The sequence below is a fragment of the Triturus cristatus genome, chromosome 2_2 (genome assembly GCF_964204655.1).
Source record: "Triturus cristatus chromosome 2_2, aTriCri1.1, whole genome shotgun sequence".
NCBI classification, from domain to species: domain Eukaryota; kingdom Metazoa; phylum Chordata; class Amphibia; order Caudata; family Salamandridae; genus Triturus; species Triturus cristatus.
In genome coordinates this window covers 1188076915-1188221093 of record NC_140582.1, presented here as the reverse complement: position 1 = coordinate 1188221093, position 144179 = coordinate 1188076915, and positions in this window count along the sequence as shown.

Genomic DNA, 144179 nt, shown 5'->3' with positions numbered 1-144179 from the left:
AACAAGCCTTGGCAACAGCAACCCATGCAGGAAGGAGAAAGATGCTTTTGTGCAGACCAGCAAGGTCTGAGGGACTCACCACGCGGTGGGGAGTCAGGGCACATCTGGAGCAACCAGGGAAGCCCAAGGAAAATCAAAGTTGCCTTCACAAGGACCCACCAGTCGACGGACCAGGGATAGCAAAGGAGCCTCGAGCGGAAATGCAAGAAGCTGGCTCACAGAACACTCGTGGAGTGTAGGCCCACAATCTTTGGTGCAAAAGGTGCTCAGGGCTTGGGCTACATGTAACCCAAAGCACGACTTCAAGACACATCGAGAAGTCAATGCACTTGCAAATGTGCACGGTGACCAGGAGTTCCGGTTCCACGTCACGAGGGCTGCGGGTCTCAGCTTTGCTGGGGACTCGGTTCGGCCTCTGAGAAGTCCTGAAATCCTCTTCCTGGGCTGCAGATACTTCGGAGTCCGTCAAGAGCTTCGGAGAAGCAGACCAGTAATTGCTTCGTTGGTGCCTGCCAAGCAGGGGAGTCACTCCTTGACCCCAAGGAAGATTTCTTCCGTGCTCTAGCCTTGAGTAGAGCGTCGAAGTTCCACGATTCAGTTGCAGAGTTTCATCCAGGGATATATAAATTCCTGTTGCCAGGGGTTCCTACTTTATACCCAAGGAAGGGGTTGGACTAACTTTGGGGACCCACCTATGGGAGGGTTTGGAAAGAGGGGTGGCTACACCCATTTTCTTTGTCCAGTTTCGCGCCAGAGCAGGGGCTGGTAGCCCCTGAACTGGTTTGAACTGGTCTATGCACAGGAACACCACATGTGCCCACAGTGCAGGACTTCAAAGCACTCTCAGAGTGCACCCAACCAGCCCCAATACACATCAGCCTGTCTGGGAGGTGGTTACACCTCCCTGCGACAGGAAACCTATTGTCCAGGCCTCCCCTGCCGGAGTCTCGGTCAGCACCAGGAGGCCAGACTCATCTCTGTGGCTGCAGCATCCATTTTGTGATGCCAGGGCTCAGTTAGTTGGTACTGGGTATACCAGTGCTGTCATGTCTCTCCCTCTAGAATGGTGGGATCATACTCCCTCACCAGTTACTGGTCTGGGGGTATGATTTCAAGGTATTTGACACCAAACACGACATGTTTCCGTGCAGCCAGTCCAACGTTAGCATTTACCGTTGGGTTATAATGCACTTAAGAGTATATGGTCAGGCAGTGATAGGTGAGATATAGTGAACCTATATCTCTGGAAGGGGTGCATGCACCACATTAACCAGGCTGCAGTAGCAGACCTGTGGTGTCATTTTGGAGGGCTTCACAGGGGTGGCATAATATATGCTTCAGCCCCTGGTAGGCCTCTGGGGTACCTATGCCCTGGGTACATAGTATACCATATACTAGGGACTTGCAAAGGAACCCCAGAATCCAATCTGGAGTGCACCTAACGTACATGGAATCAATTTATAAGAGAAAGCAGATAGGCTGGGGACCTGAATAGCACCAAAACATCAAAACACCAGAAAAGAAAAGTGGGGGCAACCCAGTGGTCGAAGTGCGGGGGGGAACTTTTTTATTTTGAAAATGCGTCCCGGGACGCAAGAAATCGGCATGGCCTATAAAGCTCGGAATTCCTGGCGTTCGAGGGCGGGCGGCAGAGAAGTAACAGGATCCTGTCTTTTTCTTCTTACCCAGAGAAGAAAAATACAGTGTCCGCTTCTGCTCTGTAGCTTCAGCTGCCTTCCCCCCTCCCCCCAACTCTTTCCCTCTTCCCTCTCTTTCTGTCTAGCAGTTCTTCTCTTACTGAAAACCATGACTTCAAGACGGGGTTTTCACTCTCTTTGCTCTCCTTTCTCTTATTTCCTCCCCTGTGAAATGGATCCAAAAATGAAAATAATTTTGCTGGGAATGTCGTATTTTAATTCCAAAGTGCAGCATCTGGAATAAAAGGTTAAAAATAGGAAAAATAACGAAGTAAAGTAAGACAGACTGGTAGCCAGAGGGCAAAGAAAACATTTCGGGGGGGGCTTAATCTTTAAGCAATAGGCAGAGTGGCGCTGCAGGGGCTCTTAGAAGGGGTGAAACAACAGCAAGGCCTCATTAACATGCAAATGGTCTTTAAAAGACCTGTGAAGTGCTCGGGTGCGGCTGTCTGGGTGCCCGGGAAGCTGTCTCATCCCGGGCTGCCACACACGACGGGGGGGGGGGGGCGGCTGAAGCCCTTTGCGTCCAATGGGTGTTGTGCGTCTGCTGGTAGCAAGCTGACCAGATTGATTTTATTCACACCCGAACACATTAGCGCCACTTTTACAGAGTTTGCCAGTGAAGCGCTGTTTTTGTTTTCTTGTCTTTGTTTTCCCTGGGCTTGCAACTAGTGCACCAATCCTGGAGGTACTGCAAAGTGTGGATTGGAAAACAAAATGTGTACTGCGGCTCTGCGTACAGGGATGTGGTCTTTTTACCATACTGCTTATGTTTTGTAAGGATATAAGCAATGGGCATTGAAATGGGTCCATTCAGGGCCCTGTAGTCATGTCCTTAACTTTTCAGGAAAGAGCACTCACTAATTTCTGAATAGTGAGTGTAAACGCATTAAGGTAACCGTGTTGTTCCTGCTTACAATTCACATGGTTTGCTAAATTTTGCATTCCCTATGAGTGTTTGCTTTTTCCAGGATGTTGTCACTTTTTTTGTAGGCTGCATATTGCTCTGCGTCATTTAAATTGTGCCGCATCCAGGTGTTTATAGCAGGCAGCAATTGGGTTGTAGGTGAAGGCAGTGTGAGTTTTTCTCAGTGGGGCAGTATGGTGTTCAGTGGGGGAGAGAATGTGGCACTATGGCCAGAGCTACTGAATTTGTAACTGGGGAACCAGGTTCAGCCTTAATAACCAGTCCACCAGACCACTCTCCTGAGAGAGCACAATCCCATGCTAGACCTTAGAAGGCTGCGCAAGACCTTAGAAGCCCTGGTGTCTTAGCACCAGCAGGTGGACCCTAGCAGTGGCAAGTGTGGGTTAACCTTCAAGGTTTGTCCACCACAATCCATATTGAAGTTCACCTCCAGTCTTGCAGACAGGCCTATGAAGCAGCACACCCTAGAGCGACAGTGACTCTGTCACTGAGGGCCAGCTCTAGGGCAGTGCAACCGGTGTGACCGCACCGGGTGCTGACTTTGGGTGTAGGCATTATGTTTGCAAGTATAATAAGGTTTTAAAAGTGCTTGCTGCCTTCTTCCTGGCCTCCAGCAATTTTCGGCAACAATAAAAATGTCATGATGACTCTGGTGTTTAATGTTCTTCCTAGAGAGAGATCATTTTGTCTAGTGGAAGTTCTGATTCATGGAAAGGTAGCTCAGAGGGTTAATGTGCCTGCTGCAAAGAACATGTACCATACAGATTGTGAGAAGTTGGCATGGTATATGCTGTCCACTAGTTATAGCGGGCACCTTGTACCAGTCCAAACAACCCTTATTGATGATAGGTTTAAAGACAACCTTTATTGAAAGCTATCCTAGTGGTAGCTATGGAGAGCAGCCTTCAGGCTAAGTCTTGAAGAAGTGTAAAGCAGCTTGGTTTACCAGATTATAACCTCTTGAATTACTAAATGAAAGGAGATCCACACAAGGTATATATAAAAGATATGTATTTATTTCTAAACACTCACTACTAATCTCTTTATGAGATTAGAGTCCAAGATGCACAATAATACAGTTCTAAAACGACAGTAAATAGCACAATATACAATGGGCCCTAGGGGCGGACCAAACCATATACTAAGAAAGTGGTATAAGAACCACGACTTCACTAGACACAGTGCCTAAAGCACGTAGAATCGCTGGGACCCCAAGGAACCACCCAAGGTAGTGACACAGGAGACCCACAGGGGACGTGTGCAGTGTGAGAACACAGGCGCGAGCCCCGTACTATTTTATGGGAAAGTCACGGTTGGAATTTTAGAAGTTAAGGACACTTAGGAGAGGACTTTGAGAAAACCCCTTTAGACTTAGGGGGTTCTAGGGCCAGAACCCACGGGAGCACCGGAGTACTTGAGTTACCTCACCCAGGGAAGCCAGGTGCAAAGGTGTCAAATGGTGTCGGGGATCGTCGTTGATTTCAATGGCGATCTACTGCAAAGTGCTGCTGCCGGGAAGGAGAAAAGTATCTGGTGTGATCCAAGCCTGGATCGAAGATCAGAAGAACCTGAAAGCAGAGGGTACAGAGTCTGGGTCACTTGCCAGTGACCAGGGGCACGGTAGACGAAAACACACCGATGTTGGGTGATTCAAGTGCGAAAAGGCGAAGCTTGACTCTGCAGCCACGAAGACCAGGAGGCGTCGACGACAACCAGAAGCTGGATTTGGGCTGTCCCACAAAGGATGTTGAGTGCTGGGGTGTCGGTCCTCGTATTGAACACAACAAGCCTTGGCAACAGCAACCCACGCAGAAAGAGAAAAGATGCTTTGGTGCGGACCAGCAAGGTCCTGGGGACTCCCCAAGCAATGGAGAGTCAGGACACGTCTGGAGCAATCAGGTAAGCCTAATTAGAGGTAAAGTTGCCTTCACAGGGACCCACCAGTCGACGGACTAGGGATCGCGAAGGGACCTCGAGAGAAAACACAAAGGGCCAGCTCACGGAACACTCGTGGAGTGTAGGCGGGCAATCTTCAGCGCAAATGCTGCTCGGGGTAAGGGCTATAAGTAATCCAAAGCTTAGCTGCAGAAGTTGTTGGAAAGCTGTTGCTTCTGCAAAGTGACGTGGTTCCAGGGGTTCAGTTTGCACGGTCGCCACGAGGGATATGGGCCTCAGACTTGCTGTGGGCACTGTTCTACCTCTAAGACTACGGAAACCCACCTCCTGTGTTGCAAAATTCTTCGGAGTCTGGCGGGAGCTTCGGAGCTGCAAACCGGTCAGATCTGTCTTTGGTGCCTCCCTTGCAGGGGAGTAACTCCTTTACTCCAAGGGAGATTCTTTACTTATCTAGTTCAATGTAGATCGTCGAAGTTCCAGGATTCAGTATCAGAGTTTCGTCCAGGTGTAATCTAAAGTCCTGTAGCCAGGGGTTCCTTTCTTATACCCAAGGAAGGGGTGGGACAAACTCAAGGGACCCACCTATGGGAGGGTCAGGAAAGGGGGGTGGCTACACCCATTTCCTTTGTCCAGTTTCGTGCCAGAGCAGGGGCTGGTAGCCCCTGCAACCGGTTTGAGCTGGACTATGCACAGGGACACCAAATGTGCCCCCAGTGCTGAACTTCAAAGCACTCTTGGAGTGCACCCACCCAGCCCCAATACACTAAAGCCTTTCTGGGAGGTGGTGACACCTCCCTGTGACAGGAAACCTATTGTCCAGGCCTCCCCTGCCGGAGTTTTGTCCAGCAACAGGAGGGCAGACTTGTGTCTGTGGCTGGCAGCATCCATTTTGTGATGCCAGGGCTCTGTTAGCTGGTACCGGGTATACCGGTGCTGTTATGTCTCTCCCTCTAGAAGGGTGGGATCATACTCCCACACCAGTTACTTGTGTGGGGGTATGATTCCAAAGTGTTTGACACCAAATACAACATGTTTCCGTGCAGCCATTCCAAAGTTAGCATTTACCGTTTGGTTATAATGCACTTAAGAGTGTATGGTTTGGCAGCATCACAAACAACCCCAGAATAAAGGTTCTGAAGGCTGCTGAGGGGCTCTGCTCATGCATGGGCACCCTCTCACATAAAACCCAGCACCCTGCCTTCAGGATTGGTAAGGCCTGCCATAGGGGTGACTGATAGGTTTATATGTGCAGTAATATGGAGAGATATAGTGAACCTATATCTCAGTAAGGGGTGCATGCACCACCTTACCCAGGCTGCAGTAGCAGACCTGTGGTGTCGTTTTGGAAGGCTTCCAGGGGTGACACAATACATGCTGCAGCCCCTGGTAGGCCTCTGGGGTACCTATGCCCTTGGTACATAGTATACCATATACTAGGGACTTATAAGGGCACCCCAGAATCCAATCTGGAGTGTACCTATAGTACTTGTAATCAATTTAAGGGAGAAAGCAGATAGGCTGGGGTCCTGAATAGCAGGATCCCAGCCAGACTAAGTCGAAAACCAGCAAAACACCAGGAAAAAAGTGGGGGCAACCATGTAGTCAGATTCCACCTTCCTACACAGATCACAAAGTGCACATAATGTAAATAACAGTGAGCTACTGCTTTTGTCAGAGAGATCCTTTTGTTACTTGCAGTTTATAAGTTAAAATCTTAACATAGAACAGTGAGCTATTAACTTTCATCTAAGAGCTGCATACAAACAGCAAGGTATAGATTAGAGCGTTATGTTTCCCCCCCCCCCCCCGTCTTTGATTATCCTAATGTTGCAAAAAGTGTTCTTTTGGACAGAAATCAATTCTGATTTTTAAAGAGAACCCCCAACCATGGTATTATGTTTTAAAATTCTGAGTTTGTTTTTCCAGACCAATCACTTTTAAACTATACCGCCTAGTAGTATGGTTGTCATGTGACTCCTACACCTTCTAGTCCTTAGTCTTATGTAACATTTACTATACAGTGATTTACACACATATTGATTGTCTCTGAGTAATGTGTGTGATGTAAAGTGCTCTGACACCCTACACTGGTATGAGTGGCGCTGTAAATCAAATTAAATGCATCTGAGAGAGAGTGTGGTTATGGAGACTTGAGGGGCACTGTTAAAGGGTGGTAGTGAGGGAATCCATGGCAGAGGTGGTCATTGGGGGGTGCTAACAAACATTAATGCAGAGGGCACCACCAGTGCTAAGACCGGCCCTGCCCTTGAGGCCAGTCTGCCTCAACCATAGTTAGCTCCATTGGCCTTGTTTTAGAAGTAGTAGCTGCAACTCACCAGGGATTGGCAATGCAGAATTTGGCACGCACACCAAACTAAGTTCGCAAACTTCACAGTCTCTCTGCTTCATTCAAAAGCACTTTTAACATGTGCTGCTTGCTGTGGGGTCACTGGAATTAAATATGCAGCAAAGGAGGACAAAATTATGCCACAGTGTTGACTAAATTATGCATTTAAAAAAAGGCTGCAGCGTAATGCGGTATATTTTCTGATATTTTATTATTTTGACGTCCACACATGCTAACAGTCTTTGGAAAGATTTTGCCTTATTAGCACCAGTGTAACATACAAATGCAACAGTGAGAAAGATGATCAGTCAACCTTTGCAATAAGCCATTCACTCCGCAGCAAAACAAGTCACATTTTTTGTTAACTTTTGATACATTTGAGCTATAAACAATTTATTAGTTTAAATGGTCAGATCAGATCTTGCATTAGGAGGCAAATATGGCAGAGCCAGAGTTATATAGAAAACATTTGCAAACTAGGATATTTTGCCATTCATGTTTGAACTGCTGTTGTGGAAAAAGGGAGAAGTGCTGATGATAAACACCATGGCTCTGCAAAAAATTGCTTGTGCTTCCACATTTTATCGTATTTGGGACATTCTGTGATTAGAAGCATATCCCACTTTGTGAATGTGTTTTAATGTCAATAACTCATTATAACCTTATATAATCATGTGTATCCATTGGTTGATTAAACTGGGCAGTGAAATGCCAAACAAATACTAAAAATTGGGATATTTGGCATTCTGGCCACACCTCTGGCTCCGCCCATTGAGCCAATCCTTGGGTTATTCCCGCCCTCTGATTCTCCGCCCACAGTTCCCCTACTTTTTTTCCCCCACTTCGACCACTGGGGCAACCATGTGGTCAGATTCCACCTTCCTACACCAACCTTTTGTGGTGTAATCAATGACTCTACACAATAAATCATCCCCACACATGGCACTCTTCCACATATTCTCAGAGATGGAACTAAATTTTCAGGACACTATTTCACCAATATTAGCAACAACCTCCTCATCATCACACACTTCACTCTCATTACAGGAGAGTCCGGACAGACAGTCAGCGATAACATTGACTTTTCCCGGGACATATTCCACTGCAAAACTGTATTCTTGCAAACGAGACATTAACCTTGATATGTGGGCGGTAGCATTGAGACCCCCTCCAGGAGCCAAATGGACACTAAGGGCTTGTGGTCTGTTCTCAATATGAAACGTGCACCCCAAATATAGTTGCGAAAATGCTACACTCCCCAGACACAGGCCAGTAATTTCCTTTCAATTAAAGCTTAACGCCTCTCAGTGAGGTTAAGTGTATGGGAGGCAAATGCCACGTTCCACTCCTCTTTGCCCGCACGTTGAGACATCACACATCCCAAACCATAAAGACTTGCATCTACTGTGAGTATACACATCTTGTTCATGCAGTAAGGTTTCAACGTAGGGGAAGTTATCATTTCTGCTTTGATATTGTCGAAAGCTTTTTGTTGCTTTTCCCCATACAAATTCAGCATTTTTTCTTGTGAGTTCTCTTAAGGGTTCCATTTTGGATGTGAAATTCATGATAAATTTGCTATAGTATTCGCATAGACCTGAAAATGAAAGGAGTTTATCCTTGCAATCAGGAGCAGGTGCTTTCAAAATGGCATCAATAAGAGATTCTTTAGGTACCACACCCTCTTTAGATAAGGTGTGCCCTAAATATTCAACTAAATCTTGATACAATTTTCATTTGCACTTTTTGAGAATCAACCCATACTCCTTGAGAACTCCACACACGTTTATGAGGTGATCGGTATGAGTTTTCTTATCTGGTGAAAATATAAGATTGTCATCTTCACAAATTACTGCATATCCTTGAAAAGATGACACATGGACCTCTGGAATACGGAGGCTGCTGGCGCTAACCCAAAGGGCATTCTTTTGAACTGGAACAATCATTGGGGTGTAATAAAAGCTGTCATATGATGTGACTCCTTGGCCAGTTCTATCTGATGATATGCGGATCGAAGATCAAGGGTGGAGAAGATCGTAGCACCTCTGAGCATGCTTACTACCTCGTTGATATTTGGTAACGGATGGCAGTCAACCAGAATGGTAGTATTCAAAGCTCTGAAGTTAATACATAATCTCAACGATTTATCAGGTTTACGTGCCAATACAATCAGAGAAACCAATTCCGATGACTCCACCTCTTCGATTACACCCCCATCCAACATCACTTTCAAATCCTCTCCCAACTCTTCCCTCACATTAATGGGAACGTTCCTAAGTTTTTCTTTGACAGGGGATGCACCTTGCTTGAGCTTTATTAAAAGGGTGAAACCCTTGAGTTTACCTAAACCTTCAGAGAAAACTTCAGGACATTCTCCCTCAATGAGTTTAACATCAGCACTGTCCTCAACTACCATGACAGGTTCCTTGCAACCAGGATTGGGTATAATTCCTAATCTCCATTGATCTCTCCACCCCAACACGTTCCCTCCCTTTTTGGCTACATATAACTTTATAAAAGCAGTAATGTCTTTAAACATAACATCAGAGGCGATATATCCCATAAGGTCAATGGTCGACCCCTCAAAACCTTGAGCAATGACATCTGAGGGGCAAAGATCTTTGGCGGACACAGTATTACTGAACTTTTCATTAAAATAATTCTCAGTAACGATAGACCACGGGGAGCCAGAGTCTGCCATGAGATCTAAGTTTTCGTTCATGAAACGAACAACACATTTGGGGGAGTTCAAAACTTCCCCTTCCAGAGCACAAACATTCATAACATATACAACAATCCCCTTTTCATTAGCGAATCATTATCAGAAAAATGCACACATCTTACACAAGAGACTTCACTATTCTTCGCGTAGAATACTCTCCCTTTGTTAATTACTCTCTTCTTGTCATCTTTACACGCCCAGGCAAAATGTCCAAGTCTCCCACATTTAACACATTCTTTCCCAATGGCTGGGCAAAACTTGAAGGAAGCAACATGGGTGTAGCTGCCACACCTATAGCATATTATGTCACCATTTTTTCTCACTTGAGGAAATCCAGGAGATGTACTCACAGCACAAACTTCGTCCATAATTTTGTCACCCTTAGGGTTCACATCCTCAATAGTCTTCATCCATTTTTCAGACTGTTCAAACGCTTTAGCAGTGGCTATGGTGTCATGCAAGTTGTGATTACCCAAAATCCACAACTGTTCTTTTGTTTTTTTGTTTTTCACATTAACGATTATTTGGTCCCTGAGCATCTCGTCTGCTATAATGCCAAAATTACATGAAACCACCAGGGATCTGAGGGCAGTTAAAAAATCATCAAAGGATTCTGACTCCCTTTGTAAGTGCGTGTAAAATTTATATCTATTAAGCGCTATACTGGTAGTAGGCTTAAACCTAGTTTCCATACATATAAGTGCTTCCTCAAAAGTACTTAACTCACCTTGGACAACCGGTAGGGTCCTGAACACCACCTGACCTTCAGACCCTAAGCAATGAAGAAGAATATTTTTTTTTCTTTCATTCCCCATTCTATCCACATCAAGGCCTTCGTGTAGGTCAAAAACTCCTCCTTCCACCTAGACCAAGGAATGGGAGGATCACCCTTAGTTTGCAAAAATTTGGCAGGAGGTTCGAATTGCATGGTTAATCTCAAAAAAGGTACAGTTACTAGAAACAGTGATTATGTGGAAATACTCCTAACAAGGCAAGCTTTTACAAAATATGTGGCTAGTATTATTGGCAGAAGCATACAATTAATAGCATAAATCGAAATGAACAAGTATATTTAACAGCTGTGCACATCACCGTGATGTGCAATCATCGTCAAAATTCATTTAAAGCTGTGCAAATCAGCGCGATATGCAATATTAGTACCTTCCAAACTGTGTATATCAGGGAAGTGCAAAGAAGTAGAGAATTATACACAGTCGCGTGTGTCGTATATGGTGTTGTTTCCGTAATTATAAGTAACCAGGGTAACCAGGACTCAGTATGCAGTCGTGCGTATCGACGAGTGAAATTTTATAAATTTTATAACGAGTGCTCAATGCGCAGTCGTGCGCATCAACGTAGATGCTAGGGAAATGCAGATGAAAATCCAAAATGGTGGAACGCCACGCAACATAGTGACGTATTTATTATACTTTGCGTGGCGCTGTGATGCAGCGTGGTGAGATCCGTCAGCCAGATTCCGGAGCGGACGTGTCAGAAGAACTTGGGGCTTGGCAACAAAAACCCTAGGCAACAGCTCTGTGCTTGGCAACTAAAATGCCATGTGGAACGCTCTGTGTTCTCCTCCGGAGATCTTCACGTGGGTTGAATGACGCGGGGAGCCTTCCAATGCATATAGCAGCGGCAGTTTACAATTGAAAAATGCGGTGAGATAATTTTTCAATAGTTGATAAAAATAAATTTCTTTGCTGAAATCACAGGTACAGAGGTCAGGAAACGACGGTGGAGGATAATAAATAGTCCAATCCACATAAATACACGAAAAGTAGTCGTTTTAGAGTAGCAATCCAGCAAAATGTCCAAAATCGATAAAAGATCCCAAAATTGTAGTTGTACCACTCCTGTGCCTGAAGAAGTAGCAAGTACACTTTTAACTAGTCGCCACTGTAAAATTCCAAAAAGAAAGAGGCAGGCTATCCAGATGAAGTTTCAAGATGTTTAATCCACAAGGCACAGTACTGCTCAGTGTAAAGGCAAGAGCAGAATGAAGTGAATTCCAATTCTAAGTGGAATCAGAACTAACTGCATGGCAGGTGCCAGAGTCAAAGTATACAAGTGAATTAAAGGGAAAGACACAAAAAGAGATAAGGAAAATACATGTAATGTAACTCTATCTATATCCATTACATAGTGGCAGTCATCACATTGTTGTTATAGTTATGTCAGAGTTTCCACACAAATCATTTTTTTTGTTTCACTCATAACTTTGGCACCATGTGACAAATTTTCGTGTAGCTTAACCCAAAACATTTCATCCACCTCAGCTCTTTTCAGAACTTTTTTGGGGTGATCCATCAAGTGGGGGGTGAGAAAAAGAGGGGTACCAAAATGCACTTCTATCATGCAGTTTCCCATAAGAATTTTGGAACGTGATTCAGAAAAAATGGCTGATCAGAATTACATCACATTTGGCAGAAAGCTAGATCTCTACTCAAAAAGCATTCACTTAAAACTCACAGCTGAAGGCTATTGGTTAGAGCCAGTCCTGTTTTGAGTGTGGTCACATGGAGGCTGGTTTGTATAAAATAGATCCAATTTTCCACGGGTCGGATCTAGGGAGAAGACCCTTGGTGCATCATGCTGTTTGTTGGGCAGTTAAGAAGAGACTGGTCTTGAATGTTATGCTGCATTTACGTTTGGCACTCAATACCTGCTGTGCTCCACCGTAAAGCTCAGGAAGAACAAATACTTGTGTCTGTACAACATAAAACAAAACACATTTATTACAAATACTCCCCATCCACTCCAATATCCCCCCAAAAAATGTTAATAAAAAAATAACATTATAATTGAACATTTCTAAAAATGCTAAATACGAATTACATTAAAAACATACATTAAAATAATTACCTATTAACTTAATTAATTGGAACCATTAATCTACCAATTAACTTTTTGAAGAATATGTACTAAAAATATTTGTAATCTAAAACACTCATAACCCTTCTCCACTTCTAACCCAACAATCTTTCGATAAAATTTCAAATTAAAAATAAGTTCAATCAATACATTCCAATTAAAAACACAAAGAAAAACATCAAATAAAATATTATTAACACAAAAATTAAAGCAGCCTTTAAATAAATTATTTGCACAAGTCAATTAACCAATAATTTATGCCAAAACATTCTAACCATATATAATTAAAAGCACTTCCCACTCACCTTCAATGCAAACCCAATAACATGCTCTCAAAAACAATATCATAATAAAGCACCCTATAATTAAATACTATAAAATAAATATTACAATTACATTTAAAATGAAAAACATGTTTACACAATAAACTGTTTTTAAATGTATATAAAAATACTAATACAAAAAAATAGATATTATATACAATTCTATTAAAGCATTCGACATTACTTACATCAATACCTTCTACTTGGTATAAAAAGATATTCTTACAATATTCTTCAACAATATTTTCAACCATTCATATTATTGAGTCCATAATACGGTTGTATACCCAGTTTTTCAGCCTCCTGGCTGCCTCTGCCCATCTACAGAGCAGGGGCGGGGTCTCCATAGCATCCCATGCTGATGTCTTTCTTCTTTCCACGGGCTCCACTCCCATACCAGCATTGGGCAGACCCTCATCACTTTCCACATTCTCTCTCCTCATGTCTGCAGGATGCACACACAAGACCCAGTAGGGTTTCACCGGTGAGTCGTGGCTGTGGGCTGTATGGCACTGACTTCGCCTGGTCTCATATTTATTTGAAGTTAGTGCCTCATAGATTATGTTTGCAACCAACCTAGTTCAGCCTAGTCAAGACCACATACTTATACGCACAGAAAAAGGAAAAAGAAGTGGAAACACTCAGGTGGGCGGTTCCGACCTTACAATTTGGATGCGACCGCCCTATGGGTGGTTGGAAACATCCGTTTTGCAATGGCAGCTTGTGCAGCGGGCAGAAAAGGACCCACATCACAAGCTACCATTAGCAAATTGAAGTTTGTAAACATCCTTGCACCATGTGGCAGGAACCTCACAGTGCCTGCCACACAGTGCAGGGATGTTTAGGGGGGCATCCTTTGTGCCCACAGGTCCCACAGAGGAGGGCCAGGGAGGCCCTGCTAGGGGCCCACAAAGTAACTTAAGCTGTCATGGAAAGGCTGTCAGAAACCAACATTGTAATCCTGAAGGTGCCTTCAGGCAGGGGCTGGCTCCACTGTCATTCATGGAATTACAATTTTGCTCATCTCCTGACGGATTGTGCAAGCCCATTGAAAGAGAAGTGGAATCCCTTGCCGGTTTCTCTCTGACCACCGTCATCGTAATACGGAGGTCAGAGGGAAACCCTCAATGTTGAGCGGAAAGCCTCTGACAGTCTGCAGGATGACTTTCCACCCGACATCCAAATCAGGACCAGAGTTGTGAGTTCTCTGGCTAGAAAGGAGATGTGTTGACTAATGTGGCCTGTGATGAGGTCACACATCACAAAACATTCTTGCATCATCAGTGAATGCTGTGGTTGGGGTTAAAAGCATGGGAGCTGATGGTTACTTGATTCCAGGCCATTGGGGGTCCGCAGGTTTTATCTGCTGTGCCTCAATAAACCCATAAGGATCTGCTTTAAGGCTCCAGCCTGCTGTCTTTTATAAACAAACTCCTTTCTGATCACTACACAGTAAGTTATCGATTATTCAAGACAGTACGCACAGACAATTTATTACCCAGCTCTTACTATAGCATAACAGATTGTCTTGCAGGTACAGATATCAGAGGAATTCTGTGGGACGGTGAAGGGTCGCTCCATGGGGCTAGGCAGCAGGCCTGATTTACATGCATTCCATTTAATAGAGGGACCTTTTTGACTGAAACGAGTAGAGGAGCAACTACGTTTCATCAAAACAAGATAGTGCCAAACTAAGAGTTTGGCAGTCCATGGGACCGCCGAACCCGTGGTGGCAGTCCCTGGACTGCCAGACCGCCGGTCCATGCATTGTATTACAATTACCATGGTGGGACTGTCACACAGTGATGGCCGGCATGGATCGGGGGTGGAAAGGTGGGCAGCTTGAGGGGAGAGGCAGGAGGTTAAGGGGTTCGAAAATAATATGAATAAAACGTACCTTATGGCTGTGTCTCTCCTCCTCGTCCCTGCACACCAATGGAACAGGAAGCACATCCAATGCAGTGTTTTGATTGCCGTTAGTGCTGTGGTTCGGTGCTCAACCAGGGAATGGGAGCCAGGGCATGTTCTACCCCAGGCTGTAATGCAGCCTGTGGGGAGAACATGAAAAATGCGCATGACTGTTTGGCCGGCCCAAGAGGGCCAACCAAATAGTCATTACACACTTATAAAGTGCCCACCACTCCTCCCCCTTCTCTGAGAGCAGAGTAGCCCTGCCCGCAATGACGCCACATCAGGAACAAATAAAATGATAATGTTCAGTTATTATCATTTTATTTTTCCTTTATTTCACTGCTAAAAAGCAGTGGTGCAACGCTCCTCTGCCTTAGCAGAGGAGCTGCCACTGCAGCCACAGGACCGGCACAACTGCCGGGTGCTAGAAATGGGATTTCTGGTTGGCCAGGGTATGCGCCTAAGCCAGGCAGAAACCACCACTCTAGTCAGGGCAAGGAATTACACGCTGAAGTTAACCCCTGCTCACCCCCTTGGTAGCTAGGCAGAGCAGTCAGGCTTATCCCAGAGGCAATGTGTAAAGCGTTTGCGCAACACACTCACACAGTGACACACTAGGCACACCACACAAGAAACTCTACTCAAGATTATATAAAAAAATAGCCTTTGTATTATCCATAAAACACATTACAACACCATCACATATATGCACTGTGCCATCAAGAACTTCTTTTTAGTGTTTCTCCAACCGCGGCTACTCACAACCTCGCGGTGCGGCCGCTCCAGTCCGGAGGTGGAGAACACAACCAGCCGGGCTAGGAGCGGAACCTCCGTTGGCTCCGTAGTCATCCGCCCAGCCTCACACAGCAGCAGGCCCCACCCCTATATGACAGGGGCGTAAAGATGCACAAGAGAGGACTTCCCAAACCGAGATTTCCTCACCACTTCCTCAACTTGCAAAGGCTACACATGGGGCTCTCCTCTCCTACGTGGGAGCCCCGCCCATAACCAGGCTCGGCCTCTGCCTGGCTTCTGGTTGATACAGCTTCTCTCGCAGCTCCCTCATTGCTATGGTAACTCGCTGGGGGGGGCCTCAGAGACAGCTTTTCCGTTGGCGCAGGCTGCCTCCTGACGCTTCTCTCTAACACAGCCCTCCCTAAGCACACTCTTAGGGCAGCAGAATTAAATAGTGCTCACCAGCGCTACAATTTTCTCCATCACAGGGGCAGAGAAAAGGGGCACAGGCAGGCCTTCGTGCAGGGCCCCTTGGGAGAGGGCAGTCCTTTCAGCTACCTAGCAGGCAGCAGGTGGTTCTAAGCGGCGGTTCCTCCTGGCACACAGCAGTCCTTGCTGTCCTCTTCTGTTTTAGTCTCAAGCTAGCTCTGGGGGGCACTTTAAAATACCTACTCAAGTGCACAACCACCTCCATTGTTAGTGTAAGTCCTGGCCCCAAACATACCACAGGGGGGGGCGGAGCCATCATGTGGAAGGCAGGCACAGCCCAATTCATGTGCAGGTGTTACTCCTCTCACCACTCCAAATACAGACCAGGCCTATTCAACCTAGCGCTGACTCACCCAACCCCTCTGGAGCCACTGCACCTTTCCAGCCCCTGTCACTTCAAGGCCTGACAGTCAATACACAACAGATAGGCACAAAGACACATAGCAGACAGAAATGCCCACTTCTAAAAGTGGCATTTCTAAAACAGTAATAATAAATCCGAGAACACCAATATGCAGCATTAATCACCACTATTCCAAACATACCATACTTGATCACGCTATGGCAGGAATTACCACTGAGGTACATATAAGGCAATCCCCAATGCATTCCTATGAGAGGACAGCCTCACAGCAGTGAGAAAATAAATAGGTTGTTTGTCACTACCAGGACATGCCACACAGTTAAGGCACATGTCCTACCTTTTACCTACACCACACCCTGCCCATAGAGCTATCTAGGGCCTACCTTAGGGGTGACAATATGTAGTAAAAGGAGAGTCACAGACGTGGCAACCACTTTATGTGCCATGTCACAGCAGCAGTAAACTGCGTACGCAGGCCCTGCAGACAGGTTTGAAAGGCTACTTTGGTGGGTGGCTCAAGCAGCGCTGCAAGCCCACTTGTTTAATTTAATTTATTGGCCCTTGGTATATAATAAAATTCTGTACAATTCTGTACAAGGGACTGGTAGGTAAATTAATTATGCCAGAGAGCACATGCACTTTAGCACTGAACAGCATTGATAAATTGCCCAAAGTCCTAAAACCACCAACGACAGGTCAGAAAAAATACAGGAGGAAGGCAAAAAGTTCTGGGATGACCCTGCAAAAAGGGCCAAGTCTAACACCAGGGATCCCTGATCCTCCGGCTGTAGCTGAGCGGTGTGATGCTGTAATATGCTGATGGTGCCACTGTGTCTGTATGCAACCCCTGTTTCTGGACGGAATGAAATGCATAACATTGTGCATTTTGGTCAGTGAAGGAACTGGCTGCGGCACTCCCACAGCAGGGTCTATCTAAGGCTCTCCTATGAGCCTTAGAAAGTCACCACCATAGGACTACCATGGCAGATCTTCATGACCTGTATTCCAATCAGAATATGGAGGGCTGACTATGGGTTTGGTGGTGTTGCAGCGGGGTGCTGGCATTGCGCCCTGCTGCAACACCGCCAAACTTGAAATCAGACCCATAGTTTCTTGTAGGTCATCCCACTTTGTCCTCTCCTGAAATTCATGTGGGTTATTCTGTTGTGCGACAGGGGAGGTTCTGTGACCTAAAGAGGAAGGTGAGGGAAAGTTGAGGTGTAAGGGAAAGTAATGGAGAAGTTGGAATGTTACAGCGTGTATGGTAAGGCCTGTATTGTTCGCTGTACACCTATCTGGTTTAGAACTGCCTGTCCAGGCATCGGACTCAGGGTCTGAGACATCTGAGGAATAGGGCCATCCACTGCTTCACTTCCCCACTAAAGGGCACTGTGGAAGGGGAGTATGTTTGGGCATGTGGGCATGAACCTGTGCACTGCTGAAGACATCTGTTTCTTGTCACTGGAAGTTATCATACGCAATCTACAGCAATAGTCTTGTGATAGCAAACTGACTTATAACAGATGTAACATCTATATTTTTAAAGCGGGGCTCTCCTTCTGCCACTTCAGTGCTAATTAGATGGCAGCAATTAACAGACAGAATGCAAAATAAACAGATGCAGATAGCATGGAAAGAAGAATTAAAACAAATATGTGCAATGGTTGCAACTGTCTGAAACATTTAGATTGTGTGTCAGCAGGAACACAAAAATAGAACATCATAAACACGAACAGCCTGATGTACAAATGCCTTTGCAGTGGCAAAACCAGCACAATGACAGGTATGTGCGTTGTCTCTATTTGCAATTAACAATTGTGATTTGTAGTTGCTATTCAAAGTAGAAATGCACACATTACAGTCATTTTAAAATCACAAAGGAAAGGAGATGGCAAAGGGTTGTTCTCTTGCTTTTCCACTCACAGCAGAATGCACAAAAATGATTTTCATTCATTTGTGTCCACTTCTGACGTTGTAAAACACTGAGGGCCTCATTAGGATGAGGCTCGGAAAGGCTCCGAACACAGTTCGGATGCTTTCCGAGCCTCATTGCGGTTTCAAAAATGACAGCCTCATTACAATGGCTTTTGACGGGCTCAAGGAGCTCGTCTGCCAGTTGGAACCGGCACGTAAACCCTATGGACGGCGTTTTATGCCATCCAGATTGTGATGTCGGTTTCTGGCAGAGTTTCCATGACAGGCTTTCCGACATGAAAACCCTCTAGGAAATCGGCTTTGGGAGCTCTTAGCAGGGCCCCCTTCAGCCAGCAGCCTCTGGTTGGGGGCAGAAGGGGCACCTATGATGCCCACCTGTTCATCCCTGCACCTCGCGCAGGGATCAACACAAACTCCCTTTTCTGTATGGGAGATTTTGCTGCAGTCGGTTTCCAACCGCAGCACCAGCTCCCATACAGAAAAGGGAGCTTGTGACCGCACCATGTGCAGTCGCATCAAAATTCAGAGGTCTGGACTGCCGACCGGAGGTTGGTCAGATCCGTATCCACAATGGCCCTTTATGGTTAACAACAACCTTTGTACTTTATCTCTCTGTCCTTCCATGTGTGCCTAACTGTGCTTCATGTGACTCTTTCTGTTTTGTTTGGAAGTATACGTGCGGCGGTATGTTTGTTATGTTTGTGTGCCAGTCTGTGTGTTGGGTTTCTCTGGCTTGCCTGGACATCTCTCACACAGTGTTTGGACAAAAATATTATGTCAAGAATATTGGAATATCAAAAATGTCATCAACAGGAATATTGAAGGTAAAAATATTGTTTTTACTGTTGTTTTTAATATTGTTGTAAAAATATCGATGTACAAAATATCGTTGTATGTAGTATCGTTTGTAAGGGTTAATTAGTATGTCGTTTATTGAAGGGTGTTTGATTGTATATGTGGATTATTTTTTTTATTTAGTTTGTTCGTTTTTTAATTATGACATTGTTGAAATTAGTTTTTTTAGGTGTGCTAATGTATATAATTGTTAAATACATTTTTTTAGTTGTGGGATATTGGTTTTTTTAGTTGGGGAGATTTTTTACAAGTATATATTTTAAATTTAAATTTTAAGAACATAATTTTAAGGCTATGCAAATCAATAATGTTTAATTTTTAATTACATTTTGTTATATTAATTTGGCTTGGGTAATTCTGTTTGCGAAGTTTGCAGATTTTTTCGCATAGCAAAGTGAAGTTTTTTCCTCGCTTGAGCTCACCAGTTGTAAGTTGGTGAGTGTGAGAGGAAAACCCAGTGCTAGACCACTTCCCAACGAGATATCTCAACACAGGCAGTCACGGATGGTCGCTACCGCTCAAGTTGAGAAACCTTCCTCTCGCATTGAGGAAGCTGCTGCTCGAGTAGATCTTGTACTCGAGTGGCAGAAAGAAGCAGCACCCTCTTTTGCTGTGCGGGATGCCATTTGCGCTGATTTTACAGCACGGGACAAACACCCGGCGCTAAAAATCAGTGCAAACAGTGCAAGGAAACCCACTCTGCCGCTCGTGGAACGCCACGTAGCTTGGCGGAGTTTTTTTGTCACTTCGCGGAGTTCACCGTAGCTGAACTCTGTGAACTCTGCCCAGGCTTAATTTTAATATTTTTTAATTTGATGTTAAGCCAAATATATTAATGACATTGAATAATTTTCTTTAAAAAACATGACATTTAAAAACACATACAAATATTTTGAATAAAGTAAAATATTTCGAAAATATTTATGTCAAAATCTAACATTGTATTTTCTTTTTATATGTAAAATTGCATTAAGATTATTTATGTTTTAGATTTATTTATTTTAATATTTTTTCATGTATGGTTGTTAATTTCGTATTCTGATTTTATTTTGAGTTTATTCTTTTAGGTTTATGAATGATTGTAAATATTTTCAACTTTATATTAATCTGTCATAGTCATTAACATTTTACTCAAAACATTTCAAATTGTATGTAAAGGTTTGCAGTTGAGATTAGTGTGTTTTTACATAACATTTTAGTTAATTTATATAACAAATATGTGTGATTATGAAGTATTGATAGTGTATGTAATTTTTTTATTTGCATTACCTTGTGTAAAATATTTTATTTTTAAGTGGATATTGTAAATGTAATCTCTTTAGTGCCCAACACCTTTTTAAATACCCTTAGATTGGAGTGGAAATAGTAAATGTCACCACTTTAGTGTCCAACACCTTCCTCCATTATGAATATATTGGAGTGGGAATAGTAAATATCACCCGTTTACTGTCCATTACCTTCCCCAAATTGGTTTAGTTTGGAGTGGGAATAGTAAATATCACCCCTTTAATATCCAACGCCTTCCCAAATTGGTTATATTGGAGTGGTAATAGTAAATGTCACCCTGTTAGTGTCCAACACCATTCTAGAATATGGTTAGACTGGAGTGAGAATAATACATGTCACCCAGTGGCGTAACAAAACAAAAGGAGGCCCCCCGCAAAGTTCAAAAAGAGCCCTTCCTCCAGACTCACTCAGGAGCTCTCAGGCTAGGTTACTGTGCTGAGGCGTGTCCTGGAGCTCGGGTCCCCCACACTGCAGAGGTTGCAGTGGCATTTGCCACCCCACTGATTTCCCCCCTTTAGGTGCCGATTAGGATCCTGGAGAAACCGGGTACGAACCGTCGGACGGAGGCTTTTCTCCGTCCGACTCGTACCCGGTTGTAAAACTTCACAAACATGCAAGTACGATTCGCACGGAAACACCATTTCCGTACCAGTCGTACAAAACACCGACCGACGAAAATATACATACGAATGTGATCCGGGAATGCTCTGACGTGACATCGGGACGCTTTCAGGCAGCGTTTCACGAACCTGGAAGTACGAATCGAACCGACAGCAGTCCGGACGGCATTTTTTTTACGGCACCCAAAAAGTGCCGGAAAAGCGAAGTTCGCCGCGAAACGACCAGATTAGGGGACCCGGTACGCGCCGTACCCCCCCCCCCAGCCCCCGTGAGTACGCGCTGTACCCCCCCCCAGCCCCCGTGAGTATGCGCCGTACCCCCCCAGCCCCCGTGAGTACGTGCCGAACCCCCTGTGTATGTACACCTGTGTACGCGTACGAGTCGTACCCCCACCCGTGTATGTACACCCGTGTACGCGTACGAGTCATACCCCCACCCGTGTATGTACACCCGTGTACGCGTACGCGTCGTACCCCCACCCGTGTATGTACACCCATGTACGTACGAGTCGTACCCCCACCCGTGTATGTACACCCGTGTACGCGTACGAGTCGTACCCCCACCCGTGTATGTACACCCGTGTATGTACGAGTCGTACCCCCACCCGTGTATGTACGGTGCGTACCCCCAGCGCCACCCGTGTATGTACGGTGCTACGCTCTGGGGGTACGCACCGTACATACACGGGTGGGGGTACGACTCGTACGTACACGGGTGTACATACACGGGTGGGGGTAAGACTCGTACGCGTACACGGGTGTACATACACGGGTGGGGGTACGACTCGTACGTACACGGGTGGGGGTACGACTCGTACGCGTACACGGGTGTACATACACGGGTGGGGGTACAATTCGTACGCGTACACGGGTGTACATACACGGGTGGGGGTACGACTCGTACGTACACGGGTGGGGGTACGACTCGTACGCGTACACGGGTGTACATACACGGGTTGGGGTACGACTCGTACGCGTACACGGGTGTACATACACGGGTTGGGGTACGACTCGTACGCGTACACGGGTGTACATACACGGGTGGGGGTACGACTCGTACGTACGCGGGTGGGGGTACGACTCGTACGCGTACACGGGTGTACATACACGGGTGGGGGTACGACTCGTACGTACACGGGTGGGGGTATGACTCATACATACACGGGTGGGGGTACGACTCGTACGCGTACACGGGTGTACATACACGGGGGGTTCGGCGCATACTCACGGGGTCTGGGGGGGTACGGCGCGTATTCACGGGGGCTGGGGGGGTACGGCACGTACTCACGGGGGCAGGGGGGGTACGGCGCGTACTCACGGGGGCTGGGGGTGTGTTCGGCGCGTATGTGGGCACATGTCTCCATGGTTGCTATGGGAGTTCGGTGCGGACGGTGTTTTTTCCATACGGTTGTAACATCGGACGCACGGGATGGATCGTACTTGCGCGGTCGGACTTCACTTTTCACATTTGTACGGTAAATCGTCCAGGGACGTGTCGGACACATTTTCCGACCCGAGGACGTGTGGGGAATTATTCCCAATGCGATTCATATGGACTTTTTCCCATGCGAATCGTACTTGGCAGTTTGTACGGCACTTGTACGATTCATACGGTAAAAAGACCGGATACGAGTCGTACGGGGACATTTTTTACAGGATCGTAATCGGCACCTTAGTGTTTAACAATGTTTTTAAGTGATTTAGTTGCAATTTGATAATTTAATTTAATTATTTTATTAAAAGATCATTTATTTCACTTTAATTTTGCCTGTAGTAGATTTCAATGTGAATAGTAAATATCACCCCTTTAGTGTCCAACACCTTCCCCAAATTGATTTAGATTGGAGTGGGAATAGTAAATGTCACCCCTTCAGTGTCCAACATCTTCCACCAATATGGTTAAATTGGAGTGGGAAGAGTCAACATTACCCTTTTATTGTCCAACGCCGTATCCAATTAAATGTCATGCCTTAAGTGTCCAATGTCTTCCAAAACTGGTTTGATTGGAGCTGGAATAGTAAATCTCACCCCTTTAATATCCAACGCCTTCTCAAATTGGTTTAGATTACAGTGGTAATAGTAAATGTCACCCCTTTAGTGCCCAGCACCTTCCCATCATGGGTTTAGATTGAAGTGGGAATATTAAACGTCCCCCCTTTAGTGTCCAACACTTTCCCCCAATATGTTTAGACTGGAGTGGGAAAAGTCAACATTACCCCTTTAATGTCCAACACCTTATCCAAATTGGTTTAGATTGGAATTGGAATAGTAAATGTCACCCTTTAGTCTCCCGCACCTTCCCCTAATATGGTTAGAGTGTAGTGGGAATAGTAAATGTCAACCCCTTTAGTGTCCAACACCTTCCCCAAATTGGTTTAGATTGGAGTAGGAATAGTAAATGCCACCGCTTTAGTTTCCAACACCTTTTTTGAATATGGGTAGATTATAGTGATAATAATGCATGTCACCCCTTTAGTGTCTTACAATGTTTTTAAAGGATTTATGCTGCAGTGTGATAATTAAATGTTATTAAAAAAAACATTTATTTCACTTTAATTTGTCTGTCGTAGAAATGCTTTGTGTTATTTTATTATTATTGTTGATGATTAGCTATATGAAAAAATAGCTGCATGTTTGTAACCATTAATATTATTAATTTTTTTTTTTGTAAAATAAAGACGGCACACATTTTCCTATATTTATTTATGTTTTCAATTTTTATTTATTGTATACTTTTACATTTGTAATCGTATATACATCAAGTAAAAAACAATTATGCGAATGGCACCTTTTAAATTTCTTTTTATTAATTAAAAAACATACAATTTCTATTTATATACATTTGTATGTTGTGCCTTTTCAACTTTTATTTTCCATTGTTTAACAATTTTTTTACATTTCATAACTTTTTTTGATACATATTTTCAACATTATTTTTTCATGTTTTAATAGTATATAATAAATATGTGTATATATTTTATACTATTGTTTAATTCATACTTTACAATTTTTTCATTTTTGTATAACATTGTTAGATATGTTTTACATGGTTAAAAATAGTTTTACATTGTTTAAAAATGTAATCAACATTTTTACAATATGTCCCATTCATTTCCATGGGGAGATAGTCTTTTTTTTAGTTTGTTTTGGCAGCCATTTTAGTTTTTTAACTACCTGATATTTTGCAATCTATTTGTGTTATTTTCAGTTTATTTTACTGGAACCAGGTCAGTGTAAGGTGCTGCTGTTCGTTGGAACAGGCAAGTCCTTATTTAAGGATTTTGTTAGGGTTTTGAGGTTAGGTGGAATTTAGAAGGGGGTTCTAGAGTTAGTTATAGTGTTGTTTGTAGTGTTTTGGTATATTTAGTTGTATTACTGATAGTATGTTTCACTAGTTTTTAGTTTTGCATTTTTGTACACTATTTTAGTAATGTATCACTATGTTATGTTAAATTGTGTGATGTTTGTTATGTTTTGATAAATAACTGTTATCTATCTGTATTTTGGGAATGTAATGTATTTTAAGGATGGGCTTTCTATTTCCCCAAATTGGTTAAGATTGGAGTAGGAATAGTAAATGCCACCGCTTTAGTTTCCAACACCTTTTTTGAATATGGGTAGATTAGAGGGATAATAATGCATGTCACCCCTTTAGTGTCTTACAATGTTTTTAAAGGATTTATGTTGCAGTGTGATAATTACATTTTATAAAAAAAACATTTATTTCACTTTAATTTGTCTGTCGTAGAAATGCTTTGTGTTATTTTATTATTATTGTTGTGATTAGCTATATGAAAAAATAGCTGCATGTTTGTAACCAATAATATTATTAATTAGTTTTTTGTGTAAAATAAAGACGGCACACATATTCTATATTTATTTATGTTTTCACTTGTTTGTTATTGTATACTTTTACATTTGTAATCGTATATACTTCAAGTAAAAAACAATTATGCGAATGGTACCTTTTAAATTTCTTATTATTAATTAAAAATCATACAATTTATATTTATATACATTTGTATGTTGTGCCTTTTCAACTTTTATTTTCCATTGTTTAACAATTTTTTTACATTTCATAACTTTTTTTAGATACATATTTTCAACATTATTTTTCATGTTTTAATAGTATATAATAAATATTTGTATATATTTTATATTATTGTTTAATTCATACTTTACAATTTTTTCCTTTTTGTATAACATTGTTAGATATGTTTTTCATGGTTAAAAATAGTTTTACATTTTTTAAACATTTAATCAACATTTTTACAATATGTCCCATTCATTTTCATGGGGAGATAGTCTTTTTTTTAGTTTGATTTGGCAGCCATTTTAGTTTTTTAACTACCTGATATTTTGCAATCTATTTGTGTTATTTTCAGTTTATTTTACTGGAACCAGGTCGGTGTAAGGTGCTGCTGTTCGTTGGAACAGGCATGTCCTTATTTAAGGATTTTGTAAGGGTTTTGAGGTTAGGTGGAATTTAGAAGCGAGTTCTAGAGTTAGTTATAGTGTTGTTTGTAGTGTTTTGGTATATTTAGTTGTATTACTGATAGTATGTTTCACTAGTTTTGCATTTTTGTACACTATTTTAGTAGTGTATCACTATGTTATGTTAAATTGTGTGATGTTTGTTATGTTTTGATAAATAACTGTTATGTACGTGTATTTTGGGAATGTAATGTATTTTAAGGATGGGCTTTTTATTTACTTTACAGGTTTTTGTATACAAATGTGTTCTATGGGCATTTAGAGTTTATGTTTTTTTTAACCAAATGGGGCCCGATTCACAGAACTACCTTAAGACAAAATCCTAAACTTACTACTTTTGGTATTCACAGAAGTTAGGATTTTGTCTTAAGTTTGTCTTAAGTCTGTCTTAAGACAGACTTAAGACAGACTTAAGACAAACTTAAGACAAAATCCTAACTTCTGTGAATACCAAAAGTAGTAAGTTTAGGATTTTGTCTTAAGTTAGTTCTGTGAATCGGCCCCAGTGTTTGTACTATGATGTCTTGTTTTAGGTTGCTTGGAGCATTTCTTATTTAAAACACCTTTTGGGTTTTTTTATGCATCCTAGACACTTTGGACAGCATCAAGGGATTTCTAATGAATTTGTTGTATTTTTGCATTTTTGGGAGGGATATTTAGATATTGTTTACCACATTTTTGGTGGATTACTGTTTTTTCATTATGTGGATACAGAGAAAGATCTACAGATACAGAACTGTGAGTTTTCCTTCTTTCTTTTCTTTTTGATAGAAAATGAGACATTACATTGTTTAGGTCATAATTATGTGATTGCTATGAGGAATTGTTTGGTTTATGTGTTGTAATTATTTTATGTGATGTTTTCAACTATCTTGAGTGGAGATGGTTACATTTGTTTTAAATCATTTATATATACTTTAATTATATCAGTCTTAATTAAAATTGGGATTTTAAATAATTGTTTGACTGATCTAATAAAATATTATATTTCCTTTTTCTTTTTAAAAAGGTTTGGTATATTAGGTTATAGTTTGTCATATTTTTTGTGGCCTTTGGTCAGTTACTATTTTATAGTATGCTTTTGTTTATAAATTCTAAGTAGTCTACTCCTTTGTTATTTATAAAGAGTTTGACTTTAAAGTATAGCATGTCATACATTCTTTTGGTTTGCTTGCTACATTTTAGGGAGAATTTGACAGATTGCTCCATTTGTAGTTGCTGGTAACTTTGCTCTTTTTGTAATGCTTTTATTCATTTATAGAGTGTAGGCTAGGTTCTGCCTAGTGTGGAGTGGAAGGCATTGTGCCAGACCACCACTACATTGTTATTTTTGGCTTCCTGTGCCTAGCTGCTGTTATAGACATTCAACCATGGTATTTGGAATTTTGGTTGGCATCTGTGTCTGGAGCAATCTACCAACTCAAGTATCTTCGAAATATTCCATTAGGGGACTAAATTTGAATTCAATTTGTCGGCTGAAAGGGATCTTTATTAGTAAATTGTAGTGGTTTGCTACTTCTGTACCATGGACATAGGCCAGTGCTATCATTGTTTTCAATTTGAAAGGCATATTCTACGCAGATTTATCATGGTGTCTCCGTATACTTTGATTGACATGATAGTAACAGTCTTGTATGGCTGTGTGGGGGTACATTTTTTGAATGTTTTGAACCATGGTTTGCTCAAATTCTTTGGGGTAGTAATCAGTGCTGCTTTGTTTATTTGGCAGTAGGGCAGATATAATTGGGATATTTGTGTTCTGATATTCATTAAGTATGTTGTACGTCTGAGTGCGTAGTGGGGACACTATTTGAAGGCTCCATCCATCATCCAGGTTTGACATTGGATATATTTTTATTAAGTTATCTGCTGTAGAGAATATTAGGATTTGTTTCTCAATATTTAGGTTGTCATGTAAAAGAAAAGTTTCCTTATTATGTGCTATTATCTTTAAGGATTATGCTTGTGGATTCCTGGAAGCGAGTGCTTACCTCTCTTACGTCTTACAATTTCTCTCCCGTCTATTTCTGTCACATTTGGGGGTGGTTGTGCTCTTTTACATGAATTACTGTATAATCTTTTGTAGTTAAGCTCTCATAGCATGCATTAGAATACTATTTAGAATAACATTTCTAGTTTATATTTTATGATGATGTACTTTCTTGGCTGTAGGTGTAGCTCAGTAACTACTTTCCTTTCTGTGAAGTGATTAATTTGGCAGCATCTGCCATTGTTTTTTAAAGTAGTGTAATAGTATAAATATGTATTATATTTTAATTTTTGTATGTTTGTTAGTAACATGTTTAAAAATGCAGAGGGTGTGGCCAAGATGGCAGCGGCGTAGCAGCTTTTTCACGGAGCTCCGTCCGGCAAGGCCTGTAACTCTCTGCTTTTGCTGGTACTGCGGCTGCCAACTGCTTGAGTGGTCTGAAGCCCGCAACGGTTGGCGGAGAATGACTCCCACAGGGCTAATGAGGCCAGAGGCAGTGGTTGTGGGAGGAGGCTGGGGGCAGCCGGGGACTCAGAGTGGTGCCCCTCCCAGGTATTGCTAGCCGTGGCCCATCAGGAAGCTGGTGGGTCCCCTGAGGGGAATTAACACCGCCGGGTAGAGAGGAGAAGGTGGTGTAATTGAAGTGAATGCCTGGGCTGCGCGTGGCAGGACTCTGTGCTGAATGCCGATAGGCTGCAGCAGGGGGGGGCTCCTGATCTGGCCTGTCAATGGAGCATATTGAGCTGTTCCCTGCTTACATAATTAGAAGCCCAACTGGAGTATTTTTGTTTTGGAAAAGTGTTCACTTGACGAGCCTAAGCACAGAAGTACATTGTGGACTTGAGGCCTTGAACCAGCAGTAAGTGAGCACAAATTGAGTAGTGCTCTGGGGCACCAACAGAATGTAGTCACCCCCTTTGGATGTAGTCACTGGTGCATTGAGGTGTTTTACAGGATCCCTGTAGCTTACAGCGAAGTGCTGGTGGTGGGGTCTGGAGTCAAAGCTGTGACCCACGAGGGGGATGCTGCCTGTATCTGTAATAGTGCACCTCTGCTCTTGTATCCGACTGACAGGAGGTGGGTGAAGGTGCTGGAGCGGGTAATGCAAAATTTTGTATACCCACCCCATTTTGCATGTTGTTTTACTCATTAGATTAATTAATTAATTATAATCGAACTAATGGTTTGGAGTGATGTGGAAAATACTTACCAACCTTACTAATATAGGAATTATACGTGGGATTTGCATTTGCATGGCCTAATTAATACGTGAACTGAATTCTGTATGCATATTAATGATAGACAATTAGAATATTGCATGATATATGTCGCTTTTGTGATGTAATTGTGATTTGTGCTTTTTTTAGTAAGTATAAACCGCACTGAGTGTTGCTTTTGCTAGATAAATACACACACATATGGGTATTAGCGAGGGAATAACATTTAATTAGTCATTTCTATGTATTAATTACGTGTTTGTGTTTCTTTGCTTAAGTTGACCATTTCGAGTGGCTACAAAATGGCTGACTCCTGTACATGATGAAACCGGCTCCATTGCTCAAGGTTCTGGGTGAAGTGCGCATGCGTCACCGCTAGCAACTGTGGCCTGGACCTGACCCCAGATGAACATGTACCTTCCAAGGACAGCCTGGGACATTGGCCAAATATTCCGACCAAAGACTGTTGTGTGAACCGGAACTGACAAGGGTCATAACCCAAAAGACACTTTTGTGAGAACCTAAAAAGGATGATCCCTGATTGTCCAATCAGCGAACTCGGATGCCCAAATTTTGATACTTTTTAACATCAATTTTACTATAAATTATGGTAGAATAGAGAGGTAATTATCGCGTCGTTTTCCAATTTCCTGATGTTATGCTGACGGAGAGGATATCAGACCACTGCGAGGTTGAGTGTCTGCGTGCAGGAACCTCAGCATCACGCATCAGTGTGCCAGCATGGAAGTCTTTCTCCTCTGCCTGCCCCTGCAAAGATATGGTGTTTATATACCCAAACGGTACCCTCAGGGGTTCTACCTTGCTGTGTCATGTCGGCTGAGGATGACGAAAGGGATGACCCGTATACATAGTTCTTATGCAGAAGATGGTAATCCTGCTGTGATTCTGAGAAACCTCATGCATAAAAAATTAGGCTAGTTTTCTGTGAAAACCGCACAACATTTATGCAGTACCTTAACTAGGTAAAAGGTTGATACCAAAAGCCATTATGTAGTGCAATGGCAGGGAAATGCAGGTTAAAGGTTAGGTGACTACCCAGGCCTATAATGGGTTATATTACAAAACATAACATTACGATCTGATGGAAAATGACTTAGATCACGCTGCTTTGATTGACAATTTTTCTCTTTGGGACGAAAGAAAAAGGTGGGGTGGCCATATTGCTTGAACCACGCTTCTCTGGGAAGGTGCTTAAAACCCATGCAGAGATACCTGGTAGGTTGATTTCCATGCAACTAGAGAGGAAGGGATGCACATTTACGATAGCCTCCGTATATACCTCAAATGACCATCAGGAAATCTTCCTCAGGGACGCTTTAGGAAAAATGGTATCCTCAACCAGATGAAGACATATTGATATGGGGTGATTTTGATATAGTGGAGGACTCATAATTAGATAGATCTATGCAAAGAATGGCAGGAAACGGGCATGCTCTCGAAGTCAACACAGAAGTGATTAGCAGACATGGGGTTGGTAGATGTGTGGCATCAACCCAACAACCCAGCCACGAGGGCATATACATTCTTTTCCGCAGCACAACAAAAATACACACATATGGACCTCTTTCTGACATCCCCTCATCTTACTTTGGCCACTATGTCGACCGAGATCGGGGTAGAGGCGTTATTGGACTACTCACTCATTACTCTCACACTGCGTCTGCCCGGAGGGTCTCTCCAAAAGCGGGTATGGCATCCTAACCATAAGCTACTCACATACGATGCTAACATTTCTGAAACCATGAATGTAATCCTGGCCATTTTTTACAAGAACAACATGCCCCTCGCACTGGTGTGGGGCACCCTAAAGGCAGTCGTAAGAGGTCGCTTCATTGTAATATCGTCTAGGCTTATAAAGATAGGCGGGCAAAACGTGAACAACTGGAAGGGACGGTTATGGAATTGGAGAAAATACATTTACGTAGGGCTCCCACCGAACGAGGTGACAACGTACAGCAGCCCGGAAACAACTCTGGGCATTAGATGTAGATTCAGCAGAATATGCGCTCCTGTGTACAAGGCAGTGGTACTATATACTCAGAGCAATATGGCAGGCCGGCTCTTTGCGCAACGTCTCTGTGCCCAAACCACGCAGCCAAGGATTTGTCAGATTGAGGGGCCACAGGGGATTCAGGTTTATGGCGATGAACAAATAGCAGAAGAATTTGAGCAATTCTATTCCACCATCTACACTGCAGAGACACTTAGGGGCATATCATCAAGGGCTTTATCTCCGCTTTTCTGGCTTTAAAAGCCAGAAAAGCGGAGATAAAACCAACGCCCTATCAGCAAGAGGGTGCTAACATGCGTATTCGCATGTTAGCACCCTTTTACACTACGCCTACCTTTGTATCTCTATTGCAAAGTGGGCGTTCCTGACATACACTACATGTCAGGAGAGCAATAACGCAACTTTGCGCTATCAGCAAGGATGCCCTTGCATTTTAGCAGACGTTAGATTTTGGAGAAATCTGCTGTTTTCTCCAAAAACTAACGTCTGCTAAAATACTCACTACGCCACCCCTAACATTGGGGGTGGATTATGCTGATACGACCACAGGGTCGTATCAGCAAGGTTATCGCCCTTTTGCAGGGAACATCGCTGGAAAACCAGCGATGTTCCCTGCAAAACGGCGATAACATCGCTATCTCTGGAATTTTTATCGCCCTGGAGCAGCGCGTTGATGATAACATGCTACCAGGGTGATAAAAAGCAGAGATAGCCAGCGATAAGAAAATTATCGCTAGGCACGGCCAGCAATAATTTTCGCTGGCCGTTGCTGATATGGCCCTTAGTGAAGTTGAAGCGGCGGCTTACATAGCACTCGCTACTGTGGACTCACTCCCTGATAGAGAAGCATCTACTTTAGAGGGAGATATTAGTTCCAAGGAGGTTCTCTGAGCCATTCAAAAGCTGCCCACGGGTAAAGCCCCAGGTGCTTAACCTCAGACATTTGCACCATACTCGCCCCGTTCCTGACACGTCTTTACAATTCTTTCAGTGAAACCAGGGCTCTTTCTCCCTTCATGCGGATGGCGGCAGTCGTGGCCCTCCCAAAACCGGGCAAAGATCCGGCATATTGCGCCTCATACCGGCCTATCTCCATCTTGAATGTTGACCTGTAAACCTTCACTAGCATTTTCGCTTCCCTCTTGGCACCGTATATATGCAGGGTCTAATTGACCCTGACCAGTCAGGATTCATTCCCGAGAGGGGATGCAGTGCTGGCACCAAGAATCTATGCCACCTCCTTCATAAATCACAACTCTCTCAAAGACCCACCCTGTTCTTGTCAGTGGTTGCCGAAAAGGCCTTTGATTGGATCCATTGTCCCTACCATCGTCTAGTACTAACTAGAATTGGGCTGTGAGAGGGATTCAGCGCTGGATAAGCTGTAACTATGTGGACCTAGAGGACAGAGTTAGAGATAATAGTACCTTATCCGCCTATTTTTCACTATCTAAATGGAGCCCCTGGCCGAATGGATTCAACAGCATAATCCTTTAACGGGAATTCTCATTGGCGATAGGGAACAAGGTTTCTAGTTTTAAGATTAACCTGCAGAAGACACAGACCTTTAGTTTAACTATCTGTAAAACAGACCAGGCTTGCTTAGCGAGTATGTTTCCCTTTGACAGGGCTTCTCACGGGGTAAATTATCTACAGCTTCAGGTATTCCCCACGATCGAACGCACCTCCCAGGAGAACTATTCTGCCCTCCTTTTTAACAGAAGATCCAAACTTTCCTCCTGGAAAAAACATATGCTATTGTGGCTGGGTACATTCAATCAATCAATCAATCAATCAATCAATCAATCAGGGGTTTGCAGAGCACGCTACTCGCCGATGAGGGTCTCAAGGCGCTTGGGGGGGTGGGAGGAGCGCCTCCGGATCAGTCGAAGAGCCAGGTCTTGAGGTCCTTCCTGAACATGTGTAGGGTCGGGGAGCGTCTGATGTTCACAGGGAGCTCGTTCCAGATCTCGCGATGTAGGAGAAGGCTCTCCCGCTGGTCGTGGGAGCGGAGGTTCCTCTTGGGTATGTGGAAGAATACTCTGTCGTTGATGTATTTGGGTCTGATGTTGAGGGATTTGTAGGCATGGGTGAGGAGTTTGAAGGTGATCCTCTTCTCGACAGGGAAGACAGCCCCAACTGACAGCAACACAACAGACTCTCCGCACACCATCGACCACGACCCCCTGCTAGCCTAGGCCAGCGTGAGCATCGATGACACCATCACGACTATGAGCACAATCCACTCCGGCTCCCCGTAAGACCCATTCCCGGACCACATCTTCAAAAAAGCCAGCAGCTCCATCACACCCCACCTGCGCAACGTCATCAATCTCTCCCTCGAGACCGCCACCGTCCCAGAGAGCTGGAAACACGCCGAGATCAATGCCCTACTCAAAAAACCCAAGGCAGACCCTAGGGACCTCAATAACTTCTGGCTCATCTCTCTGCTCCCGTTCCTGGCCAAGGTCATCGAGAAGATCGTCAACAGACAGCTAACCCGATACGTCGAAGAAAACAGAATCCTGGATTGGATAGGAGCAGAGCTTGTCGCAGAGTTCCTGGGAGGGTGTGATGCCCGTGGCCTCGCAGGTGGGTTTTGTAAACTGCTGAATGACGTTGAACAGTTCCTTGATGTTGGTCGCGTTGGTCTGGACTTTGTCTCTTATGAAGTTCCGCTTGGTGTCTCTTATGCGCTGGTGGTATTCCTTCAGGGTGCTCTTGTGGTTGTTCCGTGCTTCCGTGGTTTTCTGGTTTTGCCAGGTTTTCTCAAGGCATCTGCAGGAGCGTCTGGCTTCTTGTAGTTCACTGGTGAACCAGGCGGCCTTCAGAGGGCATTGTTTGGCGGGGTGGCGGAAGTGTGCCAGCTTGTCGGCGCAGCAGGAGACCCAGTGGTGAAATTCCCTGGCTGCGGAGTTGGTGTCTTGGTGTCGGTCGTGGAGCTGGGGGGGTCTTGGAGGAGAGTGGTGTTGAGGTGTTCCTCTGTGACCTTGCTCCTGTTCCGTCGCGGTGGACGCGGGGCAGGCTTGGGTGCGGTGGTGGTGTTGAAGGTGAAATGGACGCAGTGGTGGTCCGTCCAGGCAGGCTGGGTGGTGTGGCTGAAACGGATGTTTGATCCTCCCGCGAAGATGGAGTCGAGGGTGTGACCTGCTCTGTGGGTGGGCATGTTGACAAGCTGCTTCAGTCCTAGGTTGACGAGGTTGGCGAGGAGAGTGGTGGAGTTGGGGTTGTTACTGTTGTCGAGGGGAAAGTTCAGGTCCTTGAGTAGAATGTAGTCCGTGGAGGTGATGGCGTGGGGTGCGGCGAGCTCAGTGATGGTAGTTGCGGGCTGGGTGCGAGATCCTGGTGGTCTGTAGATGTGGGTGCCGCGTAGCGTGGTCCTGGGGCTGGTCTGGATATGGAAGTGGAGGTGTTCTGTGTTGGAGTGGGGGTCACTCGTGCTGAATGTGGAGAGTCGGAGGGTGGTCTTGTGTGCGATGACGAGTCCTCCTCCTGGGCGGTGCGAGCGGTCCTTTCTCTGAATCTTGTAGCCTTCCGGGATGGCCGTGGCGATGTCGGGGCCAGAGGTGGCATTGGTCCAGGTTTCTGTGAAGAAGGCGACATCGGGCGAGAGGGTGTCGATCAGGTCCCAGATTTCGATGGCGTGTCGGTGCAGGGAGCGCACGTTGAGAAGGATGCAAGTCAGGGTTTTGGCAGTGCAAGCATCAGGCGGCCCTTCGGCGGCTGCGGGAGCCTTGTCGATGGTGAAGGATCTGTGGCAGTGTCTGCACGAGAACTGCCCATAGGTCGTGGTCGGCAAGGATCTCACGTAGTCTGCGTGTCTTCCGGGATTGAGAGCATGGAGCGTGGCTGAGTCGTAGCGGTGGGGTCCAGGTGAACCAGGGTTTCTGGCGCTGGACGCGGTCGTGTCACGGATGGGTGCAGACGGGCTTGCCTTAGGCGCACCTTCGACTCGCCAGCGGCGCGCCCGCTGTGCAACAACGCATCGGTCGCCATATGTAGGGGAGAGGGGTGGGAGCAGAGGCAGGGAGGTGGGACTGGCTGAGTCGGGGGGCTGAGCTGCAGGGGCAGCAGCGGCGGGAACAGAGGAAAAAAAAAACTATGAACAGTACAGCGAGGGCAGCACAACAGTAAAGCAGTCAGCAATGAAAAATGGCGAGAAATAACAGTGAAGCGGAACACTGAGGAAATACCGGAAGACGCCTAAAGCGAACCTGAGGTGCAGGGACAGGCTGCTGGCTCGAGCCCTGCTCGGAAGAAAGGCTCAATGCTAGCACAGTCGGCAGTGAGGCGTAGCTGCTGGGGAGAGTGCTGGCCTTTGCCCAGAGTCAAGGTTTCACGCGCATTCACCCGACGCGGTCGCCATATGTAGGGGAGGGGGTGGGCGCAGAGGCAGAAAGGCAGGAGCGGCTGAGTCGGGCGGGGCCGCAGGGGCAGCAGTGGCGGGAACAGAGGGGAGAAGCAAACAACTATGAAAAGTAGAGCAAGGGCAACACAACAGTAAAGCAGTCAGCAATGAAAAATGGCAAGAAATAACAGTGAGCAAGAGCGGAACACTGAGGAAATACCGGAAGGTGCCTAAAGCGAACCTTAGGCGCAGGGACGGGCTGCTGGCTCGAACCCTGCTCGTGAGAAGGGCTCAGTGCTAGTGCGGTCGGCAGTGAGGCGGAGCTGCTGGGGAGAGTGCTGGCCTTGGCCCAGAGGTCAAGGTTTCACGCACGCTCCCCCACAGCGGTCGCCATATGTAGGGGAGGGGGGCGGGGCAGAGGCAGGGAGGCAGGAGCGGCTGAGTCAGGGGTGGGCCACAGGGGAAGCAGCGGCAGAAACAGAGGGGAAAAGAAAACAACTATGGACAGTACAGCAAGGGCAATACAACAGTAAAGCAGTCAGCAATGAAAAATGGCGAGTAATAACAGTGAGCAAAAGCACAAGACTTAGGACTTGGTGACTGTTAAAATGGCCTTGCTCCCCAGAATCTTATACTTCATGCAAACCCTACCCTAGCAACCCCCAGTACTGGTATTAAATAAACTGCAGCATCTCATATACGATTTTATCTGGGGGGGGCAAACAGGCAGGCATGGCTCATACCCAGACATACCTTCCCGCCTAGAAAGGTACTACCAGGTGGCCCAACTACTCTATATGATAGGGTGGTACAGGCCCAGATCCGAAAAATATTTGTGCATTATCAACCAAGCAGTCGAGGGGCTCCATATCTCAAAGGTACCTTGGCTCCCTAGGAAACATCACCCAGTGGGGGGTTATATTTCGCCAGTCACTAGAGCCATGGTGGGAGTGTGGGACAGGACACAGGAAACGTTCCCTACGTCTTTCCACGTGTATCCCACCCAACTCCATTCATAGGAAATCCCAACTTTACCCCGGCAGAGAAGGGAGACGCATATATTAGGTGGGAGACCACTTCAGCATGGACGCCATGATGGACTTCACCCAACTTCGCTCTAATTATGACTCATCCCCTTACACCTTTTGGCAATACGTAGTTCTCAGACACTAGATTGTGCAGCCCAATCTTCGCCCACATATTAGTAGACTGTTGACGAAGTTCGAGAAATGGCTCATCACTGAGATAAACACATACTTTCGGACCTGTTTGCTTTCCTCCTCATACCCATAATGCTTACCAAAAAACCTGAGACTGAGTGTGAATGTGGGTTCTTACCCAAAGAATGGCAGGATATCATTCACAGGGCGATGGACTCTTCTTGCAGCACGGCAGGCAAGAAAATGTTCCTTAGGATAGCCCATTATTGGTACTCCACTCTAGCAAGAACAGCCCCAGGGCTATTTCTGGGTGTTTTGCCGCCCTAGGCGAGAATTGAAAAATGCCACCCCCTCCCTTTTACTACCATCACTCTCTCCCCCTGTCATCCAGGCTAGAAGAATTAATGCATTAGATATTCTCAAACTAATATTTTTTGCCGTCTTCCCCCTTTTGCCGCACTAGGCGGCCGCCTAGTCTTGCCTAATGGTAGAAACGGCCCTGAACAGCCCAATGGAAACCTGGATGGGACCCCCAATGTTGGCGTCACTGTGGGCAGGTGGACACACTTACGTTCCTGTTATTGCACTGTCTGAAGAGCCAGCTTTTTTGGTCTGACATTCTTACAGATATTGACATGATACATGATAAAGAATTGTCTAGGTTCCCTAGCTATATATTGTTGGAGCTCCCAAACACATTGCGTTAATCTAGACAGATCTCAGGCGGAATTCCCATGTGCCCTCCCCCCCTCTATTCCTTAGCGCCAGGATGCTCCTTGCGGAGTGACAGTTTGCGCTTAATAAATGCATATTTACATTACATTTACATTACATTCCCCTTGAAATCATGAAGTGGATGGCCATCGCCAGGGATCTTGGAGCTGCCAAACGGGCTTTGTTGTCCCTCTGGTGTCCCGACAAGGTTGGATTGGTTGCATAGATTATGGGAGTTTTTAGGTATGGAGAAGCTGATTGCAAAGGTAACATGTATGTTGCCGCATTTTGATAAAATGTCGTGCTCCATTTTTCAATTCCTTGCCTCTGCGTTTGTGGAATTGACCTTCCCTTTATATTTGCTCATCTTCCTCCCCTCTCAACCAGCTACCTCAGAAGGGTAACACACCTCGTTCAAATACAACTCTTAACTTATATGTGGGTCACTCTAATATTTTACTGGGTATACGTCTAATTTGTCGAGTAACTATGTTTCATTTAAATATGTTTTCCTTTTTCTCTTTCTAACTCCTTCGCTCCTGTTTCTTTTTGTGTACTGGTTTATTATTTCCCCCACCAGCCAGTGGATGTAGGTGGGTAGCTGTTGTTATGTTATGTTATGTTATTTACTTTTATTACGCGCACAGATACTCGAAGAGTGTCCCGGCGCAATTCAGGGATGACAAAAAAAAAAAAAAAAGCTCGACCCTACGAGAAGAGGTACGTTTTTAGTAATTTTTTAAAAGCCCCAGAGTCTTCAACCAATCGGAGAGAAAGGGGGAGCTCATTCCAGGCGCGTGCCGCAAACAAAACCAGGGAGGCGCCACCTAGTCTATGGCGCTGGAAACGCGGCACCTTCATAAGCCTGAGGGAGGAAGACCTCAAGTTACGCTCCGGCACGTAGAACGAGAACCTTTTCTGAAGGTATCCTGGCCCCCGACTGTGCAGGGCGCGATGTGCAAGGGTAAGAGATTTAAAAACAATCCGGGCTCTGACCGGAAGCCAGTGGAGGGAGCAACGTTAACCCTGAACACTCTGTCTGGGACCCAGCCCCCCCAGCAGGCGGACAGCCGCATTCTGGGTAACTTGAAGCTTATTGAGAGCATAAGCTGGGAGCCCAGCATAGAGGGCATTGGCATAGTCCAAGCGGGACAAAATAAGAGCCCGAACCACAGATTCCCTAGCCGCTTGAGGCAGCAACGGAAGGAATCTTCTCAAAATTTTGAGAAGACCGAAACAACAACCTGTCAGACGAGTAACCTGGCTAGAAAAGGAAAGGTTACTGTCGAAAAAAAGGCCCAGGTTCTTAACGGTCTGGCTGTTAGAAACAGGTGGTGGGAACTCAGGTGGCCAAATAGCCTCCCTGAATCCAGAGGGGAAGTCACCAAACATCAACACCTCGGATTTGTCCTCATTGCATTTTAAATGAGCCGACGCCATCCAATCAAAGACCGAGGAGAGACACCTCTGTACACGGGCCACTGAGGACCCCTGTTTGTCCCAGGTGAACAGAAGTTGCGTATCGTCGGCATATGCAATGACCTTGGCCACCAACCCCTCTGCTAAAAAGACCAGAGGAGTAAGATAGATATTGAACAGGAGGGGGCTAAGGGACGAACCCTGGGGAACACCTGTACCAACTAAAAGTGGTGTTGATGCCGCCGGGGGTAACCAGACTTGCTGGTAGCGGCCATCCAAAAAAGATTTGATCCAGTCCCAGACCAGGCCCGACACACCAATCTTCGAGAGTCTGTCCAGCAACAGAGAATGGGGGACAGTATCAAAGGCTGCCGACAGGTCGAGCAGCACAAGGGCAGCCTTCCCGCCGGCATCTAGACAGTCCCGAATTGCTTCAGAGATTTCCAGAAGAGCACCTTCCGTACTGAAGGAAGGCCGGAAGCCCGATTGTGCAGGATGAAGGAGATTCGCACTTTCGACAAACTCAGACAACTGTCTGTTCACTATCTTCTCACAAACTTTAGACAGACTAGGGAGAAGAGAAATGGGTCTGTAGTTTCCCGGCACTGAAGGATCGAGAGTCGATTTCTTCAGTAGAGGGAGGATTTTGGCCTGCTTCCAACAACTAGGAACCCTGCCCTCCTGCAAGGATAGATTAATAATAAAATTCACTTCCTCATTGACTGTTTCTGCTACCGAAGCCAGGAGTCTTGCAGAGCAAGGATCGTCCGGAGAACCGGACTTCAGACCCTGAAGAATTCTCAGAGTGCCCGGGAGATCCACCGGGGAGAAATTGGACAAGGAATGAATAGTAGGCAGAATCACTGGAGCCGAGAGAGAGGAGACAGAAGGAGCCATAGGCCCAGTAGAAACCAGCGAGGCAGAAAAGCTGTTTTGTATCTTTAAAATCTTGTCTCGAAAGAAAGTAGAGAGCGTCTCGCACCAAGCGGTAGTTGCAGGTAGGATGCAGCTCTGCGCCACAGGGGACAGAAAGCTTTGAACGATGGAAAAAATTTCTTTCGAGTTGTTCTTGGCTTGATCGATCCGACTGGCGAAGAAAGCCCTTTTAGCAGAAGAGATCGCTTTATAGTAAGTCTTTTGACCTAGCCTGAGTTGCTTCTTCGCTAGCGGACAATAATTACTAAGTCGCCAGGCGCGCTCCATCTTCTTACACTCTTCACTCTTCAACACAATCAAAAGATTTAAACCATAAAAATGCAACTTTTTTATGCTTACATGTATGTTCTATTTAAATGTTTCACACGGTTTGGCAGCTTTTCGGTTGGGGGTGTTCTAATGTGAAGCAGGTGCTTACTTTTCTGTTGGATAAAAAACACATAAGTTTCATTTTAAATTTTAATTTGTTGGTACTTTGTAGAGGTTGAGGTCGTTGGGATTATTTAACTTTTTTACTTTATGTATACTTACTTGGTAATATTTTTTTGCCTGTTTGTTATAGTTGTTACTTTCTGGCAGTTATTGATTTTGAAGTCATAGGGGCATATTATCAAGGGCAGTATCGCTGCTTTAGCGGCCCTTTTTGCAGCTAAAGCAGTGATATTCTTATGGCCCTATTAACAAGGTGGCGCTAACATGCATCAGTGCATGTTAGCATCTGATTTTCTAACGCTATGCATCTTAGCGATATACATCGCTAATGAGATGCAAAGTAGGCGTTCCTTACAATTACTTCATTGAAAAACGTCGCAAACACAACTTCGCTGTATTATCTACGCTGCACCCGGACCCGCGTAGCAATGAAAAAAGGCGCGCTAAGCATTAACGTATGATCCTAACGCCTGATTAAAACCTGATTTACCATTATTGCCTAAGGGAGGTGGATTGTATGGTTAAGTACACACTCCCCTATTACCAAGCTTTTCATTAGCGCTGTGAAATAATCCCTGGATTTCACACGCTAATGAGGATTATCGCAGTCTATCGCTGGATTGTACTTCACCTGTTAGGAAAGCGTTGCTAAGACGCCGCTAACACGGCGATGTAATTCAGCGATAGAAGTCGATAATGTAAAATGCGCTCAGCGCGTTTTGCGATATTTATCGCAGTTAGTAGATAATATGCCCCATACATTGTTTCGTTTAGCAAATCTATGTGAAGAGACAGAAGTTGGAGAGTGCGTTAATATTCATTGCTATTTTATGTTTTTAAATTTAATAACAGTTGCATTCCAGTTTAAATATAAGTTTTAATTACTTGGTTAGGTAGTTGTTGAGATGTATCATTTTTTTCTTTAACGGTGTGGTGAAAGAATGTGGCAGAGTTTTCTCGTCTTGCTCTGTTTGCCGTTTTTAGTTGTTTAAATTAGTGTACCTTTTATATTGTTGATTTAATTACTTGCTCGATTTTATTGGTTAAAGGGTGTTTATAGTTTTATTTTATTGGTTAGTTTAGTTTGAAGTTTTTTTTATCAGTTGAGTCCTTCTATGGTAAACACTAATTTAGGTTTTATATTTGATATATAATATATAGTTTGATATTTTGGGATACTTTTCTTGATCCAGGATTTCTTCCAGCTCACTCAACTGAAACTGTCATTCTTTCTGAAGTTGATGATATGAGGGAAGAAGCAGGTAAAAGGTGCGCCCAGGCATTGGTCCTCTTGTCAGTGGCCTTTGGCACAGTCGATCATGCAATTCTGATCAACTGTGTCGAGGCCGCAGGCCTGCAGGGCATAGCATTAGACTGGGTGAAATCCTTTATCCTTCACTGTTCTCAGTCAGTCAGATTATTTCCTTTTTGTTCTACAAAGGTTTGACTAGACTGTGGGGTACCTCGGGGCTCTTCTCCCCCCCCCCCTCTATTCAATCTTTACATTCACCCTCTGGTACGTGATTTACAGATGCAGAAATCTGCAGCTGCTCTTTAGTACTGATGACACCTCTGAATCTATGGAGCTATTTCAAAACACTATGTTATACATCTGGTAGTGGATGAACAGTCATCAACTGCTAAACTCAGAGACAACAGAAATTGGAACAACTAACAATAACCTTCACAATTGGAACCCCCACTTCTGCCCTCTGGAGATGAAATTACTTCCCACTCCCAAAAAAGTGGTGAAAAACCTGGGAATCCTAATTGATCAGTATTTGTCCATGAAGCCACAGATGGGAGCAGTGATCTCCTTGTAAAATTAACAAAATTAGGAAATATTTACTTTTGAAGCCATGATCCAGATTGTAAGGCCCCTTGTGATGACCCAGATTGATTACGCAAATTCTCCTTAGGACTGCCAAATAGACTGAATCAGAGGATACAGATATTACAACATCAGGCAGCTAGGTTGGTTTAGCATCAGCCAAGATGCTGCCATATTAAGCCTCTTATGGGTAAGTTACAATGGCTCCCAGTTGTCCAGCGGGCCATTTTTAAATTTGGTTGCATTGTTTTTAAATAACTTTATGGAAAAAGTCAAACTTTTGTGTCCTCTAGGGTTCAGAATTATTCCCCAAAATGCAGTTTCAGATCTGCTGACTATAATCGGTTAGTTGTTCCCAAGTTTAAAAAGCAGAGATTGGGATGTGCCAAATTTTCTTTGATTGCTCCTCACTTTGGAACTCTCTGTCTTCTGACTTTGGAACCACAACTGACGATTCAAAATTCAGGACAATCTTAAAAAAACATGGCTTTTTAAACAAGCCTATGGCTAGGGCTTGACTCGTTGCGCTCCATCTTCACTCAACTCCAAGAAAGCTCTTTTGGTGTATGTCCACTTTATAAATATTGTTTAACATAGCATAACATAAATTCAAATATATATATATATATATATATATATATATATATATATATATATATGATCCAAATCTTAAATTCCAGAAGATTCAGGAATAAGAAACAGCACACCAGGAAACGGCACAAAAACTTTATTGTGCACTGAAAGCTAGTGCACAATAAAGTTTTTGTGCCGTTTCCTGGTGTGCTGTTTCTTATTCCTGAATCTTCTGGAATTTAAGATTTGGATCGTATCTTAGTGGCCGCTGCCGCCACTGACAGCACCAACGTTGCAGGCCTGGGGGCTGCTCTCGCAGCAAGCTACGGATTCATATATATATATATATGTAACTAACTTCTCCGAGGCACAAAAGAGATTACACACCTGGATAACCTCAAGGCTGCGATACCCTGTCTAGAGGTGAAATTGAAGGATGCAGTGTTTTCAGTAAAAGAAAAAGCTGCAAGGAATTATTGACATTGTGGTCCTCTGATCATTGTGGCGTATGATAAATACGATCAGTGCAAATAACATACGCACTAGAAGCATATAACTTACATTAACATTTGAGTACTGATCACTGTATATGTCCACTGATTCCCACAAAATCTATGTAAAGGTGTGATTTTAAAGTGCTCGTCATTACTCCTTATTTGAATTGCATTTCAAGTCTTTCTTCGCTGTTCATGCAAGCTGTACGTTATAAGAAAAGCAAGCGCCATCTCTGAATTTACATATGATTAAGACCTAGTGGAGTCGAAACGCGTCGATGCTCGGAAACTCTACTGAAATAAAAAATATTGACTTGTCACAGATGGTAGACTTGTTTCTACGTTGCTGGATGCAGGAATGTGTGTTTTCTTTGGGATAAATTCATATATGTTTATTAATATTTGGTTAAATATTTTGTTGGTGTAATATATTTTTATTTAATTTAAATATGTGTATAACCAGTTTAGGGTTTATTTGACTTAATTATTTTTGGTAAAAAGTGTTTTTTATCTATTTATTAATGATTATTTATTTAATAATATTGTAGTCGATATTGTTTAAATCAATATTTTTTATGTATTTTATGTTTATTTAAAGGTAAAGATGTTTTTGTTTCTGATGTTTGTTTTCGATATATGTAAAATTGATATTTTGGACAACGATATTGGTGGTCTTGATATTTTGACTTTTTATAGTTAAGTATAAGAAGTCAATATTTTTGTAATCAATATTTTTTTTTCAAAACAAATGTTATTGATTTTCAATGGTACAAGACGGGCAGGGCCCAAAGTGTATAGTTTGGTACAAATCAGATTACAACCATCAGATTATATGCATAAATCAAACTGGCCTGAGAAACGACAGGCATGATAACAGAAAGTTAAGGTTTGACACAGGTTACCACACCGAACCCCAAGATACACATGATTACCTAAATACAAATACATGACAGAGCGCTTTGTCCTAAGCAACCCACTGATTGAAGATGTGTATAGGTCAAACAAAAATCCAGGGTCCGCACTCCGCAGGGGAGGCATGTCTATGCCCCGGTATATTGCCCATCCGGACCAGATCTTTCTATGTTTCTGCGGGCTGGCCCGGAACTGAAAAACCGCGATCGCCAGCCCCATGCACCAGTCCAGAGCCTTTTTCCATCCCCCCAATGAAGGCAAGGAGGGCCCCTTCCACTACCGGGCAATGTCGCGCTTAGCTAGTGTGAGACCCAAGAATAAGAGATGTTGCTTATAACGGTTCCCTCCAATCCCCCCAGTGCTGTGGAGCAAGAACCGCTTCAGATCAAAGGGAAGGTCCCACGACAGGACTCGGCCCAAGCACGATAAATCCTGCTCCAGTACGGTTGCAGCGCACTACAGCTCCAGACCGTATGGAAGAACGTTCCCTCCGCTGCTCCACATCTGAGGCAAGTAGGGGACTGGATGACCATTCTCCATTGGCAGGACCGGGTAAAATACACTTAGAGGAGGAACTTAAACTGAATGAGACGATACCGCCCAGAGACAGCAGCACCGCGAGGGCTAGCAAGGGCCTCCTTTCACTCATCGTCTGTCAGGTCTGGTATGTCCGTCTCCCAAGCCCCCCTTGTTTTGAGCAGTGTGGTTCTAGTGTGAGTGGTCAACATCTGGTAGACCTGATGGATATTGTGAGACCCGAGATCACCCATTATTAGGCGGACCTCCAGGGGGTGGAATTCTGGAAGAGAGTCCAGTGACTGAATTAGGTTGTGCATGGCATGTCTCAACTGGAGGTACTTATAAAACTGTGACTTATGCAGCTGGAATTCATTTTGTAATTGCTGGAACTATTTGAGAACAACCCCATGCATGATATCACCCAAGTTGGAGATTCCCAGGAGATCCCATTTATGGGATCCGGGAAGAGCAGCCACCAGGCAGAGATAGGTGCCATGCCACAAAGGGGTTGTCTGTGTCAGGCGCTCCCTCCAGCCCATAATTCTAACAGCGCATCTCCACAGCTGGACCACGATTCTACCAGCGAATGGCATATTGTCTAGATTCAACTGGCTATAAAGAAGTCTCAAGAGAGGAATATCCTCCATGACCACATGTTCTAAAGCATAGGCCGGATCTGTACGCTAACCATACCACCACTCGTTGGTGACCAAAAGATGGAAGGCAGCAAATGTTTGCAGCCGCAATCCCCCATAGTACGTCGACTGAGTGCAAGTATTTAATGCTACCCGGATGGAGCCACCCCCCAATAGGAACTTTTGCAGAATGACATTGATTTGGACAAACCAGGAGAGAGAGTTATTACAACGTGAACTTTAACAGCTGGAACAGTATCCTAGGCATGGAGACCATCGTAAATATGGCCGACCGCCAATATAATGACAAAGGCAGGTGGGACCAGATCGCGTTCTCTTCTTGAATGTCTGCAAGCAGCGGATTATTATTGTGTGTCCATAAGAGACTCGGACAGGGTGAGATGAAAACCCCCAGATACTTAAAGCCCTCTGGTGCATGAGATAGCTGGGAAGCCCAGGTCCCATGCCCCTGGCCCCCACATACCGGAAACAAGATAGATTTCAAAGGGTTAGCACATCGGCCTGAAGTCTCCCCGAACACCCGGAGGATCTGAAGGACCCGGTGACCTGAGAACCAGTGATCCATCATGAAAAACAGCACGTCCTCTGCATACAACGTAATTCTGGCGAGACTGGACTGTGGCCATTCGAATCCCCGAATCAATGGATCACGTCGCACCCAGGAGGCCAGTGGATCTATAGCCAAGGCAAATAACAGCAGGGATGAGGGAAACCCTGCCGGGTGCCACGATGGATAGGAAACGGGGTGGACCTATGCCCTGTTACCCAGAAATCTGTGTATAGTAGCTGGACATATGCAAAAAAGCGTGGGCCGAGATTTAGGGACTTAAGGAGCTGAAATAGGTACGTCCAACTAAGGGAGTTGAACGCTTTGTCTGTCTGCCAGGAGGATGGCGGCCGGGCGACCCAATTCCAGGGCCTTCATGATAGCATTGTGGACACGCCGAATATATTGGCTAGTGGACCGATGTGGCATAAATCCGGACTGGTCAGGGTAGACCAGGTCCAGAATACATGTGCGGAGGCGGTCTGCGAGGACGTTGCCAATAATTGAGATTCAAAGTTGAGGAGAGAAATTGGGCGGTATGACGAGGGATCCTCTAGGGTACAGCCAGGTTTGAGGAAAACTATAATTTCGGCGTGGTGCCAGTCTGGAGGCAAGATATGTTGATCCAGAGCACCATGAATTGCATTCAGTAAGTGGGGACCCAGAGTGGTCATATACGGTCGCAAGAAGTCACAGGGGAAGCCGTTGGGACCGGGTGCCCGGCCTGGGTGTAAGCCGGCAAGAGCGGCACCAAGTTGCTCCACCATAATTGGGGCACCTAATTGGTCACGTGACTGATTTGAAAGCCGCCGAGGGGGTATATCCGTAAGGAATTCCCCTATCACGGCTTTCAAGATGGTCTCTCTCTGCTCATATAGAGAAGAATAGGCTGGGAATACGCAGACTATGGCCTCTGGGGCAGTGCACAGTGCTCCGCCCGCACCACGAATTTGGGACACAGAGGTGGGGGACATCCTGGCCTGGCACAACCGGTGGACCATCCTGCCGGACTTGTCACCCCATTGATATATCCTATGTTGCGATTCCAACCAAATCTCGCGGTCCTCGTCTGTAAGGTGCTGATGTATTAATTGCTGTGTTTGGAGATTTAGGGACTTAAGGAGCTGAAATAGGTACGTCCAACTAAGGGAGTTGAACGCTTTGTCTGTCTGCCAGGAGGATGGCGGCCGGGCGACCCAATTCCAGGGCCTTCATGATAGCATTGTGGACACGCCGAATATATTGGCCAGTGGACCGATGTGGCATAAATCCGGACTGGTCAGGGTAGACCAGGTCCAGAATACATGTGCGGAGGCGGTCTGCGAGGACGTTGCCAATAATTGAGATTCAAAGTTGAGGAGAGAAATTGGGCGGTATGACGAGGGATCCTCTAGGGTACAGCCAGGTTTGAGGAAAACTATAATTTCGGCGTGGTGCCAGTCTGGAGGCAAGATATGTTGATCCAGAGCACCATGAATTGCATTCAGTAAGTGGGGACCCAGAGTGGTCATATACGGTCGCAAGAAGTCACAGGGGAAGCCGTTGGGACCGGGTGCCCGGCCTGGGTGTAAGCCGGCAAGAGCGGCACCAAGTTGCTCCACCATAATTGGGGCACCTAATTGGTCACGTGACTGATTTGAAAGCCGCCGAGGGGGTATATCCGTAAGGAATTCCCCTATCAAGGCTTTCAAGATGGTCTCTCTCTGCTCATATAGAGAAGAATAGGCTGGGAATACGCAGACTATGGCCTCTGGGACAGTGCACAGTGCTCCGCCCGCACCACGAATTTGGGACACAGAGGTGGGGGACATCCTGGCCTGGCACAACCGGTGGACCATCCTGCCGGACTTGTCACCCCATTGATATATCCTATGTTGCGATTCCAACCAAATCTCGCGGTCCTCGTCTGTAAGGTGCTGATGTATTAATTGCTGTGTTTGGAGTAGGTTGCAGTGAGCCTCTGGGGTAGCCCCGGAAACCACCTGGGCCTCCATGGACCTCTGGTGGTTTTCCAATTCCACTATATGGGATGCTTAAGCTTTTTACCTGCCCGGAAACTGATGTCGACACTGGGAATGGTGGGTTTAAGCGCCTCCCAGAGGACGACCTTAGAGGAAACCGAGGTGGTATTAAGCAGGAAATGCTCCGATATGGCCTGACAGAGAACTTCTTGGTACTCCGGTGCCTGAAGATTCCAGGGCGACATATGCCATTGAATAGGGGTCCTCAATGACCTAGGACAGAGCTTAAGTAAGGCCGGGGAGTGATCAGACAACCCTCTAGGCAAGATGGAGGCTTGAGAGACCTCGTGAATGTAGCTCCTTGGCAGAAAAACGTAGTCCAGCCTTGAAAGAGTCCCATGTATGGCTGATAGAAATGTAAACACCGGCTCAAAAGGGTGAAGGGCCCGCCAGGTGTCAACCCATCCCAAAGCCATTGCGAGGTGGTGCAATTTGGATGGACCAGTCTGGGGCGCAATCCCCGACTCCCGTCGGCAGTCTAACTGGCACATTATGTCGTTCCAGTCACCCCCCAACAACACCAGGCCCTCCAGCAGTCCCCCCCACAACTGTGTGATTCGGTCAGTGAAGAAATGTCCCGGGGGTAGGGTAAATGCTCCCTAAGGTTATGCTTTTCCCATACAAGGTACCAGAGATAATAGTGAAGCGCCCCCCGGTTCTAACCACTTGTGGGATAGGATGAAAGGGACCTGGCGGTGAAACAAGGACAGCTGTGCATCAGGAACCTCGCATAAACCCAGAGTGAAACGCAGTGGTGTACCCAAACAGCATAAGGAATGGGGTTTTATTTCCCTGGAGCTGAGTCTCTTCTAAGAGTAGGATGTCAGCCTCACAGAGCATGGCTTGCCGAAGTACTGCACTTCTCTTGATTTTATTTACGAGTCCTCTGACATTCCGGGACACTATAGTAAGGTCACTGAACTATGGAGGGTGCATGTGTGGTGTTGTCTAACAGCAGTGAGGTCTTCTGCCATGGAAGCACTCGTAGGGCATTGGTGTGGCTACTGTGTGTGAATAAGAACTGCTACAATATGAACTACGCAGAACGTAACTGTCCCCACCCCAATACCTCCAACAACACGGAGTATCTGTTGCAGAGGTCGAATATCCGGAGCCCCAACAGGGGGTCCTGAGGAAGCACCTCTAATCATACCCAAACTTCCCATCCAACAATAACATCAATGTTTAAAGGCGTAGTTGTCGATGATAGGAGCCCTCAAGCCATAAAAGATCTCTGAGCGATACTGCAAAAAGTCGAAGAAATCGGGTATCGGCTGAAATCATAAAACAGAGAGACAGGGATAGGTCTAAGGTCTTATTGTTCGTTGTCTTGTGTCTGAGAGCTCTAGTTGGATTTGGATCTATGTCTCCTCTTGGAGTTGCCTCCCTACTGCCTGTTAGGCTGGGACCCTTGTGAGGAGCCAGATTTAGCGGAGGTGGTGAGTGTGGTTTTAAATTTGTGGTTCCATCATCCCAAGCAAAGACGGCCTCCTGGGTGTCAAAGAAATAGGATTTGGCATTATAAGTGACCCTCAATCAACGGGATAAAGCAATATGTATTCTACATTCAGTTCCCTGAGTCTGCGCTTTGTTGCCGTGATAGATTGATGTTGCTGTTGAACAACCCTGGTGTAAACAGGGAATATCATAATAGGCCTGGATTAGAAAATTAGCTTGTCTTTGTGGTTTAGTGCAAATTGTAGGATGGCGTCCCGGTGTGTGCAATTGAGCAGTTTAGCGATTACTGGCCTCAGGCGCTCACCTGGTGGGGGCTTCTTAGTCAGGGCCCTCTGCGCCCTTTCCACGACAAAGCAAGAGGACTTGGAATCTGCGGCAACAGGGCCATCAGCCGGCTCGTCAGGAAGCGATCGACTGAGGGGCCCTCACACCCCTCCGGAAATCCCACAAAGTGTAGTTTATTGCGCCGAGATCTGCCTTCAGCATCCTCGACGCGGGCCGCAAGTTCCTGAGCCATCACTGAGAGCTTGCTTACCTTCTTCTGTAGGGTGGTCACTGTGTCCTCTACAGTGGAAATATGGGTCTCCGCCTCGGTCCACGGCTTTCCTGAGGCCCTAGTCTTCACATTAAGGGTGTCTCTGGCTTGGATAATCACTGTCAGCAGTGCTGCATTGTGCGGAGGCTTACGACTAGCCTCTTCTCCTTATGTAGTGGTGAATTAGTCCAATGTGCTTTGTTTGGGGCCAGGGCCCGCTGCCTTGTCCTTTGCCATGGTGAAGGAAGGGCCGAAAGAGAAGGAGGAAGGCCGAGATGTGGAGCTTGAAGTTGCTAGGTGGCGACAGCCAGTGCCCACGTGGGTAATTAATTAAGGTCGGCCCCTCTGGCGATCCGGGGTCCGAAGGGGCAGTGGGGGAACCAGTCAGGGACGATGCTGGCCGGCCCTCACGGTAACTAACACCCAGTGACCGCAAGCTGCACCAAGCCTAGCTTGGCTGCCTCCGCAGCTTCTGGGGCAGCCAAATAGACCCCCTAAAGTGATCAGACTTGCCGGACCACCCCCCCCGCAGGTCAATCCTGCCAAGTCGCCCCGGTCTAACCAAGTAATCGCTTGTCTGCTTGAAGAATGCTAGGCCTCCAACTCGACCCCGGTTAGGCATGGGCTGCACACACCAATCAGGCACCTGCTCCCGCGGTGTCCCCAGGTATCCAGGCCTAGCTTCCACGCATGGGCCCTGTCTGCCCAGCTCCACTGAGTGAGTTTACTGGTCAATGCTGGGCCCCAGCTCCCCAGGCCGTGGGGGCATACTCTAGGCCCAACACATATCAAGACAAAGATAGGTTCCCTCCTCAGGGGTCACACAAGCCCCAGCTACCTCAGAGACTGCCAGTCCAAGCCCTGGGCCCACCAATTGCTGCACAATCTTCTGTGCCCGGTCGGCACTCCTCGACAGCTCACGAGTCCTCCTCACAAGATCATCCAGGGAGCCACGAAGCGTAGACTGGCCCAGCCTGGCCCGAGCCTACACGGCGACCATGACCGGGCCCCCTCCACCACACAACAGAGTACCCGCGGCAGCTGCGCTCACTGCCCCATGTGCCGCCCTGAGAGCCCGCAGGGCACTACAGCGAGGCCACTGGATGCCCAGGTGCCGCTGCTTAATCCGTTTTAGCAGTCCCACTCTCCCGCAGGCCCACAGGTGCAGACTGGCGGGCCCCAAAATCTGCCACGGCCACCCCGATCACCACACACAAAGACAACACATCACCTCTGGGTTAGGAGCCCCACTTTAAACAGTCGTCCTCTGATGGGGGAAGCTAGATCCTGCTGCACTTGTTCGGGGGAGACGGATGCCGGTAGGCGCCCATCTCCAACCGCCATCCCAACCCGATCTGCACATCCGCTCTGGGTGGGCTAAATATCATCCCCAAGAAGCTGCCGCACGCCGGACCAGAACCACGCCATCACAGCCCACCTGTGCACAATAATTGGTATACCTGGGAACAGGATTACACAGGATTTTATCAGATTACAGGCTTGGGCGGCCGTAGCCTCGTTAGAGTGCATTCGCCATGTTGGCTATCCAAGCCACTCCCCTTTGTAATCAATATTTAATTTCTGATATTTTTGTGTTTCGATATAATATGCATCGATTTTATGTCAGAGATTCCTCTCTCACAGTGTACTATTCCTAATTCTCAGTCAAGCCACGATTCCTTTGACAGTTTGCTCCACCATCATTTATCTATCGGACTCAGCAAGGATCCCTGCTCACCTTTCCCTCCTCCAGCCTATTGCCCTCTCCTCTCCTCCTCACAGCCAAATTAAAGTCTGGGATTGGCTATCTTCTACAGCCCTGGTTGAGGGGGGTCATTCCATTCACAACGCGTTCCATTCCTTTACTCCCTTCCTCTTTTTCTTCCTTTCCACTCTCCTGTCACATCTAGCATTCTGAGATTACATCAGACCAGCATAAATTCCTCTACATGCAGTCTACAGAAGATTTTATGTTACAGAGTTTTATATAGCGCGAACTTGACCCGAATTGGGTATCAGAGCGCTTTACATAGCACCAGTTGCATTACATGAGGACACATTCATTTTATTTTGTTAGGCACGGGAGATTAAGTGATTTGCCCAGAATCACAGGATGTTCAGCGTCATTGCCGAAACTCGAGCCAAGTTCACAGGCTTCAAGGTCGACCACTCTAGCCGTTAGGCCAACTCCTATGTCTTACATGTGTGTGGCTGTGAAATAGTCTGTGTGTGTCATTGACTGCATGTCAGGTGTAATTGTTTGCTAGTTTAAGTATTTCAGTGGCGGTAAGTGTGTTGCCCTGTGTGTGCATGGAGGTCTGACGTAAATTGCTGTCTGCATGTTCACATATGCCATCTATATCAATGTCTGATTGTATGTTTTGTGTCTGTCTGCATATGTGCATACACTTTATAAAAGCCCAACATGCATCCTAGGAATCTTTAACACTGCTACGCCTTCCTGTCACTTTCTATAAACCAATCAGCGTGCGCAGATGTAACCCCCTCCAACTGATGTTGGCTAGCTGTTCACAAGTTTGTATTTTCTATGAACTACACATAGCTTAAGCTGTGCCAATGTTATAACCCGCTACATGTCCATGACTCCTGGAAGGGCCTGTCTTTCGATGCTTCCCCTGAAACTCGCACCAGCAGCGTAAAAATACCCTCAAATATTTGAAAAGAGGATGAATAACTATTCTAACTTGAGTCCGCGAATATTTGGGGAAACTTTTTTTGAGCTTTCCTTACCTTTGACAAATGAGGAGAATAAAATCAGTGCTTAGTTTGTACAAACAAAGTAGGTGCCAGGGCTCTCGTTAGGAGGTCACTGCAGCTTCCACCACCCATTCATTGCCCCTGCCAGCGCTACCAATGCCAGTACCAACACAACTACAAACCATCACCCTCCTACAAGTGTGACAACAAAGACTATTCCTGGCCCCTAAAGCTGTAAGAATGATTTTAATTGTATTTTGAATTATTAAAAGACCGTTGTTGTGCTCATCTCTAAAGGTGGCAAAGGGCGCCACCTTCTGGCAGACCGATAAACGTGCAGTAGTTGACAAATAAGTGATGCCGAGCACTGAAAACCACAGGCTCAAATTAAGCACTGAGTAAAATGATAGCCCTGTCAGTGAGCTTGGGTTGAATGCCTTCAAAGTCATACCGCTGACTGTAGGACATGAACAGACATAACGTTTAAACAATTGTAACACTGGTCGTTCAATGGAGCAGGCACACGCAGTCCTTTAGTGGTCCCAGAACTTGGGGTCATATTATCAAGGACGGTGTTAAAATTATCGCCGGTTTAGTGGCAGAAAACTGCTGCTAAAACGGCGATAATGGGCTTGATAATATGCTCTATGGAATTCCAATTGAAGCCCCTGTTAGACGTCCTTCACATCTAACCTGAGCTTCAATTGGAATTCCATAGAGCATATTATCGAGCCCATTATCGCCGTTTTAGCGGCAGTTTTCGGCTGCTAAAGCGGCAATAATTTTATCGCCTGTTTTGATAATATGCCCCTTATTTCCTTCATCAGACTTTGACCCCGAGCAAGAGAGAGAAAGGCAGAAAAGGGGGAAAGAATTCTCAGGATCCAGGTGCACACACTTGCGACCCTAGGTTAGAAAACATTGACAGCGGCAGAAAGCATGGATGAAAAAACCCCACAAGGTTAGGAAAAAGACACAGGAAGTGTAGGTGATGGATAAAAGAAATAAACGCTGGAATTAAGATTTGAGCCAGTCATTGGGCCACTGCACTTATTTGTTTTAACGAATTAATCTAAACCTGCAGCATATTCCGCACAGGTTGGATCCCCTCCGCTGTCTTATGTAATTGTCTAAGGGCCTGGTTGCCCACGGACCGCCAGACTCATGGTTGCGCAGTGGTGGTGGTCCAGCCACTGCCGCACCAGCGATCATACCGCCCCATTGTAAGTTAGGCAGTCAGACCCGCATTGCAATGCAGCAGACGCCAGAGACCCGCTGTTCCCTAGTGGTGGCGCGGCGGTCAGGGCCTGAATAATATGCTTGTGGTGCCTCCGCAGCACTGCCAAGGATATTACAAGTTTCAGAATTGATAGTGATGTCATGGAGGTATTTCCTCCATGAAAAGGCTGGTGGTCCTGAAATAATTTGCGTGGGGATGCATGCAGGCGGGCACAACAAGTGCCCCTGTCTGCATGCACCCGGGTTGCTGCACGGCACGGACTTTACAGTCCATGGCGTGCAGAATCTGTTTTTGTTGTTCCCATTGCAGTGCCTATTTTCAGAGGCACAGCTGTGGGAATGCCAAAACTGCCTGCCAGACACGAGGATACTCGTAATCTGGTGGGCCATGGGTTTGGCGGTGCAGGAACGGGTCGCTGGCATGGCCGTCCACTTCTGCACTGTCAAACTCGCAATCGGGCCCTAACAGTCTTCATCACACCACCTTTTGGAGCCTTCCTCTTTACCCTCATGAGAAAAGTAAGTGACCGCCCTTCCTCCCTGATAGTTCCAGTGCCCTTCTGACTGCCAGACCACCATTCTACGTTCATACCATGAAGGTTGTCAGGAGGGCTGGGAGCCAGGCTTCCTTCACAGCAGCGTTCACCATTCCACCTTCATACCATGAAGGTTGTCAGGAGGGCTGGGAGCCAGGCTTCCTTCACAGCGGCATCCGCCATTCCACCCTCATACCATGAAGGTTGTCAGGAGGGCTGGGAGCCAGGCTTCCTTCACAGCAGCGTCCGCCATTCCACCTTCATACTATCAAGGTTGTCAGGAGGGCTGGGAGCCAGGCTTCCTTCACAGCAGCGTCCACCATTCCACCTTCATACTATCAAGGTTGTCAGGAGGGCTGGGAGCCAGGCTTCCTTCACAGCAGCGTCCGCCATTCCACCTTCATACTATCAAGGTTGTCAGGAGGGCTGGGAGCCAGGATTCCTTCACAGCAGCGTCCGCCATTCCACCTTCATACCATCAAGGTTGTCAGGAGGGTTGGGAGCCACGCTTCCTTCACAGCAGCGTCCGCCATTCCACCTTCATACCATGAAGGTTGTCAGGAGGGCTGGGAGCCAGGCTTCCTTCACAGCAGCGTCCGCCATTCCACCTTCATACCATCAAGGTTGTCAGGAGGGCTGGGAGCCAGGCTTCCTTCACAGCAGCGTCCACCATAACACCTTCATACCATCAAGGTTGTCAGGAGGGCTGGGAGCCAGGCTTCCTTCACAGCAGCGTCCACCATTCCACCTTCATACCATCAAGGTTGTCAGGAGGGCTGGGAGCCAGGCTTCCTTCACAGCAGCGTCCACCATTCCACCGTGATACTATCAAGGTTGTCAGGAGGGCTGGGAGCCAGGCTTCCTTCACAGCGGCATCCGCCATTCCACCTTCATACTATCAAGGTTGTCAGGAGGGCTGGGAGCCAGGCTTCCTTCACAGCAGCGTCCACCATTCCACCTTCATACCATCAAGGTTGTCAGGAGGGCTGGGAGCCAGGCTTCCTTCACAACAGCGTCCGCCATTCCACCTTCATACCATCAAGGTTGTCCGGAGGGCTGGGAGCCAGGATTCCTTCACAGCAGCATCCACCATTCCACCGTGATACTATCAAGGTTGTCAGGAGGGCTGGGAGCCAGGCTTCCTTCACAGCGGCATCCGCCATTCCACCTTCATACCATCAAGGTTGTCCGGAGGGCTGGGAGCCAGGATTCCTTCACAGCAGCGTCCACCATTCCACCTTCATACCATCAAGGTTGTCAGGAGGGCTGGGAGCCAGGCTTCCTTCACAGCAGCGTCCACCATTCCACCTTCATACCATCAAGGTTGTCAGGAGGGCTGGGAGCCAGGCTTCCTTCACAGCAGCGTCCGCCATTCCACCGTGATACTATCAAGGTTGTCAGGAGGACTGGGAGCCAGGCTTCCTTCACAGCGGCATCCGCCATTCCACCTTCATACTATCAAGGTTGTCCGGAGGGCTGGGAGCCAGGCTTCCTTCACAGCAGCGTCCACCATTCCACCTTCATACCATCAAGGTTGTCCGGAGGGCTGGGAGCCAGGATTCCTTCACAGCAGCGTCCGCCATTCCACCTTCATACCATCAAGGTTGTCAGGAGGGCTGGGAGCCAGGCTTCCTTCACAGCAGCGTCCGCCATTCCACCTTCATACCATCAAGGTTGTCCGGAGGGCTGGGAGCCAGGATTCCTTCACAGCAGCGTCCACCATTCCACCGTGATACTATCAAGGTTGTCAGGAGGGCTGGGAGCCAGGCTTCCTTCACAGCGGCATCCGCCATTCCACCTTCATACTATCAAGGTTGTCAGGAGGGCTGGGAGCCAGGCTTCCTTCACAGCGGCATCCGCCATTCCACCTTCATACTATCAAGGTTGTCAGGAGGGCTGGGAGCCAGGCTTCCTTCACAGCAGCGTCCACCATTCCACCTTCATACCATCAAGGTTGTCAGGCGGGCTGGGAGCCAGGCTTCCTTCACAGCAGCGTCCGCCATTCCACCTTCATACCATCAAGGTTGTCCGGAGGGCCTTGTGTACGGTTGGCATGGCAGCAGAAATAGCTTCACGGCACAGCGCCTATTTTTAAGCCAGGAATCTTACTAAATTTAGCTATTAATGTCATCAAAACGCTATTCCTTTCCAAACATACCACATCACTTACCCAGCTCTTAATAATCATGCAAATGAGATGTTTTTCAGCATTTGGAAATTGGCTCCTGACCAGCTGCATAGGGACTGGAGCCAGCGCTACAACAGATGACAGAAGAAATATCTTGCTTCGCTTTTCTCCCTCCCACCTCTCCAGGTCCTTGCAGTGCAGTCAACACCTTTATACTACCGAGGCCTGTTTAGCTGCTGAGACAGCTCGGTGGGTAGAGTGACTGCTGCAGGGATCTGCATCCTTCTGCTCATTTCATTCTCAAGGGTCCATCTTCCGCACCTTTCTCCCTTTCTTCACTTTCACTCACTTGTTGCCTTTAGTATTTTGAGCTTGCATTAGAGAAACATTGAGTCCTGCACATGCAACCTACATATCATAAGACATGTCTCAGTCTGTGTGTGGGTGAGTGTAGTGTGTCACTTGTCACGCCTGACATTTGAAGTCAGAAGCGAGATAACCAAAGGGGTGAAGTCCTGCCCGCACACAGTTGTGCATGAGGCTTGGTGTCAGCAGTACTGTGTGTCTGTGCTTATTACATGCTCCTGGTCCACTACAGGTGGCTGCCTCCCAGGTGGTCTCTGTGTACGGATGTTTGAAGCTCTGTGAGCATGAGTGCCTGTTTGTTTGCTAAACCCCTCCCAGACAAGCGAGTGCCCTCAAGCTCCGCGCCTGATACCTGCACCCCACCGTCCTTTGGGGTAACAGACGAAGCCAGCCTCAGATGGTGCAAAACGGCTGCAGCTTCTTTTTAATTCACATATTGAATTAAGAAACACACATTTCAAGTCTAACCAAGCATAACATCGTTATTGCCCAAATTGTGCCAGCGCCCTGAGTGAATGCCCCTTCTCCACACCGGTCTCGCACCTCACCTGCAGCTCTAGGCTACACCTCGCTGCCAAGTGTTTGGGCGGCCTTCATACCTGACCTGGACTGCAAGTGCTGTGGCCGTCCTCTGCTGACCGCATGCTGACCCATAGCCGGCTCCCTGAGCCCCCGCCGTAAGGCATCCCGAGGTCACGCACGTGAGCAGCTCCGCGCTCCTTCCGCCGTCCCTTGGTGCTGTCCTCCGTCTCGCTGCCTGTGATTCAACTACCTCAAGTGCCCCCCCCCCACCTGCTCGCCTCCTGCCGCTCCCTAGCGGAAGCCTAGTAACTCAAGAACCCCACCCAATGTTGAGGAGGAACAAACCCATACCCACTGCCGACAAGTGTACCTCGTCTGCTTTATGGTATCCTCGAGTGCCCATGCCCTTCAGTGCCCATGACGAGATAGTCTCGTCATGGAGCGCGGTTGCGCTGTGCCCATGACGAGACTATCTCGTCATGAACCCCACCCACTAATGAAACTGTGGTAAATATTTCTCCTTTACCGGGACTGAATTTGATACAGGAACATAGTAAAATAGCTCAATAAAATGAGAGGCAGAATCCGTGGTATTAGAGGTTCGGAATGGGCTTTATTCCATTAATTCGATTATAATCGGTTGCTCCCAATGTTCCGTCACCACGAAGGTTCAGGAAGTGAAGCACACACTTTATTGACAAGAAATGACTTTTATAGTACATACATGACAATGAAGTAAATGCAGTAGGCGTAACAATTGATAAGGAAAATGACGAGTTGTTCTGCGTAACCAGAAATGGGTGTAATAAGGCGAAAAAAGGAACATAATTGGTTGTGATGTCATGCATAGGTGGATCTATAAGATAATACTTGGCATGGATGCGCGCGCAGCAGTCTGACGTGTAATTGACGTGTAACTAGGGGGTGAAGGGGACTTGACATTTAGCTCTACATGTGGAGACAAGAAGTCTGGGGGGTCAAGTCAACCTAATCCCAAATCATATCTAACATCCTATGTTTAAAGAACTATGTTATCCATAAAAGAAGGACTCTCGGACAGAATCTATTCTATACTGACTGTGCGTGCATGTACAAGCGTCTAAGTGTCTACACTAAATGCGAGGGGGTAGGAATATTCCATGGTAACAAGGCTATGAATTACTTGCATGAGGACAGAGAAGCCGGCCTTTTGCTCGGTAACTGGAAGAATGTTTACTTAAGCTACTAGGCAGGAATGCATCGGCTGAGGGGGAAGCAGATAATTCGAAGGTGAAATACAGTTCTTGGCAGAGAATAGGCTGATGTCAGGCTTCGTGAGCCGCGCAGAGAATGAGACAAAGTTCATGGTCACAGATGCAGGCTCAGACTGGAGCTTTCAGAGGCAGAAGGCAAGAAGAGTTTGATGACAGAATCAGGGCCTACTTGCCTGGACTGTAAAATGGCATAAGTGAACCATATAAAGCCGGTGGCTTTTCATACTTAGGAATGGAATATCCGGCCTATTCATGGCGGATCTGACAGAGGACATGTTGACGGTGGACGCACATGTGTTTGCGTCTTTATAACTGGAACTGGAGGGAACACACAGGTACTTGTGACATGCACATAGAACTGTTGGGGTCCAAGATAGGGGACATAACTGACCAGAAAAATCCATATTTCCACATTCCCTCCTTGTCCCCTACTTGCCCGTTAAGAGATATCAATCTTCATTAATCCATTGATCTGTTCATATAGCATCATTTGTTCTTCTTTCTTCTTCCGTGACGAATGAAATCTTGGTGGTGGAATACACGATGTGGCACACAGACCACAGATCGCTGGTCCACATTGTAGACATAGACAGCAACTGAATAGTAGGAGAAGGCCAATACCTAGGAAGGATAGAACTCTCCATCCCCAGGCTGATATCACATTCCAAAACCAACTGGACCAAGTCCAAGTGCCTGGGTTCTGGTGCATCTGGCTTACAATCTTGTGAAGGCGAGTTATAGCTTTATATACAGATGGCGAATTTTCTGGTATGAATACGCAGCAGCTTGATCCGATGACCCTACAAGCTCCGCCTCTATCAGCCAGGATGACGTCAAGGACAAGACGATTTTGAAGCACAACAATCCGCATAGCAGACTGCTCTTCTGTTAAATTGCCTAAGGCGGAAATAGTTTCATTCACTACTGCTTCAAGGGTTCTAGTTAATCTACGTATCAGCTTACTATTGGTAACTGTACCTATATAGGGAAAGATGCCTTTATTGAAATCTACATACTTGTCCCATGCCGTCTCAGTATAATCGACAATTGGGAGATCTCTCCGCTCTCTATTGTGTACTAAATGAATATTTCTATAATAATCAGGAGGAGCTAGGAAAACAGGTGGCAAAAGGAATGCTATGTAGCAGGTACCATCCCAATCTAGAGGTAGACGCATATATGCAGTCTGACCACATATAAAGTAGGAGTGGCGATAAGCTCTGAATGAAGATTTGCCTTGATCACTGAATTCTACTGTAGTAGTGCATTGACTATGGCCCATATGTATGGAACCAACCTTTCTTACACACAATTCACCTTTTGCTGGGAATACTGACATGGTGGGTAAGACTAGCTCAACTTCGGATACGACATTTAGAATCATGAGATTAGGTGTAAAATTACCTAATCCATACACTTCATTTTCTAGATCAGTTCCTGTTCTTTTGGGGCGACCCTCCTTGTCAGGGTAGCAGACTTTGAGTAAAACTAGGTTCAGGTTTCCCCATATCCAATGATCTTGGTAAACTGCTGTGTCTGAGTCTATGGAATTGATTAAACTGAACCATGCTCCACAGGAGCCATTGTGTGTAAATGGGTGTGGAAAGAATGGCAGGACTCCTTCATAATTCTGATAGGGAGGGAGTCGGCCACACACCCAACAATTAGTAGCATTACTAGTCTGATGGGAATGATGTAACATACTAATGAAAGTGTTATTGCGCAGCGCAAGTCTATAGGACAATTCATGCGGGGGTAAGTCACTAAAAGAATGTTCTGCAATAACATTGTGAACATTTCTGGCAATAGGGTAATATATGTGCAACAACATACTGGTAATAATTATTAAAAGACTTAAGGAAAACAAAATTAATAATGTCCCTATACAATGGCTACGCAGTGATTTACAATACGCCTGTCGTTTCATCATTTTTTGCGACTGTTCATGATTCAGGTCTAGAGGATACATGTCAGAGACAGATTCAACCGCTTCACCTAGGAGAGGACTTAAACAATCAAACCGTCTGACGTCCTAGGCCTTAACTTAACTTTGTAAAGTTCGCTTTCAGTTTTTTCCACCAAAGGAAGTTTTGAATCAGTCTGTGAGGGAGTGCAGGGCACAATGTCTATATCCGAGGATTGTCCATGAAATTTTTTGATATGGCTTGAATGAATCCAGCCCTTGCGGCCCTCGATCTTCACGGCTGTTCTTGTGGTCAGCAGAACCAACTTGGGTGTCTTCCACCTGGGCTCCAGCTGAGTCTTTCGGTCGAAATTCCTCACAAAGACGAGATCCCCCGGAACTACGTCATGGGGTTTCACCTCAGTGTTGTCAGGAAAGGCTGCAGCTACCTGTGAACGACAAGATTGTAGTGCAGACATCAAGGAAGCCAAGTAATCTGTCAGCATATTACAGTCAATATCAGTTATTTTGCGTGGTATAGGCGTCCCCCACATATTTGGTGGTCTACCGAAGATCACCTCATACGGGGATAGCCCTGTTCGTGAATGTGCTACCATTCTCATGTAAAAGAGTGCAACGGGTAACGCTACTACCCAGTCGATACCTTTTTCTCTGCATATTTTGGACATTCTGATTTTCAGTATCTGGTTATGTCTTTCTACGAGACCTGCTGCTTCGGGGTGTCGGACACAGTGGAATTTCCACTGATAACCTAACAGAAGTGAAACGTGTTTCATTAATTCGGATGAGAACGGCTGGCCGTTATCTGAGTGAACAACACGTGGTAAACCGTATCGTGGGAAGAATTCTCGAACCAACTGTTTGGCAGTAGTCGGGGCAGTGTAATCTGAAACCGGGTACGCCTCTGTCCAACGGGACAGAGCGCAGACAACTACGAGAACATATTTGAATCCTCGACATCGTTCCATCTGGATATAATCCATCTGTAGGACTTCAAAAGGGTGATCAGGAGGATGAAATCCACCCTGTTCTACGGGAACACTTTTTCCTGGGTTGAACTGGCAACAGATCATACAGGTACGGACCTTTTGTTTGGCTGCTGCTCGTAAATGTTTATTAAACCAAATGTGTTGAATGCTGTCTAGCATAGCTTTTTCTCCTAGATGTGCCGGACTATGTATAGTGTTAATTATAACTTGGACCATTGAATCAGGAAGGAACCATACAGACTTTTCCTTCATCATCCATCCTTGGTCCGTTTGGATCCCTCCTAATTCAGTCCATTTCTTTATTTCGTCTGGTGTAGCATGTGTCTGTATGTCAATTACGTCAAGAGTAGGATCTTTAACTGTCATACAATGTGTCGGCATCGGGACTATTGTCTTTGTCATGTCGGGAGTTTGAGTTTGAGCAGTCTGTTTAGCCGTTCTGTCGGCTAGATCATTGCCTTGGGAAATGATATCAGTAACTTTCGTATGAGCTTTACATTTCATAATTGATATTGCAGTAGGTAGATGTATTGCATCTAATAAGGCATGAATGAGGGGTCCGTGCTGAATGTGGGCACCGTGGGAAGTTAAATAACCTCTCTCTCGCCACAGCACGCCGAAGTCATGTACAACTCCGAATGCATAACGTGAATCAGTGTATATGTTGACTTTTTTATTCGTGGCTTGAATACAGGCTTGTGTCAGAGCGATGAGCTCTGCGGCTTGAGCTGACAAAGTATTTATACGATTAGTTTCAATGACTTCAGTATCTGTTGTGACTGCATAAGCGGCCACTAATTCTCCTGTACTTGTTCTCATACATGAACCATCTACATAAAATGTCAAGTCTGGATCTGACAATGGAACATCGGTCAAGTCTTGTCTGGGTTTTGTCGTTACAGTAATAACTTCAATACAGTCATGGGCTAGTGGGTCTGTTCCGGTTACTGGCAAAAGTGTGGCAGGATTCAATGTGTTACAGCGTCTTATTTCTATATGTGGCTGAAACAATGTAAGTTCATACCCTGTAAGTCGTGCTATGGTCAAGTGTTGTGTTTGTGTTCTATTTATAAGAACCTCTACTGCGTGTGGTACTTGAACTGTCAATGGATGTCCTAACACTATGGCATCGCTTTGTCTGATTGCTAAAGCTGTCGCTGCCACTGATTTCAGACATGCAGGCAAAGCCTGAGCTACGGGATCTAATGTACTAGAAAAATAAGCACATGGTTTGTGTGCTCCTGCTTGATCCTGTGTGAGTACTGACAAAGCAGTACCTTCGCGTTCTGTAACAAAGAGTGTAAACTGTTTTCTGTAACATGGTGTTGCTAAAACAGGTGCTTGACATAAAGTTTTCTTTAGGCTTTCAAAAGCTTGTGTATGTTCTTGAGTCCAAGGGAGAACAGTCGATGTGGCTGCCTCCTGGGTTGTCAACTGAATGAGTGGTTTTGCTAGAAATGCATATTGCGGGATCCACTGTCTACAGTATGAAGTGAGGCCTATGAAAGCCCGCACCTCCTTTTGTGTCTTGGGTATTGGCATGTTAGCTATTAACTGAATGCGGTCTGGTGTAAGCTGCCTTCCCTCCTTGGACAGCGAGTGTCCAAGATAAATAACTCGCTGGACACAGAATTGCAGCTTAGAAGGGGACACCTTGTGCCCTTTTTCGGCTAGAAATTGTAAAACTGTCAGTGATGCTTTTTCACATTCAGGTTCGCTTCGGGCGGTGATCAGCAGATCATCGACGTATTGAAGCAGAGCAGTGTTAACTGGCATGTGGATACTGTCAAGTTCTCGTTTCAGTGCTTGGCTATAGATGCTGGGGCTTTCTGTAAATCCTTGAGGTGCGCGTGAGAATTTAAAGCTACGTCCATTTAAACTAAATCCGAACAAATATTGGCTTTCCGGGTCTATTGGGACGCTGAAAAAGGCATTCTTGAGATCGATTACAGTGAAGAATGTCGCTTCGGAATCAATAGCTGTCAGTAATGACGAGATATCTGGGACCACAGGGAATTGTGGCACAATGCATTTGTTTAACTCGCGCAGATCAATAACCAATCGATATACTGGCGGGGCCTTCGGATCTGTTCGTTTAAGAATCGGTATTATCGGTGAATTACATATATTGGAGTCTGTTTCCACAACTACTCCTTGGGCAATGAGCTCGTCAATGATTTGTAGTAAAGCCACTACAGCATCTGGTGGTAACTTGTATTGTCGCATTCGTGGTAGCACCACTCCTGCCTTTAATGTGACTCGATATGGTGTAATATTCATGCATCCAACATCAGTAGGGCCTTGTGCCCATAGACGTGTAGGTAAAATCTGTAATCGGGGATCCATGTCTCTAGACACATAGTGACCTTTAAAATCACGTAAAAACAATCTTACTCCTTCCGGAGAACAACATATTATAGCTCCTAGAGCTTTTAACGTTTTTATTCCTAATAGATTTTCTGGACATGATTTAGTAAGCAATAAATCTGTAGTTCGGGTCAAAGGTCCTATCGTAAGTGGCAGAGGTTGTGACACTTCATTAACAATAGGTTTTCCTGAAAAACCAAGGGAAATATTCTGTGAGCCTGAGAGGGGTGCCCCTGGAACTTCACTACGTTTTATGGTCGTTCGACTTGCCCCTGTATCGAGTAGAAATTTTCTATCTTGGCCTAATAATTCACTATGTACATAAGGTCCTTCTTGGTCTACTGGGATTTCAATAAGGGGTAAGTCAACTTCCCTCTCTAGGCTTGTTCATGCGTAACGCTGATACTCGGGATATTCATACTGTGCGGTCTGATACATTTGTCGTGTTGTTGTTTGTGTGGCAGCAACAGGCAATGGGGGTGCAGCTGGCACAAACTGTATTGGCTGTTGTGCGGCTGGCATGGCCTGGGCATGCTGCATAGCTCCTTGTTCATTCTGATCTTGTCTGAGTGGCCGTGATCTTTCTTGTGTTTTACCTATGGCGATATTATGTTTTAAAACTGGACAATCGTGTACGTAATGGCCTGGCTTTTTACAATAATTGCATGTCCCTTTTACAGGTCCTGCTGAATCGGAATGTGTCATACCCCTTTTATGCCCTTCAGCTGGAACTGTCTGGGAAACTAACATTTTCATTTTCGTGTCTTTCATGCGTCTGTGTTCATGTTCTTGTTCCTCTCTAATTCTATTGTGATGGTACTGTAACATTTGTAACATTTGTGATGGAGTGTTACCTTGCCAGGTACTCTCGAATTTTAATACTCTATTCTTTACTGGGGGCAGAGCATTTTCTACTAATTTTGTTACAAACAGATGTGGGTATGATTCGCTACTTGCTTTTATGCCACTATTTATACCAAAACATTTTTCAAATCGGGCATAGTAATCACTAGTGTCTTCATCTTGCTTCTGCTTACAGGCTGAAATTGTACCCCAATCTTCCTTTTTCGTAGTTAATAAATGCGGCAGTACCTGTACTAGTAATCCTGGTAATGCCTTAGTTTTGTCCCCAAGCCCTGCTCCTGCAGTTCGGGCCTTTTCTTCAGCTTCTAACACTGACCATTCTATCTTTTGGTCTCCTACCTCCCACTCTTTTTCCTTGAGTTTTTCATAAATGCCAGCAGGCATCAATACCTTTAATATTGTCATAATGTCGGGGTAGGTATACTCTCCCATGAGTAACATGTCTTTAATTTCTCGGTGAAAACCCGCTGGGTCTTTGTCATGACTGGGTACCACTTTCTTCATTTGTAACAATTCTATTTTCGATATGGGCGTATATACAAATACGCGTTTAAACTGATTGTCCTCACCCTTTATTGGGTGCACTTCTCGTAAGGGATTCTGTCTATCTATGTGATACGTAGTTCTTTCCTTGACGGACAATGGAACATGTTCTGAACATACAAAAAGAATATACTGCTTTCTTGATTCTAGAATTTCTTTAATTAATTCAGTACCTGGACCTCTCCATTTATTCATAAGTAATTCAGTCAGTATGTCAGGCAAGGGACCAGGGTCCGAATGCTGACTCCGATATAGTATAATGAGTTGTTGAATCATATAAATCCCAGCTAACCTTTGTTCATCTGGGGTAAGATTCAAAAATGTGCGTACTACTGTATCATCACTATATTTTCCGGGACTGTCCACCCAATGGACAGCTGCCCTGGCTAAATCTTGTTCATCCATAGAATCGAGGAAATGATAACCCCTTCGTTCTCGGAGTAGTTTGTCGGCGGTTTGGAACGAATGCTCGTTAGACCTTATATTAATTATAGGTATTTGAAAATTCCTGTTATTATCTGGACATATCGGATGTATTGAGTCAGTATGATATCTAGTCTGATTCCTATTACAAGATCTTCCTCTACCTACATAGGCTATGGTGTCCGACTGTCCTGTGGGCAGTCCTGACCCTTCTTCCTCGTTTTGTTCGAACTCGTCTACCTCTAATCGCTCTTCGTGTAGGCGTTCTATTTCTTTACGGATCTTTCGGCACATGGCTATTATACAATTTTGTTTATCATGTCTCCCTTCTGATATATTCTGGCTCCATCTTGTAAGAATTTTCATTGCTTCCGGGTCTACCCCCGGTCGGTCTTGATTTCTGATCACACAGTTTATGAGGAAACGTAACAGTTCCCCCTGTATCTCTACTTTCTGGTATTCCATAGCTCTGTAAATACATTCTGGATCTCGCCCTGTTTGGACAAAATGATATATATTATCTAGATGCGCAGTCATTCCTGGTAACTTCGCTAAATACACTGCGGCTCGTCTGATACGCAATGATGCTAGGGTCATTTCGTCCTCCTTTCCAGGCACCGGGTCATATCTACAATCTATAAGAAGTTCCTTAAGCGCACGGGCACTAAGGAGTTTGGGTGTACGTGAATGCGCTGACTCTTGAAAAGTAAGTTTATTTATTCTGGGTGGCGTAGAAAAGATATTGGTAGCTCCTCCCGCGGCCCCATCTGGGGCGTCGGGTGTAAAAGGATTCGTCGAACGTGACACAGCAACTACAGGTGTGGACACAGCCATAGAAGTAGCTGTAGGAGCGGATACAGAAACAGATGTGCTTGCCGGAACTTGTGACTCGATTTGTTGCTGTAGGGATACGGGCACTGGATCTTGGCGTTGAACCTCCCTGGTATGCGGTCTATGTGGGGCGGAATTAGCATACTCGGGAGCTGCGTCATCTAAATATGAGGAAAGAAAAACATCTTCTGCGGTTCTAGGATGCCCCTTAGGATGTACCTTTATTGGGAACAATGGGGTTGGCAAGTCTTTTGGTGTTTCTGGAGTAGCCTTAGGTAATCCTTCGGCCAGAAGGGGATACATACCATTCATAAGGGCATTTCTTTGTCTGTCTACTTGTTCTGATTTCACTCGGATACCTTCCTCAATTAATAGATTCTCTCGAACTTTATTGGAATTCTCTTTACTCTTCTCTTCCTGTCTACGTGCTTTTTCTGTTCGTCTATGTGATTCTTTACGCCATAATTCAACGGCGTCTTTCTGTGACTGTCTGACTTTCCTTTTCCATAACTCTTCCTCGACTTTCATGATGCACTCTGCATCCCAGGTCCCCGCTGTGGGCCACCTCTGACTTTCTGGTAATCCCTTGGTATAGTCTACCCATAAATCAAGAAATAATATAGCGTCTAAGCCATGTTTGTGATACATAAAGTGCCCTGGAGTGTCCCTAGGAGGAATAGGGACGGCTTCTTCGAGAACCCCTTTTCTGGTAGTGATCTGTCTTAATTTCGAAAAGAGCGGCATATTGCGAACTGACCTTATACTTGATTTTGACCTGATACTTGAATTTGAACAGACTTAATACAATAAACACGATAATGAACAGTCATTCATACCACGATATACAGAACATACTTAAACACTTTAAACATTAAACATTAAACCTTTAACTGAAACAACAATGATGATCGTCTGCATAACTAATCACCAAGCTTAATTCTCGACAATAACTAGACAATAACTAGACACTTCGGAATACTTCGGAATACTTGATATACTGCTAAACAGTACAGATACACTGCTAAAACAGTGCAGACCGGATTTGTGTACCCAAACCCGTCTTGACCGGCACAACCTATGTGCACGTCAGAAATGCCTCCCCAGCAATGGTACTCACCGGGTAGCTTCGGAAACGGAAGGCCTCAGTAACTTGAACTTGAACCGGACTGGACTCGACTCGACTCGATTCGTCGGACACTGGGCTTGACTTCGGACTGGTGGGTCTCTGTATACCTCGGATCTTGCTCTCTCAGCTAGGCTCTGGTCGGGATACTTCGCACTTCTCACCGCCTCGTCTGGGTGTTGATCGCAGTCTCAGTCGCCCCCGCTTGACCGGAGGGAGATACAGGAAATCCTGCTGGTACGCGTTATTGTCCGTCCAGCTGTGGCAGGAGACCGGGCCTGCAACGCACCGCCGGCGCGTGAGATGAGAAAGTGTCCCTGTTCGGGCGCCATCATGTGGTAAATATTTCTCCTTTACCGGGACTGAATTTGATACAGGAACATAGTAAAATAGCTCAATAAAATGAGAGGCAGAATCCGTGGTATTAGAGGTTCGGAATGGGCTTTATTCCATTAATTCGATTATAATCGGTTGCTCCCAATGTTCCGTCACCACGAAGGTTCAGGAAGTGAAGCACACACTTTATTGACAAGAAATGACTTTTATAGTACATACATGACAATGAAGTAAATGCAGTAGGCGTAACAATTGATAAGGAAAATGACGAGTTGTTCTGCGTAACCAGAAATGGGTGTAATAAGGCGAAAAAAGGAACATAATTGGTTGTGATGTCATGCATAGGTGGATCTATAAGATAATACTTGGCATGGATGCGCGCGCAGCAGTCTGACGTGTAATTGACGTGTAACTAGGGGGTGAAGGGGACTTGACATTTAGCTCTACATGTGGAGACAAGAAGTCTGGGGGGTCAAGTCAACCTAATCCCAAATCATATCTAACATCCTATGTTTAAAGAACTATGTTATCCATAAAAGAAGGACTCTCGGACAGAATCTATTCTATACTGACTGTGCGTGCATGTACAAGCGTCTAAGTGTCTACACTAAATGCGAGGGGGTAGGAATATTCCATGGTAACAAGGCTATGAATTACTTGCATGAGGACAGAGAAGCCGGCCTTTTGCTCGGTAACTGGAAGAATGTTTACTTAAGCTACTAGGCAGGAATGCATCGGCTGAGGGGGAAGCAGATAATTCGAAGGTGAAATACAGTTCTTGGCAGAGAATAGGCTGATGTCAGGCTTCGTGAGCCGCGCAGAGAATGAGACAAAGTTCATGGTCACAGATGCAGGCTCAGACTGGAGCTTTCAGAGGCAGAAGGCAAGAAGAGTTTGATGACAGAATCAGGGCCTACTTGCCTGGACTGTAAAATGGCATAAGTGAACCATATAAAGCCGGTGGCTTTTCATACTTAGGAATGGAATATCCGGCCTATTCATGGCGGATCTGACAGAGGACATGTTGACGGTGGACGCACATGTGTTTGCGTCTTTATAACTGGAACTGGAGGGAACACACAGGTACTTGTGACATGCACATAGAACTGTTGGGGTCCAAGATAGGGGACATAACTGACCAGAAAAATCCATATTTCCACATTTCCTGAGTGAATGCCCCTTCTCCACACCGGTCTCGCACCTCACCTGCAGCTCTAGGCTACACCTCGCTGCCAAGTGTTTGGGCGGCCTTCATACCTGACCTGGACTGCAAGTGCTGTGGCCGTCCTCTGCTGACCGCATGCTGACCCATAGCCGGCTCCCTGAGCCCCCGCCGTAAGGCATCCCGAGGTCACGCACGTGAGCAGCTCCGCGCTCCTTCCGCCGTCCCTTGGTGCTGTCCTCCGTCTCGCTGCCTGTGATTCAACTACCTCAAGTGCCCCCCCCCCACCTGCTCGCCTCCTGCCGCTCCCTAGCGGAAGCCTAGTAACTCAAGAACCCCACCCAATGTTGAGGAGGAACAAACCCATACCCACTGCCGACAAGTGTACCTCGTCTGCTTTATGGTATCCTCGAGTGCCCATGCCCTTCAGTGCCCATGACGAGATAGTCTCGTCATGGAGCGCGGTTGCGCTGTGCCCATGACGAGACTATCTCGTCATGAACCCCACCCACTAATGAAACGCCCGGCACAGGGCGTGGAAAGGGCGGGGCACAGAAGGGGTTAAGGTTAATGATGCCATGCCTCACAAAACCCCACCCATTAGCCTTGCACATTCTGGACATGGCGATGTCAATTTCTTCCTGACCTTTCGACTGCTGCGTTATCCAAAGCCCCGCTCCAAACGACTCATGGTAGGATCTCTGACCACACTAGCTCTGCATGTCTGACGAGTCTGGCAACCGCCGTCGGACCCGCTATCATGGCCCCAATTAAATCCCTATGCCCCGGATCGGCCAAGTCATTCCCCCCAAGATGAACAGCTAATGCTTCAGGTTTCCCTCTGCACTTTATTGCATCTTGCACAGTAGGCAGCAGGGGTTCCCATCGCGTACCCAGCTTGCCCATGAATGAAACCTTCATGTTGCGCAGCCACATTCCTTCGTTAGTCCTCCGCGCCGCCACCTACTGCTGTGCCCTGGAGACAAACAAGTGTCCCAGGATCCACCCCCTTGTGCTTAACCAGGTCGGATATTGCCCCGAAAAGCACCCGATGCCCTCCGGCCTATGTGTTTGATGCGCTCTGCCTCTAACTGCGAAATGAATGTGGCGCAAATTCTTTTGGTGGGAGCCCTCCTGCCCTGATGGTCATTCTAAGAACCGCATTAAGGGGCAGATTTACAAGCCCCATGCGCCACTTTTGCGTCACTTTTAACATGGGAAAAGTGACGCAAAAGTGGCGCAAGGGGATTGTAAATCTGCCCCTAAATTGAAAGCAGCGAAGGTAAGAGCCGTCCTCATGGCAGAGAAGTGGCTGCTCGACCTGAGCTGGGTTCTTCAAATAACTGGGCATGCAGCGAGCTGGGCAGTATTCGCTGTCCATGCAAACGTGTGCGCTTGCCTCTGTCCCCTTGGGTTGTCTTCGTTCTGCGCAAATATATGGTCATGGCTCTGTACTCCATGTACAGGTCTCTCCTTCTCAAGTAGGCCGACCCAGTTCACTGACCCTGTCAGCTCCAAAGAATGCCAGGGAGAAGGCTGCTCAAAAGCGCCACAGCTCATGCCTATGTGTGCAGATGCTTTGGGGTTTTTTGAACACCTTTTACAAGGAGACAGAATGTGGCCTATTGGCTAGGGCAGTCGACTGGGGAACCGGGTTCGAATCTCGGCAGGGACGCTCAACATTCTGTGATTCTAGGCAAATCCCTTAATCTCCCCGTGCCTAACAAAAATGAATGTGTTTGACTGTAGCATAACTGGTGGCGTCTCCTGTCCTGATGTCTTGGTTGAAGGCGCCCCCATACCCCTGTTCATTCATGTCTGCCCTGCAGTAGAATCTGCCAGCTGGGTCACTGGTACCCGCTTATTTCACACAGTCAGAAACCACTCTAACGTGATTTTGCGCCCAGGATATAGTTCTGTTTTTGGGAAACGCCCAATGTATAAATTCCTCCATTTCCCTACTGAACACCAACTTCCGGGGTACAGGTTATCACCTTAAATGTCTCTCAGCACTTACTGTACTTGGTTGCTGTCTAAGGGGGCTAATGCACTGTTCCAGCATGCTCAGGCCAGGTCTACCAGGTTCCACAGCTCTCGCGTTATCGCTGTCCCATCGAGGTCCGTGCGCCACAAGTTTCCTGAATCACTGCCACTGAAAACAAGACACTGTGTCAGCCACCGCATTCTCAAGAGCAGGAATATGCCTGGCCCTTACCACGATATTAGCCCCGAACTGGCAGCTTACCAAATGCCTCTGCCGGCGAACCACTATTGGGAAATGCGCCATCCTAAAATTCAAAGCTTGGACCACTGCGTGATTGTCCACCCATAATGTAATCTGCCTGTTGGTGAGCCGGTCTTCCCATACAGAGAAGGCGACTATGATTGGGAAGACTCCTAGCACTGCCAACGTCTTGGTGATCCCTTTCTCATGCCTACTTGGCGGCCAGCGGCTGCAGCCCATGCCAAGCCCAAGATTGTCCAGAAACTGTTGCTCCCAGCCGCATCAGTGAACAGTTCCAGCTGCTCTGCTGTCACCCAGGGATCCCGCCAGATCAGGGTCGGATTGAAGTCGGCTAGGAATGTTGCCCAATACGGCAGATCCTCCATTACCCCTTGTGCCAGTCAGACCCTGTAACTCCTCTTTATCAGGCCTCTTGTCAACCATGCCAGTCGCCTGGTGAACAGCCTCCCTGCGGGTATCACTCTGTTAGCAAAGTTAAGCTTGCCCACTAGCTGTTGAATTTCCCCCAGTGTACCTTTCTTCTTCCCCAGCAGGATGCCTTTATCATGTGTTTCAGGTCCTCCTCTTTCGCTGCTGGCAGTCCGCATTGACCTCGCAAGGTGTTTATTTTAACGCCCAGAAAAGACAGCTGTATATAGAGCCTTCCATCTTTTCCCGAGCTTTGGAGACTCCCAGTTCCTTGGCCAAGGCTACAAACTGCCCCAACGGACCCGCACACTAAGTGGAGCCTGGTTTCCCGATGAACATAAAGGAGCATATGTACAAGGGGCTAATGCCGCCTTAGCGGCACTTTTCCGATGGTGTTGCGGCAATATTTTTATCTCCATATGTACAAGCTGTCGCTAACCTCTATTAGCGGCAGGTTTCCGACGAAAACGTCCATTATAAAGATTGCCACTTCTGTTAGTTATAATGACATGCAAGGGAGGCGTTCCCATGCAAAAATGGCCGCTAACCCCACTTCGCAATATTTACAAGGGGATCCCTGAACTTTGGAGGACGAAAAAAACTGTCTCTAACAGCAGTTAGAGGCAGTTTTTCAAGACCAGATAATAGCTGGTCTAAAAAATGGAGATAATACTTGGGGCCTCTTTCCAGCAGGTTTTGGTGCTGGACAGCGCTTCAAACTATGTTGCAGCGCTGCCTTGTGACAAAACTACAGGGCAGGAATGCGCACCATCAGTAAGATGGTGCGCATTCCTGGCCCTCAGTCATGAAAAGTGTTGCAGCGCTGCGACAAGACAGCATTGTAACACTTTCCACTTTGCCCTTCTTACGACACCACTGATGCGCAGTATTCAGTGGACAGCGCTTCATGACGCAAGTAATGAGAGATATGTCTGGAATCCTGACGTATCTGTCTGCACTAAAGTCACGCATTGCTGCAGTCGTGTCACAAGCATGACGCAACTCCAGCAATGCATGGGGCCAGCCTATACCTGCGGCACTGCGTCAAACTTACGCCTGCTATCAGGCAGGCATAAGGTACTGATGCAGTGCCGTCCTACAATTGTACACGTGTGGTGTCATCGTTTGTAAGCGTTGGAAGAGTGGTGGTGCTGAGGAAGTTGACGAGATGTTCTTCGGTGGCCTTGATCCAGCTGTGAGGGGGGGCGATGATGGGGATGGTGTACGGTGGGCATGGTGAAGAAGTGATGTATACAATGATGGTCGGTCCAGGAGAGTCCGGTGGTGTGGCTGTAGTTAAAGTTGCCGCTGGTGGAGGCAATGTGCTCGACCGTGTGTCCTGCTATGTGGCTTGCTGTTATGACTAGCTGCTTGAGTCTGATGTTGGGGAGCTTCCCCAGGAGGGGCTGGTGTTCTGGTCACTGGGGTTGTAAAGGTGGGACTCGAGTTCACCGAGTAGGATGTTGTCAGTGGATGGGAGAGCATGGTGTGCAATGAGGTCTACAATGGTATTGGAGAATGGGTGTCCTTGGTCTGGGGGCCTGCAGATGAGGGTGCCGCAGACGATGGGGTTGGGGTTGGTCCAGATCTGGAAGTTGTGGTGCTCCATGGTCACAGTTGGGTCATTAGAGTGCGTGGTCAGTCGGAGTGTGCTTCTGTAGGTGATGGCAATGCCTCCTCCTGGACAGTTGGGGTGGTCCTTGCAGGTGATTTAGTAGCGGTCAGTGATGGCGATGGAGATGTCCGGTTCGGAGCAGATGTTGGTCCTTGCAGGCGATGTGGCGTCCAGGGTTGATGGCAAGGAGGTTGCTGGCGCCGTAGTGGTGGAGTGTCCGAGTGGAAGGGTCCTTGGTGCTGAGCGCAGTCCAGGGTCAGACGGACGCAGACGGGCTTGCCTACGGCTTGCCTTTGGCACTGGAGATGTCCAATACAACCCAGGCATTACATCGTAATGCCTTTACAACGCACCTCCAACAATGCTGGTGCCATTACATCACATTCCATTACAGCGCATTGTGAGGTCAGTAATGGGGTATTTTTCAGTTTTAGGGTGGGTATGAGTTTTGGGTGTCGGAGATGAAGTTTGGGGTGTCTCATGGGGTAACATTTGAAATTTGGGGGGTGTTTTGGGGTCAATCATGAAAATGTAGGTGAGCATTTGGGTGAAAAATGAAAATTGGGGTTTCCATTTGGGTTAAATATGATTTTTAGGGTGTGTTTTGGGGGCTCAAAGATGAATTTTAGGGTTCAGGGTTTGCTTTGTGGTGCAAAGGTTAGTTTTAGGGTTGCACTCACTGCAGTGGAAATAATAATATTTACTTCTCCGCTATCCAACACCTTCCCTACCTTTGCAATATGCCTAGCATTAGTATGCATTGTAATGGAATGCAAGGTATTGGTATGCATTGTAACTTCATATATACCTTTGGCACACGAGTTGTGTGCCCGCTGCGCATGGCCGCACAACGGCAGCTGTTGAGAAGTGCTGCCGGGGGGACTGGACAGCTGGGAGGTGAAAAACACCGGAAAGGACACTGGATGAGGCGTGGACATGGGGGGGTGTGTGTGAGAGGGTGTTGTAAATATTTAAATGAGAGAAATGTTACCTCGAGGCCGGGTCCCGTGTCTTCATGGCTCCTGCTCTCCTGAGTCTGCTTCCAAGAACAGGAAGTAGGCAGCCAGGCTCCCTCCCCTAAGCCAATCACAACGCTGCTATGCGGCGTTGGGATTGGTCATTGGCACCGGGACAAGGCATTCAGCCAGGGGCTGGAGGGCTGGGCATGTTCTTTATGCAGGCTGTAGGAGAGTAGGATCTGCTTCACATGTTTAGCCCCCACTTTTTGCTGGTGTTTCACTGTTTTTCGACTGTAGTCTGGCTAGGACCCTGCTATTCAGGGCCCCAGCCAAGCTGCTTCCTCTCTAAAATGATTCCATGTACTGTAGGTACATTACAGATTGGATATGAGGTGCCCTTATAAGTCCTTAGTATATGGTATACTATGTACCCAGGGCATAGGTACCCCAGTGGCCTACCAGGGGCTGAAGCATATATTATGCCACCCCTGGAAAGCCACCCAAAATGACACCACAGGTCTGCTACCGCAGACTGAGTAAGGTGGTGCATGCACCCCTTGCTGAGATATAGGTTCACTATATCTCACCATATACTGCAAATACAAACCTATCATCCACCCCTATGGCAGGCCTTATCAATCCTGAAGGCAGGGTGCTTGGTTATATGTGAGGGGGTGCCCAGGCATGAGCTGAGCCCCTCTGCAGCCTTCGGAATCTCTTCTCCGGGGTTGTCAGTAGTTCAGACTGACCATATACTCTTAAGTGCATTATAACCAAACCGTAAATGCTAACTTTGGACTGGCTGCACGGAAACATGTCATGTTTGGTGTCAAACACCTTGGAATCATACCTGGTGTGGGGAACTTTAGATTACCCTGGACAAAACCTATTTAGCAAAGAAACTGACCAAACATCAGCCAGTTAGAACCCTCCGCTCCGCCAGTAAACATCTTTTAACCATCCCCAAGGTCCGCACTGTAAAAAACAGAGGCCGGTCCTTTTCCAGAGCTGCACCTGAGCTATGGAATTCACTGCTGGTAGAGCTACGCCTGGTAACCGACCCCCAAAAAGTCCGTAAGGCCCTCAAAACGTGGTTATTCTAACACTCTGCCCTGTTTTTAGCTCCTGTCTTTGGCAAAGCGCTATGAGACCTAAGGGTGATATATGCGCTCAATAAATGCCAAATACAAATACAAATACTGATAGGCAATTTTTTCCAATAGAGGCAAAAAAAAGTCACGTTGGACTGACTAACGCTCCTTTTTTTGCCGCTAATGGGCCTTTCGTTGGTTTTCGCCCGCTAACGCCGGAATTCCTATCCCCATCACGCTAATGTTAGCGGCAGTTTTCACCGCTGATCACTGAAGCTATCGACATGTAGCGACTTCTTGCATCTACGTCGCTAAGAAGGCGATTGTTTCCAGCGGTACACAGCGGTAAGAAAACTGCCGCTAACTAGCGATAGCGATAGTTTTCGCCAGTCCTTGTACATATGCCCCAAAGTCCTCTAGGTAATGAGACTAAGCTGACCGGGCTCCGACTTGGGTACTAACCCCAGCAGTGACACCCCAAAATTGATGCACAGAGAATCTGCAAAGGGGCCGGCGACCCGTCCCAGGTGAACCTCCCTATCTACTTTTTCCTTGTCATGGATGGTCTGTCCTTGACTGACTTCACATTTTGGCTCAGACGGGGGTTATGGGGCTGAGGTATAGTATCTCAAACCCTATCAGGAAACCTTCTGCTAGCTAGTGTTTCACTTTACCCTTAGGGTAGCTGCTCAACAACTTCAGCAATGTTGCAGTCTTCACAGGTGTGGGCAGCGAGTGAGGACCAATCCTCAGCTGCCGGTGTACCTGCTCTCAACCTCCTTTTCTTTGTTGCTGGTGCTTTTTGTGTCCCCTTGCCTCTTGAGCCTCTTGCATTCAATGGCTGGATGTGTCCCCCCACAGTTGCTGCAGGCGTGTTAAACTTACAAGACTGTCCCCTCTTGCAATCATTTCTGTCATAGCTCCAGCATGCTGTGTTGCGGCTTTTCCCTGCTTAACCTCCCGCATAGACCCTTGGTTTGCTATTATCCCATCCAGCCTCCCTTTCTGTCCTGTTCCCCAGAAAGGTGACTCCTTGCTACTGACTCCCTCCCTGGGCGTTACCATATGGGTCGGATACCCTTCTACATCCTGGTGGTCCCTGTCAGTGTATGGCCAGGTTTGCATATCTATCCTGAAGCCCTCATCGTACAAGAGCCAGGCATCCCATTTTTATTTCAGCTGCACCTCGTTCACTTTCTGCTCATGCAAGAACAGGGCCGCTGCGCTCTGCAAGAACTTCTTTACAAACACCCTATCTAAGGTTCTGAAGGCCCAGAGCCAATTCTCGATGTTACACTTCTCGTACTGTTCCTGCCTCTCCCTCTTATCCTGTACTGTTAGGTCTAACCCTGCCTGGCATACCTCCAATAGTGAGAAAATGTCTATGATCTTCTCTTTCACCACTAATGGGATGAGGCTGGCCAAACCGGTCTGACTGGCTATGACTGGGGGGTCCCCTGGTGAAGGCCTTACATACTCACTGGCAGGCTTACATTCACCCCTTGCTGCTGCTCACCCCCAACGCAGGCTTTGTTCACATCGCGGGGCACCTGTGCCTCTGGCTCTTTGCCGGCTGTGTCACTGGTTTGCTTGGTGACCTCCCCTGCCCCTTTTGAGGTTCCTTGTTGCCCTTCCCTGCCTTTCTCTGCTACTGGCTGGTGGTTGCCTGCAGACAGTCCCGTCGCGCTTGGTGCCCCGCTGCCCTGTTGTAGCCCTGGCCCAATGCCGTGCCAAAGATGTGGGGGTCGGGTGGTGTTAGCGGGCACCACATGCCCAGCAACAGCACCCATAATGCACAGGTGAAGGGGGTAAGCTCTGACCCTATGCCCCTGGTCCACCCTGCCATTGTCCTGTACTGTGTAGCCCTGGCTGCCCGGGGCCCCCTGTCCCACACTGGCTTGGTGTCCTAAGAGCGCTTCTGCTGCCTCATTCTGTACCCTTGCTTACATGCCGTAGTTAGCTATCCCCCCAGCGGTGACCCCAGCGGTATTCAGCGGGCTGCCATATCTAGACTTTGCCCCAGCCTCACCATCATCTCCTGTCTTGCCCGCAGACTGTTCTGCTGTAGGAGTTGTGGCTGGCGATGTGTTGGCTACAGGCGCCATCTTAACTCCATGGTCAATCTCTTCCTCAGTGTCAGATGCCCTTTCGAGGGCAGTTGCATTGCAGGGCTCTTCTGTCCCTCAGCTTCCACGTGTTGCTTCTTCTTAGGCCTCGGCGCTGTGGCCAGCGTTCCGACTGCAATCCTCCTGTTTCAAGGGCCCTGCCGTTCGGGCCCCCTGGCCCTCTTGCTCAATCAAGGCAAATTCCTCCCAACAGCAGCAAATCCAATGGCGGCAGTGAATCCTCCCCAATGGTGACGCACATGTATACCTAGAGGGGGCCTCTACGCCCTCATATCCTTGTGACGCACCCAGGGCCCTGCATTTTACCGAGCTCAGCTACTGTCCGTTCTCGGTTTCACCCCCAGTAGGGGTCTGTCGCCGACCCCTCAGTGGTCCGGCTGCGCCTCCCTGGCCGCATGAAGTCTGGGGGGGCCATCTCCATACATGCAACATATTGATATCGAAAAACCGCAGATTTCGAAAACGAAATCAGGGGCCTCAGCTGCGTTTTCCCCATTGACTTATGTTGAAGCACGGGCAATTTCAAGTGGGGGGCGGCTGAAATAAAGCCATTCGGAAGTCTCCTGCCTGAATGGGTCTGTTGGCCTGTATGCAACTGGGCTCTTATGATGACCTGCTAGGGTGGGCGGAGGTTGCATTTTCTGTATTTCCTGGGGAATTTGTCGCTGGTGGTGGGACTCACATCATTAGTAATGATACAATGAGGGTTATTGAGCAAAGTGAAATCAAACCAGCCGACACTTCTATATATATAACCACCACTGAACAGTTTACTTAATGTCACACACGACCTTCTTTGCAGTCATCTACATGTTCCTTTTTGTGTGCTGGACATTATTATCAGCATTATTTGTTTCAATATGTTTTTGCCTCACTCCATGGCACAGAAACATAGGGACTGAGCAGGAACGATACAGATTGGGGCATATAAATGACTTAATGGTTCTGTTAAATGCATTCGTATGCATCCTTCCACACTTTGTTATCACTATTCACAAGCCTTTCTCTTGCCAGTCTTGTGTATGATACATGTCCGCACAGACTGGTTTAGGGGCCTACTCACAAACCATTTTCGAAAGCGTGAAGTGGTGCTACTGCTATCCTTGATGTACACTTATATCCCATTGTAAATTGGCGCTAAAACATCTATAATGAGATTAAAATAGAAATATTCCTGAAATATTCATATACAATTAGTATAAATAGAAACAAGTGAGCCTTTTGAGCACTTTTGCTAATAGAGAGTTGGGTGTTTCAGGGCCGATACACAGAGATGTGTGAGAGTACCTGAAGAGCACTCCTGGATCGCACCTTCCGTTACTCACAAATGGCTTTGTGAATCGGCCCTTTTCCTGCCCCTACATGTGCATAATGTATACTCGGCAGCTGTCTTGGGGTTCCGCATAAAGCCCTGATGTGCCTGTTTTTATCAGAGCTCCTGTTGAGATGAGCGCAGGTTGTGGGGGCTTGCGTTCTGGGTTTTGGGTCTATGAGTGGTCCCTTTTTAGGTCTCGCCTGGCTATCGCGTAAGCGAGCGCACAGCAAGACTTATGTAGGGGCTTCCGAAAATGCTCCCAAAGGCTTCCCAGGCGGATCGGGTGGCGGTTACGCGCACAACCACGCGCATTCCATTTGCCATCAGCTACTTCCTGCGCGTGCGCCGCCTCACGCATTCAGAGAGATTTAGTAAGGGGCACAAGACCTTAGGAATGCGGTTTATGGCCAGTGCATATGAGGCATTCAAGCGCGAAGCTGGCATCTGGCATCGGACTTGAAAGCAGCAGACTGCTTTCGCCAGCGCGCGCTCGGCCTCACTTCCTGCATCCCCTCTTACAACAATTAACTTTCGTTATAACTCACACCCCATATGCTCGTTCCCTCCCACCCTTCCTTTGATGTCCGCTTTTCTTGTTGTTTACAAACCACGCCACACACTGCTGCACGCCACACACTGCTGCACGCCGCACACTGCTGCACGCCGCACACTACCGCACGCCACACACTGCTGCGCTACACACTGCTGCATTACACACTGCTGCACGCCGCACACTGCTGCACGCCTCACACTGCTACACGAAACACTGCTGCACGCCTCACACTGCTGCACGCCTCACACTGCTGCACGCCACACACTGCTGCATGCCACACACTGCTGCATGCCACACACTACTGCACGCCACACACTGCTGCATGCCTCACACTGCTGCACGACTCACACTGCTGCACGCCGCACACTGCTGCATGCCGCACACTGCTGCACGCCTCACACTGCTGCACGCCTCACACTGCTGCACGCCACACACTGCTGCACACCACACACTGCTGCATGCCACACACTGCTGCACGCCGCACAATGCTACACGAAACACTGCTGCATGCCACACACTGATTCAAGGCACACACTGCTGCATGCCGCACACTGCTGCACGCCACACACTGCTGCACACTGCTGCATTACTCACTGCTGCATGCTGCACGACACTGCTGCACACAGCACACTGCTGCACACAGCACACTGCTGCATGCAGCACACTGCTGCACGCCGCACACTGCTGCACGCCGCACACTGCTGCACGCTGCTGCATGCCACACAGTGCTGCATGCCTCACACTGCTACACAAAACACTGCTGCACGCCACACACTGCTGCACGCTGCACACTGCTGATGCCACACACTGCTGCACGCCGCACACTGCTGCACGCCGCACACTGCTGCATGCTGCACACTGCTGCACGCCTCACACTGCTGCACGCCGCACACTGCTGCACGCCGCACACTGCTGCACTCCACACACTGCTTTTATGCGAGTTTATGCTACTGACATTGTAAATGACAATGCCTTTTATTTGTTTTAAAACCAAAACATAAATAAAAGGCATTGTAATTTTACAATGCCAATAGCTCAAACTCTTATAAATGCGAGACCTATTGCATTGCAAATGCTTGTTGCCAATTTGCAAGTGACTCCCTGGAACCAATGAGGAACTGTGTCCCTCATGTGCCAAGCTATTTTATGGCAGCTAAGGCTCCCATTCATAAAATTGGATCACTTTTGACCACACAATAACATGTTTTAAATCAGCAAACTCAATTTGCGATTTGGTAAAATGCTACGGAATAGCAATATGGGTTTTGGCAATAGGTACCACATTGGTATTGGGTAGGGGTGTGTTTAGGACGCCCCCATCAGATACTGATTTCTTTATAGAGACAGTCGCTAAACATTAATCTTTTACCACTTCCTCAAAAGAAATGATAAGCCATTTGCAAACGAGAAGAGGTCCGCTCTCCTTTATGAATGTTGACAAAAAAAAGTTTATTTAGGAACAGGTATTGGTCTAATGCATTACTGCTAAAAAAGGGTTGTGCAAGTTTTCAGTTTTTTTTTCAATGCATCCTGTTTTTCTGTAAGGAAAACGAGCCACAGTTAAAGAAAAAAAGATTGCTTGATTTAAAAGCAATCACAGGCAAGGTAGTCTGCTGAATCCAGCAGGCACAATGCCTGCGCGCGGAGCCCATTCTAGTGTTGCAAATTTGCAACCTGCTTCATGTATATTAAAGCGTTGGGTAGGATTCTGAGCCTCTACGATTCTTTTTTTTTTAAACTGGTCTAATATTTAATAGATTGGTTTGCAAAATTCAAATTAATTTGGTAAAAGTGTGTTTTTAATGAATCCTTTTTTTGTTCATCGCTGATTGCGAATCGTTAAATGTTGCAATTTGTGATTTCTTAGAAGGAATATTTGCACATAAGCGATTAAGGGACGACCCTTATTTTGAGTACTCCTGCAGTTTTTATTTGCCTGTGCACATGCCTTAGTGGAACGGAACCTGTAAAGCATCCAAAAACTGAGCTAATGCAAGAGAACCTACACTACTGACCAGGTGAGCCGCTTGCTGGCCCCTTTGCCCAGTGGGCCTGCAGGGGGTTCCCAGCTAGGGATGCGGCCACAGATCCATTCAAGTGTGTTGCTCAGTGGAAAGTGCTTTCATAAATGTGTGTCATAGCACAAAAAGGTACTACTTTTTGGGCTGTAATTAATTTCCACCCTAATTCTCCAGCCCTGGGTAGGCCCACGTTCACATGTATTGTTCACATGTATATCACGCAAACACACACTGCACATACCTTCATATTTGGGGAACAGGCATGCTGTACCCATGGGCAAATTATGATTTTTCTTCTGCTCTAGGTGTCCTGTATGAGAAGAAAGACTTTTTGGAGTGTCGTAAAGTCTTCGTTCATCTACAGGTTTTGACATGGCCACTTCTGCAGTATTCGACGCAATGCACATACTTTGCTTTAAGTCAAGAAATACAGTCTGTTGGTTTTTTTCAGGGCCGCCTACCCACTCACTCCATAGCATGGCCTTTAATTGTGCATGTTCTGTTCTATTGGAAAATGTTTGCCTCTATTGCTAAGTCAACTTACGTCTAACGTATTGTTGAGGACAGGAATCAAACTAAATGTACTTATATACATTTTATAAAAATATAAATACATTAAATTTAAAGTAAAATAATAAATGAATAAATGTAATTATTTGATAATTATAACATGGTCATAACGTTTTTTAAATGAAAAATTATTATAATATTTAAAAAACAATTATATTAATGAAAACGAATTCTATACATATCTTTTAATAATGTTAACTATATAATAAATATAAATGTTATACTTTCAGTGGGAAGGTTTTTTATTTAAATCTTAGAAAAATAGCTTTAATTTAATATATATTCAAACTAATTAAATATTAAGCTAATAATGCTGTAGATTTTAATTTGTCTACCTTTGCAATAACATTTTTAAATGAATTTCCATTATTTTTTACATTAAAAATATTTTAGTTACATTTTTACGTTTAATAAACTTTCTCTATACTTCACTGTAGGAAGATCTCAGCCCTGCTGGAGGAGACTTCCACCTCCGTGTGAGAGCTACTTGGGGCTCATTAGGAAAGTCCTCCCGCCACCCTCACGGTGCTGGGACCGGACGCCAGACGTGTGGCGGTCCCACACCACTAATTAGGATGCGACCGCCACCCTGGCGGTCGCATTCCGCATTTCTAACATTACGGCGGGTGCTGCTGTAAGGAGCACCCGCCACAATGGTGAAATGGCATGTTGTGCATTGCCATGCACAATGTGGTAGGCTCGGTGCCTGCCACCTTGTGCATGGCAATGCCGTAGGTACCCCCAAGTGCAGCCCCCCCACACCCCTGGGGGCCCGCAACGGGCCCCCAAAGTGAATCCCCACCAGCCTTTCCATGACGGCATCGTCGCCATTGAAAGGCCTTGATGAACACCCATCCTAATATCGATGGCGATGCCTGCTAGGCACCGCCATCATATTGGAGCCCAATTCCGCTGGGCCGGCAATCGGAACGATTGCAGACTGGCGGAAAAGCGACGGACGCGATAACCCCGCCATTAAAATATGGCGGGGGTTAATCGGGATGCGATGGTGGGCGGATCGATCCGCCCGCCATCCTATTCAACCCCCAAGTAGTAACTTTTCACTCATAAATTAGGCTCCACTCTCTGAATTCAGAGGTTGGGAACATGAAAGTACATACTTTTGAGAAAGTTAACACTTGTAAATGGTGGGTAGCCAAAAGAAGTATAGTTACTAAAAAATGTAAGAGAAAGGTTACTTGAAATAAAACAAGACATGTAAATGTAACTTTGTGAAAAGGGCCCTTTGATACATCCAGATAATTTTTCCCATTGCTAAGATATGACCAGCAATCACCTTTATTGACATTAAAAGATGAACATACACCAAGCCCTACCAACCAGGAAAATCAAACTACGCAGAGTCTCAGGCTAGTCGGGCTGTTCCTGGGCACTTGTCCCATCCTGCTGTCCCACAGCATGGCAGAGATGTTTCAGACAGCGTGTTGAAAATCAGTGCCTCTGTTAACATGGGGCACTACCCCACCCCTACTTTCTCCATCAACAAATCAGCACTCCATCGATCCCTGCACAGTACTTACCTGTCCCTGTACATAATCTATAGTACCTGCTCAGCAAAACTATTGATTTTGGTCCACATCTAGAGCCTTCACCAGAAAATACCATCAAATGTATCCTGAGTGCAATCAGTCCTGTGAAGCTCTGTGATACCACCCACGTGGCACCACCCAAATTGTATATAGCACTACACAAAATAAATATATAAATAGAAGTAAACTGCCACCTTTTTTTTAAAGTTGTAGACAAACAGCTTGTCAGCTTCCCTGCTTCCCTTCTGGAAGTGTCATTCTTTGAGCATAATTTAATGGGTGACCCGCTTCCGTCTATAAGTATAATCTATCCACAGGAAAGATACAGAACGCATCACTGAGACGCTTGCAAGCATTTCACACATCACAGTCACCAAGGTGTGAGTCACAGCTCATGCAGTGCTCCTCTCTGCCAGAAAGCCAGCTCAAGCCTTGTTTACTTTGTCATTTCCTATTCTTTGAGAAACAGATCAAGACTGACAGTGAACTTCCAGATTACTCAACAGTAAGCTTGAGCCCTGCTGTGATTGATTATCGCCTATGCCTGGACCTTATGCTTCAGGAGAACAGCCAAGCCTGCTGGAGCGAGAACTTATATGTATGTACACGAAGGAGGTGATTCCATTATAATGAGGGCCAGATTTATCATAGGATTGCATTGCCCTAGCGCCAGGCAAGGTGTCGCAAGTGCAACGCAATCCTTAGGTCACTGGATGGTTTGGTAAATCTAGAGTAACACAAGGCAGTGAAAGTCACTGACCTGCTTTGCTCTGGGCCAGGAAGGAGTTACATGGGTGCAGCATGGGTGTTCCTGGTGATCCGTCAAAATAGTATGCCCTCCAGATAGTGGCGCAACGAGGATAAATATCTTTAGTTCTCCTCGTTATTTCCTCTTTCTGCTGCACACTTTGACAGAGGAAAAAGCTTCTAAGGATTGTTTTTGTGCTGGAAGATGTGCCTTCTTGGGATAACTGATACAATATCGACAACAGTAATATTGTGTACTAAAAATATTGTGACAAAAATGTAATTTACAAAAATAGTATCTCCCGATACTTATAATGGTAAGAACAAAAATTTTGAAAATAAAATTCCGTTTCACACTAATATCGTTAAAAAATGAAGAATATTGTTATGTATATAGAATCTTGTTTACGTAGACTTGAGACACGCTACATTCTACAACTTGATACAAAATCCCCATCAGGTCTTAATATTACTGAGGACCTACATACATACTTAGGCTAACTATATGCCTAATATACTGTGACAGTTACCTCACGTGAAGAGCAGATATATGAGGCCCAGGATTGTATTCCATATATGAGTTAATTTAAAAAGCTGCAATGAGGACTATGGATCAGATGTATATATAGCAATTTATAGTTGTATAGGTATTGGTCTTAATCTATTTATTCCTCTATTTATTTGTTATTCATTATGCTATTTATTACAGATAAATTGTATTGTATGCAGGATTTTTGCACATCTGAAATTGTCCTTATGCTTTGTATTACAACTTGGGATACTTTGAGGTAATTTTGACTTCATCAGCCTTGGAGAAATCTAAACTTTATATGATGACTAGTGACTTACTACCTAACTCTGGCTCCGTATATATTGTATCTATTATTGAGTTTACCAATATTCAATTGCACAAAATGGATTTGTTTTTAGCAATATAGTTTTTATGAGATGCACCAACATACAAGATCTACTTGAGGATACACATTTCTGATATTTTTGTTCTTTCAATTATTATTACAAGCACTAGTACACTTTTAAATTTGCACTGTAACTTATTTTCATCGAACAGGGGGAGGACTGTTTTAACCACCAATTGATGGTTTTACGTTATGTACATTGCCCTATAGATGGTAGCATTATTAGTCAGCAGCTATCAGTTATTGCATAAGCTGTTATTTCGCACCTATTTGATGTTGATTGAATTGGCATTTAGGCCTTGATTGTACTTCAATATTGTCTATGATGTAATAGGTAAATATGCGCTACTTTGGGATGTTCACGTAATTGTGTTGCCCCACTAGGTTGTAGTATTTTTTCAGTGGCAATGATGTCTCCCCCATGTGATGTTAATTGAAATTTGCACTGGCCCTTTAAAAATCCGTCACATTGTATGAGACGTTGTCATGTGAGCAAGGCTCTGAGGAGCCGAAACGTTATGGCCATCGCTTTTAGCAAATAAATCAAACTTGCACCTTTATTTTGGTTCGTGTACCTGCTTTGTGAAGGTCCGGAGGATTACCGAGGCTAGCAAACGCGGTAATCAGGATATATATATATATATATATGGCGGCACAGCAATAAACTGAACTTGATGCACTGATTTGGTGGTCCGAGTGTGGCGAGTATCCTGAAAGCAAACGGAATCCTTTGGACATATATATATATATATATATATATATATATATTCACTGAAAAAACCATAGGTTTCACACACGTTATAGTTAGGAATTAGCATTTAAAAAACCTTAGAAATTCAGTGAAAAAACCATAGGTTTCACACATGTTATAGTTAGCTGGACATTTTACTCGTAAAAAACCAATGAAATTGCCCCGTTATAGTTAGTTCAGCTAACTATAACTCGCGCGCCCGCAATGCACTGCTGATGACGTCACATATTACATCACTCATGACATGGTCAGTGACATCACTCATGACATCACTGATGACATCTCAAATGACATCACTGATGACATCACTGATGACATCATCCTTGTGATAGAGTGGCAGACCTCCTCTCACCTTAATATAAGCTTTGATACACACATTCAAAAATAGAGACTAAAATTTTCAAAACAATGGACATACCAATACCAGTTACAACAACCTCTTCAGTAATTCTAAGATCCACATACACATCCACTCATTCACCAACAGTCCTATACAGTCACTCATACATGTACTCACTCATCATATGTACTCATACACCTATACATCCTGTTACATAATGCTACTCATCCATAGAGTTACTCACACACATAGTCACTCATGCTAATAAAGAATCAAACATACATTCACCTGCATATACAGTTATACACACACCACCACACTTACTTCTACGGAAACTTACACATACTTAGTCTTTTAAACAATCACTTATAGAAACACATACTTTTTCATACAGGAACTCTTTCAATCTCTCCCTCTCACATATACTCACATATATACACCAATAGTCACATATACTAGTTTAAAACATATGTAGTTACTCCTGAAGACACTATTGAGACAGTCATTCACTCACTAACACACCCATACACACACTCATCCACCCATACAGTCCTGCACACATGCTGTCTTCAACACATACAAACAGTGAGTCACTCATTCATGCACCTATGCACTACGTAATACCCCCCACCGAACCATACAGACACTCAGACTGATACTCAAAAAAACAACTAATAACCTATATAGACACCCATGTAGCTACTCACCAACCCATGCAGCCACTTATACACAAAGTGAGAGATACACTTAATCAGTCAGTTACACAATCAATTTTTCAAAAACAAATCATCCATTTAGACACTTATATACCCATTTATTCTTCCATCGACCTTGAGATATACATATATAAAACATATTTAATTTTCAGAAAAACACACATTCACTGGATGATGTCATCAGTGATGTCATTTAAGATGTCATCAGTGATGTCATGAGTGATGTCACTGACCATGTCATGAGTGATGTAATATGTGACGTCATCAGCAGTGCATTGCGGGCGCGCGAGTTATAGTTAGCTGAACTAACTATAACGGGGCAATTTCATTGGTTTTTTACGAGTAAAATGTCCAGCTAACTATAACATGTGTGAAACCTATGGTTTTTTCACTGAATTTCTAAGGTTTTTTAAATGCTAATTCCTAACTATAACGTGTGTGAAACCTATGGTTTTTTCAGTGAATTTCTAAGGTTTTTTAAATGCTAATTCCTAACTATAACGTGTGTGAAACCCATGGTTTTTTCAGTGAATTTGCAAGGTTTTTTAAATGCTAATTCCTAACTATAACGTGTGTGAAACCCATGGTTTTTTCAGTGAATTTGCAAGGTTTTTTAAATGCTAATTTTTTTTTTTATTCTTCATTTTTTTCAAACATATTTTTAATTTAATTTTCTTACCTTTTATAAAGACTATGCTTAAATTTTTAAAATCCTTCAATATTTTTTTTTAATATATTTTTTAAAATAAACATGTAAAATTTATTTCCAGATTTTTTTTTTTTTTTTTTTTTTTTTATAGTACGCGTACCGTAAGCTCACGGTAAGCGTACGGTTTACGCAACGTCCGTAATCTATCTACGCTGCTTGCGTATAGTTACGTACTTTGCGTAGCCGCGCGTACTGCGCGTGGGACGCGTGCGCGCTTACGCCACACGCGCACGTTACGCGGAAGTGCCGGGGAGTGACTGTTATGCGCATGCGCGCAAGCGAGTGTCTTTTTTACGCGCATGCGTACTTTTTGCCGTAAGCGTACCGTAAGCGTACCGTAAGCGTACGGTAGGTCATGTGATCTTGAAACACAACTTTTGATTGGTTGAAACTACTTTCAGTTCTAGAACTCTCCTACACCACACCCATTCCCCTCATTTCTGCTTGTGATCCCTTGGGAGAACGAGCTGGTTTGTCTTTGGGATACGATGGCAGAACAGCAGAGCTCTTCTGAGAGTGAGCCTAGCACCAGCAGCACTGTCTTGAGGCAGAGATCGAGGAAACAAAAGCCTTCTTATGTTTGGGATTATTTTACTTTTCCAGAAGGCCAGCAAAAGGTGAATGCACCCTTAGTTACTTGCTGTCTGTGTAAGCGTGTACTTTCTAGAGGTAATCCTGACAGGAAGTATTCCTTTGGGAATCACACCATGAAGAGGCACCTCCAGGATGTACACGGAAGGACACATGGTCATCTTTTTGGAGGTAACTCTTCAGAAAGACGAGCCAGTACATCCACAGCAGCTCAGCCTGGACCATCATCTGCAGGGCTGACTCCTTCCTCTGCAGGTCAGGTGAGCCCTTCATCTGTGGGGGGAGCATCTCCTTCTGCTGGCCCTCTGGAAATTAACCCTCGATTTCTGAGGGTTGATATTCGATGTGCCTCTTGTCATGATCTAATTTGTCATAGGGAGACCAGTGTTTCCCTAGTGAACCTCAAAATAGATCAGCACACTTGTCACAGAGACTAATTTTCCCATGCTTCCTTTCCTCTGTCCCTGCATGAACACAACGGTTCTTTTAAGAGCCAACCTTATCTTTCATCTTTTTTTTACATATGTTTTTTAAAACCTTTTTTTTTTTTTTTTACCGTACGCGTACGGTGCGCGTACCTTTTTTTTTATTTTTTTAAAAAAACACTAAAAATCAATTATCACATTACAAGGTCCTTGAGAGACTACAATTATTATTATTGACTTACCATACTCACTCAAAAAAATATTTATTCATTTGTTTTTTTTAAAAATAGTTTTAAAAATGGTTGTAGTTTTCGAAAATTTTCTATATCGATCTGAAAAAAAAGAAAAAAGTATTAATATTTTTATAACAATTTATAATACAGTACACATATTTACATTTTTTTCCAAAAAATATTTTTGCCTTATTTTTGCTATTTTCAGAATATATTGCATTTCACTATAAATTGTGAAAGCAATTGCATTCATCATTTTACAGCGGGCAAAAAAAAATAACAATCTCAAAGATTGTATTAAAAAAGCCCAGAATCTCTTCTCACTTAAACTTATCATTACAGAAATGCATATTATTCTAAAAAAATATCATCTAAAAACAATACTTATTTCTTTAAAATACCGTCTGACACATTATGAATCCACTTGCTGCTTTTTCAGACCACCACCATGTGTATCCTGGGTGACTGCCTACACTTCAGCAACCTTTTGTGAGTCCAACTTACAATTTAAGTTTCCAAGCTTCACATGTATCTCAAACAGAGAATATTTTGGTTATGTCACCACATAACTCCCAGGAGTCTGAGATGGCTCCATTGCGCCTCATTCTAATTTAATTTCTTTGCCATTTTGAAAGCACACTTACTGCTCTTTTTTTTTCGGGCCAAGTGAAAATCACTTTTACAGACTGACACATTATGAAACCTTTTTTAAAAATTTATTTAATTGCACATGTCCAAGCTGTTTTTTTTTCAGACCACCACCATGTGTATTCTCTGTGACTGCCTACACTCCACCAAGGGCAACCAGCCTTAGTGATGCTGAATGTATTTGCATTACAGACTTAAACCTGAAAACCCCACTGGCTTCTAAATACTGTGCATGACTATACATGGCAAGCACATGGGTGTGTGCTAAGCCTCTGCTTCTTCCCCCAAAAATTCGCTCCCCCTTTCCATCTAATGCAACTGTGAAATCACCAGAGCAAGACGCAATACATCTCTGCCTATAATTCCTCTATGCACACAGAGTCATGTTTTCACATTAGTCCTAAAACGAAATTTCTTTGCCAATTTGAAAGCACACTTACTGCTCTTTTTTTTTAGGGCCAAGTGAAAATCTCTTTTTACAATTTGAAATCACTTTTACAGACTGACACATTATGAAACCACTATTTTTGATTTATTTAATTGCACATGTCCAAACTGTTTTTTTTTCAGACCACCACCATGTGCATTCTCTGTGACTGCCTACACTCCACCAAGGGCAACCAGCCTTAGTGATGCTGAATGTATTTGCATTACAGACTTAAACCTGAAAACCCCACTGGCTTCTAAATACTGTGCATGACTATACATGGCAAGCACATGGGTGTGTGCTAAGCCTCTGCTTCTTCCCCAAAAAATTCGCTCCCCCTTTCCATCTAATGCAACTGTGAAATCACCAGAGCAAGACGCAATAAATCTCTGCCTATAATTCCTCTATGCACACAGAGTCATGTTTTCACATTAGTCCTAAAACGAAATTTCTTTGCCAATTTGAAAGCACACTTACTGCTCTTTTTTTTTCGGGCCAAGTGAAAATCTCTTTTTACAATTTGAAATCACTTTTACAGACTGACACATTATGAAACCACTATTTTTGATTTATTTAATTGCACGTGTCCAAGCTGTTTTTTTTTCAGACCACCACCATGTGCATTCTCTGTGACTGCCTACACTCCACCAAGGGCAACCAGCCTTAGTGATGCTGAATGTATTTGCATTACAGACTTAAACCTGAAAACCCCACTGGCTTCTAAATACTGTGCATGACTATACATGGCAAGCACATGGGTGTGTGCTAAGCCTCTGCTTCTTCCCCCAAAAATTCGCTCCCCCTTTCCATCTAATGCAACTGTGAAATCACCAGAGCAAGACGCAATAAATCTCTGCCTATAATTCTTCTATGCACACAGAGTCATGTTTTCACATTAGTCCCAAAACGAAATTTCTTTGCCAATTTGAAAGCACACTTACTGCTCTTTTTTTTTCGGGCCAAGTGAAAATCTCTTTTTACAATTTGAAATCACTTTTACAGACTGACACATTATGAAACCACTATTTTTGATTTATTTAATTGCACGTGTCCAAGCTGTTTTTTTTTCAGACCAACACCATGTGTATTCTCTGTGTCTGCCTACACTCCAGCAAGGGCAACCAGCCTTAGTGATGCTGAATGTATTTGCATTACAGACTTAAACCTGAAAACCCCACTGGCTTCTAAATACTGTGCATGACTATACACGGCAAGCACATGGGTGTGTGCTAAGCCTCTGCTTCTTCCCCAAAAAATTCGCTCCCCCTTTCCATCTAATGCAACTGTGAAATCACCAGAGCAAGACGCAATAAATCTCTACCTATAATTCTTCTATGCACACAGAGTCATGTTTTCACATTAGTCCCAAAACGAAATTTCTTTGCCAATTTGAAAGCACACTTACTGCTCTTTTTTTTTTCGGGGCAAGTGTAAATCACTTTTACACACTGACACATTATGAAACCACCATGTGTAACTACAACAAAAACAATTCCCATTTCTATTATTCATTTCTTAAGTTACCACATACATACCCTCTCAAACTGTAAACTCACCTTTAAAATTAGTTAGTTGTGAAAGAAATGTGACACTCAAACAGCAGATTATCAGAGCCAGGATCTCTGTTGTGTTCACCTCTCTCCTCTCAGCAGAACCAGATAATGGCAAACTTTCCCTCTATTTTTCCACACATATACATGTAAGTTTCAAATCTCAGTGCTTCCCCCTTTTTTTCACATGTAATCACACATTTCTATTGGTTGAAAACGAACCCTTTTCCAAAAGTACCCTTCCCCCAACTTGACTTCTGCCTAGTACCCTTCCCCCAACTTGACTTCTGCCTGCTACCATAGCAACAGCTCATGGAACACTGCTGTGTGCAGTTAGGTCAGAAGTTCGACACACAATGTTTCAATTCCACAGAGCAAGAGTGCTTGACTTTTCAAACCTAACAGCAAATCCATAGTACTGTTCTTTGGTTACACATTTTTTTGTACCAATACAAAACATGCTTCTATTAATTTTCACATACAGCCTAGTTTTTATTCTAGAATGGTATGAAACAGCCAATCAGTTCTTTTTGTTTTAAAAAAATATGTATGCCTCCATTTCCAAACTGTCTTTCTTTTCATATTGCCATTCTACTGAAAGACACCTCCTGAGTGCATCCAGTTCTCCTTTGAAGATGTTCACAGTGTGGATTGTAGGGCACAGCTATGTCTTCTGGAGTGAAAAGTTTGCAGAGAAAACAGATATGGTGAGAGACCTTGCTTTGCCAAATGTAGACATTAAATGGATTGGTCAGAGAGGGTTAAAGTGGCACCAATTGATGCCATTGGTGAAATCCTTCATTCAAATCCAACACCCTGACCTCATAATAGTGCACTGTGGTGGCAATGACCTAGGCACTTTGACTGGGGTAGGTCTGGAAATGCTTATGAAGGACACCTTTGCACAACTGTTTACACTTTTCCCTAAAACTGCCTTTGTGTTTTCCAACATATGCCAAAGGCAAAAATGGAACTGGTCCAATCATTTCTGTCCACAGATTGACAAAGCAAGAAAGCACGTCAACAAATCTGTTTCTGCTTTCCTCCGTGACTATGGTATGGGTGCCATTTACCACAACAACTTGCGTTATGACATGCAAGACATTTATAGAGGAGATGGTGTGCACTTCAATGATGAAGGGAACAGAGTCTTCCTCTTGAACCTTAGACTCTGCATCGGTACTTACTTGTAGGTACCACTAAAAAAATGACTTCATAAACACAACAGCTCTTTTTAGAGCTCCCTAATTTCTAAACTCTTAAATCTGCTTTTCATTTATCTATTTTTATTTTTTTTAACCGTACGCTTACCGTAAGCTTACCGTACGCGTACCCCGTGATTTTTTTTAAAATCAATAAATGTTTTTTTTGTACTTTTCTGTCCTTCTTTGACCCCCTTACAAATGTTAGGGGGTCTGTAACTCTCCTCATTGCCCCCTTTCCTTGTTTTCACTCTTTTTTTTCAGAGTGAAATACACAAAATGGCGGCCGCCGCTTCCTGGTTTCGGCCGATTCGAATGTTTACTAAGATCTAACAGCCAATCAGAATTGCGCTCGCGCACGCCGCCGTACGCTTACCGTAAGCGTACGGTAAGCGTACCGTAAGCGGGCTCAGATATATATATTGATTTAAAGGCTATTTTCTCAGAATCTACTGAACAGATTTACACCAAACCTACAAAAGGCACTTCCTTGACCTAGGGACTACCTCTCTGCCAAATTTTGAGTAATTCTGTTCAGCCGTTCGGGCTGTAGCTCGTTCTAAAGGTCCTATGGAAAAATGCATGGGAAAAACGCGTTTTGGGACCCCCCTTTTATCTCAGCCCCCGCTTGACGAATCCCCCCGAGACTTTCAGGGTAGGAGCGGAGCGTAGCGCCCCACCTATTTTGAGAAATTCGCGAGGATTCGTCGACCGGCGCCAAAGTTATTCAAAATAGAATGTTGAGGTTTTCCTATGGAAACGTGGTCCTAACTATAACTACCTACTGGCGACCGCCAGTAGGTAATATATATATATATATATATATATATATATATATATATATATATATATATATATATATATATATATATATATATATATATATATATATATATATGTCCAACAACACTTGCCCTGATGCGCGGGAAACGCGTTGGCTAAGGGCAAAGTTCTGCGGAAGAAATCACAGTTTTTTCCTTTAATAAATGGTTTCACCATCAGCGGCTGCCGAGTGCTCCCTCGCATCAGGGCAAGTGTTGATATATATATATATATATATATCAGCGGATTTCCGCCAATGAGAGAGACACTGGACACTTAAAGGTGGGGGTGGAGCTAGTCTTTGCATATGGCGGCCTCTGAGGAAGGCCGTAAGGCTGAAATGCATTATGCACACGCTGTATTCAATAAAGATCTTCCGACGTCTCCCCTGAGTGGCCTCTACCTCTTTTTTCCGGAGTGGGCAGTTGTGGATGTGTTCGCGCTTGCCAGAGGCGCGTTTGGAGGCCCCGTTCCGTCAAGAGGCCGGAGTATCACTGGCTCTCCGCTGCTTGCAGCTTCTTCAAGTATCAAGGTATTGATATGACTCCGGCCCGCCTCTGAGTACATGCCTAGTTTGGGACCGCTGCGTGGTGCAGATCGTCATTGACGAGGAGGCAGATACATTGCTATTCTGTCTCACTACCTTGCAGGCACTCGTACAAGGAGGCTGGAGCGCCAAAGGGGACCCAAGGGAGACCGTTATTTTTAGTAAAGACTCTGCATTTGAACACTTCACACCTTTCCAGGAATTTGTCTCTCCCACGCAACACTTACCTGGATACACAGCATTCTGGGAGCTGTAGTTGTGGCAGAACTGCAGCTGAGTTGGTATCACATGGCCATGGTCAGCGGATTTCCGCCAATGAGAGAGACACTGGACACTTAAAGGTGGGGGTGGAGCTAGTCTTTGCATATGGCGGCATCTGAGGAAGGCCGTAAGGCTGAAATGCATTATGCACACGCTGTATTCAATAAAGATCTTCCGACGTCTCCTACCTCTTCTTTTCCGGAGTGGGCAGTTGTGGATATATATATATATATATATATATATATATATATATATATATATATATATATATATATATATATATATATATATATATATATATATATATATATATATATTATCTACTGGCGGTCGCCAATAGATAGTTATAGTTAGGACCGTGTTTCCATAGGAAATCCGCAACATTCTATTTGGAGTAACTTCCCCAATGGGTTGAATAATTCAGAGGATTTACACACGTTTCTATAACTGAACTCAATATACATATTTTTTAACAGCCTTTGTAGCAATGTATATTTATAGAAACAATGATGTAAATAACTAGTGGACCCCTAACAATACTTAATGTTACTTAATGTTATTCATGGTTGGTAGTCTTTTTAAGTAAACGCACTGACATTTTTATATATTTTTTTCGTACTTTTTGATATCTGATATTTTAATTATTAAGCACTAGCACTTCTCGTTCACCCAATAGGAATACCTCCAAATAGTAGCTTTTTTAACCACATTTTATAGAAATTTTTATCACAATCATGTGTTATTTATTTATTCATAAAATTGTGAATGTTATGCATTAAGCACTTTATGAATTTGGTAAACCTATATCTAAAGAGCACATTTTGCACTAAATTGCACAAGACACTTTCTTTCACAGATACATAAAGAGGTACTGCGAAAAATAGCACTATGCTATACATTTTGGAAAATAAAACGCATTTAAGCAGTCATAGGTTGTTCCAATGGCAGACATTCGCACAGAATACTGTTGAAAATATGCTTTCATCATGGTGAATTAATGTGTATATTTTAATTATTTATACATATTTATTTATTATTGAAAATGTAATGTTTCTTTGTATGTTTTATACATTTTAACTATTTATGTATAATCCACACTATGATGATTGTTGTTATCACCAACATATGTGATTTAAAATACAACAGTCGGTTTTCTAATTCTATGAATGTCTAAACAAGCATTGGAGCACATAAACCGTAACAAGAAAGTGTTTCTTCACTGTTTAGCACTATAGGGGTGTGTTCTTTCCCATTCATTGTATATATAAAGACGACGTACTATAAGTTCTGTATGTGATCAAGGGCACTTGATGCCCGAAACGCGTCATGAAATGAGGATTTGAAAATAAAAAGAAGATAATTTGCCACTAACTTGTCCTGGTGGTCCGTTTCTGTCAGTTCGCCACAAAGGAGGTGCTGAGAGGTGTTTGAGTGCATATATATATATATATATATATATATTATCTACTGGCGGTCGCCAATAGATAGTTATAGTTAGGACCGTGTTTCCATAGGAAATCCGCAACATTCTATTTGGAGTAACTTTGGCGCCGATTGACGAATCCTCGCGAAATTCTCAAAATAGGTGGGGCGCTCCGCTCCGCTCCTTCCCTGAAAGTCTCGGGGGGATTCGTCAAGCGGGGGCTGAGAAAAAGGGAGGGTCCCAAAATGCGTTTTCCCCATGCATTTTTTCATAGGACCTTTAGTCCGAGCTACAGCCCGAACGGCTGAACAGAATTACTTGAAACTTGGCAGAGAGGTAGCCCTCAGGTCAGGGATGTGCCTTTTGAAGGTCTCGTGTAAATCTGTTCAGTATTTCCTGAGAAAATAGCATTTAAATCAATATATATATCTATAGGCGCGCTCCGAACGCGTACCGTAAGCTTACCGTACGCGCACGGCGCAGTGCACGAGCGCGATTCTGATTGGTTGTTAGATCTTAGTAAACATTCGAATCGGTCGAAACCAGGAAGTGTCGGCCGCCATTTTGTCTCTCGCACTCTGAGGGGGGGTGAAAAATAAAGGTGGATAACGTGAAAAGGGGGCAGGCTGGACAGTTCCTGACCCCCTAGCCTTGGTCAGGGGGTCCCAGAAGGACCCCCAAGGGCAAAAATGTATTTTAATTTTTTTTCAAAAAATCGCGGAATGCGCGCAGTGTACGCGCACGGCGTAAAAGGAAAATTTCGCGAAATTCGCGTACCGATTACGCGTACCGTACGCGCACGGCAAAAAAAAAATTTTGAAAAAGAAAGCTTAAAAAAAAATTAAAAAAATTGTGAGGTAAGGTTGGCTCTTAAAAGAGCCGTTGGGTTAATACAGGGATAGAGGTAAGAAAGAATGGGAATATTATGAGCTTCTACAAACGTGCTGGTCTATCTTATTGTTAATAAGGGAAACACTGGTCTCCCCAAAAACAATAAGACCACAACACGTTGTACACCTCATTGAAACCCTCCGAAATCGAGGGTTAATGTCCAGAGGAGCTGAAGAAGGTGATGCTCCCACCTCAGATGAAGGGCTCAGCTGAGCTGCCGATGATGTACTCGGCTGAGCTTCTGAGGTTGGGCTCTGGTGACTTACTGAAGAGTTTTCTCCAGTATGTCGAGCAAAGGTCCTGGGATGTTTATCCCTAAGGTGTCTCATCATAGAGTGATTTCTAAAGGAATACTTCTTCCTTGGATTTCCTCTAGATAAAACACGGTCACAAAGTGTGCAAGTGACCAATGGAGCATTGACCTTTTTCTGCCCCTCTGGAAAAGTAAAATACTCCCACACAAAAGAATCCTTTTGTTTCCTCCTTCTCTGTATGATGATGGTGCTGCTAGCCTCACTCTCAGAAGAGGTCTGCTGTTCTGCCATTGTATCTCAATGTCAATTCAGCTCCTTCTCCTAGGGGATCTCAAGCAGTAATGAGGGGAATGGGTGTGGTGTTGGAAGTTTCTGGAACTGAAAGTAGTTTAAACCAGTGAAAAGTGTTCTTTGTGGATCACATGACCTACCGTGCGCGCTCCGTAAGCTTACGTTACGCGCTCCGTAAGCTTACGCTACGCGCTCGTAAACAAGTACGCATGCGCAAACGTGACGTATATATAAAGTCTCTCAATGCTTACGGAGCGCGTACGTATGACGCACTCGCGCATGCGCATTACACGCACCTGCGTAACCGCGACGTTGGTTCCGCGCAACGCGCATGCATGTACGCGTTGCCGAAGAAGTACGCATGCGTACGTACGTCACGTACGTATTACGTAAGCGCACCGTACTTATGACGTACGAGCGCGTAGCGTCAGTTTACCGTACGCGCACGGCAAAAAATCCATAAAATAAATAAATAAATAAATAACTTGGCATTTAAAAAACCGTACAAATTCACTGAAAAAACCATAGGTTACACACACGTTATAGTTAGGAATTAGCATTTAAAAAACCTTGCAAATTCACTGAAAAAACTATATGTTTCACACATGTTATAGTTAGCTGGACATTTCACTCGTGAAAAACCAATGAAATTCCCCCGTTATAGTTAGTGCACGCAACTATAACTCACGCGACCGCAATCCTCTGCTGATGACGTCAGATATTACATCACTGATGACATATGTGTTTTTCTGAAAAAAAAATTTGTGATATATGTATAGCTAAAAATTAATGGAAGAAGTCATGGGTAAATAAGTGTCTAAATACAGTGATGTAATATCTGACGTCATCAGCAGAGGATTGCGGTCGCGTGAGTTATAGTTGCGTGCACTAACTATAACGGGGGAATTTCATTGGTTTTTCACGAGTGAAATGTCCAGCTAACTATAACATTTGTGAAACCTATGGTTTTTTCAGTGAATATATATATATATATATATTTCCAAAATCCAAAGTTACGTGCGCTCTCAGGCCAGTAAACGACAGATCCAAAAAGTGATAGTGACCAGGTTTATTTCATAATGCGTTTCGACTGCGTCCGCAGCCTTGCTCACATGAAACCGTGCAGCACAAAACTTCTTGCGACTATATACACCGGACATGACATTTTGGGTATGAGAGTCGAAACAGGACTGTGCGAATGATAGCAGTCGCCATCTTGTAAAGGTCAGTATGTGGAAGCATAAATGCAAATAATGAAGTAATAAACATTCGAATGACCAACAGTGCAGATAAATTCTCAAACAACATGCTTGTCCGCATACTTAATGTAAAATACAGATATATATGGCAAGACAGGTTGAAAGAAGAGATATACGTAATCTCCCTGGTCGCGCTGCTGTGTCAAAGACGGAAATCTGAGTCACAAACGGCTGTGAAATGCCAGAGTATCTCGCATGATAATTGGTAAAGTAAATGTCTGTCTGAGACCGTTGTTGTTATATGGTAATGTGATGATAAATGTTAAGAGCACCTGAAATGAGCAAGTGCTGTGCATTAATAACGATGATACTGAATTAATGCAAACATGACGAATGGCTAAAATTAGCCTGTGTGTCTGGCACAGTGGCTAGTGAAGTAAAGTCTCTCAATGCTAACATATAATATGTTAATGTTATAAGGTAGAAACATCTTCCTAACAAACCCAAGTGCAGTACATTAGTAATGATAGTGTCTCAGTCAAATGCGAAAATGCGAAATCCGCATGAGTAACGGTGTTCCTCAGCCAATGTATGGCTCAACCGGACCTGAATGTGTAACCGCTGTGCTCGCTGAACATGAAGCATCGGCTTAAACAGAGGTCATAACAGAAAACTATATACATAGGTGTAGGCATAGTGCTCGTAAGGTTCCATTGCAATCTATATATTGTGAAAACAATATTCAGAAAATTATCTTGAAAAAATGTTAGATCAATATGTCCTTGACTAATGAATAACCAAAAGACACTTATCCTGTTACTCTCTGTGCCAATCTTAGAGGTGCCCAGTCGCAATAGAAGTACCAAATTCTTTCTTAATGGTGATAGAGTGACATCAAAGAAAAGGTTAGGCGACCTGTTTAGTGGGTAGGTACCTTCCTTCTCTCCTGTAAGAAACATAATATACAAAATTTAGAATTAGAAGTTATATGATTGGAAGTCATCAATGCGACTGATGATAGAAAAAATATAAAGAAACGAAAGAAAAAGGGATAAAAAACGGATAAAAAAACATGAAAATGTAAATCCAGGGTCACATAGTAAAGGACTCCAACCGTAAGGGCTGGAATCTCAATTAGCAGACCTGAAGAGGGATGAGGAAACTCACAAGAGAGCTACCCATCCATAAACACATGAGTAATAATAGATGATAAATTATTCTTTTTTCAAATGTATCGAGAGTTCCTCATCTTGATTCATACCCCCTGGAGCCTTAGTTTGAAGATCAACAATATATTTGGACTCTCTCTGTCTTAGTTTGAGTGTCCTGTTGCCTCCTCTGTGGTCTCTCTGGACCTGTTCCAAAATGAAATACTTAAGTAGAGAGGAATCTGAGTAATGCTTTTCTTGGAAATGTCGTGCCACAGGATACTTGGGGTCTCTGTTGGTGATGGCCTGCTTATGTTCTAATATCCTTTTCTTGGCCATGAGGGTGGTACTGCCTATATAGTATAGGTTACATGGACATTCTATTGCATATATGGCGAATGTGGTACTGCATGTAAGAAATTGGGTTATCTCTCTGCGGTTAAAGCCTTGTTTATATTCCTTGCGAAAGGTGCTGGCAGAGCACGCTTTGCAGTGACCGCATGGAAAAAATCCCTTGAGGTTCTGAATACCTCTATCTTGTGTCAAGGTGATGTCACTATGTACCAGTATGTCCCTTAAGTTTCTTCACGCCTATAGGTGATATTGGGTCTGTTCTTAAAAGTGTGGCCTATACTGTTATCATTCTTAAGTGTGTTCCAATTTTTGGAAAGAATGTGTCTGATGCTGTCAGATTCTGAATTATAGGTCATGATCACTCTGGTCTCTGCTTCACTGATTTCCTCTATCTTGGTGGTTTCTTCTCTAAGTGTATCTTTCCTGTCCACCAATTCTGCTCTACTGATAGCTTTCTTAAGGACCCAAGTAGGGTATTCTCGGAGCTTGAATCTCTCGATCATCTCTGCACTTACCTTGTCAAAGGCTTCGTTACTGCTGCAGTTCCTTTTTGCCCTCAGCAGTTCACAAAATGGAATACTCCATTTGAGGGTGTCAGGATGACTGCTGAGGGCATGTAGGATGCTGTTGCCTGCTGTGGTTTTGCGAAAAAGAGAGGTGTGTAGCATGTTAGACCTGACCTCAACTTTCACATCTAGATATTCGACCATATTGTCGCTGATGTTCCCTGTAAGTTGTATGTTGCGATCATTTTTATTCAATTCTTCGATGAATTCCTGGGCCTCTGTGTGGCTCTCTTTCCATATGATGAAAAGGTCGTCGATGTACCTGAGCCAGAGTTCTACCTTACTAAGGTTCCTGATGGTGATCTTATCCGAGAATATCTCTTCCTCCCAGAGGCCCATAAAAAGATTCGCAAAACTTGGGGCAAGACAAGAACCCATCGCGGTACCGATCAACTGTTTGTAGATGGTACCGTTGAAAATGAAGATGCTATTGGTAAGACAGAATTCTGTCATCTCAATAATCATACAGTTGTGTTCCCAATATTTTATCTGTCCTAACATACTAGGGATACTAAGGATTTTCTTGGTAAACTGGAAATGATCAAATGGGAAAACGGCTTGCTTCTGATCACCTTAGATGTACATTCACTGTACACCATAATCGACCACCAACAGGGACTAGCCGCATGCAATCACTTTCTCAAACAAAGACAGGGGGTGGGTGCTAGGGAGTCGGAGTGGCTTCACAGGGGGTTTGTAGGAGTCTCGATAAGTGTCGATTGACTTCCACATCCTCCTGGTTGCTGGTCTCCAGGATGAGTTTTGTAGGGCAATGCTATCCGTGCCTCTGAGGTATGTCACCCAGTTGACCCAGCCTTTGTATGAGGTCTTAGTTGTGTCCTTCCAGTTGGACTGGACCAGTTTCACTGCCGCGGTCAGTAGGAGGTCTAGTAGGTCTCTCTCATGCAGTGAACTTAGCTCTGTGGTCATGAATGCAGTGGCAAGGGAGGAAAATTTGGGTGTTAGTGTGCCCCCTAGTGCTTTATTTATAAAATCAAAGATTTTCTCCCAGAACGTTTTCGGTGTTGGGCAGTAATAGATAAGATGTGCTAGATCCCCCTTCGAGCAGGGGTCCAGAAAGCCTTATGGAGTAGCCAGAACTTTGTTTGTACCGGGGAGATTTTATTACGTGAGGGAGAGGTCCAAAACATAGCCAGCGGTTGCTCATCAAGTGAGATATTGCCTTGTTTTACCCAGTAGTTAGTTGACTTATCGTTAAGTTTGGTGGAGTTTGGGCGTAGAAGTTTGGAGAGGTGTGATACCTGATGGCCTAGTCTGTTGATTTTCGCCATATACTGTATGATTGACGGGTTGGCAGGCGATAGTTTGGCTTTGGTTAAGGCTGTTTTGATTTTCAGGAAGTTGTAGAACTCAATGTCAGGTAGATTATGTCTAGCTTTCAGTTTGGCAAACGTGATGAGGTAGCCCCCTTCCTCTAGTTGGGCTGGGTAGGAGATGCCTTTCTCTATCCATGTGTCAAGGGCTAGGCATTTTCCCTTGTATTTGATCTTGCTATTGGCCCAGAGAGACTCCAGCTTCGAGTCCCTTACGCTGTTTTCCATTTTCTTATCTATTCTTAGTAGGGCAATTTTTGTGTTTTTAAAAATGGAGCTGGAGGTGTGAGTGTGTTTGTTAGCTGGTAGGAGCACCATTGGGTTTAGATTGTTTAGTATGACTCTCTCAACCAATAGCCATACCAGTGTGTATCCGTGAGGGGGTGACAACCAGCAGGCTCCTTGTTTTGCCAGGAATGCGGTTTAAAAGGTTCTATAGTCTGCTAGATTCAACCCTCACAGTTTTTTATCCAGCCTTAGTTTTTTTATACTTATCCGTGCTTTCTTTCCACGCCATAGGAATTTAGTGATAAGGTTATCTACTTTTCGGTGGCAGTCTTCTGTGAGTAGTAGTGGGAGCATGCTCATCAGGTAGTTGACCATTGGGGTGATCATCATCTTGATCGTTTCTATTCTGCCCCACCAGGTTATAAATTTGGGGGACCAGGCCTCCAAGAGTTTCTTTATTTTTTCTAACAATAGTTTCTCATTGTGGCCTAGTGTGCTCATGAGGTCGTTACCAAATTAAATACCTGGATATTTTATGAACCCTGTTTGCCAGGCTAGACCCAAACCCCCCAGGGTGTCCCTAGTGCAGTGGATGTTGAGGGGTTTGCATTCTGATTTGTCCCTGTTGAGCTTATATCCTGAGTGTCCTGAGTATATCTCTATGGTGTCTATCAGGGCCTCAATTGAGGTCTTTGGTTGCTCCGTTACAATAAGAATGTCATCCGCGTAAGCGGGCAGTTTTATTTCCATGCCATTAATATTGACCCCCTTTATTTTTGCGTTTGTCTTGATGTCGATGATCAGGGGCTCCAATGCTAGCAGAAAGAGTGAGGGGGACAGAGGGCAGCCTTGTCTCGTGCTGCGTTGTAGCATAGGTGGTTTGGAGAGTGACCCATTAATGACAATACGTGCTCTTGGGTCCCCATACAATGCCACCACCTTCCGTATGTAACCTTCCCTTAAGTTGAAGGATAGAGAGCATTGCCCCAGGAAGGTCCATGATACTCTATCGAAGGCCTTCTCGGCATCAAGGGTGATAGCCACAGCTGGCGCTGTTATTTTTGCAGGCAGAGGAGTCTGGTATTATCGTTAGACATTCGGGTCCTTAGAAAACCTACTAGTGAGTTGCTTATTAGATTGGGTAGGACGGGATTTAGTCTTGCTGCTAGGATGTTTGCGCATATTATGCAGTCCACATTAATATGGGATATGGGCCTGTAGTTCTTGGGTAGCAATTGATCCTTACCCTCCTTTGGGATGACAATTATGTTGGCTTCGGACATGGAGTGTGATACCAACTCATTCTCCACACAGTGATTGAACATCCTCTTCATGGTAGGTTTCAGGTGCTCAAGAAAGGACTTGTAAAAGGTGGCTGTGTACCCGTCCGGGCCTGGGGCTTTGTTATCCTTCATGGTCTTCACCGCCATTTCAATCTCTGCAGTATTAATTTCTTGTCCTAATCTCTGTGCTTCCACACTGGTTAGCTGTGGGTGGCCGAGTCTGTTGAGGTATTTTGTGCACGCCTCCAGATCTAGGATCCGGTCTTTTTTATAGAGTCCTTGATAAAACGCTTGAAAGGTCTTCAGGATGTGTTTGTGTCTTATGTGGGTTTTGTTGTGTGAGTCTGTGATGGATGAGATGGTAAATTGGTTACGTTTGTGTTTTAGGTAGGAGGCTAGAAGCTTCCCTGGCCTATTAGCTTCGCAGAGGTTAATGGTCTTGTATTTGTTAACCCACAATCCGGATTTCTCACTCAAGATTTTATTGTATTCATATTTTTTTCTGCTTAGGTCCATTAGGATTCTAGTATCGTGAGTGGCCCTGGCATGGGCCGTTTCTAGGCGTTTGATGTCCAGCTCGAGCTGGGCCAACTGTAAGTTTGTGTTTTTGTTTATTTTGGATTTAATTTCAATTATTGTGCCTCTGACTGTAGCCTTGAGTGCGTCCCATAAAGTAGTGGGGCTAGTCTCTGGTGTATCATTGTGTCTGAGGTATTCTCTTATGGCCTTCCCAATCTTATTTTGGTTTTCGGGGGTAGTTAAGACGTCACTGTTAAAACACCACCTCCGGGGGATGTCTCGTTGTGGCATCCGCTCAGCTTTAGGCTGATGCATGAATGGTCTGACACTAGCCTAGGTGCTATGTCAGAATGTTCTATAATTTGTGTGTGTGGGCCTGTGATTAATATGTAATCTATTCTGCTGTACGAGTTGTGCGGATTAGAGTAGAAAGTGCAGTACCTAGTGTTCGGGTGCTGGAGCCGTCATGGGTCCTTAAGGTTGAATTTGGAGAAGATGTTCTTTAGTGTAGTGTGTGCGCTTGTGGGTTGGTATTGGCAGGGGGATTGTCTATCCAATATGTGGTCCAGAGGCATGTTAAAGACCCCCGCCACCACCGTAAGGTCGTCCTGTGGGAGGCAATCGAGTTTGTGCGATACCCATTCCCAGAAGGCGGGGTCGTCTATGTTTGGGCCGTATATGTTAGCTACGTGAATAAGCTCCTCCTCCCTTCTCAGGTGTGTTATCAAGAGCCTTCCTACTTTGTCGTGGCACTGTGATTCTATGGTTAGGTTGGAGTTTTTAGATATCAGTGTAACTACCCCACGCTTCTTCCCTTCTGCCGGTGAGCACGCCACCTGTGAGATCCAGTTACCTTTCACTAGTCTGACATCATCCAGGGACAGTTTGGTTTCTTGTAGCAGGACCACATCTCCCTTAGTTTTAGAAAGGTAGTCTAGTATCTTCTTGCATTTAATGGGGTGGTTGAGCCCCTTGACATTGAGGGATACTATCTTTAGATCAGAAGTCAGGTTGAGATTGTTGGAGGGGGCCATTACCTAGGGTGAGTCATGTCTGGTAAGCCTAATCTGCCTCCCCAGCTCTCAATTGTTGTAGTTACCTCCCTCCCGTGCGCCCCAGCCACATGAAGTAGGTCGGGTGTCTGCCTTGTGCAAGCCCGAGTGTTAGGTCTCTCTCTTCTAAGCGTTACGCGGGTCAGATTAAACCTTCTCATCAAGAGATGTGAGAGTAAAGAAGTGAAAATAGAAAAGAAGACAGCGATAAAAGAAAACAAAGAGTTTAGTGCTTCCCCCCAACCACCACCCCTCCCTCCCCCCTACATAGAAACATTGTATGCTGAACGAGCAACGACAGTGTCGCCGTCCCGTCTGACTGGAGGTTGTTGGTTATTAGTTCTACGTTTCTCTTATCCCAAGAGTGCATCCTTAGATTAGTGAATTCGTTTTTATTGTAAAATCAGCAAATGACAAAAATTCAAACCAGTCTCCAACCAACCAATCAAATTAAACTTAAAAACAGTTAACAGATAAAACGTTTTTCCAATTAACAAACAGTGCAAAAAGATAATGAAAATGCATACCAAAATGCTTCCTAAAAAGAATTACAGCAGCACAGTGACACTGCCGAACTGAAAGCTGAGGAGAGAAGACTACAACACTTCAACTACTAGTAAATACTACACGTAAAGTAAATTTGACAATCAATGAAAGCTAACAAATTAATAAATAACTAAAAGTATGTTAAGATAACAAATAATTAAAACTATGGGCTTAACTATGATGGCAGTCGGTCGGATGACTGACCGCTATTGCATTGGGAATGGGACCAACTGACAAGGAACTGGCGTCTCTCTCACCATATAACGATTAGACCGCAGTATAGGCGATCAGAAACTGTCGTTTTTCACTGCAGCTTGTGCCTTTCCGGCTGCATTTTCATGGAAGTGGGTCAGCCACGAAAAGGCAGTCGAAAAGGGATATCCTAATCCCTATTGCGGTGCCTGCACAGGCACCGCCCATTGTAGGGATAGGAATTGGACCGCCGTCCCAACGGGATCTTTGATGATGTTGGAGGCGGCGGTTCTATCCCTGACCTCTGCGCTCCAACCACCGGTATTGTATTCCGGTGGTCGGACATATTCCCAGGATGTCAGATGGAATGCCACCAACAGCCTGTCAGTGGCGGTCTTCTCGACATTGTGATGGCACCCTAAGTTATTGACGTGTATTTCTCCGAATTGCTTGTTCATCCTCTATAACAAGGATAAAAATACTAGAAAGGAGAGAAAATAAAGAGGCAGACATCAACTTATTCAAAATGTAAAAAAGACCACATTGAAAGTAGGTATAGTATTCAAAGCACAGTATTAAAATAAAACTAAAAATAACACTTTAACATATTGCAAATTCAATAAAAGAAACAGAACCTTAACTGTAATTTAAATTAAATGGTAAACCTACACAAGTAACAAATTGTTTCTCTCAGTAGACTGCAACAAAAGAAAACTGTGCCTAAAATACAAACCTGCAAAGCAAAATTCCACAACTAAAATGAAGTAAAGACAACATACAGATCATACATTAAAATGTACACCTTCAAGGTAAAAATGTTAAAATTAACGTAACATCACCTATTATTTTATAGAAATTAATATTTATTTTCTGTACTCGAAAAACCAGAGATAAAATGTTTGAAACAGCAAAATATAACAAATCCTAAAAAAGGGGAAGCTGATATTAAATTATAAAGGGTATACTTGTAGTATGAAGAGCCCCACCACTGACAACACATTTTTTTTTTGCACATTAAGGTGCCGATTCCGATCCGTTAAAAAAAATTACCGTACAACTCGTATCTGTATTTTTTTACGTACGAATCGTACAAGTCCCGTACAAACGGCGAAGTACGATTCGTACGTGAAAAATTCATACGAATCGCTTCGGGAAAAGTCTACGAGACGTACCCGGACAGTTTTACATACAAATCGTAAAACTGAAGTCCGAGAGCGCAAGTACGATCCGTACCGGCGTTCCGAATACACAAGCGTATGGAAAACGTCCCGTACGGAGCGAACTTTGTACGACCCCTACCCCGGGTACACTTGTGCCCGGGGTACGAGTCGTATGGCCCCCCCAGCCTTCCCCCCACCCGCGTATGTCCGCACCGTACCCCAGGCGTACCCTTCCACCCACGTATGTCCGCACCGTACCCCAGGCGTACCCTCCCACCCGTGTATGTCTGCATCGTACCCCAGGCGTACCCCCCACCCACGTATGTCCGCACCGTACCCCAGGCGTACCCCCCACCCACGTATGTCCGCACCGTACCCCAGGCGTACCCCAATTCTCGCGTATGTACGGACTGTACATACACGAGGATTGGGCTACGACTGGGGTACGGACCGTACATACGCGTGTGAGGGGGTATGCCTGGGGTACAGTGCGGACATACACGGATGGGGGTACGGTGCAGACGTACGCACCGTACATACGCACTGTTGGCCTATGTACGGTGCGTACCCCAAAAGCGCGTATGTACGCACCGTACATATGCAAAGTTGGGGTACGCACCGTACATGATGACACGTACGATGTGGTTGATGGCGTGTACGTCGCATACCGGGCCCCCTTTTCGTCGTGCATCGCAGCGTACTTCGCTTTTCCGGCACTTTTTGGCTCCCGTAAAAAAATTGCCGTACGGAGTGCTGTAGGTACGATTCGTACTTGCTGGTCCGTAAAACGCTGCCTGACTCCGTGCGGACGTCGCGTACACGCTGTCCATGATCAGAATAGTAGGTATTTTTTATCCGTACGGTGTTTTTTACGATTCGTATGGAAATGGTATTTCTGTACGAATCGTACTTGCTGGCTTGTAAGGTGGATTTCCCGGGTACGAGTCGTACGGAGAATACGCTCCGTATGACCATTCGTACCCGGGTTTTACAGGATCGGAATCGGCACCTAAATAGTTATAGCCAGTTAAAGAATAAACAGTTTGTTTGCTTTTTAATGCAGTTTTTATAAACTTTGGGCCTCATTATGCTGCAGTTTGGAGCACAACTGATGGCTTGTCGGTTGCAGTCGGAACCGCATCTACTGCTGCGGTCTAACCAACGCATTATGATGCATGCGGTCGGAGGCAGCAGTCAGAGGGACTGACCGACGCTTTCCGACGGGCTCCATGAGCTTGTCGGTCAGAAACTCACCGTAATCCCTTAAGAACGGCGTTTCTGCCGTCAGGTCTATGATGTCAGTTTCCGACAGCCTTTCCATGTCGGCCTTTCCGACATGGAAACACTGTCGCAAAGCATCATTGGGAGCCCCTAGCAGGGCCCCCTTGCCCTCCGCGTCTGGGCCTGGGGGCACCTATACTGCCCCCTCAACAACCCAGAACTGTGTGGCATGCACGTGGCAGGCACCGTGAGGTGCCTTCCACATGGTGCAGAGATGTTCACAAAATCACATTTCTCAATGGGAGTTTGTGCTGCGGGCTCTGCACAAGTTCCCATTGAGAAATGGGAGTTTCCGACCACACTATGTGCGGCCGGATCATAATTTAGTGTGCGGAACCTCTGACCCATGGTCGGGTGGTCCCTTCACCGAAACTCTGACCGACATTGTAATCAGGGCCTATATGTTTTCATACTTTATTGTTATATGTTTTTTCTAAACATTTCTTTTAACCTATACAATTTTTTACGGCTTATTTTTAAAAAATGTCAATCATTTAAAAAAAAAAAATATTTTTTCTTTTACCAAAAACATTTTTTACATTTAAAATAACTTTAATTACATATTTATATCTATATTCACTGAAAAAACCATAGGTTTCACACAAGTTATAGTTAGCTGTAAATTTCACTCGTAAAAAACCAATGAAATTCCACATTATAGTTAGTGCAGGCAACTATAACTCACGCGACCGCAATCCTCTGCTGATGACATATGTGTCTTTATGAAAAAAAATATTTGTAATATATGTATAGCTAAAATTTAATGGAAGAAGACATGGGCAGATAAGTGTCTAAATACAGTATTAGCATCAGCAGAGGATTGCGGTCGCGTGAGTTATAGTTGCCTGCACTAACTATAACGTGGAATTTCATTGGTTTTTTTACGAGTGAAATTTACAGCTAACTATAACTTGTGTGAAACCTATGGTTTTTTCAGTGAATTTGCAAGGTTTTTTAAATGCTAATTCCTAACTATAACGTGTGTGAAACCTATGGTTTTTTCAGTGAATTTGTACGGTTTTTTAAATGCTAAGTTACTTTACGCCGTTCGTGGCGTGCGCGCCCACTTCACACAGTTCGTTCCGTGCAGTGCCGTGCACGCACGGTGGGCACGCGGTGCGCTACGCGCACCGCGTGCCCACGTTAGGCTGGATGGGCCATGTACGCACGATGCGCTTCGCGCACCGTCCGCACACGGAGGACATATTATGCGCTTCGTTGTGAAAGGTTATCTATTAATTGGTCTGTCGGTTAATATGCCGTGCACAAAAGGTGCTCTTCGGGCACCTTTTGCACATGGGGTGGGGAAAATGTGGATATTGTTTTTTTTTAAATTTATTTTTTACCGTACGCGTACGGTAAGCACAATCGGCGTTTTTTAAAAAAAAATGAAATTTGAATTTTTGGCCTTGGGGGTTCTTTTGGGACACCCTACCATTGGCTATGTGGTTAGGAGCTGTCTAGCCTGCCCCTTTTCATGTTATCCAACTTTGTTTTTCCTCCCCCCCTCAGAGTGCGAGAGAGAAAATGGCGGCCGACACTTCCTGGTTTCGACCGATTCGAATGTTTACTAAGATCTAACAGCCAATCAGAATCGCGCTCGCGCACGGCACAGTACGCGTACGGTAAGCTTACCGTAAGCGCACGGTAAGCGCACGGTAAGCTGCCACAGATATATATATTGATTTAAATGCTATTTTCTCAGGAACTACTGAACAGATTTACACCAGACCTACAAAAGGCACTTCCTTGACCTGTAGACTACCTCTCTGCCAAATTTCAAGTAACTCTGTTCAGCCGTTCGGGCTGTAGCTGTGTCTAAAGGTCCTATGGAAAAATGCATGGGGAAAACGCGTTTTGGGACCCCCCTTTTTTCTCAGCCCCCGCTTGACGAATCCCCCCGAGACTTTCAGGGTAGGAGCGGAGCGTAGCGCCCCATTAGTTTTGAAAATTTCGCGAGGATTCGTCGACCGGCGCCAAAGTTATTCAAAATAGAATGTTGCGGTTTTCCTATGGAAACAGGGTCCTAACTATAACTACCTACTGGCGACCGCCAGTAGGTAATATACATGTATATATATATATATATATATATATATATATATATATATATATATATATATATATATATATATATATATATATATATATTGCCACAATGTGATCCAAAATGATGCTGCGCGCTCTTACGAGGGTGCTCTGCGTAGGGGTCGGATCCAGACCCAAATTATCAATTTTACTCCAAATGACACGGCACACAGGAACATCGGTTTTAGCTAGTTTATTTTGAAACACTCAGACCAATGCGTTTCAGCCTTCCTGGCTTTGTTCACGGTCAGTGAGCCCTCTTCTATTTCTACATATATACCATTTTTACCTTCATGTGGCATTATGGGATTTGTAGTATTTTAACCGATTGTTATATGATTAAAAAGAGAGATTTTTAGGCAACAAGTTATTACAATCATAACTATTTCTAAACATTATAGTAAATGTTGTTGGCGCTTTGCAGTTTTATCTCTTTCAAAATTATACAGTTTGTTAACTAAGTAATTAAATATTTCCTAAATGTACTTTGGTATAGTACCATTTCTATATTCATAACGTCATTACTTTAAAGAGATTTTTTCTTTCTTTAAGCAAAAATTGTTGCATAATTATCATCGTGTGTGGGTATAGTACCCCAATTCTACACATTTGGCGGTTCTCACGTGTGATAAATTATTGCTTGATTCAGTTCTAAATAGTATTATCTTCAACATTTAAGTTTAGTATAGATGTACGTATAGTTCTTCATCATTGTTCATCCCTTTCGGGGTCTTGGTCCTCAGTCGAATGATACACTTTGATTCTATTTGTCGAAGTTTTTTCATGCGATTACCTCCGCGCTCATCTTGTTGTACCATGTGGATTCCAAAGAAACTCATTGCTCTCCAGTCACTCTTTTGACAAAATGCTATATGTTTCGCTGTTGTGTACGACATATCTTTGTTCTTGACTGCTCTTATGTGTTCCAGAATTCGCTTTTTCAACATGCAAATGGTGCTCCAATGTATTTCATCCCGCATTTACATTCAATTATGTAAACGACATGTGTTGATGTGCATGAGATTTTTTGGTCAATTCTGAACACTTTTCCATCGGGTTCCTTACATGAGTTTACATTTTTTCCGATTTTGCATGCCTTACATGTGTTGCATTTTTTTAAACCTTTCTGTTGATGTTCCAGCCAGTTTGTCTGTTCCCTGTCTTTAAAATGGCTAGGTACCAAGGCATCTTTCAAAGATTTAGTTTTTCTGTATGATATCATCGGTCCGTTTCCCAGTGATTTCCCTATGTCTGGATCCCCAGAGATAAGGTGCCAGTATTTTTTGATTTTACTCATAATTTGGCTACTCTCCTTGCTGTACGTTGTGACAAATCTTGGTATTTGATCTTTTTCTTGATTTTTGCTTTTTGGTTTAAGAATTTCTGCTCTTGATTTTTTGTCAATTCTTTTCTTTCCCTTTTGTAGGTTTCTCTCATTGTAACCTCTTGCTCTTAGTCTACTCATCGATTCCAAAATCTGATTCTCTGTATCCTTTGGTTCAGAACAATTTCATTTTAATCGGATGAATTCACCATAAGAGATACTTGTAATCAGACTTGCTGGATGGAAACTTGTTCCATGGAGGATGCTGTTTGTCGCTGTTTTTTTGCGAAACAATGTGGAATGAATCTGATTTCCTTCAATGTAGATTTTTGTATCTGAAAAATCAATTTCCTTTTTGCTTGAGGCACATGTGAAAGATAAACCAATGTCATTATTACATAGTTTCGAATAATATTTATTGAAGCTCTGTGATGATCCATTCCATATTATGAATAAATCGTCTATGTATCGGACCCATAATATTATTCTGTCCAAATCTTCTTGATTTTCAGAGCTCCAGGCCATCACTTTCTCCCACCAACCCATAGTTATATTGGCGTAGTTCGGTGAAAATGATATGCCCGCGGCTGAAATGCCAGAAACCGGTCCTAGGAAGCTTGTTTCCGGTCCAGGGAAGACATGGCTTGGCAGTTCGGGCTGGACTGTTCCCATGAGGCACAGGGTCAGACTGATTTGCATATGGTCATGTCTGAACTGGGGTGGCAGAGTGGGCTAAAGAACGGTGATGGATTAAACCCAGATCAGTTGACTGGGGGTGAGTGCTTGCAATGTTCAACACTCCGTCCATCATTTCCTTTGGTTTTTGCTATGCCCATGGCAGTACCACACTGTTGTCTGTACAGCTGTTTGTTAAAGAGAAACACATTATTGGTCAGACACATTTCAATCATTTGGAGTAGCATTTTTGTGTGTTGTAGTTCTGAAATGTTTCTTTGTCTCAAGAAATAACTACAGGCTTTGAGTCCTACCTCATGCCTAATAGACGTGTAGAGGGATACCACATCAATTGTAATTAAAAGATATTCTTTACACCAATTGATTCCTTCAAGAATTCGAAGGAAGTCGCCCGTGTCCTGTATATATGAGCTCATTGATTTCGCAATTGGTGCCAAGAAAGTATCCACATATTGTGACATATTCTCATACAGTGATTCACAAGATGAGACTATTGGTCTTCCTGGTGGATTTGTTAGGGTCTTGTGAATTTTAGGTAGGAAGTATATTGTAGGTATTACTGGAAAGTCATTTGTAAGGAACTTGAATTCCTCTACGCTCAATAGGTTTTTTTCATGACATGATTGTAAAAATGTATTTAATTCCATTGTCATTTTGTTGATTGGATTTGTGTTTATTTTACAATAGTTGGTTGTGTCATTCAACTGGCGTAAAGCTTCGTTCACATAATCTTGTGTGTCCATGAGGACAACATTTCCCCCTTTATCAGCGGGTTTGATGGTGAGTTTCTTGTTGTCCACTAGATTACCTATTGCTTGGCTTTCCTTTTTCGTGAGATTTTCTCTTTTCGATTTTTTATTTCTCTTTTTTGGCATTTTTTCAAGCTCTTCAATGATGGCGTCCGAGAATAAATCAAATTTGTTTCCCGGAGAGAGAGTTGGACAGTATCTAGATTTTCTTTTTAAACCACTATCAATTCTTTTGTCAGTCTCCACATTCAGATGATTAGCTAGTTGTGTTTCTGAGATTTCTCCACCATTTTGATTATACATGAGGTCAAACATATTTTGAAGGTCCGGTATCTCCTCTATTGTCCATTCCAAATTATTCTGCTTATTAGGTGTTGTTATTTCCATTGATTTTACTGCTGGCTTATTCGCATGTATTTTGGCTAGTTTCAATTTTCGGACATATTTGTATAAATCAATCCTGACTTGAGTGTAATTGAAGTGGCTTTCAGGGCAGAAAGACAATTCTTTATTCAATAGCAATTTTTCTTCTTTAGTAAGTTCATGTTGTGACAGATTTATAATTTAGTTCTCTACTTGCGATTTCTTAGAGAATAATACTTTTTCCTTTTCCGTCTTCTTGTTTTTCTTGTCCTTGATCTTGTTCGTTGTTCATTGTTCCTCTCCCCCGTCCTCGGTTTGACATTCTTCCGCGACCCCTTCCTCTGGTTAGTGTTTTGTCCAAGTTCATGAGTCGCATTTCCTCTAAAAAATTCATTGGGGCCGTTCCACTTGTCACACTGGATAATTCCCCATCACTCACATCTGACTCAATGCTGCTTGCAGGAGTTCCTAGTTGTTGTTGAATTGGAAAATTCTTTTTGAGTGCGTCGAATCGTCTGGCAAAAGTTAGTATCCTGCCTTGGGCATAATCATATTCGTCCCTTTTAAATTTACGTTGTTTTCGATCCTCAATTTCTGTTTCATATTTTTCTAGTCTGCCATCCATCTCTTTGCGCAATTTAGTGATATCCTCTTTATTGGATTGTTGTTTAATGAGATCCTCAATCTCCTCGATTTTCTTGGTGATCTCCACTACATCTATTTTAGCATGCTTAATCAATATGCGCATCATGTTTAATGAACATTGTTGGTTATTTTCCACCCATTCCTCTAATAATTTTGCCTTTGTTTCTGGATGCGTAGGCATAGTAAAAATACGCAGACCTCTCGGTATTCTATTGACTTCTATGTAGTGTTCCAGGGCAATGATTTCCCAACTTTTGTTAATTTCCTTTTTGTACAATTTTCTCCTTCATTAAATAGTTGTTTCAAAGTGTTAGGTGTTTTATTCTTTTCACTCGTGGTTGCTGTTTCAGTTTGTATCCCCATTGGGTTTTTAAACATTGTCGCCGCTTTACTTGCTCGTTTAGCCGCTCGCGCCTCAATTTTACAATGCTTGAGATAGTGTTTGCCTATATACACAACTGAGTGTTGTTGAAGTTCATCATACAATTTGCCAAGCTTCAGTTCCTACTCGCTGCCCTCACGACCGCCGTACTGTTTACGGAGCGGTTCTGTTCTCAGATGACAGTCTGTCATCTGAGAACAGAACCGCTCTTGATTTTCAGAGCTCCAGGCCATCACTTTCTCCCACCAACCCATAGTTATATCGGCGTAGTGCGGTGAAAATGATATGCCCATGGCAGTACCACACTGTTGTCTGTACAGCTGTTTGTTAAAGAGAAACACATTATTGGTCAGACACATTTCAATCATTTGGAGTAGCATTTTCGTGAGTTGTAGTTCTGAAATGTTTCTTTGTCTCAAGAAATAACTAAAGGCTTTGAGTCCTACCTCATGCCTAATAGACGTGTAGAGGGATACCACATCAATTGTAATTAAAAGATATTCTTTACACCAATTGATTCCTTCAAGATTTCGAAGGAAGTCGCCCGTATCCTGTATATATGAGCTCATTGATTTTGCAATTGGTGCCAAGAAAGTATCCACATATTGTGACATATTCTCATATAGTGATTCACAAGATGAGACTATTGGTCTTCCCGGTGGATTTGTTAGGGTCTTGTGAATTTTAGGTAGGAAGTATATTGTAGGTATTACTGGAAAGTCATTTGTAAGGAACTTGAATATCTCTACGCTCAATAGGTTTTTTTCATGACATGATTGTAAAAACGTATTTAATTCCATTGTCATTTTGTTGATTGGATTTGTGTTTATTTTACAACAGTTGGCTGTGTCATTCAACTGGCGTAAAGCTTCATTCACATAATCTTGTGTGTTCATGAGGACAACATTTCCCCCTTTATCAGCGGGTTTGATGGTGAGTTTCTTGTTGTCCACTAGATTACTTATTGCTTGCCTTTCCTTTTTCGTGAGATTTTCTCTTTTCGATTTTTAATTTCTCTTTTTTGGCATTTTTTCAAGCTCTTCAATGATGGCGTCCGAGAATAAATCAAATTTGTTTCCCGGAGAGAGAGTTGGACAGTATCTAGATTTTCTTTTTAAACCACTGTCAATTCTTTTGTCAGTCTCCACATTCAGATGATTAGCTAGTTGTGTTTCTGAGATTTCTCCACCATTTTGATTATACATGAGGTCAAACATATTTTGAAGGTCCGGTATCTCCTCTATTGTCCATTCCAAATTATTCTGCTTATTAGGTGTTGTTATTTCCATTGATTTTACTGCTGGCTTATTCGCATGTATTTTGGCTAGTTTCAATTTTCGGACATATTTGTATAAATCAATCCTGACTTGAGTGTAATTGAAGTGGCTTTCAGGGCAGAAAGATAATCCTCTATTCAATAGCGATTTTTCTTCTTTAGTAAGTTCATGTTGTGACACATTTATAATTAAGTTCTCTACTTGCGATTTCTTAGAGAATAATACTTTTTCCTTTTCGCTCTTCTTGTTTTCTTGTCCTTGATCTTGTTTGTTGTTCATTGTTCCTCTCCCCCGTCCTCGGTTTGACATTCTTCCGCGACCCCTTCCTCTGGTTAGTGTTTTGTCCAAGTTCATGAGTCGCATTTCCTCTAAAAAATTCATTGGGGCCGTTCCACTTGTCACACTGGATAATTCCCCATCACTCACATCTGACTCAATGCTGCTTGTAGGAGTTCCTAGTTGTTGTTGAATTGGAAAATTCTTTTTGAGTGCGTCGAATCGTCTGGCAAAAGTTAGTATCCTACCTTGGGCATAATCATATTCGTCCCTTTGAAATTTACGTTGTTTTCGTTCCTCAATTTCTGTTTCATATTTTTCTAGTCTGCCATCCATCTCTTTGCGCAATTTAGTGATATCCTCTTTATTGGATTATTGTTTAATGAGATCCTCAATCTCCTCGATTTTCTTGGTGATCTCCACTACATCTATTTTAGCATGCTTAATCAATATGCGCATCATGTTTAATGAACATTGTTGGTTATTTTCCACCCATTCCTCTAATAATTCTGCCTTTGTTTCTGGATGCGTAGGCATAGTAAAAATACGCAGACCTCTCGGCATTCTATTGACTTCTATGTAGTTTTCCAGGGCAATAAGAAGAGCGAAAAGGAAAAAGTATTATTCTCTAAGAAATCGCAAGTAGAGAACTTAATTATAAATCTGTTACAACATGAACTTTCTAAAGAAGAAAAATTGCTATTGAATAAAGGATTGTCTTTCTGCCCTGAAAGCCACTTCAATTACTCTCAAGTCAGGATTGATTTATACAAATATGTCCGAAAATTGAAACTAGCTAAAATACATGCGAATAAGCCAACAGTAAAATCAATGGAAATAACAACACCTAATAAGCAGAATAATTTGGAATGGACAATAGAGGAGATACCAGACCTTCAAAATATGTTTGACCTCATGAATAATCAAAATGGTGGAGAAATCTCAGAAACACAACTAGCTAATTAGCATGCTAAAATAGATGTAGTGGAGATCACCAAGAAAATCGAGGCGATTGAGGATCTCATTAAACAACAATCCAATAAAGAGGATATCACTAAATTGCGCAAAGAGATGGATGGCAGACTATAAAAATGTGAAACAGAAATTGAGGAACGAAAACAACGTAAATTTCAAAGGGACGAATATGATTATGCCCAAGGCAGGATACTAACTTTTGCCAGACGATTCGACGCACTCAAAAATAATTTTCCAATTCAACAACAACTAGGAACTCCTGCAAGCAGCATTGAGTCAGATGTGAGTGATGGGGAATTATCCAGTGTGACAAGTGGAACGGCCCCAATGAATTTTTTAGAGGAAATGCGACTCATGAACTTGGACAAAACACTAACCAGAGGAAGGGGTCGCGGAAGAATGTCAAACCGAGGAAGGGGGAGAGGAACAATGAACAACGAACAAGATCAAGGACAAGAAAAACAAGAAGAGCGAAAAGGAAAAAGTATTATTCTCTAAGAAATCGCAAGTAGAGAACTTAATTATAAATCTGTCACAACATGAACTTACTAAAGAAGAAAAATCGCTATTGAATAAAGGATTGTCTTTCTGCCCTGAAAGCCACTTCAATTACACTCAAGTCAGGATTGATTTATACAAATATGTCCGAAAATTGAAACTAGCCAAAATACATGCGAATAAGCCAGCAGTAAAATCAATGGAAATAACAACACCTAATAAGCAGAATAATTTGGAATGGACAATAGAGGAGATACCGGACCTTCAAAATATGTTTGACCTCATGTATAATCAAAATGGTGGAGTAATCTCAGAAATACAACTAGCTAATCATCTGAATGTGGAGACTGACAAAAGAATTGATAGTGGTTTAAAAAGAAAATCTAGATACTGTCCAACTCTCTCTCCGGGAAACAAATTTGATTTATTCTCGGACGCCATCATTGAAGAGCTTGAAAAAATGCCAAAAAAGAGAAATGAAAAATCGAAAAGAGAAAATCTCACGAAAAAGGAAAGGCAAGCAATAAGTAATCTAGTGGACAACAAAAAACTCACCATCAAACCCGCTAATAAAGGGGGAAATGTTGTCCTCATGGACACACAAGATTATGTGAATGAAGCTTTACGCCAGTTGAATGACACAACCAACTATTGTAAAATAAACACAAATCCAATCAACAAAATGACAATGGAATTAAATACGTTTTCACAATCATGTCATGAAAAAGACCTATTGAGCATAGAGGAATTCAAGTTCCTTACAAATGACTTTCCAGTAATACCTACAATATACTTCCTACCTAAAATTCACAAGACCCTAACAAATCCACCAGGAAGACCAATAGTCTCATCTTGTGAATCACTGTATGAGAATATGTCACAATATGTGGATACTTTCTTGGCACCAATTGCGAAATCAATGAGCTCATATATACAGGATACGGGCGACTTCCTTCGAATTCTTGAAGGAATCAATTGGTGTAAAGAATATCTTTTAATTACAATTGATGTGGTATCCCTATACACGTCTATTAGGCATGAGGTAGGACTCAAAGCCTGTAGTTATTTCTTGAGACAAAGAAACATTTCAGAACTACAACACACGAAAATGCTACTCCAAATGATTGAAATGTGTCTGACCAATAATGTGTTTCTCTTTAACAAACAGCTGTACAGACAACAGTGTGGTACTGCCATGGGCATATCATTTTCACCGAACTACGCCAATCTAACTATGGGTTGGTGGGAGAAAGTGATGGCCTGGAGCTCTGAAAATCAAGAAGATTTGGACAGAATAATATTATGGGTCCGATACATAGACGATTTATTCATAATATGGAATGGATCATCACAGAGCTTCAATAAATATTATTCGAAACTATGTAATAATGACATTGGTTTATCTTTCACATGTGCCTCAAGCAAAAAGGAAATTGATTTTTTAGATACAAAAATCTACATTGAAGGAAATAAGATTCATTCCACATTGTTTCGCAAAAAAACAGCGACAAACAGCATCCTCCATGGAACAAGTTTCCATCCAGCAAGTCTGATTACAAGTATCCCTTATGGTGAATTCACCCGATTAAAACGAAATTGTTCTGAACCAAAGGATACAGAGAATCAGATTTTGGAATCGATGAGTAGACCAAGAGCAAGAGGTTACAATGAGAGAAACCTACAAAAGGGAAAGAAAAGAATTGACAAAAAATCAAGAGCAGAAATTCTTAAACCAAAAAGCAAAAATCAAGAAAAAGATCAAATACCAAGATTTGTCACAACGTACAGCAAGGAGAGTAGCCAAATTATGAGTAAAATCAAAAAATACTGGCACCTTATCTCTGGGGATCCAGACATAGGGAAATCACTGGGAAACGGACCGATGATATCATACAGAAAAACTAAATCTTTGAAAGATGCCTTGGTACCTAGCCATTTTAAAGACAGGGAACAAACAAACTGGCTGGAACATCAACAGAAAGGTTTCAAAAAATGCAACACATGTAAGGCATGCAAAATTGGAAAAAATGTAAACTCATTTAAGGAACCCGATGGAAAAGTGTTCAGAATTGACCAAAAAATCTCATGCACATCAACACATGTTGTTTACACATAATTGAATGTAAATGCGGGATGCAATACATTGGGAGCACCATTTGCATGTTGAAAAAGCGAATTCTGGAACACATAAGAGCAGTCAAGAACAAAGATATGTCGTACGCAACAGCGAAACATATGGCATTTTGTCAAAAGAGTGACTGGAGAGCAATGAGTTTCTTTGGAATCCACATGGTACAACAAGATGAGCGCGGAGGTAATCGCATGAAAAAACTTCGACAAATAGAATCAAAGTGTATCATTCGACTGAGGACCAAGACCCCGAAAGGGATGAACAATGATGACGAACTATACGTACATCTAGACTAAACTTAAATGTTGAAGATAATACTATTTAGAACTGAATCAAGCAATAATTTATCACACGTGAGAACCGCCAAATGTGTAGAATTGGGGTACTATACCCACACACGATGATACTTACGCAACAATTTTTGCTTAAAGAAAGAAAAAATCTCTTTAAAGTAATGACGTTATGAATATAGAAATGGTACTATACCATAGTACATTTAGGGAATATTTAATTACTTAGTTAACAAACTGTATAATTTTGAAAGAGATAAAACTGCAAAGCGCCAACAACATTTACTATAATGTTTAGAAATAGTTATGAATGTAATAACTTGTTGCCTAAAAATCTCTCTTTTTAATCATATAACAATCGGTTAAAATACTACAAATCCCATAATGCCACATGAAGGTAAAAATGGTATATATGTAGAAATAGAAGAGGGCTCACTGACCGTGAACAAAGCCAGGAAGGCTGAAACGCGTTGTTCTGAGTGTTTCAAAATAAACTAGCTAAAACCGATGTTCCTGTGCGCCGCGTCATTTGGAGTAAAAAAAAAAAAAATATATATATATATATATACATATATATATACATATACATATATATATATATATATATATATATATGTATATATATTACCTACTGGCGGTCGCCAGTAGGTAGTTATAGTTAGGACCCTGTTTCCATAGGAAATCCGCAACATTCTATTTTGAATAACTTTGGCGCCGGTCGACGAATCCTCGCGAATTTCTCAAAATAGGTGGGGCGCTACGCTCCGCTCCTACCCTGAAAGTCTCGGGGGGATTCGTCAAGCGGGGGCTGAGATAAAAGGGGGGTCCCAAAATGCGTTTTTCCGATGCATTTTTCCATAGGACCTTTAGACAGGGCTACAGCCCGAACGGCTGAACAGAATTACTAGAAATTTGGCAGAGAGGTAGTCCTCAGGTCAAGGAAGTGCCTTTTGTAGGTTTGGTGTAAATCTGTTCAGTAGATTCTGAGAAAATAGCCTTTAAATCAATATATATATCTGAGCCAGCTTACGGTGCGCTTACGGTACGCTTACCGTACGCGTACGGTGGCGTGCGCGAGCGCGATTCTGATTGGCTCTTAGATCTTAGTAAACATTCGAATCGGCCGAAACCAGGAAGTGGCGGCCGCCATTTTCTCTCTCGCACTGAGAGTGATTTAAAGCCCACAAACATGTAAAGGGGCTGTTTCGACAGCTCCCACACACATAGGCATGGTGAGGGAGTCCCCAAAGATCCCCCAAGGCCAAAAACGGGATTTTTATTTTTTCGGTAATTTCGCCGATTACGCTTACCGTACGCGTACGGTAAAAAATTAAAAAAAAAAAATAATCATCCACACTCTCTCCACCCCGTGTGCAATTGGTGGCCGAAGGCCACCAATTCTGCATGGCTTATCACACATGAGAAAAACTAAAATATTTAAAAAATAAAAATAAAAAAAAAAATTATCCACACTCTCTCCACCCCGTGTGCAAATGGTGCCCGAAGGGCACCATTTGCGCATGGCTTATGAAATATACGAAAAATTAAAATATTACCTTTCAAAACGAAGTACATCATATGTCCTCCATGTGCGCACGGTGCGCGAAGCGCATCGTGCGTACATGGCCCATCTAGCGTAACGTGGGCACGCGGTGCGCGTAGCGCACCGCGTGCCCACCGTGCGTGCATGGCACTAACTGCGTAAAGTGGGCGCGCGGTGCGCCCACTGTGCGCGCACGGTGCGCGAAGCGCACCGTGCGCGCACAGAACGAACTGCGTTAAGTGGGCGCGCACGCCACGAATGGCGTAAAGTAACTTAGCATTTAAAAAAACGTACAAATTCACTGAAAAAACCATAGGTTTCACACACGTTATAGTTAGGAATTAGCATTTAAAAAACCTTGCAAATTCACTGAAAAAACCATAGGTTTCACACATGTTATAGTTAGCGGAAATTTTACTGATAAAAAACCAATGAAATTCCCCCGTTATAGTTACTGCAGGCAACTATAACTCACGCGACCGCAATCTTCTGCTGATGACATATGTGTCTTTATGAAAAAAAAATATTTGTAATATATGTATAGCTAAAAATGTATGGAAGAAGACATGGGCAAATAAGTGTCTAAATACAGTATTAGCATCAGCAGAGGATTGCGGTCGCGTGAGTTATAGTTGCCTGCAGTAACTATAACGGGGGAATTTCATTGGTTTTTTATCAGTAAAATTTCCGCTAACTATAACATGTGTGAAACCTATGGTTTTTTCAGTGAATATATATATATGTACACACATTTTGATTTGTCGTTATAAAATCAAAAAATGCACAGTTTTTCATGAACACAATTATATACAAATCTTATATTTTGTAAATACTACAATATATTAAAAAGTACTATGAAATATTGTTTATATATTTTATCAGTATTTTATAAGAAATAGTTGTACATAAAACTTATTTTAAATTCTCTTAAACATAGGTTTTCATTTTCAACATATTAATTATGTTATAACCATTAAAGAATAAAATTTATTTTGAACATTGATTTCTATTGGATGGAAGTAATTTTTTATTTTTTATTTTTCAGGCTTTCCTTTTCTTTGATTTTGTAGACTTTCTTCCTCGGTTAAACTGTACGCTGAGCTTGAGGTTGCAGTTTTTCATTGCTGGTCTAAGGTTCAAATAAGACTATTTTAATCTTATTTTTTATTGGTTTAAAGGTAGGAAGAATTTTGTTTTGGAAAATAAATGTCCTTCTTAACATGGAAGTTTTCTCCAATGATGAGGGGGCATTGTGAAGTTTACACTGCCTCATACAGCCAGATTTTACCTTGCAATGACAGACACTGAAAGCTGAGCATGGGTTTGCCCCCTCTAAATTTGGGGGCAGGCACATGGCAAGCCTCTGATGGCCCTTTCTCTTTCTTTTTATCTTTAATATCCCTTTTGTTTTTCTTCATTGCCACTTAATTTAATTTGTAGTTATGCCTTGCCCAAAATTTACAGAGGTTGAGTTGTCAGTCATTGTTGACGAAACTATAAAAGTAGAGCCACAATTGTTTGGAGCCCAAGTCCAACATACTCCTCTCAGTAAGAAAATGGAAATGTGCGACAGGATAGTCGACAATGTGAATGCTGTAGGTACCACTCTGTGCACACAGCTGGAAATTAGGAAGAGGTGGAACAACCTGAGGACTTACTGTGCATTCCCTGGCCTCCAAAAACCACCTAGAGGCCCTGAGGACTCTCTCTGGTCCTCCCAGTGCCCCATTACAGCTCATGGGAGGAGAAGGTCTTGGCCATCCTGCATTCTGCAGGCTTGGCAGGAATAGCTGGGGGAGTGGAGTCTGGGAAGTTATCCTTCACTAACTATCATAATACCTCATTGTCTTGTTTTCACTCAACTCTGCTTTCGCTATTGTTTTGTCTATCTATTGCCCTAACATGCAACCCTCAAAGTATCAGAGATGTTGGTTTTTCAGTGTTAATGTGTATTGTTGCATATAAGATCACATGTATCAATCACCATTACATTCCACATGTTGGAATGCTGTCTGTAAGTGTATTATTATAAAAATATCACCCCGTAGGCTAACAGCATATTTGGCTGCCACATCCCTGAAGCTACAACAAGGGGGGACTTAGTCAGCACCCGGCCTGCCTCGGCTGCATAGTGGGACGGCTCAAAACAGTGAATTTATGCCCACGTCCGGTGCATACTCCAAGAAGAGCTGCGAGCGGCCCGTGGAGCTTGGGAGGCAGTCGGGGGTGTATGGTGACCGGCGTGGAAGCTGCCCGATTTCTTGTGCGGTGAGAGCGGCCCACATTCAACTGCAACGGGGCCAGTATCCTGTGCCTTTGTGCCCTGGTTGGCACTCCCCTGACAGCAGCGATAGCCAGGGCCGAATAGCCGGAGGTGGTGCGTGTCTCGGCGTGTAGCATGTGTCGATTTGCTTGGGCCCCCAACGGAGCATACCACCATACGCACTCTGGGAGCTGCTGCGCAAAGGCGGGTGGTCGGATGCCCGACCCAAGGTACACGGATACTGCGATTGCCACTTGGGCCATCTCCTACTGCGGGATTGCCCTTACGAGTGACTGGCTGTGGCGCACGCTTACCCAAAGTTGGCTGCGGTAGTGGTGTTCCCTTGGCCTTATTATCCTGAGACTGTCTCTACTGTCTCAGTACATTACACTGTAAGTTCTCGAGACAGACATTTAGGGGTCCATTAGGATCTCGGACGGTGGCGATCTGCCCGAGATCCGTCCCCGCCCGCCACCCATTTTCCCCACGCCATATTACTATGGCAGGGAGGACCGCGGTGGACGGAAAGACCGTCCGCCGCTTTTCTGCCCGGTCAACAAGTCGACCGGACGGAAAAGAGTTTAATATGGTGGCGGTGTCTGTGAGACACCGCCAGCCATATTACTATGGGCGCGGAAACATGCCTTTTCCGTGCCGCCACGGAAAGGCATGTGGGAATTGCTTGCGGGGGCACGTTGCGGACCCCCAGGGACTCTGGGGGGTGCACATGGGGGGTACCTATGGTACCCCCCTGCATTTCAATAGACAACGTGGCAGGCACTGTGCAGTGCTTGTCACGTTGTGCATTGGAATGTGCGACATGCATTTTTAGCATTGCGGTGGGCGGTGCTTTCAGCACCGCCCGCCACAATGTTAAATATGCGGGAAGTGCCCGCCACTGTGGCGGGCGCATCCTAATTTCCCCCACGGGACCCCCGTCCTTATGGCGGGCGGTCCCTCTTCACGTCGGAATGTGCCCCTTAATGTGGCTATACGTTTGTCTGGATGGGAAACTATTGGATGTGTTGCTGTAGGTTCACTAGCCAAACCATGGGGTTGGCCGCCACCGCTTCTGAGTGTATACCACCTGGGTAGTATTTGTGGGGGTACTGGTTATCGGTGGGAGGATCTGTTTCTAGTTGGGTGGGGGGGTTAGGAGGAATGCTTTGCAAAAGCCATGTCTAGTTTTTTAGATGTGGAGTAGGTTAGGTGGGGTGGGGTGTTTTTGTTCAGGAGATTGTTTCACACGTTTAAGGTATCTGTTGGAAATGGGCACACTGCACCTTTGCACTTCATGTACAGCGCACACTAGCTTCAGTTGGAATCATAACCTGACACATGTCTCAACCGACTAGGGCCTGTTGGAATTGGCCGTAATGGTGGTAGTGGATTTAGGCCTCTGGGCACTTTAGCACTGTGGCCCAGTGTAAAGTGCTCTCTGAGTGAGTGTGGTGAGATTGGCCTGCCCTCCCATAGGAATGCATGGAGGATATGTGTGTCCATGGTAATTCCTGATGTGAGTGGAGTGCAGGATCGAGTTTAGTATGTGCGGACTCGTGAGAATAAATGCTGCGCAATGGTGTGCACAGATTTATGGTGACTGGTGGAGAAGTGCCACTTCTAGAAGTTGGCATTTCTATGTGCTGTGTGTCTGCCTGCCTGATGTGGAGTGCATGTCTGGCTTGTGATTGACAGGAGCTGAGAGGGCTGGGGAATTCCAGGAGCCAGGGTGAGTATGCCCGGTGGTGAATGGAGAGGGGAGCTGAGTAAAACAAAGTGCTCCTGAACCAGTTGTATCTGGTTCTCCCCTTGCCCTACAGTTGTAAAACAAAGGATTTGCTGATATAAATAGAGGGGCTGTGACCCCAAGAAAAGGTTCTTGTTTTTTGGACTTGAAACTACCAAGGGCGTGCTACTGCTGGGGCCCAGGGGAAGGCTTGCCTCCCTGGGCCCTGCCCTGCCCCTGGATGCCTGGAGGACTTTCCTTTGCTGGGAGCTGTTCTTGCTCCATCTTTGATGCCCAGGACTTCTTGGACCCTTTTGATTTTCCTTTTACTTTGGCAAGGCTTGATGCTGTCCTAGCGCCCTGGGAGCGCTTTATTTCCCTTGCAGTAAAGTGCTTTCATTGTCCTAAGGGAAAGCACTTTATTTATTCTAGGAGCGCTTTCGTTTTTGCAGACCCTCTGCCAGGAGCGTGGGCTGCGCAGCGTTGTGCTGCCGCCCCCTTTTTCGAGGGAATCCCAGTGTGAGGGATTCCCCCAGTGATGCTGTTGGAGCGGGTGCCCACCCCACATTCTTGTTAATGGTGGCCGAGTTATGGCCGCACGTTGTAATTAATGGAAAGTGGGTGCCCACCCTGCTGTATATGCCGCAAATTGATTTTATCTAAAAGCGGGTGCCCACCCCGCACTTTACCGAGTGAAGGATCACCGCCGCTGGCCCGGGCCGGAAGTTTGGCAGCGTCATGCCTGTCGTGGGGTGGGACTTCTGCCTGCCGAGGGAAGCCCCGCGCCCACGGAATTGCCGTGAAGAAGAGTGTGGCCGGTAGCTATGCTGCATGTTGGGGGAGGACGGGAGCCTACCCCGCCTCCCTGAGTACTGGTGACGAGTCCCGGGTCCCAGGAGGGGGCCCGGGTGAAGAGAGGAATGCTGCTACCTCGGGATACTCCAGGCAGGACTCCCGGAGTGAAGAGGGAGTCCCGCGGGCTGCCGCAGAGCAACCGGGAGAGGAGCAGAGTCCCCACCCAAAGTCCCGGTGAGTGCTCAATTGGTGAGCGGCCCCAACTGGCAGCGGGCCGCTCCACCATTGAAGGAGCAGTTCAGTTCCTTTGTGGGGCATGTTTTGTTTTAGGAGCCAGCGCGCTCCAACTTGGGGCAAGTTATTTTCAAGCCCCGTAGGGGCCAGAGGGCACCGAGGTGCCGTGCCCACATTCTTTGTTTCCCGCTGCCCGATGGCCAGGGCACTCCACGTTTTGGGGGCATATTTCATTTTAAAAGTGCCAGTGCGCCCCACAGTGCTTGGGGGCCAGTTCTTTCTCTAGCTTGGGCATTATTACTTCAGGAGCCAGTGTGCTCCAGGGGACATGAGGTGTAGAGCCTAGGTGGCTCCAACGTTTGGCGCATTTGTCTAAAGGGCCAGTGAGAGCCCAGGCCGCCTTTTCTAACTTTCACAGCTGCCCAGCAAGTAGTGGGCAGCTGCACCGTTTAGGCGCACAGTTCTTTGGGAGACATGGTTGAATTCAGGAGTTAGACGCACTCCTTCACCCCCATCTTTTCCTACACAGCTGCGCAGCACTTAGTGCCAGCTGCTACATTTAGGCCTGCACAAAGTGTGCACCCTTGACTTGCTGCACAGGCAGCGTGCCCTGACTTTGTGGCCATAGGGCATTTGAGCCCCCTCCTTGGATAGCCAGTTGGCCAGGTTGACGTTTAGATTTATAGGGCGCCAGGCCCTAATGTGATTTATGTGCTAACAGTATTTTGGATGCTAGGAAATGTGATTCATGTAGAATGCTTTATGCACCTGTGTTATACCTCTAAACTGTGGTTTATGATTATGAGGTTGTTCTGCATATCATGGTTCATGCTAGTGAGATTATGTTCCGCTGTGTGATTTACGCCCCTAATGTAGTTATGCTTAGGAGGTTAGGGTCTAATGTGTTTAGACTTGTGAGAGAATTGCATAATGTGTGTATGCTGATGAGGTTGGCGTACAATGCGTTTGGCGCCTAATGTGATTTATGTTACAGGCTGATGCTAAGTACAGTGGTTACCAGTAGTTACTGGTTGTGTTCTCTATTTATGATAAGTTCTACATTTACTAAGTTCACCTTTGATGGTACTGACAGTGGTCCAGTTGGCCCTGTCAGGTGTAAATAATCCATTGTAAATATTGCCCAGTGCCAGTTGGCACATTGTATCATATGTGCTTACTATTCTAATGTGTTATGATAATACAAAGACTATTTTTATATATAACCTTGTGTGGAGTTCCTTTTGTGGTGTGCCTGGGATGTTGTTGCTGTGTACGTGCGCAAATGCTTTGCACATTGCCTCCGGGATAAGCCTGACTGCTCGTGCCAAGCTACCAAGGGGGTGAGCAGGGATTATCTTTGGCGTGTAACTTCCCTGCCCTGACTAGAGTGGTGGTTTCTGCCTGGCTGTGGCGCAAGCCTTAGCCAACCAGAAATCCCATTTCTAACAGGGCCGAACTAATATTAGATTTATGTCCTGGAATATCAGAGATCTAAATGACCAGAGAAAAATTTGGAAAGTCGTAGCCTATTTACAAAGTCACAACATTGATGTGACCATTTTTCAGGAATCGCATCTTTCCCCAACAACAGGGTTACTGTCCACTAGACGAATGAAAGGCACTTGTATATCTGCCAGGTTCACTTCTCATGCTACAGGCGTTCTTGTATAGGTACGCAGGAAGTCTGGCATACAAACTCAGGAGATAGATGTGGATACTGGAGGCAGGTATGTGTTAGTAAAGTGCCGTAAGGAAAGTTTCACTGTATTGTTAGTGGGGATCTATGGGCCAAACTATGACAACCCACAGTTTTATCAGGCCTTACATGGAAACATAATGAGACACTCACACTTACCTATACTACTGGGGGGCGACCTCAACTACATCCAAAATCCTGAACTTGATAGATCAAAAGGAACCCCTAGGCGACCATCGTGTGCAGAGCGCGCAATGGCTAATATAGCGGAAGTAGAGGGCCTGTGCGCTGTATGGCGCACCTGACACCCCATGGGCAGAGAGTATACACACTACTCCTCTATGCATGATACGCATACCAGAATTGAATACTGGTATGCGTCGCGCTCACTGATACCCGATGTACAGGAATGCACACATTTAGCACGCAAATTATCCAACCATTCCCTGATACTGCTGCAGATAGCACTGATCAATTTAGTTAACGGTATTCAAACGTGGCGGTTCCTCCAATATTCCTTATTGGACAATGTGTTCCACACCAAACTGGGCACGGCAATTGATGATTTCTTTAGCTGAACATTGGCAGCGTACCTACTATGGGATCCATATGGGAGACCTTTAACGTTTACATTAGAGGAATGACTATTTCTAAACATGCAGGATCCTAAAATCTGTACGTACCCAGCTACAAAAGGTAGAGCCCACACTCAAAGATCCGAAAGGTAAACTTCAAAGAGGGGGGGCACCCAAGTACTCGCCCAGATTAGAGCTCAGTTGGTTGAATATAATGAATTGGCTGAAACTGAAGGTAAACATTTAGGAAAATATACCACAGCGAGGATCTATATGGAGGGGGGCAGATCGAGCTCTACCTTGGCTGCAACAGTTCGACCCCACAGAGGGGATGGCTGCATTCTGACCGTCTGTAATGAGAGCGGGGACATATTGGACAGCACAACAGGTATTCTGGAAGCGTTCGCGGAATATTATACAGGCTTATACACCTCGCTAGAGTCCTCCGCCGCGGAATCTGACGAGGATTATCTGGCACATATAACTATGACTTGGCTTGAGAACTCCAATAGGGAGAGACTTATAGCGTCATTAAGGCCTTCAGAAATCTCAGCAGCTGTGAAAGACATGCCCAACGAAAAAGCCCCTGGGGCAGATGGTTTTACAAGGCTTACCAAGAGAAAATGATTCCACACTTGGTGAATTTATTTGAGGAGATGGTTAAGCTCGGACAGATGCCCCCATCCATGAGGGAGGCCACTCTGGTCATGCTACTGAAACCGGGTAAGCCCCCTGAGCATTGCTCCTCTTACAGCCCCCTCTCATTGCTAAATACAGACACAAAGTTGTTTGCCAAGTTGCTCGCGAATAGATTGTCTCCTTTGATGCCAAGGCTGGTGGGCCCAGAACAGACAGGGTTCATCCCGGGGTGCCTTTAACAAGTAATCTACGCACATTATAAGGGACTAATGCGCGAATAAACCAAGAGGTTAAAGCAGCAGCACTATTTATCGAAATCGAAAAAGCATTTGATTCGGTGGAATGGAGGCTTTTATATGCAATCCTGAAAAGGGTGGGGGTGGGGGATGTCTTTTTGGAATTAATTGACAACCAGTCGTGCAAGTGCGGGTCAATGGTGCTCTCTCACGTCCTATAGGCATACTGAGGGGAACAAGACATGGGCGTTCTAGTTCATACTGACCCGGAAGTTGTGCTATCCGAAAATTACAGGCGGGTGATACACAGACTAACGGAGGTGGTAGAAAAATGGATCAAGCTTCCACTGTCCCTGATAGACCGTATTGCCTTGATGAAAATGGTGGTGCTCCCTCGCTTTCTCTTTTTCTTTTTAAACATCCTCATTAGTCTCCCGCAGTCTTTCTTCCGCAACCTGCTCGCACTCGACGCGGCTTGCATGGGCTGGGAAACAGCCAACAGTTAACTGGGGAGTGCTAACCAGACCGTATTCGGAAGAGGGGGCTAAACGCTCCTGATATCGAGAGATACTATAGGGCTGCACAGACACTGTGCGCACACGGGTGGATGCATGGCCCTCACAATTTGCCACATCTCCTTATAGAATATAATGTGGTCTCCCCCACTCCACTACCAATATATTTGACGGGTGGCTCCCGGAACAAACCACACACGATTGACCCAATAGGTTGCACAGGGTCACAATTGCCCAAAATGTCTGCCACACTAAAGTTAGGCGTGACGTACTCCCCTCACTACTCAAGACACAACCAGCCCAGTCAAAACAGAAATCACAATTAGAATGGGAGGTAGAGCTAGGCATGGAAATTACAGACTCACAGTGGTCTCACTATTTTAGTAATATTAAAGCAATCTCCCAGAACGCTAGGCACCGGTTAATTCTCTTTAAATTCCTTCATAGAACGTATTACACTCCGGCATACAGATATGGGATCAGGGAGGACGACAGATGCCCAAGGTGTTCAGCAGTAAATGCCAATTTCACACAAATGGCGTTCTGGGTTGAGATATTCAGTGCCTAGAATGCTATGTTGAGTCTATCTATGCCAGGATCTCCATTGGTTGCTCTCTTGAGGTTTGATAAACATATCCCAAAGACAGTGCGTAAACTTGCCTCCATAGGTCTCTTACTGGCCAAACTCAGGATTGTGATGAGCTGAATGAGAGGACCTTTGCCTAAAGTAACTGAATGGCATACTGATTTAGCCTACTGCTCCACGCAATCAGAAAACTATAAAGCACTAAAGCCTGTGAAATGTCAAGCTAAAGATATTTGGGGACCATATCATGCATATCTGTTGGGAAAGGCCGCTGATGACACAGTCCAAACAGAACAAGATAGGGCTGGTATAGGTTGAACGGTGTTCTCGCAAGTCGGGTCCATCGTGATATTTTTATTTTCTGACGATATTGTTTTAAATTAAAGATGTACAATAGATTATGTGGAAAGAGCAAACATCTTGGAAATATAGGCCATATTAGAAGCACACAGGACGCAACTATATAGCCTACCATTGCAAAGTTGGGTTGTTGATGGGGTGACATGATGATTCCTACGCTGTTTGTCTACGGTAATATCTGAGATTGTATATTTTATATGTACTGTGATATGTGCACATTGCTTTGGATACCAGAAGTTCTTGTGACTATGTTACTTTCTTTATTGAAAAATCAAAAATAAAGACAAAAAAGTTTTTAAAAAACTATATCAGGGCCAATGACATCTGCAGCAGCCACAGGAAGGGAGGCCCTGTCAGAGGAAGACACGTATGCAGACACCCCTGTCGCACAAGTAGCGGATCCCACCCTCCCCCGCAGGAGGGGACGTCCACTCAAAACTCCTGGAGGTGTGGATGGCAAGACACCCACCACCGCCAGTAAGAAACCTCACATCTAAATTCCTCTTGTGTATGAAACACATGCACTTTGTGAACTCTTTCTGGACACTTTTCTACTTCTGATGGGAGTAGTATAATGGACTTTGGACTTCAACCTATTTGGCACCTACAACTATGGTTTCATTCACCAAGCCTGACGTCTTCACTTTTGGCTTTCCCTGTTAGGTTTTGCACACTACATATTTCTCCTTGTACACTGCATTAAATGCACTAGTCACAAATTCATTGCCTCCTGTAGTATCTCTCACATCTAGCAATGTATATATTGTATTGTATTGCATTGTAATTACATTTATATAGCGCTTACTACCCCAGGCGAGGCGACAAATCGCTTTTTTGGCGAGGAGCACGCTACTTCAGAACCCATAAAGGATTATTGTTGAATTAGTTTACTGAAATATTAAAGTAATTTGAGTGGTGCATAGGTTAGTCAGTTATTTGGATTGAGAAGGATAGCGGATGGATAGAAGAGGGAAAAAGGTTTGCCTTTTTATAGCGCTTTTTACCCCTGATGGGGTGTTGAAGCACTTTTTTGGCGAGTAGCACGCTACTCTGGAACCCATAAATACACTCCCATGAACTTTACAATGCCAAAAGAAGCTACTTATGTAAGCATGGATATGTTGAATGTTATCAATGTTTAACTCTGGATCACCACCATGTCACACTAACAGATACATACAAGTGTCTTGTGTTATGACAACATCTCTGTTCCATTGTTCCAACCATAGGCTGACATGATGTAAAAAACATAGGGAATCAGATATTTCTAAATATTCTGTGTCACTGATCACAATTTCAGTTGCAAACCTAAACAACATTGAAGGAGGGGACACATCAGACAATTTCCTAAAGAGTAGGCAACATAAAAATAGGTCTGTTTCATCAGCTGGAGCAATATCACCTACCTCACATAAGGAATCACACAACATTTAGACCAATAAAGAGACAAATAGCAGTGCAACAGTTTCTGATCACAGGGTCATTCCAATCCAGTGTTGCTGCATCTGGTGGTATGTCGCAAACAAATGTCAGTGATGTGCCACAATCACTTTGGCCTACAATGACGAGACACACAATGAGGATTTAGGCAATGTGAAGGCAGAATAGCACGATTTGGGCCCAACACAACATTGTGCTGGAGCGTATGATGGCACACAATTTGCATTAGGACCACCACACCACAAGGAACAATTCCAATGGAACCCTCTGAACTTCCATCATATTGCTGTGCACACTGTCGTGGTACAGGCTTTGTACACCCAAAGTCTGTGACAGACATTCCCATGAGCAATCCATGTCCACGTTGTATGTCCGAACAGCGTCATATACCTGCTAATGTCACAACTCTGAAATGTCCAAATGAAGATGCCACGGTGAAGGTATCTAATACGGACCAAAACAAAGAGATTAGCTAGGACACCATACATATGACACAATTCACATTGTCAACTTCTAGAGAACACATTCCAAGTCACAATTCTAAGCTAAACAAAGCAACACTATCAAAACAAACATCTTTCACTAGATTTTGTCAGAGATTTATCTTCCTAGTATTTTCCCTAAACATGCTCCTCACATCATCACAACAAGAGTTGTTATAATAGTCATAGTCATGATATCTCACTACTTACACTCGAGAAAAAGCTGTTGATGAGATCTTGAAACAGGTCAGCTCCTTCCTCTTCAGCACTATCATTTGGCATTTCAGGATCCTTACCCGTTGGCTCATCATGGGCTTCATCCTCTGTGATATAAGGGATTGTCCAGTCCATCACAGGGCAAGGTTGTGAAGCATGCAGCAGGCCACAGTGATTTGACACACCTTTCCGGGTGAGTATAGGAGGGCTTCCCCAGTCTTGTCCAGACATCTGAATCTGGCCTTTGGGAACCCAAACGCCCGCTCCACTGGCCTCTGTGTTTTTCCATAGGCTTTATTGAAGCAGACATTCCCTGGCGTAGTTGGATTCCTCAGCGGTGCCAACAACCATGAATGGTTGGGATACGATGAATCTCTTAGATGGAAGACAGACAGAAGTGCAACAATAAGTTACACGCTTTCAGATTTTACTACCTGATATTATCCTCACAAAGTTGGGCCAGATCGCACTTACCAACAAGTCAGACCCTCTCGGGTAGTAGTTGTAACATCAGCTGGGGTATGGTGCTGTTCTGTAGTACGAAGGAATAGTGGGTTGATCCTGTGAACCGGGCACAGACTTTTGAGACGTACAAATCCAGTAAACAGATAACTTGCACGTTGATAGAACGGAAGTGCTTCCTGTTACGGTACACTTGTTCTCTGGCTTGCAGTGGCACTAGAGCAATATGGGTGCCATCAATGGCTCCAAACACATGTGGGAGGCGACCAAATCCATATAAATCCCCCTTCACATAGGCTAAATCCTCACATCTGGGGAATTGGATGTAGTTGTCCATGTGCCTCGTCATTGCTGAAAGCATGTCTTGTAGTACACCACTGAACATTGGTTGTGACATATCACCAGATATAGCCAGTGTGTACTGAAAGGAACCTGTGGCCAGAAAATGCAACACTGACATAGGTTTCACATTTAGTGTTATACATGTAGGATATCTGATTTGAAGTAGGAGGTCAGGCTCCAACTGATGACATAAATCCTGTATTTTTTACCTATTCAAGTGAAATTTCTTGATAATATCTCTTTCTTCCATGGTCTTGAAATGGGTGATACGCCAGGGCACCTATGTAAGAAGTGAAAATAATTTTGAACATTGGTCACAGTCCAGAGTAACATATATGAAGAGTAAGCCAAAAGCCATGTGGCAAAACAGGACTGCTTCATAAAGCATTACACATATTTGACATATTCCATGTCTACTGTTCAACATCCACCAATAGTCCCTGTTGTGGCCTTCACATGTTTCTGTAACAGAAATGTGCACATCATCCATTCAGAAATGTACAATTTGCACAATAATGATGATTTTGTTAAAATCATGGTGAAAAACCATCAACTGCAGTGTGCAGTGCATCGCACACATTTTACCTTTATGCACAGCAATCCACTACACAGATGATTTTGTACGGGAAATTGCATGGGAATGCAGTATTTCAAATGTAAACATGTTAGCCCTCTTTTGTAGTGGTCGTGACGAACTTAACATTCACCAATACTGTAGTTACAACCGCTAAAAGGGCAGCTGCCTGGCCTCGCGTATAGGACATTTGGAACGACTGACACTGGTGAAAGTCAACCATGTGGCTGGCGGTTGCATCCATGTGGACACAGCCATAGGCTAACATTGGTGATTGTGATGGTTGCGTTCCAATGGATATGTGCGTCTATGCTGATGACCGCGTACATGTATGCTGCGGTTTGAAAAATAACTCACTTGCTGCCTGATCCTGCTGTTATGAACACCTCTTCCATTTTAGCTGCTGTCTGCCACCTCTGTTGCCAGGCCAAATAGTGGAGAGGGACCCTGCCTTCTCTCCAGGGGAGCTGGAGAAACTTGTAGAAGAGGTCCTTCCCCTGTATGTCCAGCTCTAGGGCTCACCAGAGGAGCAGGTACCTAACTCACATACATATTTTACTCTGTTCAACTTCATCCTTTCCATTTCCACAGGCTACTATGTGCCTATAAATTCTAGAGTGAATTCTGATTACTGTTGTAAATATTTTTGATGGCTTCAGAGGACAATCATGTCATGAATTGTGTATCTACTGTATTTTGTGTACTTAACATCCCCATTGTGATGTGTGTTGTGTGTTAAACCCTAGATTATATTTGTGTTGCATTCACATATCTATGCATGTATACTTTTCACAGTACCTATGATTGATTCACTAATCAGATCATAGTAAATGTGCATCCAAATGTATGAGGTTTGCTGCACGAGCTGTGTATGTATACTGTAAGAAGCAGATGAGGGTAATGTTAGTTATGTGTACAGTCCCACTATTCGCTCAGCCCAGATCAGGGCTCGCCAAACTGTTGTTGTCTGGGAACTATCTATACCTCACAGACCCTTTCAGAGTGCCACGGTACCTTGAGGTCACTTATGAGTAGGCCTGGGCAGTAAATTCCGTTCCGTTCGCGGAATTTGCGGAATTTGGGTAATTTCGCGTTCCGCGGAGAACGCGAAATTGCCCAAAAATCTGCGTTCCGCGACTTCGCGAAGTTTTTTGCTTGTTCGCGTTCTCAATATGCGTGTTCGCGAGATATTTCACCCCGAGCTCGCAAACAGCGATCGCGAACAGGAAAAAAGTATCGCGAACAAGCAATTCCGCGTGTTCGCGGAATTTCTGCGTGTTCGCGGAGATTTTTACCGTTTCGCGGAGATTTGCGTAACGCGATTACGCAAATTCCGCCCACCCCTACTTATGAGATGGCCTCAGGATGTGCATTTATGTTTTGAAGTGTTTGAAATGTGAAGTTCACATGGGATCAGTATGCACAATCAGCAGAGAGCATGGCCTGACAATGAGTTGTGCCTAGTCTGGGCCAGAGTTACTGTGGCAATTCAGCCAATGCACTGTATACCTGCAGATCCTTGGAGGTGCTCAAAATTAGTTTTCTGAAACACTACTAGCCCATATTAGTTTTGCATAGACCGCATTTGGAATGTTGATTGAGGTAACCCCCTGACCTGATACTTCTTTCAATTGACCCACATTTGATCATGTGTGCCATTTACTTGCGGACAGGCCCTGTACTTCCACAGGTCTGTGTCGCTTTTCCATAAGTAATGCTTGCATTGTGGAGGCCTATTGCATTAGTGACACATTAACAGTGCGGAGAGTTGGTTACTTCTGAAGAGCTTCTTATATGAGAATCACCAGCTTTGTTACATTCAACCAATCTAACAAGACATACAATGGTATGTTGCATGTCATCCTTGTAACAGTGCTACATATGCCAAAAGGTTTGTCCTGCAATGGCAGTACATATCATACAAACTCAATCAGATGTAGTAAATCCCATTAAGTAGTCCACATGTTCACACATCCCCCGTGAGTTGCTCGCGATGACACACATGCCAGCCGTTGTGACCTAAGTCTTAGGATATAGTCCCTACTGTGGTACTAGTCTGTATGGACCTTATGCATCAAGTCAATGGGCCTGTCTGTAAAGGTATCTGTACAATCATGCAAAAGTGGTTTACCCTTCAGAAGCTCACAATGGTGTGCTGTGTTTCATAGCATCTCACATCACAGTACATGTAGGATGGCTCTTGGCCACATGATGTTAGTGGGCTATGCCTTTATCGGCGTAGTTCATGACCAGGGATGATTGATGATAGTCAGCAGATAACTACAAAAGTGTGTATTTATGACTTTTTAGTGCTTAGCATGTGAGACTGACACATGTAGTGTTAACAATTGATTTTTCTTGTCTGGTGTATACAAAATGTGTCTGAACAAAACAGATATCCTAGGACTTGCAGTTATAATCTGTGTATTCATCTATTGTATCCATACAGGTCAACGTCCATCAGAATCAGTCCATTTGGAATGCCATCTAACGGAAGGTGCAGACCCTCGGGGTCTTTCGCTGGTGCAGCGATCATTTTTGTAGGAGGTGGGAGGACCTGAGGCGCTGGACCAGGAAGATTACGGAGGTCCCGCTGGATGGCACGTGTGCAGACCCAGGTCCCCCGTAATGTCCTGCATACTGACAGTGGCCTACCCAGAGATTGGTGGCCCGTTGAGGACCCAACAGCAGCGACAGTGGACCAACCAAAGGGGAAAGCCAGAAGCAAGGACAATAGTCACTTCCAAGACAAAACCGTAGGCAATATCACAAAAGGGTAAGTCAAAGCCGTATAGATCAGGCACACTAAATTAAAAAAAATCAAGAACAGGCCAAAGAACCGGTTGAAAATCAAATGAACAAATTTCAAATTAATAGGACTTCTCACTCTGGCCTTGACAAATCCAGATGCAATAAGTTTACTGCATTATTTTCTGATAAAAATAACAAAATCGGAGTGGAATTTAATATCGCCAATAAAATTAGAACAGTCAGGGAAGCACTCTCCAACATGTCTGGAAAGGCTTCTCCATCCCAGCCCATTACTAAGACAGGTTATTCTTTGAGTTCTTTTTCTTTCGTCTTTGAGGACAACCTTCATTCTGTGTTCAGAAACGGAGTCATCTTCATATTTTGCAAACATGATCCCTTCAACTTTTGCTAAAGAACCTTATCGAACACATCTCCATAAAACACTCATAACAACAGACCTCTTTTCATATAAGCAAACCTCAACCCATGAAGTGTTGAGAACCAAATTCAAACCTCTGATCTCTCTTTACCTGTTTACTCTCCAAGGTCATTGAGAAATATCTTGCCTCACAACTTAACAAATCCAAGACCATGACCTTGGCTTCTTCCTGGGGTCTTGACCAGCCATAGCACTGATGATGGTTATCGACTATATATTCCTACTCTTGATGAGGGAAACCACTCTCTTCACCTCTTAACCGGATCTAACGCAGAAGACCATCCGATTCTTGCAAACAGCCTAGGAAACAGGATTGGCATTTAAAGCACTGTTTTAAACTTGTCTCAATCTCATCTGTCTTCTGGCACTCTACTAATAAAAAAGGGAAAATCATCCCCGACCCCGCTTCTAAACATTGTGGGTCCCACTGGATCTCACTATAGCACCCATCCGCGTCAGTGTCTATGTAAAGAAAAACACAAAGGTGACCTGTGAAATGTTTGCAAATACCCTCTGCCCAGGGAGCAGCATGGAGCTCCATTCCATTCCATTGGTTTCTGACTACTATGCCACTGCAGACAAAGACCAGCTATATGCACATCAGGCTTGGTCCTCCTGAGCCAGATCCCCCATGAATAGGAATACAAGCAACCAATGTTCCCTCTAATTATTCTTCTCTGTGTGCGGCAACAGCATCTTTGTGTGCACACATTTTTAGACGGTGAGCGCAACAGAGAGTTGTGATGAGCCACAGAGGAGTGATCATAGGCAGCGTGCTATCATGCATGATGAAAGTAGCGCAACAAGGCCACAGAAATGGCAAACAAACTATACAAATGGCAAACAACAATACTAACTCCATGCAAAGGATGTCTCAATGAGTTGAATGGTTGCCAGTGATATAAATGTTGATCAGCAGTTCTTCAATCTAGCTAGCCCAATTTTACCTTTTATTTACATCGCTAATAAATGACAGGAGAGCAATATATATATAAAAAAAGTTGATATCATTGCGAGTGTACACTCAAATTAAGCAAAAAGATATTTGAAAGGGTAAGTCCTGGAATAGAATTCTAGACTTATTACCAGGTAATATCTGATCAAACTGATCACGTTATAGAGGGCAGACCTGACATTGAGCACCAGGACATTATATTTATGTTGACTTTTCCATTTCAAAATCAGAGACACCGTGCACATTGGCAAATCAGGGACCTAGAGAACAGTACATCAACTCTTAGAAACGAATCAAAAAATGAATGACCAAACACAGCTAAAACTCTTTTATGGTATTGGGTTGGTCTGCGAAAGTGGTACCTTGGGACTAACATGAGCTTGTTGCATGATGTAGTAAGGGAGTACATTTTTGTATAGGGCTTTGAGACAGCTTTAGTTGTCTCTCCAGCCTCAAGTAATAATACAAATCATAAATAAATACACACACCTATTAAATCATGGCACCCCTCCGTACACATGTGAATCCAAAACTCAATTTTGGTGTCTATCAGGGCTGCATACTTTCTCCACTTTCATTCAGCAAATTCTCTTGGCACTGAGCTCCCTACAAAATAAGTTTGAATGATCTGTTTTCTTCTCATAATCCCTCGAATTAGAACTGTCACCTTCGGAAACCTTGCCCTCTGAACTGTGGTCACTACAAAGTCGAATTGTCTCCCCATATCCATCCATTCTGAATCTTCAATCATTTTCAGGACACTTTTAAAACTTTATCTTAACTTCTGCAACTCTCGCTGGTACACTTAGGTTGTTATAGCACCAAGAAACTTTGATGTACATGTGCTCTATTAGTATCCTTAAAGTATCATGATCCACGTTGGCTTTGTATCGCTCTATTCATCGATTGGCCTCTTCAGCTCTCATTCACATGTTACTTCTGCTACCACAGCATACAGCAAATGGCAATGTGTCAGTCCACGTCAGCCACTGGCTAACTTGCACTGTGACTCACATCATTCTGCATGATCACATGTGCACATCCACCTAAAGAGAAGGTTGCGTCAGTGGCAAGTATGGTGGGCCAATACTTCACTTGTCAATGCTTCTTTTTATTTACCATTCTTTATCTTGCTTTTGTATCTTCAAGTCATCCTTGTGTGTTTAAAGTTGGCATTAAGGTACAGTTATTCAAACCCAAAAGTTTATTTTCTTTTGCAAATAAGAATCAAACGTTCCTGTCATGCACAAACTTGAAAGGGTCTCTAAACCTAGGCTATATTATACCTGCCTGCTAGGAAACACCAGTTCTGCTGACTTAAAATTATATGCAACATTATTTTTCTTTCGTTTTTTCATTGCAATCCTATTTCTTTTATCTTCTGATTATTTGTTGGCATATCCAATTGCATTTGCTTTTAATAGCCTTTTTTTTTTCTTTTACTAATTAACCATTTTACCAGCTTGCCAAGCTCAGAACTGTTGGATTTGTGTGTTTTCTCATCCGTACAAAATAATGTGTTTGTTGCTTTCTGGCCCGGTCAAATTTTCTACAAAGTGTTCGTGTTGTTAAAAAAAATTCACTTTTCAGGAAACTATGTTTACAACGTACTTAAACTTTATTGAACCTTTAAAGTAAATATTATTGTGGTGTTACTGTTTGTAAAGACACATGCATGAAACAAATGAAGAATATGTACTGAACTGAACTCAAAATGTGATCAACAAAACAGAGCACAATGAAAGGTATCAGAAACATCAAAGGCCCAATGGAATGGAGAGGTGAGAAAAACAAAATAGTACAATGACCATGAAAGTTATTTTGTGAAGACAAACTTAAAATGTGTCTTGTTTGAGAAATTTGTATAACTGAAGTAGGCTCCCGCATATGAAAGGTAAATGCTGCCAAGGAGGGGTCAGTGGGTGCATCACAAAGACATGCTATTTAAGCATTTGTTTATCTTGAAGCCTGATGAGGCGTGGAAGGCGGCTGTACACCAGCAGCGAACTCTCCGTCAAGTGTTTAATGTCTACTTGAAGTGAAGTTCAAGGCACATTCCGGCCTGAATGGTGGGTGATAATTGATTTTCTGCAAGCATTAGGCATTTCAATGCGCGCGCGCTCTCAGGCTGTTTCTGCGTGGAAGCAGGGTGGCAAGTGCGCGGGCGCTCAATCGCGCCCCTTAGAGAGAACGCAGCAAGCAACCCTAGACCGAGTTCAGCCAACTTAATCGTTGTCAGTGAGGTCCAGTCCTGTAGAACCGTGAGCCCAGGAAAATGCAAAGGTGATGGGAGGAATGCTTGCAAATAGCTGTAGCCTCTGGCGGTCCACTGGCTCCCTCTATGTAGAACATTGGGTGATTGACAGAAGGATGTTTGCACATCCTTTCATCAGTATGCAGATGACTCTCAAGTCTGGCCTAACCAGACTGCCCTGATTCCATGTCCAATATCCACTCATAAGGAAGGATTATGGCACTGCCACAAACCTCCCATGCTTTGTTTACCTCTGGACTGAGGACCCGATTCACAAAGAGCCTCTATGTGGCGGAGGTTCCGCAGTTGTGACGCACTCACCGCTCTCCCGGTGGAAGCCCTGCAATGAGAAACTGGAGTGCGGAGATTCCGTCCGAGTGCAGAGATTCCGCACAGAGAGTGCGGAGGCTCTTTATGAATCGGCCCTGAGTTATTATGGCTCAGACCTTCTTACCAGCCTCCCAAAAAGCAAACACTCTCAACTAAGAGCTGTCCTTCACTCCTTCGCATTTCTGACATTTTTCTAACAGCAAAAGGTTCAATCATATCACTCGTGTTTTTACCTACTTTTAATGCCTGGAAATCAGGACACTGTTGTATGAAACTTGCTTCCCCATCTATAAATCTTTAAACATTCCCAGATATCATACTAAAAACCTATCGCTCTTCTTCTTAATATCAAGAAGGCTCATTCTTTTTCCATTTTCAAATCACTCCCGAAGAACGTACTCCTAGAGAAATTCCACCAGAAATTCCAACATCTGCTTATGCACGCTCTTGTTTACACTACAATGACAACTACCTCCATGCTCACCTGCTTATCTTTTTGCTATATATTCTCATGCCCTCATGATCCACAACTGGGGTGTGAAAGCGATTTCCTACGCCGACGACACCCAGCTGTTCTTCTCTTTTAAGGAGCAGTCCGCTGAGGCTTTCATGAACTTCAAAGGCTGCCTATGTGACATAGCCATTTGGATGAACGCTAATAAATTAAAGCTTAACGCAGGAAAGACCGAAGTCATGTTCTTCAGTGTGGGCGGTGCCCCCGATGCGGATCTATGGTGGCCAGAGGAAATGGGACCCCCACCTTCCCCCGCTAACTGCATTCGTAACTTAGGTGTAAGGTGGGAGTCTGATCTCTCTCTCCTAGCCCAAATTCAGCAGGTCTCCGCAACCTGTTCAAGAAAACTAAAAAACTTACGGAAAATTCTGCATCTCCTTCCAGAAGACTGCAGGAAAATAGTAGTCCATGCCACAGTCACATCTAGACTGGACTACGCGAATGGCCTCTATCTAGGTCTCCCCAAATACGCCATCCAACGTCTCCAGCTGGTTCAGAATGCGGCTGCGAGACTGGTTCTCCGGATCCCTTTCCGACATCATGTCTCTCCGCACCTCCGGTTGCTTCATTGGCTACCGGTCGAGAAAAGAATCATTTTTTTTTTTATAACTCTTTTTATTAGGAAAACATCGACTTCAAGGCATAGTTTCACAGCAACACAGCATAGGCAATTGCAAGCACAAGGATACATCAAGGCATAAGATAATGAGACAGTTGAAATCACGGAGAAGGGGAGACATCTACATCGTGAAGTCTTGGGGGGGTACATATTTCACCTCTATATAAGTTCCAGGGGGTCCAAATCTTGGACCATTTCCGGGGGCAGCCCCTCGCAGTGTACACAGATTTTTCCCGTTGCATGCACCAATCAAGGTCCTTTTTCCAGTCAAGTATTGTGGGTGCCTGTAATGCCCCCCAGTGCTGAGCAATATTCCTCTTGGCAATCATGCAAGCAAGTGTAACCCATTGTATGGCATAGGCATTGAGGTCTGTGAGTTCCCAGATATTTAGGAGGCATCTGGGAGCCTCCGGTCGGATTTCAATCTCTAGGACTTCACTCATGATCGAGTGTATCTTGTGCCAGTACTCCTGAATTAGCCTACAATGCCAAATGATGTGTATGAAAATGCCTGGCTGGGAACACCCCCGTTTACAAGACCCATCCGTGTGTCCCCCCAAGTGTACCATTTGAGGCCCTGTCATATATATTCTGTGCAGGATTTTTAGCTGTACCAGGCGGAGCCGCGCCGATATTGCTACAGTTTTAGGGGACGAGATCGCTGTCTGCCATCCTTCGTCGTCCAACTCTATTCCGTCCTCAGTCCATTTCTCCCGCAGAGGGGTCAGGGGATCACTCATGTTATTGATTATTTTCCTGTACGTCAGGGATATGGCCCGCTCAGGCAGATACCCGTCAAGGAGTCTGTCCTCCAGCGGGGAGTTATCTGGCAGGGTGGCGCCCCTTGGTAGTGCGGCCTGTAGTGCATGTCGGACCTGAAGGTATCTGAACAGCTCTGAATCAGCAAGTGAGTATTGAGTCTGGAGTGTGCTAAATGGCTTTACTGTCGCCGCGGCCCAAAGACCTCCGATAGCGGAAATACCGATCAGGTCCCACTTGTCAAACCCTTTTGACTTGCCCAGGTACCCTAGTGTTTGTGAGTCCCATAGCGGGGTAGCTAGCGTTAGTCTGTTGGCCCAGCCCAGTGATTTTGTCTCATCGTGCCACACCTTAACTGTGTGCTTGGTGGGCCCCGTCAGTGGGAACTTGCCAGGTGCGGAGTATAGTGCTCGGCCGTACGCCCCGCCAGGAAGGATCCAGCGGTCCATACGGAATCCCGGGGCGTCAGGGGGGGCCATAAAAACCATGGTTAATGGCTATGAGATGAGCAGCCCAATAATATTTTTTGATGTCCGGCAATCCAATTCCACCATCATACCACCCAAGCGTGAGCTTTGTTAAGGCGATTCGTGGCCGTCCACCCCAGAGGAGGTCTCTCTGCAGGCCCTCTAGCTCTCTAAAATATGAATGAGGTACAGGGTCAGCAGTGTTTTGAAGTGCATAGAGGAAGCGTGGCAAGGACATCATTTTGAATAATGCAGCCTTGCCCAACAGGGAGAGAGGGAGTTTTTTCCAGTGTATAATGTCGATTTTAAGGCGTTGCAAGGGTGGGGTCAAGTTGCGTGAATATCGGAGTGTCGGATCCAGGGAGATAAATATGCCTAAGCATCTGAATCCGTCAGTAACAACTGATATCGGGCAATTTCGAGGCAGTTGCGGGGAGTCCCCGCTGAGGACATATATGAGAGACTTCTGCCAATTGATCCGGAACCCAGAGTATCTTCCAAAGATGTTTAGGATGTCAAGCAGCACAATAAGGGATCTCCTGGGGGAGGCGAGATAGAGGAGAACATCGTCTGCGTACAGGGATATACGGTCTTCCCATCCCGGTGTCCAGCGTAGCCCGCGAATGACCACGTCATTGCGGATCCACGCTGCAAGGGGTTCGAGGGCCAGAGCGAATAATAGGGGAGAAAGGGGGCGGCCCTGTCTGGTGCCACGACCTAGTATGAAGGGGCGGATTTTTTGTTATTGACGACCACCTGCGCCATGGGTTCAGCATAAAGAAGTTTCACCCAGCTGATAAAGACCGGGCCAAGTCCGAGTTTTGTTAGTACTGCAAACAGGTAAGGCCATTCAATGGTGTCAAAAGCCATAGTGGCGTCTAAGGGCGCTATGATGGCATCCTCCCGTATGGAAGGGGCCCTACCCAGTACCCCATGCACCCTGCGCAAATTCAGAGCAGTATTACGCCGAGGCATAAAGCCTGATTGGTCTGGATGGACAAGGTCCCCTATAACCTTGATCAGTCTGGTAGCGAGCACTTCAGCTAGGATTTTAG